Source organism: Chlamydotis macqueenii, chromosome 3 (assembly GCF_036417535.1).
Source record: "Chlamydotis macqueenii isolate bChlMac1 chromosome 3, bChlMac1.mat, whole genome shotgun sequence".
NCBI lineage: Eukaryota > Metazoa > Chordata > Aves > Otidiformes > Otididae > Chlamydotis > Chlamydotis macqueenii.
Genome location: NC_141558.1, coordinates 117,868,198 through 117,996,727, shown reverse-complemented (window position 1 = coordinate 117,996,727; position 128,530 = coordinate 117,868,198). Strand labels below are relative to the sequence as shown.

The window sequence follows — 128,530 nt, the reverse complement described above, 5'->3', positions numbered from 1 at the left end:
TAGTGTTCATGCTGCTGCAACCTTGGGAAGTTAAGAAAAGCTCTCCAGATTCCAGATAATATGCTTTATGATGTGGAACAGAGGAAACAGAATCAATTTAGCATCTAAATGAGAGAGTTACAACTATGATGAACTTACTGAATGTGTCCACAGTGGCAGCGTTGAGGTAAAGATACTTAAGTTATCCTGGCACCTCTGTAGCTGTGTAGCCATAGTAACATATTGCTGGACATGTTAATTAACTCTGAGTTTACACAACAGCTTTTAGAGCAAATTTTGCAGACAGTGCTGAGTCTTTGTTTTATTATGCTGAAAGGTCTGAGAATTCTTTCCTCTTGTAAACTTTGAAGCCATTTGCTGTGCTGGAAAGCATTTTTCCTCTTTACTTTAATGTCCAATTTGGAGACATTCTCCTTTTGATAAATGTATGAAAAGTGTCCTTCTGCACTGAAAAATAAGATTTCAAATTCAGTGCTAAGAAAGGCCTGTTTGTCTGTGTGGGCAGGTGCTTTATTTTCCCGTTTGTAAAATGTTATTATAGCATTTCTTTACATTATGACGATGTTACTCAGATAGATGGTTTCAATAGAGGCAGTGCCTACAATTCAACAACATTGTAGGAGAGATCCCCTAGATAAAACTGTAATTTAAGTATGGAAAGATTCAACAATCAAAAGAACCCCCAAAACATTGTTCCATACTCTGGTGAGGCCAGATGCTCCCTTTCTCCTCTCATTAACATCTAAGAATATTAAATAATGAATAAATAATAAATACTGAGAAGGGAGCAACTAGCAAAAGTGAAACAGAGAATGATACAACAAAGAATCAAGATATGTGGATGGATTTCCTGAACTTAATAACCTACACATACAAAAGAAATAATTCCTTTGGAATTAAAGCACAGTTAAAGATAGAGGAAGCGGAACAAGCAATTTGTTAAAGTAAGAGTAGTAGCAGATATTTGTCTGGGTTAGGAACCTGACTGTAGTATTAGATATCAAGTGACTGTTATTTTTCAGCTCAATTTTCAGATCAGATTAGGAAGTTAAAGAAATCCCTGTAAATACAACAATCTGTAGCAAAGTGGTTCTGTAGGTTTCTAATCTAGTAAGGAAGCAGAGGAAGGGAGAAAAAAATATTAATCAATGAAGTGTTGCCTTTTGCCTTCTTGATCTGTCAAGAAAAAAATATCTGCCTCAAATATAAAAAATAATTATTTGTACATCAGTAGCGATACTGAAAAATGCCATAAGTCTTCCTGGCTGATTAATGCGGTATTTAAAAATACCATTGTGAATGTTAAATACATGCAAAGGACAACAGTGAAGATGTTACAGCAGGACTGGGAGCTCAGTTATTAGCACTGTTACTTTTCCCTTGGCCTCATGTAGTAAGCTTGACAACACACTTAAGTAAATAATGTAATGATTGATACACACTGAATTCCTTCTTGAACTGGGTAAAGATGGCGAAAACATTGCAGTTCCTTGCATTGCATGAAACTGAGAAAAGAAAGTAGAAAGCCAGCTCATCAAGTAGAGGGCTGTGCTGCCAGATATTAAACTAAAAATGGACAGCACCTCATTTTCTTGCCTTTCCTTAACACACTTTCTCTTATCCTCCAGGCTTCCTCTGCAGCAATGTGATGAGCTCACCTACACCCTAAATTTTCAGCTTACAACAAAATAAGGAAAAGCCCTCGTATATCCCTGCTTAAAAAAAAATAATCAAACTGAATTCTCATGTTTGCATCTTCTTGATTGTGCCATTGAGATTTCCCAGCAGGAGCAACTCCTAAGTTTCAGATAAGCATAACTATAAGACTCCTTGAACATGAGACATTTGCCCTTTCCTTAACTCTGGAAGGTGCCTACAGAGCAATGGATAGCTCAAACTGACATAGCAGAACAAGAATCTGACATTCAAACCTTTCCAAAATGCATTTGTTTAGTATTTCATTGCATGAGATGTCAGGCATTCAATGGTGTTTCTTTCTGTATTTGTTCTGGTTTTCAGAAGGCCAGAATGCACCAAGGATACCTCTCTCAAAATACTGCAGAGCGATTCTAAATAGATTGTTTCTGAAGAAATAAATTTAATCCTATCTTGCAGGCTCATAAGGTATTAGGGTTTTAAATGAATTTTTAGATCACTAAATAAGTGTTTAGATTCTTAAATTACTCACAATACTTTCCCAACCACTTTTCTAGTTTTTGGTTTTCATTTTGTTTGATTTAGTTGTTTGTGTTTTTTTTTTTTAAATTATTTCTTCCCTCTAGCTAATCTTCCCTTAGTTGAGACAGTTTGAGTCAGCTACTTTTCCACAGTTAGTGGAGAGTTAAATGGCCAGTGCAGAATACAAAGAGCGCCAGCAGCTGAGGCAAGCTGCAATGAAAGCCATGCATGTGCTCACTGCAAAAACACCATCTGACACCAGCCAAGAACCCTTCCAAACAGAGTACTGTGCCAGGGCTGCACACACCTCCCAGATACCTCCTGTCATCTCAGATACAGCAAACAGCCTGAGTACAGTATGTCGCCAGCAAGCAGTGATGCTAACACACAAGAACTGATGTAAGCCACTGGAGGCTTCTTCCATCGTGGGTACTGTCCTGGCCTTGTTTATACAAAAGTACAGCTGTAAATACCACCAGTGGCTCTGTTGGTTTTATCTGGTCTAGGATCTCACTCCCAAGAGCACCTATCAAACTATTTACATGGGATTACACCAGCTAAAACGGAACCCTGGCTGCTCAGAGCTAGGCAGACTGAAGTAATTTGAAAAATCCAAGCTTTGTGGCCTATACCTCCAGGGGCTGACACACAACAGAGTTACACACTCTCACATGTCTCCTAAGCTGTGGAGTCTATCCTTGTGTGTGCTCTTCAGCTTCAGCAAATGTCATCTGAGCCATGCCCTGTAGGAACGAAAGCTGAACACTACTTGCAGCTACTCTATCTGCTGCCTTGAGAACCAAAGGATGGCCACCTGGTTCACTTCCCTGCCTCTGACTGCAGCCAAAATCAGATGCCTTGAGAGGGGGAGAAGGTCATGGCAAGCAAATGTGAGTCACCATCTCCCAAGTACTCTCCCAGCCTCCATCAATGAGAGTGCTTGTTGAGGGCACATGGTTGTTGGCTCTCACAGCTCAGCTGGTTTATGTGACCGTGTGCAAGCTCTTGAATTAAAAATAAGGTTTTATACAGTAATCATCCCATGACCTGCATTCTGTGTTAAAGCTGGAGCAAGCAGAAGCAAACATCCTAGCAAGGAGGTGGCTAGACTCTGCAAGACACTGATCAGCTAGTCAAAGCAGCAGGCTTGGGACCCTGAATAGATTAAGAAATGCCCCTGTTCACAGATAAACCTATCAAATTTTCAAGTGTTTCATAAAATATTATTAGCTTTACTCAGATATGGGAACATTTCCTGCTAAGAGTTACAGGTAACATGCACAAGCCTGGGACTCAGTTAGCTACAGCTCCTGCATCCCATGCTGTTACAGCATTGCACTGCCATGGCTCTGCAGACCCTCTCACTAAACTCACTCAAAAACTACTTATATCCTTCTGCCTCATGACTTGACAGGCCCAAACGTCAAGAGCCTCATCTCTTACTTGACGCTAGGACAAAATATGCACAGAGTGGGAGGAGATGCTCTTTGACTTTAGTAATTCATGCTACAGCATACTTGCCAGTGCTTTAGGCTTGCACAGCTGTTTGTTTCCCAACAGAGAGAGGACACAGAGAGACCCACTTGTGGCCATGTTTTACTCAGACCTGAAGCCCATACATGACATTTTGTAGAAAGACTTTCGGCCTCCCTAAGCTCCTGGGCAATAAGGAAATGTCATTCTCCCGATTTTTCTACAATAGAAGCAAAAACCACTATAACGGCTAAAGGCTGGAGTTAGAGTTAGAAATTTTAGTCTCTTCTACTAAAACAGAGTAACTGTAAAGTTTTTTTTTCTAATGGTTTTATAGCAGCTTTTCTTTGCTGGAGAAACACAAAGAAGTTGGAGTACTAGTGAATCTGATCCTCAGGATCTTTACATGGACCTCCAGCCAAGACAGGTTTCATAGGTCTTTCCCCTAAGTGCTGTTCCTAGTCTTCCCTGACCCTCTGCTTATTGCAACTCGCATACTGTATGGCTGCAATGGTGCTAATGGAAGCTGTCAGTTGGTACCTAGATAACATACATTAAAAGGAATTAAACACAGCTTAAATGTTGCTACAAACCAAGCTTGACAGATATGTCTGCCTTGGAGATAGTGGCAAAACTCTAATTAATACAAATGAAATCAACATTTCCCATCCATTGCTTTCATAAAAAAACCAAAGAACTCAGCTTCATTGTTCTTTTTCTGTCGATCTGCTCTATCTGCTGTAGACAGTGACCACGAATAATCTAATTGCTCTGGGGGAAAAATACCAGCAATCTTTGTTTTGCTTCCTGTGCCTTTCTCATGTCTGTTTTGCAAGGAAAGACAGTTGGCCTTCCGTGACTGAGATTTGCTCTAAGCTACAACAACATATAGACTAGGTGCCAGCTTCAATCATTTTTCAGGTCAGTGGGACTTCCTAAGCTCCCCAGACTGTTACTGTCTGGAAATCTGAGCACTTCTGAAGATAGCAGTGAAATTCCAACTGATTTACACAGATCCAGGATATCACCTTGGACTTCTTCATAAGTACACATAGGACTTACTGTAGCAAATACAGCAAATATCTAGTTAGTCAATGGACATTTGCATTGTTTGCAGCAGAATTTGGAGGACATTTGCAATTTGTCTCTGAGTGGTCAAAGTGCGCTCTGTTGGACACATCCCCACATGGTGAAAAAGCAAGTGAGAAAGTGGTATGCACAAAGAAAATGCATGGAATCAGACTGCTTACTATTTACAGGGTCTTGTGATAATTAACTGATGCAAAGTGTGTTGTTTACTATTTGCCTTTTGCTATGCATAAGCCCCAAGTATTTATTAGAACAACTTACCTTCTATACCAGTGAATTTTAATTAGACAGATAATACAGAGAAGCACTTCCAACTTGTGGTTTCATAGCTCTCCCTTATTGAGCAAGGCCTGAATTTCCTTCTATATGTGGCAGAGGAGGCAATTTCTGTTTGCATTTGTTTGAAGTAAAAAAACCCAAATATTTTAAAGTCTAGACTACCATTAAGAAGCCAACCTTGATCAAAAGCCATCATATTGTTGTTATATTTATTGTAGCGGTTCTTTTTTTTTTTAATATAGGTGGATTTTCAGCATGCAAAAGTCTCTACTTAACTAAAGTTCATCCATTTTCAATTTTCCTAATTTTGCATCTCAGTCCTTGCCCCACAGCACTCCTCTTCACCTCATTTCAGGGATGAGCTTACTTGACTTCTTCATCTCCTCTCTCCAGACACAGTAATTACCAGCCTTGAGGAGTCAAGACAGCAACTCCTCTCAGAAGCCATAAGAATGACCGACTTAAAATTGTGTAACAAACTATTCTAGAAATAATTACATTTTCCCCAGAGCCATAAGGTTTGGGAGCTTAAGGTTTCTTCTGCCCTGTTTAAATAAAAAATTAGTCTCTGTCACAGGTTTCTAAGAGACAGTGCTCTGATGAATACACTAAAGATTTCTGCTGAAGGCATTTGGGTTGGCAAAGCACTTTGTTGCTTCTTGTTTTCTTTTCCCATTTCATACCCAACCAAGATGCCCAAAGTATAAAACACTGAAGTTAATTTTCTGAAGCACACGGCATTGGCAGAATTTAAATAGAAGCAGTTCAGACAGATGTCAAATACTATTTTTCTGATGCAAGATGAAGTTTCACATTAATGGGGATTGCTGCAGCTTAATAGGAATAAGTCCTGCATCTGGAAGAGAGATAGCAGCAGTAATAACTGTATCATGGCTCTTATCCCGTGTCAGCTTTGTAATGGCAGTAGTTTTAATCTTTTCAGTAAATGCAAAGAGTAATTCATGTTTCTGCAACACATTAGAAATTTCAAATGACATCTAGGTAAAGATAAAGTGCTCTTCTTCCTTCAGTTAATTTTGTACGTGCCTCGCTGTACCACACTCATTGAGGGCTGCATTGGCCCTTCCAGCATAGCCATGAAAAACCCCACCAGTACATCAGGGCTCAACAGCCTTTTAAATCAGATGGCAATGAACAGATCTTGTGTTTTGCCATTTAGGGTGTGCCCCAGCTTTTCCCACCTATGGAAAACTGCGTCGGACACATGCACGGCACGAGTCCCCGCGGAAAACAAAACAGAAAGTTTTGCAGAGGCCCCTTGGAAAACAAAGGCACTACATGCAAGCATAAGTTCCTGTACTTTTGATGGTCAGAATCTAGTTTTTAGTGAAATATGTTTATTTATTTTTAACAAGATTAATGACAGCAAAAGTCAGTTTTGAGGAATTTCTCACTTGAGCTTTAAGCCATGAAGCTGTAGAAACAGTTTCTCTTAATATTTCTGATAAACTCTGCTTTGAAATCATTTTCTGTTTAAAAATAAAGTAAATGTTGGAAATGAGAGAGAACAGAACTAAAACAAAATGTTCCAACCCTAGTCAGACATTTTTAAATTTTCATTTTAATAAAATGCTCAGCACTGACTTTTCACTTCAATTAAAAACATCATAGAACAAGAAAAATATTTCTGCCTACTCTGTTAAAAATGTGCGAAAATACTTTGTGAACTACAAATCTAAGAATATGTGGTCTCCAAAGAAACAGATATCTGTGTTTTGATTTGTGTAAAAAAAAAAAAAGTAGTGAAAGCATTGTCGTAGTTCAGCCCCGATTGGGACCAGACTACGCAGTCTCTCTCTTGTTCCCCCCACCCTCCGAGAGAATAGGGGGAGATGATATAAGAAAAATGGCTCGAGGTTTGAGATAAGGACAGGGAGAAATCCTTAAAATTACCGTCATGGCCAAAACAGACTTGACTTGGGGAAAACTATTCATTTATTTCTAAAATAAGCAGGAGAACGAGACAGGGAACAAGATAACCTCCCCCCACCCCTCCCTCTTCCTGGGCTTAACATTATCTCTACTATCTTTCCCTCCTGAGCGGCACGGGGGGGAAAAGGGAATGGGGATTGCCGTCAGTTCATCACGCGTTTTTTCATGCCGCTGCTTCATTGTCGGGGGAAGAACTCTTCGCATTCCTCCCCTGCTCCTTCGTGGAGTCACTCCCACGGGCCACAGTCCTTCGTGAAACTGCTCCGGCATGGGTCATCTCTTCCACGGTGTGCAGTCCCTCCAGAACAGCTGCTCCAGCGGGCCCTCCACAGGTCACAGCCTCCTTCAGGCCTCCACCTGCCCCAGCGTGGGATCCTCCCCAGGCTACAGGTAAATCTCTGGCCCTCCGTGGACCTCCATGGGCTGCAGGGGGACAACCTGCTCCACCATGGTCGTCACCACAGGCTGCAGGGGAATCTTGGCCAGGAGCTGCATTACTCCTCCCCCTCCTTCTTCACTGACCTTGGCATCTGCAGCTGTTCCTCACAACAGGCTGGCAGACGCCTCTCAGGATCCTTTTTACATCTTATGCACTTCTCATCTCCTCTCCACTTCTTGCAGCCGGGCCGGGCCAAGTTGGGCCCAGTCGGCTGCCTGGCGGGAGGCCAGAGGATGAGGCCTACAAGGCCCACAAGGCTCACGCCTCCCCCTCTCTGCCACCTCTCAGCTCCTTCACATCTTCTCTTCCTTTTTTTTCATGTTTTCCCCTTCTTAAATACGTTATCACAGAGGCGTTATCAGGGAACATTCTTCTACCAATTGGCTTGGTCTTGGCCAGCAGCTGGTCTGCCCGAGGCCCAGCTGAGTCCACTAAACAAAGGGGAGCAACTTCTAGCAGTTTCCTACAGAAGCTGCCACCTTAGCCCCCCCTTACTAAACAAAACCAGAACAACCATTTAATGAAAAACATCCATTTGAAATTAAGAGAAAGGACTTTTTTAAAAGACTGGTTTAAAACCCCAGATATCTCCTATGAAGTGACAGTTTTGATACAAAGTATTATGCTAGCTAGGAATAATTTCCAATTTTCAAAAAGCTGGTTTTGTAAAGATTAGCTCAGCTATATCCACAGAGATAGGGTGCTGCAGGCAGTTGCTCTAATAAGCTTGTAAATTATTTGTTACCTTTCAGTGATTTTCAGAGAAACACACTTTGCAGGTGTAACACAGACTTTTTCTGGATGCAAAGGTGTGATGGTTTAGCCTGAATCACCACACAGTTTCTCGCTCACCCTCCCCCTCCCCAGCGGGATGGGGGAGAGAATTGGGAAGGAAGGAGAACTCATTGGTTGAGATGAAGACAATTTACTAAAATAACAAAGGAAAACTACAATAATAACAGAATATAAGGATATTAAAATATACAAAGTGAACAATGTATGTTTTCTCACCACCCGATGTCCCAATGACCGATACAGCCCGTCCTGAGCACCGATTACGGAAACAAAACTGAGCAGCAAGCAAAGGAGCAAAAGGGAGCCAGCAGCAAGGTAGAGGGAACGATGCCAGCCAAACTAGCAAGAAAGATGGATGCCAGGAAGGCAGATACCCACCCTGGCCTGCCTCCACTTATATACTGAGCATGATGTTTACGCCATGGAATACTCTCTTTGGCTAGTTTGGACAGTTTATTCTGTCTGTCTTTCTCCCAGCTTCCTGCATCTGCAAATTAGCGAGACTTGGAAAGCAGGACGGTGTCCTTGGTCTCATTCACAACAACTCATATCATCAGGGTGTTTATCAACATTCTTCACACACAAAATCCAAAACATACCAGCTACTGAGAGGAAAAATTAACTCCATCCCTGCCAAAACCAGGACAAAAGGCTACTTATATTCCTCCCTTCCCTAGCTCAGGATGGGAAAAGAAGTTGTCGCTTCCCTCACAGAAGCCTTTTCTGTATACAGCAGCTGAAGTACAGAGAAATTCCCCTCTGCAAGGGGAGCCCCAGGCTCAGGAAATGGATTTATTCCAGTGATACTTGTTGCAAGATTTGTCTAAGATACCCTTGATCCTGGACAACTTTGATTCCTGACACCAGCCCATTTGATTTCCTGGTGCCACAAGCCACGAATTAATACTGCACACACAATGGAAGAGGAGAGCTCACTATTTGTGCACTTTATTAAATAAGTCTAATATGACTCAAGCCTTACCACTGCTCAGCAAGACCCTCCCCCTCCATCGCTCACACACTTATTTAGCATGGCTGTGGGAATCAAAGCCAAAAGAAAAAAAATAAAATAGAAACAAAATTTAAAAATAAAAAGAAAAAAAAAGTGTTGAAAACTGAAATAACCTGACTCTAGTTAACTCCTCTCTGCAGCATCATACCACTGCACACCTGGAGGACACTCAGGTGTCAGTGTATCCATGCAGGCTGTGACTCAACTATTCATATATTGCATGGGCATGCAAAAATAACCTCACTGCAACATTAGAATCCTTTCTAGCCTTAGAATGCTGGTGCCTCCTGAAGACCCATGCCAGCTACAATGACTGGAGGGAGGACTCAAGGAACAGAAAGTTTTCAGCGGGTTCTGACAGATTCTCACAGACAATTGACTCCCTTTAGTGACTAATGATGGATTCGTATAATGCTTTACCCAGGAGGAAAGTACTGTTAGGGTAAGGGGGCAGGGTACAACACACTGATTTTTGTGGCTGGTTTAATGTTGTGCTTACTTATATTCCTGGGATTTAATGAAAAACCTAGGCATGTTTCATATTAGGCAGAATCCACTGTTCAGAGTGTCTCAGTCTAGCTCTGTCAGGATATTTAGGGCATCCTAATGTTTGGATGATTAAGAAGCTCAGATCTCCTTGTCAAAAACAGTAGCACATCCTGAATCCCACTGACTGTCAATGTGTTCTGGGGCTTTTAAACAGCTTTGTTGTTTTTAAATCAATGGCATTAATTGCCTGAGGAACATACATGCTTTGAAAAAAAAAAGAAATATGAAGGATTTATGCTAGAGCCATACACAGATGCCCAGGCATTAGCAAAGGCATTTCACAGATGACTGGAAACAAAGCCAAGCAATTCTGAAGGACCCTCTTGTAGTGCCTGTTTTAACAGCCTTAGGGACAGACAGGTAAGTGCACATTGCTACTTTTTGTTTCTAAGCTTGCCTATGACCATGCACCCATATTAGCAGAAAGGATATGTGCACTCTGAGGAGAGCAGATAGATGCACGTTTGCTCTGCTCACACTTCTGAAACAGGTAGCCACAAGCAGCCCTGGCTGGCGAGCTGTGACTGCAGTATCACCATGCTGCTGGGAGTTAAAACACGTTTGTTTGCAGGGGGGGCCCAGCACCACACCAACCCAATTATTTAGCTTTTGGACAGAACTGGTTCCTATCGATGCAAGATCCGAGCCTGGACTGAGCAAGTGTTTAACTGTCCACATGTTCTTGCTGAGGCACAGCGTGCTCATTACCTTCTCAATTCCAGGCATGATTGGAAAGGAAGAACTGCTTAGTAGAATGCGTACATTAATTTTGCAAACCTATTATTTTTTGCTGGCACTCAGCCCTTAAAACACTGTCTAAACCCACAAAATCACAAACCAGGGTACAGAAGCAGAGAGAGAAGCATTCCTGGGCCATACATTTTTGATGTAGCTCCAGGAATTTGGAGTCTCCATCTAAAATTCATGGGAAGCGTAAGGAGCTATAAGGCTAGCAGTGGGCCATAAGAAATGCTAACTGTAGGGTTGCATCAGGAAACACCCCTCCTTCCACAGAGGGTTAGCACCTGATTCCAGTGCCCTGATCCCCATAGGATGGAGAATGCCCCAAACCTTGCCCTCAGGGAGACACAGCACTGGAGTTACAAATTTTGGCACAGCCCTGGCACTTACCATTCTGGCAAAGGGCTTTAAGTTCTGCTGATGGAAAAAGATATATTTCACCTCTGCAGAAACTGAAATTTAAACAGTATTTGAGCAGCTAGCAGTCACAAGTGCAAGTGACTGACCTTTAGTTCCTGAGTACTTGTTTATTATATGTCACACAGTCCTGCCTTCTAGGTCATTAGGGTCTGCTCCATCCACACAGGGTTTAATGCATGATCAGAGCATTAAAGAATGTAAATAGCTTCTTCAGAGTGCATTTACCATTTCATGCATCCACTTAGAGTCATGACCTGTTCATTGATAGAAACAAGTACCTTTGCCCCAGTACTAACATTACAAGGAAGTACTCAACACAGAGATACCAACAATAGATAAATATATCTCTTCAAAACAACTTCTAAACTCAAAATCAGCTTGTGCTGAGCAGAGGACATGATATCTATTCAGTCGATAAAGACTTAAGTTATTCTTTCCCTGATGTCCCAGTTATCTGGGACATGGAGAAGGCTGAGGTACTAAATAACTTGTTTGCCTCAGTCTTCACTGGTGAGGGCTCTAGCAATGTCACCCAAGTTGCAGAAGGCAAAGACAGGGACTGGGAGAATGAAGGACTCCTGACTGTAGCAGAAGAGCAGGTTCAAGACTATCTAAGGAACCTGGAGGTTCCATGGGACCCAATGAGATGCATCGCAGGTCCTGAGGGAGTGGCCAAGCTGATGGCCACCATATTTGAGAAGCTGTGGAAGTCTGCTGTGGTTCAAAATAACTGGAAAAGAGGTAACATATGCCCTATTTACCAAAATAGGGAACAAGGAAGACCCAGGGAACTACAGGCCAGTCAGCCTCACCTCTGTGCCTGGCAAGGTCATGGAGCAGATTCTCCTGGAAACCATGCTAAGGCACATGGAGAGCAAGGAGGTGGCTGGTGACATCCAACATGGCTTCACAAAGGGCAGATCGTGCCTGACTAATTTGGTGTTCTTCTATGACGGGGTTACAGCATCAGTGGACAAGGGACGAGCAATGGATGTCATCTACCTAGACTTGCACAAGGCATTTGACATCCGTCTCTTTCAACTGGAAAGACATGGGTTTGACGGATGGACCACTCGGTGGATAAGGAGTTGGCTGGATGGCCACACTCAGAGAGGGGTGGTCAACGGCTCAATGTCCACGTGGAGACCGGTCACGAGTGGCGTCCCTCAGGGGTCTGTGTTGGGCCTGGCCCTGTTTAACATCTTTGTCAGCGACATGGACAGTGGGATAGAGTGCACCCTCAGCAAGTTCGCCAACAACACCAAGCTGTGTGGTGCCGTCCACATGCTGGAGGGGAGGGATGCCATCCAGAGGGACCTTGACAAGCTGGAGAGGTGGGCCCATGCAAACCTCATGAAGTTCAACCAGGCCAAGTGCACACAGGTCATGGCAATCTCAGGCACACATCCAGGCTGGGCAGAGAATGGACTGAGACCAACCCTGAGGAGAAGGACTTGGGAGTGATGGTAGATGAGAAGCTTAATATGAGCAGGCAATGCGCCCTTACGGCCCAGAAGGCCAACCGCATCCTGGGCTTCATCAAAAGCCAGGCTGGATGAGGTTCTGAGCAACCTGATCTAGTTGGGGATGTCCCTGCTCCTTGCAGGGGAGTTGGACTAGATGACCTTTGAAGGTCCCTTCCAACCCTAACCATTCTATGATTCTATGATTCTAAAAGCAGCGTGGCCAGCAGGTTGAGGGAGGTGATTCTCCCCCTCTGCTCTGGTGAGACCCCAGCTGGAGTACTGCATCCAGTTCTGGAGCTCCCAACATAAGAAGGACATGGACCAGTTGGAGTGGGTCCAGAGGAGGGCCACAAAGATGATCAGAAGGCTGGAGCACCTCTCTTATGAGGACAGGCTGAGACAGTTGGGGCTGTTCAGCCTGGAGAAAAGAAGGCAGACCTTATAGTGGCCTTCCAGTACCTCAAAGGGGCCTGCAGGTAAGATGGGGAGAAACTCTTCAGCAGGGCCTGTTGCAATAGGACGAGGGGTAATGGCTTTAAAATGGAGGGAGGTAGATTCAGATTAGATATTAGGGAAATATTTTTTACAATGAGAGTGGTGAGATACTGGAACAGGTTGCCCAGAGGGGTGGTTGGTGCCCCCTCCCTGGAAACATTCAAGGCCAGGCTGGATGAGGCTCTGAGCAACCTGGTCTGGTTGGAGATGTTTCTGCTCCTTGCAGGGGGGTTGGACTAGATGACCTTTGAAGGTCCCTTCCAACCCTAACCATTCTATGATTCTATGATTCTCATTTGCAGTAAGATCAAGTGCATTTTCTTGCATAGGAGAGAGAATGTCAAGATCCTGAATTGGCGCAGAAAAATGGGTGAAAGTTTCTCATTTACTAGAAAGCAATGTTAAAGAAGGTGCACCTTGCCAGAAAATTTTAGTTGTCAATTTTGTCTCCAGCCTCCCTGATGGCAGTTAAAAGCTTTCCTGATCTGTCAGAGAAGACATTGTAATTTTAAAAAATTCATTCTAATGTTCAATCTTAAAGCAGCACTGAGTGCTGCAGCCAAATGACAGAAAAGCCTTTGGGTATTAAACAGATCAAGAGGTTTTAAAGGTGGCATTTTTTGACAGCCTGCATGTCACGCTTTCTGCGTTTTGTATTTGAGTGGCATCTAGGAGTAGATCGAAGATAAAAATGTTTTTCTTTAGAATAACCTATTTCAGCCTTTATCATTCCCTAGGAGAAGCATCATCCTCCTTGGAAATGAAAGAGATAAACATCATACATGTATTTCTGAGGGAAAAAAATTACCTTATGTTTGGTAAACACAGCACCTAAGCCTCCAGAAGATTCATTTCATACATACCTTTGCAATCACTTAAAACTATACAGAGAAGAGTTGAGAGGATTTGCCAGGGAGGTATCTTGACATTTGCTGCTAAACTGCTCTGCAGCAGAAGGACAGTAGCTGAGAATGGATCTTTTCACAAAGCAAGCAACTTGCCCTCTTTATAGTCAACCAAGTCATAGGAACCTGCGAAGGGTGCTTCATCTTTACTATCTGATGAGAACTACCATGGGATGACATGAAATTTTGGCTAAAGTGTCCAGCCTAGGATGACCTTCTTAGGCTTCTAATTGACAGATGTATGAAGTTAGGGTAAACCACTTCCGCCCATGATACACATGTGAGAAAAGAGAGCAGGCCAGGCCTGACCAGCAGCACCCAAGGTACCGACAGGATGGGTGTCCTGCTGCCAGGGCCTCCAGGACATAGCTTGGACATGAGCAGGATGCCTGAAGGAACCTCATGTGGGATGCAAGGGGGCACTTGACATGCATTGGTCTCAGCAAGCCAATGTTTGGGGGAAAACTGTCAGAACAAAGTAAACTCAGTCTTTCTGGCTACATCATAAAACTCTTCCCAGAACTACTAAAGCTTTAATTGAATTGCTGTTTTCAGTCATTTGATTTTAAAGACCAACCAACCTCTTTTCTGGGAATATTGTTTTTTTAACAACCTCAGTATATCAGAGAGGCATGTTTTAAATAATTAAACCAATCTCACAGCAATTTCCATACTGACTACACAGCCCCTGGGCAGTTCACACCCTACTCAATATCTGCACTTCAGTTAGTCTGCACTTGGCAATGGTGGGAGGAGCACTGACTCAGAGAAGACAGAAAAGGTGAAATGCATCCTTTCCTGACTGCCTGGCCCCCCTCCTCTCCCTGCTACGTAGCCTCACATCCAGAGGCTATGTGGCAAATCTCATTCCCTCATTCCCACATGTCACTGAGACATGTGACCATGGTTTACTAAAAAACAGGCACAAATGGCAATTGCATGCAAGTGAGGTAGCCCAGTACTTTTGAGACCATTGCACAGCACAGCTGGAGTAAATCAAAACAACAGCCTTGAAATTAATTGGAAGTAGATCTGTATACACATTTAGAAGGGACCCGTTCCCTCTGACTTTAACACATTTCAGTTTACTTATCTTACTTCTCAGATTCAGAGAGAGACAAATACTAGACTTTAAATTATGTCCCTTCTTGAAACTAAAGAAAACAAATCCCTAACTCTTATTTACTTCCCAACCCCTTTGCAGATACTGCAGTCTTCATTATTCAAGCCTAATCACAAGAGGAAAAGCAAATGTTCTTCATGTTATTATATTTCAAATGCTTTACTTTCAATCCATTAAATCTCTGATATCTTCCTCTCACTCTTCATGCACCCTCTTGTTTTGTTGTCTTCAATGGCTACTGCCTACATGGCAAGCCTTTCCAGTTAGAGAGCCACTAATACTGCAAATATAATTATACTGCCATTACTCTAACACCCGGTAAGGTGCCCAAGTAGCTGAAGTTATTTCTTCCAAACTATTATCTCCTGAATTTATGGACCATGAACTTGAAATGACACTTGCTGTTATGTTGCTTGCTCATTTCTCCCATCGCAGTCTTTTTTAAACTTTTTTCCCCTATGAAATGTTTTCAGAAGCTTTTTTAAATTTCTTTTCTTCTCTTCGACTATTCTGCTGCTCCTTTTTTCTTTTCTTTGTCATTCATTAGTACATTTAACATCAAGATCATTAGGTGAAGGGAAAGTCATATCAGAGGTGAACAGACAGTAAGAATGCAGCAATCAGATGTTAGCGGCTGCCCTATCACAAGATACCACAGAAAGTCAGCACATGTCACCTGTGATCTTCCATAAAATGAGTGAAGACCATTATATCCTTCAACCTCAGAGGTATTCTGAGACTCCTTCAAAAGAGTCTCCTTCAAAAGCTTAAAGAAAGCTTCAGTTCTAGATTACAAACTTTTTTTTTAAAAAAACAAAACAAAACATCATCTACCTGGACTTGTGCAAAGCTTTTGACACTATCCCGCATGACATCCTTCTCTCTAAACTAGAGAGACATGGGTTTGATGGATGGACCACTCGGTGGATAAGGAGTTGGCTGGATGGCCGCACTCAGAGAGCAGTGGTCAACGGCTCAATGTCCACGTGGAGACCGGTCACGAGTGGCGTCCCTCAGGGGTCTGTGTTGGGCCCGGCCCTGTTCAACATCTTTGTCAGCGACATGGACAGTGGGATAGAGTGCACCCTCAGCAAGTTCGCCGACGACACCAAGTTGTGTGGTGCCGTCGACACACTGGAAGGGAAGGATGCCATCCAGAGGGACCTTGACAGGCTGGAGAGGTGAGGCCGGGCAAACCTCATGAAGTTCAACCAGACCAAGTGCAAGGTCCTGCACCTGGGTCATGGCAATCCCAGGCACAAATACAGGCTGGGCGGGGAATGGATTGAGAGCAGCCCTGAGGAGAAGGACTTGGGAGTGATGGTGGATGAGAAGCTCAACATGAGCAGGCAATGCGCCCTTGCGGCCCAGAAGGCCAACCGCATCCTGGGCTTCATCAAAAGCAGCGTGGCCAGCAGGTCAAGGGAGGTGATTCTGCCCCTCTACTCTGCCCTGGTGAGACCCCGCCTGGAGTACTGTGTCCAGTTCTGGAGCCCCCAACACAAGAAGGACATGGACCAGTTGGAGAGGGTCCAGAGGAGGGCCACAAAGATGATAAAAGGGCTGGAGCACCTCTCTTATGAGGACAGGCTGAGAGAGTTGGGGCTGTTCAGCCTGGAGAAGAGGAGGCTCTGGGGAGACCTGATAGCGGTCTTCCAGTACCTCAAGGGGGCCTACAAGAAAGATGGGGAAAGGCTGTTTAGTAGGGCCTGTTGCAATAGGACAAGGAGTAATGGTTTTAAAATAGAGGGGGGTAGATTTAGATTAGAAATTAGGAAAAAATTGTTTACGATGCAAGTTATAGAACACTGGAACAGGTTGCCCAGAGAGGTGGTGGAGGCCCCATCCCTGGAAACGTTCAAGGCCAGGCTGGATGAGTCTCTGAGCAACCTGATCTAGTCAGGGATGTCCCTGCTCCTTGCAGGGGAGTTGGACTAGATGACCTTTGAAGGTCCCTTCCAACCCTAACTATTCTATGATTCTATGAAAAACCAAAAAAAAAAAAAAAAACCCCCAAAAAACCCAAACCACAATTCTTCTGAAGAAAACTCCCAAATATGACCATGGATAGAAATCAGGATTATTGGGATCAGGATTGTCAGGATCAAAGTATCTGTACTTCTGTTTGTTTGTTTGCTTGTTTGTTTTCCATAGAGTATTTATGTTCTTGTCCTGAGCTTTCATGAGTATCTTCCAACATTGTACTCACAGAGGACAACACACTGTTCATCACAAGCAGTGTGACTAGGGCAGCTTCCCAGAACTAAATGACATTTGGCGCATGCAGAGACTTGTAAAAGGAAATTGTTCAAACAATGCTGTGGATACATAAACAAACAGCATAAAGAATGGGAGTAAAGGTGACTGTTAAGATTGCTATTGCTGATACTGCAACACTAAAGTGGCTTGTAAAACAAGGTGATTTCAAAGCACCTGAAGCCAGAGTAACATATCAAACTAGATGTTTGTTTGAAGAAGATTAGAACAATATTCATGTAGGAACAAATCTCCTGCCTGCTTTAGTGCACTATGGATTTTGGAGGAATTCCACTGGCTTCACTCTGAAAATCTAGTTGTCAGTTTGCTTAAGTAAACATGTGTTCAGTCCAAACAATGTATTCTTTCTAAAGTGGCTAAGCATCATCACAAAGTAGATTGATTACTGAGTCAGTGTTTTTCCCTGATTGTTGATAAAACTCCAAAGTTGAGAGGACAGTCAGCAGTTAAAACACTGCACTATGTTTGTGTGTGTGAAATCAGGGGGTATAGAAACTATGTCTCTCAAATCAGGAGGATTGTTTTGATTTTTATTGAAGACTGACAATGCTGAGAAAGATTTGCATAGCTTCCCAGAAGCAGTTATGATGCACTGGTTTTCTGCCTGCAGTCAGCTCAGTACATCCATAACTGAGAATGTCACTGATTTCCTTTCTTCAAAATAAAGGATTGACAAATTTGAAAGCAGCGAGCTGAAATACCGTCTGAAAGATGACAAAAAAAAGAGAGTAAAGTCTATAGAAATAATTGTTCTGTACTTTTTTTTAAACTGTGTATACTCATAAGCCATTGTGGTTCAAACAACAGCTGTTGTTCTTGCACACAAAGTGATTATCACTGTTATGGTCAAAATGCTAATGAGTTCCTGACATCAAAACAAAGTTCAAAACACTGTCTTCTAAAGCATACAAAAGAAAGAACTGAATAAATGTTTGTTGCTTTAAAAATGACATTTTATATGGCTGGATAAAACCAGTCATATACTGGTTTTACTGATTTGTAAACTGATCTGTATTTTATCCATGCAAAATGCTGGGTCAGTTTTGAAAATGTAGACATTTAGAGACTAATTCATAGAAAATATTAACAGGTATTTTAGTGAGACTATCAGAAATGAAAGTATGTTCAACATCAGCATGAAAAAGTGTTCAGAAAATAAAGAGATTAACTGGAAAAGTGAAGAACACTTATTGCCTGAACTTGGTAGCCTGGTATTACTTCACTATCTGTATCTGCTATATTGAGTGTTGAATGTTTGTTTCATTAAGTTCAAGACAAAAAGATGAATTAACTCCTTTACAAGTATAGTCATCAAATGTGTTTTACTTTGCCAGAGTTGGTACATGGGAAATTACAAACCAAATGTTGCTGGGGTTTATGTTTCTGGGGTTCTTTTTCTCTGGAGAGGTGATCAGTGGTTAATATTCTGCATCCTTTTCCAATTTCATTTCTCTGCTTACATGAAAAAAAAAAAGCTTTGTTATTTTTGAGTGTAGGACCCTACACTTAACCTAACAGTAGGCAAACTGCTATAGCACAAAGTTGGAAAATGGTAACTGAGAAACAGCATTGACCCAGGTAATAACTATGCTACTTGTAAGTGATATTATAGCTGTTTTCACTGAATATAGAGTCTGATTCTAACCATGTACAGAAGCACTTTCTACAGATACTGAAAAGTGCATCTAACTACTGATAGCCATCTGATACCAATATTTCTTTACTTGATTTTTATCCAGCTTTTAATCCTTAGTCTGCTTGGAGGATGACACCTTTTATCCAAACAGAAATAAGCCTCAGCTGGTTTCTTTCTCATCCTATATTTTGCAAACCAGTCTGAAGGATTCTTTCACTTATCCTTAATAAATCCTTCAGCTTTGTTGTAACCACTCTTGCTCTTAATAACATCCTGAGTGTTGAATACCTGGAGTACCAGGGGCACTTAGTGAACAATCCAGACCAAATGGAATTGTTATGTTTGTGAGCAGCAGGCCTCAAGGACATCACTGAAGCCACTTGTGAGAAAGTACTGAAGCTGCCTGTAAGAAAAGTACTGAAGCCACCTGTGAGAAAATAATGAGGCCGCCTGTGAGAAAGTAATGAAGCTTCCTGTGAGAAAGTAAATGAAGCAACCTTGAGAAGAAGGAAAACAGCTGGCATACATGACTGAGGGCTGAACATGAAGCAGGGTGCAGGTGGAGAGAGCCGCGCGCATGAACAAAGAGACTTAACAAATCATATTTTAGCTAGGAGCACGTGCATGATATAGTTAGCCAATTAGTAGAGAGCTTGCGTATGATACGGAATTAGAAGGGCTATATTAACCGGGATGTATCAACAATAAATTGGCATTTGCTTGATCATATTGGTCATCAGCAGTGTCCGTGACTTCCACATCAGCACCTGAGAACCAAACACTGGTCCTAGCCACAGTGGAGCACTAGATTGGGAAGAAATTCTATGACTCATGAGACCACTCAAAGTCATTCAAGTAGTAATTCGTAATAGCATTGCAAACCCTTTCATATCTTCTTTGCAAGGCAAGGCATATTCAGTTATGAACACAGACTCTGGATGCTTAGAGAGCCAACAGACAGAACATTATTGCCACAAAGAGCTTCCGAAATTTGATCCCACTGTATGCCAACCCTCTTTGCTAGAAAATTAATGTCTTCTGAGAACTACACAGGCCCAGAGAATGGCACAGAACTCTAGGATCAGAGCTCCTACAGCGAAGGCTGTGAGAATCCATTCCAGGAAGTTAAAAAAAATCCCTTCTTAATGACTACACAAATTTGAACAGAAGAACAAAGATTACCACAAATTTACAGTTACTTAATTCCCACTAAATCACAACAAAATTGATTCTTTTACACTCAAGTCTTTTTATGGTAATTAATTAAAATGAGGTAATAATATTTAAAGGTCCCTTATACTACTATAGTTCGTAGAGTCCCTAGGCCATGAGAATCACATTTCATATGTGCACAGGCAAATATGGGCAAAACTCCCTCAAGTGCTGACATCTATTTTTATCACCTATGTATACGAAGAGACAACAGCTGCAGTACTGAATAAAAATAAAGCTGTGGTAAGCCTATAGCTGTCTATCCTGCTTGGGTTTTTTGATCAGGAAGGCAGTTGAGGTGCCTGAATGTTTTAAGAACTGCAGTATTATCTTGATCTGTGTGTGAGAATTGACAGCGGAACTGGAGAAGAATCTGAGTTTTGGCAAAGTTGTTAGAAAGGGTAGGTGCTCAGCAATGAAAAATGCAGTATTTATAGACTTAAGGGTCACGGGCCTCCTCTGGCAGAGGCATTTTTTCTCCTCTGACAGAAAGAATAATTATGAAATAACACATTTTAACACTGTTTACTCCCAAGCAATGTAAGCAGAATAGTGTACAGAGTTAGAATGGAAAGCCCTTCAAACCTTCTGAGACACCTTCTGTCTCACACTAATTTATGCCAGTTCAGCTCTGTTGGTTTGCAGTACAAACCTTAACCTAGAGGCACTCAAAGGATATTAGTATTACTAAGTGTTCCACCCTACCCACTTCAACAAAGTAACTTATTCAGCTTTATCTGCACAGTGCTTCATGTGCTTCAGTACCACCCAACTCATTAAAAGACTTTTCTAATTTTCTTATCTTTTCTCTGATGCATATTCTGTGCTGTTTTTTTTCTCTTACATAAATCAGAATTATATTCCTTTAATGTATGTTGTAGGTGGTAGTTCTCTGGTTTTATTTTGGTTCTGTTTTGGGCAGGGAGAGGGGGTGGGTGGAATATTTTTGGTTTGGTTTTTTGGGGTTTTTTTTTTTTGTTTTTTTAAAAAAAAAACAGGAATGTTTGAGACTAAGAAGGAACATAAAGAACATGTTTCTATGAAACCTCACATTCTAATCAGAATAATGAAAGGAAAGCCATAGCAAATAAATAATTTGGTGATTTCTTATTAAAGTCATAGGAAGTTTGTTAATGTAACATGATACTACCCGCCACGAAACTCTACAGACAATCTAATAGATTCAGTGTCATTACAGAGCTGTCATCCATGTATAATAATATTGAGTCTAGCTGATATTAAGGAGGGCAAATAAACAGAGAGAGGAAGCAAGTTTCCCTGACGAGAAGCAAGTGGAGAAGTACCAGCAATCGGCATTTTTACTGTATTTTGAGTGGTAATTTTTTTTTCTTTATTATTCCTTTTAAAAGTAAAGCTACAGATCCCTTGTTCAGCAACTATGTAAATGCTCCATCTGAGGCCAGGGCCCCTCTCTGGTACATCATCAAAAGCAAGAGCAATGAAGATTTTTTTTTATATAGTTTAGATGTCAATAAAATGTTGAGCTATGGGAGCCGGTGCAGACATTAGAAATAAACTTAGCCACTGTGAGCTTGTGAGAAACCAAATAAAAAGGTCCACATTAGCTCATCCTGAGAGCAACATATAACTTATCCTACAGCACTGACAGTCTTAAGTATATTTGAGTATAAGCCCCATGTACATCTCAGTTAAAACAGAAAGGGATGAGAGCAGAAACAGTGAGATCATCAGCTTCTTTCCCCAGAGGTCATACAGGGATCCAGGAACAAAAATGACAGTATGCTCTGTCACCCAGTATAGTATCTCTTGGCTGCAGTTAAAGCAGAGTTAGCACTTGCTCCAGGAGTGAGGATGTCTTACACAGGTTTAACGGCCACACTCATCAGCATACATTTCCCCCCCCCCCTCAGAAAATGCTGTTTGGCTGTGTTACAAGATGTATTATAAAAAGAGACGCTAATTCTAAATCTGGATAGATTTCTTACCACACTTCAGCACAGTTCTCACATTAACATGTAGCAATGCCTGCCTCCAGGTTCTTCATTTTCTGTTTGCAAAAGTAGGAGCTAAGCTGCAGGGACATGAATCAATGTCCACAAGTGCACATTTTCAGTAAGCAGGGTGCTATGGATCATTCTGACAAAAGCAAACGTGATCTGAAAAAACATTCCTACAATACACAAGCATCGTTGCTTTGTTGAACATCTGGTACAAAGACAACACAGGCATGCACTAGATCACAACTCTGGAGCTCTGCAGTGTGACTTCTCTTGCTTCCCTTGTATCCTATCCAAGTATTTAAGAAATTATGGTGTGGTAGCAGGGTGGAGTAAGGTGACAGCTAGAGAGGCCTGAATCACTAATGGGGCTCTTCTAGGTATCATGGACTTCACATAAATGACTCTTAGGGTAATTTATATTGGAAGGGATATCAGGCCAGTCCCTATTTGAAGCATACTGCTTTTAACCTAATTTACAAGGGTTATTTTAGATATATTGTTGAAGAGCCACAGGAAGACCAACAGAAGCTGTTCTGTACCTTTCCTCATCTCTGAGAAACACTTGAAACATATTAACAACATCCATAATCATCCATTTACTTGAACACAATGGATGTGCTGCTGTTACTAGAAACAGTTACAAAAGGAATTATTTTTGTTCACGCAGATGTTCCTTAAAAAAGTAGTGTAATTAGTATTTCTATACGTGCACTCTTCTCACAATGTCTTCAAACCTTTTACTAAAACTATCATTCTTTCACTCAAAAGTAGAAATAACTTCAATCAAGTTGTCTGATCATTCACAACGTAAAATATAATCTCAGAAAGAAAAAAGATACAGCCTATGCCAGAAGCACAAATTTAGAAGCCCTTGCGCAAAATCTATGCACCCTGCAGCTATCAGTCAGAAGAGGCATTTATTTACTCTTTTGATGTACAAATAAAGCCTGAGAACATGTTGTCTCTCATATCTACTTTTATAAATCTATATGTGTTACTTGCAACAATTTACATTCAATCCAACCTCATTTCAGCTAAAGTTTGGATGGTGTATCTTTGACAAACATCATACACATTTCTGACTTTCAATATTCTCAGCCTTAAAAAGGAATGATTGATGTCAAACAGATTGAGGTCTACTACTACTTCAGCAACTTTAATTACAAAGTAACTGGGGAAAACACCACCTGTTTCAGCACATTGCAATATCAGGTATAAAGAATATTCACACTTTCAGAATCCTCCAGTAAATGAGAAGTAGCAAGTGTTTTGGAAAAAAGAACTAGAAAATATAACTATTTTGGTGTGTTGAGATTTCAGTTTTATAGAATAGTGTGAACACATCACTGAACCCCATCATTACTCATTAGACAGCACGTTTGCATTCTTCACTGGAAATACTTAAAAGACTTAAGGATACAATAAATTATTAGCATATAATAAACAGAAAAAAATCCCACCAGTCTTACCTTCTTTTCAAAGAACATATATTGGCCTGTTGAAGCATTCCTACTTGCAAAGTATACTGTTTCGGTGCGCCCTGCAACTGTTTGAGTGATTATTGGCATTTGATGTTTGCAATGGGCCTGCTTCCCGCTGTGCTCCTCTCTCCAGTGTTTCTGCTATAACTTTCCATGCGCACAGTAGGAACTCCCCAAGGCTGATTTGAAAAATGATAGGTTGTCTTTTCCAGTAGTTTTTCTGTATAGACACAACAGAAATATCGAACTGGTGAGTTGTACTGCTATCACTTAGCACAGGTATTGGTGAGAAATCCTATGACAATAATTAGCATGTTCAGTGGAAAAATGCACAGCAAATTGACTTGTAAAGGTCTGCTGTAGCATTGCTACTAATTGGCATCTCACTGTATGTAATTATATGGTCATGCCGCATACTTAAGCAATAATGCAAAAAAAAAATAGATAACTTATGTGAGGAAAAAATACTAGACCGGGTAGTTGGGACTGTGCAATACATATGGCCTGCACTGAAGTTTGCCATATCTCATTCACAACTAGAATATCATCTTTTTAAAAGTTTCTGAAACTTGTAACGATTAAATTGACTCCTGCACTTCACAAGCAGGATTGTAGAAGCAGTAAAATTATTTTACTGGAGCAACCAGTACATCCAAAAAAGACACAGCTTGTCTCTTCTCACCCCCACCAACTGGTGGAATAAAAGGTGTTGCCTCACTCCCTACAATACTTTTTTCACCTACATTTTTGCTGCTGCTGATCCTGCATCTGCACAGATATGTTTGCACTGACCTCAAGAAGAGCAGCACATCTACCCCCAGGGACAACATATACATTGCAGTTGTACTCCTCATGTGCTCAAAGCTAGGAGAAAGCATATGGCCAGTATCATACGGGCCCATAATGGCAGTCTTATGCTTGGACATGCAGTGAGGCTGGATCTCTCTCTGAAAAGCATGTCAGCTCAGGTAGCAGTTAGCCCTTACTGAAGTGACAAACAAATATGTTCCCATTCTCAGCACTACTCAGTTTGCAAAAATGTCATCTAGTTTTTAAAGCTGATAAAATATCATACCACAAAAAAAGCAGAAGACCTAAGCTGCCACTTCAGAATCTGTACTTATAAAACACAGATAGCCCTGCCAAGACCCAGCCTTCTACTGCACACTGTTACTGTCCTGTCCTGAGGCTGCATCCCAGAAACCACCAGCCTTCCTGCCTCTGCAGTTGAACAGCTCCTGCCCTAAGGGGCTTTTTCACTTTGCAGCAGCTATTTAGTAGGAAAAAAAAAAAACAAAACACCACACAACAAAAAGCCCATAGAACACATAAAAGTCACATTCAAATAAAAATATAAGCTCACACAGCCTGCCTCTGCCAGACAAATACCTCAAAGTTTACCCTCCTTCAGCACAACCTTCTACACAATCAAGACTGATCTCTCACGAAGTAGCTATAATGGCAGCTGAAGAATTCAAGAGCAGACCTTGCCCATGTCTTTTCTGTTCAGAATTTATCCAGTTTGCTTTTTATCACATATAGATGGCACAGAAAGATATTACCAAAAGAGCAGGACTCCCTCGCTCCACTTTACAGCAACAGGTTTGTTGAGTTGTAACTCAAAACTTCTCCTGTGCAAAGAACTCCAGGCTGTCAAAACCCCCACAGTGTTGTCAATAAAAACATCTACTGAGAAATAAAACTACTTTTAACTTATATTTTACTTCCTGAGTTCCAATTTTCTCTCTGCCTTCCCACCTTCCTCCTGGATCATTCAGCTTGAGTCTAAAAAAGTAATGGCTGATGTCATAGTTCAGCCTCAGTCGGGGCCAGGCTATGCAGTCTCTCTCTCACTCCCCTCACCCTCCGAGAGAATAGGGGGAGATGATATACGAAAAAGGCTCGAGGTTTGAGATAAGGGCAGGGACAAAATCCTTAAAGTTACCGTTACAGGCAAAACAGACTCGGCTTGGGGAAAACTATTAATTTATTACTAAAAGCAGCAGGATAATGAGACAAGATAACCTCCTCTCACCTCTCCCTCTTCCCAGGCTTAACATTATCTCTACTACCTTCCCCACCCCACCCTGAGCAGCACAGGAGGGAAAAGGGAATGGAGATTGCAGTCAGTTCATCACATGTTGTTTTACGCTGCTGCTTCGTTGTCAGGGGAAGAACTCCTCATATTCCTCCCCTGCTCCAGCATGGGGTCCCTCCCACAGGCCACAGTCCTTCGTGAAACTGCTCCGGCATGGGTCATCTCTTCCACGGAGTTCAGTCTCTCCAGAACAGCTGTCCCAGCGGGCCCTCCATAGGCCACAGCCTCCTTCAGGCCTCCACCTGCCCCAGCATGGGATCCTCCCTGGACCACAGGTGGGTCTCTGCTCCTCCGTGGACCTCCATGGGCTGCAGGAGGACAACCTGCTCCACCATGGTCATCACCACAGGCTGCAGAGGAATCTTGGCCAGGAGCAGCATTACTCCTCCTCCTCCTTCTTTACTGACCTTGGCATCTGCAGCCGTTCCTCTCAAAAAAAAATCTTCACAACAGGCAGGCACACACCTCTTAGGATCTTTTCACGTCTCATCCACTTCTCATCTCCTCTCCACTTCTTGCAGCCAGGCCGGGCCGAGTTAGGCCCAGTCTCCTGCCCGGCAGGAGGCCAGAGAGTGAGGCCTGCAAGGCCCACAAGGCTCACGCCTCCCCCTCTCTGCCCCCAGTCAGCTTCTTCACATCTTTTTTTTCCTGTTTTCCCCTTCTTAAATACGTTATCACAGAGGCATTATCAGGGAACATTCTGCAACCAATTGGCTCGGCCTTGGCCAGCAGAGGTTCCACCCTAGGCCCGGCCAAGTCCACTAAACAAAGGGGAGCAACTTCTAGCAGTTTCCTACAGAAGCTGCCACCTTAGGCCCCTCCTTACTAAACAAAACCAGAACAGCTGAGCAGAGGGCATAAGCTGTTCTTGTCTAAATGCAGGAGGCAACTGCTCCTGCAGTTCATGGGCCTATGTATGTTCACTGCCATGAACTGCAGAGAAGATAAAAAATTCAATAAAACAAACTTAAATCTTCTCAGAATCATTCTGGGTAGCCCTTTGTCATGATGATAAAAAGGCATTAATTGCACAAAGAAACCCAATTATATATTTCATAATAAAAGGACATCAATATTGAAAATCTTGGAAATAGCATGACAGCTACAGTGAAGCACATACATCATTCTAACCTTAATCATTTGAAATTGTAAGAGTTTCAGATCAGGGTGTTTCAGTGTGCTGTATGTAAATCCAGACGAAAGGCTGGGATACACTCCTTCCAATCTATCCTCTTTAATGACGATACAACGCTGTGACTGAAGAGAAAAACAACCACGCAAATAAAAAATTAAGAAAAAAATATATTGCATGTAGCAATATTTGGTGCTTGCAGCACCAAAACCACTCATTTTTAACATCAAAATTTTGTTAACGATTAGAAAGCTATCAACAGTTATGTTGTGCCACTGAATTTTCCTAGCACAGGAAAGGCACTCCCAAGAAGAAGAGTTTCCTCAGGGCTCAGAATTCTCTCATCTTACCTAAGGAAAAAAAAAAATTGTTTTTGAGACCAGATGCGCAGCATGGCAGCTATTTGGAAAATCCTTATATTTGAAATTCTGACAGGCGAGAGTTGAAATGTCTTGCTTGTCAAAGTCAGGGTCAGTGGAGAGTGTTCTGTTCTTTGCTGGAGAAGCTCACCAGTGCATAGGATTTGATGGGCAGCAATACATGGGGCACAGTGACACTCCAATAACTTGGAGCATTTCAGCAGGTGTATTTCTAGGCTTTATTCAGGGAAAGCTACTCATAGGATTCTTCCATGGAGGCTGCAGGGGTCTTAAATACAAGTAGGAACACTCAAGATTTCACTTATTTAAATTAAAATGGGTGAGGAAGAAAAGTAAAGGTTATATTTGAAAGGCTCATTCCCTCTGACTCCTTGAAAAACAGAAAACACATAGGAAACTCCATAATGTCTCCTCGTCTCTGTCATTAAACAGCTAACTATTACTCCAAATGTTTGCTTTCAAAATGTATACAAATCACAAAATAAAAATTGCAATTATTCTGGCACAGACATAACTTTAAGAGTCTCTGCTTCTAAATATCTATCTGATTATGTGAAAATTTAAGTTGCTCTTCTGCCCTCAGAGATAAAAATATTCTCTTTCCCAAATGACAATATGCACAGGTTATTGCTATTCATATCCATGCCCTTTGTGACAACCACAAGTAATCAACAGCAATCAGATCATTACAGAAAAGTAGGCTGGACAGATATGAAGTGCTGAAATTCAGCCTGCTGGGAAAACAAAGCCACATTACAATATGCATAAGAAATATTAATTTTTAATTGTTTCATAGTTTGGGATATTTCTAAAGACTCTCAGTTTTATATCCTCTGTGCTCTTAGCCCCTGTTCAGCCCCAATCCAGACCAGACTATGCAGTCTCTCTCCCACTCCCCCCACCCTCCAGTGGGACAGAAGGGAGAATTGGTAAACAACAACAACATCAAAAACCTGCAAAAGACACATGGGTTGAGATTGAACAAAAAGTAAATTTAACAGCAATAACAGGAGAAAACAAAACAGTAATGGAATACAAATACAGTATAATGGCTTACAACAAATCTCCACACCTAGTTTCTTCCACGTAGCAGGAGGCTCCCCTCAGCACCCTCCTCACTTATATACTGAGCATGCTGTCAGATGGGATGGAATAGCCCTTTGGCTAATTTGGGTAAATTAACCCCAGCTGTTAGCTGATTAGTTAATTATCCCAGCTGGGTGCCCAGCTCCAGTTCTCCACCCAGCTCAGGTGAATATTAACTCTATCCTACCCAGAACCAGGACAGCCCCTCTCCCTGGATCCAGTTCTCAGTTTACATATACAGTACCAGTCCTCATGGCTCAGGCCCAGCACTCATGTGACTATATCAGAAATTGCACCTTGTTTCCCATTATCTTTTGTCATAGTTCAGCCCCGCTCAGGAACAAGCTATGCAGTCTCTCACTCACTCTCCCTACACTCCAAGGGAATAGGGGAGAGATAATATAACAAAAAGCTCGAGGTTGGAGATAAGGACAGGGAGAGATCATTCAAATTACCATTACGGGCAAAACATACTTGACATGGGAAAAACTATTTCAATTTATTAAAAATAAAACCAAAGTAGGAAAATGAGAGAGAAAAAAACACACAAAACACCCCACAACTTGCTGCCACCCTTGCCCTATTCCTGGGCTTAACTTCATTCCAAATTATCTCCACCTCTTATCACCAAAATCGGGAATCAAACTCCTTAACACCAATGTAGCATTAAGAAGCAGGCATTCTATTTTGCGGCACCGGATGCACGGGGGATCCTTCCACCTAGCCTGTATGCCAGTCTGGAAATCTGGACAGAATATATTCAGTGATTTCATACATGATCATTAATAATTCCCGAAATACTAATACATAATCATCAGTTTTCCTAGAAAGCATTATAATATTCCCCACCCACTTGTGCATGCTGTGATGGTTTAGCCCAAATCACCACACAGTTTCTCGCTCACTCTCCCCCCCCCCAGGGGGATGGGGGAGAGAATTGGGAAGGAAGGAGAACTCGTGGGTTGAGATGAAGACAATTTACTAAAATAAAAGGGAAAACTACAATAATAACAGAATATAAGGATATCAAAAATATACAAAGTGAACAATATGTGTTTTCTCACCACCCGATGTCCCAATGACCGATACAGCCCGTCCCGAGCAGCGATCACGGAAACAAAACCGAGCAGCAAGCAAAGGAGCAAAAGGGAGCCAGCAAGGTAGGGGGAACGATGCCAGCAAAAACAAGCAGGAAGGATGGATGCCAGGAAGGCAGATACCCACCCTCGCCTGCCCCCACTTATATACTGAGCATGACGTTTATGGCATGGAATACTCTCTTTGGCCAGTTTGGATCAATTATGCTGTCTGTCTTTCTTCCAGCTTCCTGCATCTGCAAATTAGCGAGACTTGGAAAGCAGGACGGTGTCCTTGGTCTCATTCACAACAACTGGTATCATCAGGGTGTTTATGAACATTCTTCACACACAAAATCCAAAACATACCAGCTACTGAGAGGAAAAATTAACTCCATCCCTGCCAAAACCAGGACACATGCTCAGTCTTTTGAGTTGAGGATCTTCTGGTGGTCCTGGGGGTAGTCAGAGCCCCCCGTCCTCAAATTTGCTGGTTGAACCCCTCCTTAAAATCTCCATATATGGTCTTGAGAACAGGTCTCATCGCTCCTTGATTTTCTGGCTCCAAAGTGTTGGCTCAGGGCCTGTTTTCACATCTGGTTTTTGAGGCCTACCTTTGTTCTACCACCTTTCTTAATTACCCCAGATATGCTAGGCTAACTTCTAACAAACAAAATATTGTATTTTCTCAGCAATTCTAAAACTCCCCGTTCCCTCTAAGGACAAATAGATTTCATATAAAATTTAACCTATGTGACTACAGTTGTATAGTTAGCAAGAATCACCTCATGCTGCTATTTAATTTTCAAAAATAATATTATTCTAAAATTATGTTGATTAATCATTTTTATCATATTACACCACAGCCTTGCTCTTGGACCCCATGAAGCATTTAAGGTCCCCTCCACTTTGGAGGGCAGCTCCTGCAGCACAGCCTCCTTTGAGGAGTACTCCAGACAAGCACCAGCAAGGAGACAGAGCTGCTTGAGTCCATACTTCACAGGGCCCAGTCAGACATCTCGATGTAGACTTGCGAAGCAATCTCAGGTCCTTCCTGGGAAAGCCATGAACAAACACAGAAAAGGAGTACATCAGTGGGCAGTTCAGCATGGCTACTAGTGCCCGGAGTAGCAAAGAGTCAGAAATGCAAGACAAGCCTTGTTCGCAAAGCTGCTGACGTGACCCACAAAGACTGAGGACCAGTATCTGTGTCCACAACCACAGCCACGGCCTCAAGGTGGCTTGACGAGCATCCTTGCACCCTGCTTCTCACCCTCTAATGCTCTCAAGGTCAGCAAGGAGACGAGCTCAAGCTCATATAACACCTCCTTCCACTCCTGAGCAGCACAGGGGGGAATAGGGGTTATGGTCAGTTCATCACACATCGCTTTACACTGCTGCTTCCTCATCGAGGGAAGAACTCCTCACATTTCTTCCCTGCTGCAGCGTGAGGTCCCTCTCATGGGCCACAGTCCTTCGTGAACTGCTCCAGCATCGGATCCTCTTCCATGGGATGCAGTCCCTCCAGAACAGGCTACTCCAGCGTGGGCCCTCCACAGGCCATAGCCTCCTTTTGGCATTTGCCCGCCTCAGCATGGGGTCCTCCACAGGCTGTAGGTGGATCTCTGGTCCTCCGTGGACCTCCACGGGCTGCAGGGGGACAACCTGCCTTACCATGGTCATCACTGCAGGCTGCAGGGGAATTCTGGCCAGGAGCAACATTACTCCTCCCCCTCCTTCTTCACTGACCTTGGCATCTGCAGCCATTCCTCTCACAAGAAATTCTTCACAATCGGCTCAGGCAGACGCCTCTCAGGTTCTCTTCACATCTCCTCTCTTCTCTTGGCTGGTCTGGGCTTAGTCGGGCCCAGTTGGCCACCTGGGGGGGGGCCAGAGGGTGAGACCTGCAAGGCCCACAAGGTTCACGCCTTCCCCTCTCTGCTTCTTCTCTCTCTCTTCTTTTTTTTTTTTCTTTCTGAATTTTCCCCTTCTTAAATACGTTATCACAGAGATGTTATCAGGGAACATTCTGCTACCAATTGGCTCGGCCCTGGCCAGCAGTGGCTCCACTGGACAAAGGGGAAACTTCTATCAGCTTCTTGCAAAAGGGGGCTTTTTTTACATTTGCCAATGTAGCCCCCCCCCACTGTACACAACCAGCACACCTTTTCAGCAAGGAAGAATGTCATAAACCCATCCTTGACAATACCGCAATGACTGCCAGGAGTGGAGCATATGCAGACAGCATATCACCATTCAGGATCAATTTACTATTTGGGCCACTTCTTCTGAGCATCTTTGGAGGTGGCTTGTCAGCCCAGATGAAGCATGTGCCAAAGCGTGACCTGTTCAGGTCTGGCCGGCAGTAAAAGCACTGCATACCATCATTTGGTCCATGAACACTCTAAATTAGCTCAAGTAAAGGGCTTGGAAATTTATCTTACAGCTGTGGGAGTAGATAAGCAAAAGCAGAGGAGCAGTTAGGCTATGACCATGAAGAAATGTGTCTCAGTCATTGCTTTATTATGAACATGAATTGGTGGGGATGGTCCATGCACTTTAAATGTTTTCTGCATGAAAACATTATCCACCACCAATATACAACATCTACCAGAGGAGCAAACATTGGGTACTAGCTTGTCTCTTCTGTACAATGCTTTGGAAACAAAAAGAGTGGCAAATAAACTCTCAGAATATCTACTAAATAATGCATCTTCATATAATTAAGTATATTCCATTCAGAACTTTCAGCTTTTACACTGTATAGACAATTTTCAGAATAATTACCTAAGAAGTCCAAGGATACAGAGCTACCAACTTGGATGTCACAGCCAGCATGGATTGTATTTTGATTTTTAATTTAAACTTACAAATGAACAGATGAACTTCTATTATTTGGTCAGGGAAAGATTATTTCTGAAAGTTATGAGTACTGAACTATCATGATTTTCACTATTATACATATTTTCCTCATGGATTAAAATTTAACATTTCTATAGCCACAGGACCACTTATTTTACCAGGAAAATAACACCAGCAATTTACTTTTCTTAAGTTTTACAAAGCATACACTTGGCAGCAGCTGGAAACCCCATCATAGAATCATAGAATCATAGAACGGTTAGAGTTGGAAGGGACCTTCAAAGGTCATCTAGTCCAACCCCCCTACAAGGAGCAGGGACATCCCCAACTAGATCAGGTTGCTCAGAGCCTCATCCAGCCTGGCCTTGAACGTTTCCAGGGATGGGGCCTCCACCACCTCTCTGGGCAACCTGTTCCAGTGTTCTATAACTCGCATTGTAAAAAAATTTTTCCTAATTTCCAATCTAAATCTACCCCTCTCTATTTTAAAACCATTACCCCTCGAAAACCATAACCCCATCAGGTTAATCCCATCCCAGAGGAAGGGAAAGAGGAAAGAAAAAGTCTACGTAATGCCTCTGAGGCAAGTGGTCTGCTGCTCCAAGGCACTAAAATCCCAAATTACAATGCAGATGTGGCTGCCTCCTCCTAAAAGCACCGCTGCCCTCTCAGACAGCAGGTTTTCTCCTAGTAACATCTCATAATCTCATCAGCAGTAACTGAAGTAGCGAGTATACAATCACAGAAGTCAAGTGTGGAAAGGGTGATTTTAAGAAAGTTATTTACAGATTGGATTTCCATCTCTTACAGCCACTGTTCTTACGGCACAGCCACATTCCATAAACCCAGTTAAATTCACAATGCCTAGCAGAAAACAGGGAATACTGGTGAATCACATGTCCTGCAACTGTCTTAAACTGCGAGAATTGTTTTCTATTAATTTATCACTCTTTCAATTTCAAAGTCAAGTAATACTTTGTAGGGCTTCCCATGTATAAGGTATAAGCAATCCAGGTCAGTCAGCTTCAGAGATCACCATGATTATAAAGCAGAAAAAGTGAACGGTGAAAAAAAGATGCTTGCAACCAGACAAATACACAGTAGGTAAGAGAATAATAAGAACAAAGATAACAAATAAAATAAAAATTCTTCCTATTTTCATGAATTTTGTCACAAAATTAGTGTTTTGGAGCATGAGATGTTTGCATGCTCAGGTCAGCCAATTGCAAAAGGCTTATGAGGGGCTCACAGACCGTCGTACAGGAGGCTGTGCAGATGCATCACCTCACAAGTGCCCATGTCCTCCCTCGCCCAGAAGGTGTGACTTCTTGGGTCCCTGCTGCAGGACCTGTCAGCCAGGCACAGTCAGAACTTGCAGGAGATACTGCAACTGCAGCTATGCCCTGCCCTAAGACACAGGAGCTATTCTGCAGGCTGCACAGGGGCCAGAAATGCTAACATAGTGTGCTATGCCTACATCCAGCTGTGAAAAGGTCCCATCTGCGCATCCTTTAAAATTTTCCACATCAGAACAAAAGTAGATTTTAAAGTACTATTAAGGATTTTCATATAAATAAACCTTCTGTAGACACTCTGCCTTCAGTTTTATTTCATCTGTAGCTTGTAGCTGAAGCATTCTGCGACTATGTCACAAAGCTGTTTTTCTGCAGCTCTGGTGTATGATAGAGTTATTGGCAACACAAGTGCTATTGAAAAGTGGTATTCTGTAATTCATTTGCACTAGCAATAAATCCCAAACTTTCTTAAGTAACTGCAGAATAAGAAAGACTTTTGCCCTTTGTCTCTAAAGATCTAGCTAATTTCCAATATTCTCTTTTATATTGTAAATAAATGTGTTTACCAAAGAAACCAAGAAGTCTCAGAAAACTCAGGTCTGACCTCTTGTTGGTGCACAACAATGGCAATACCCAATGCTGTCACGTGATGCCTCTGTGCTGAATAAAATCCCTGTCAGGCATGATCCCCTGCCACAAGGCTGCAAGAAGAGCAGTGTGGTGATACCAGAAAAGTCGGTGCGAATAAACTTTCCAAGACTCATTTTGGAGTTTTAGAAAGCAGGCATTCTTTATTGCAGCGCTGGATGCATGCTAGTTCCTCCTAGCCGGCATGCCATAGTCCGAAAACAGAGAAAATGTATAGAGGTGATATATACATATTCATTAGTTTTCCGAGAAATCATTAGTATATTCATCACCTTTCCTGGAACTAGTTAGCATATTTAAATGTCCTTTACACACAGGTAGTGAAATGGGTCTGTGGTCCTCTGGGGGTCTCTGGTGGTGGCAGATGCCCAAAAGTCAGTGTCCTTCAGTGAAACTCTTTGTTGGCACATGCTCAATATACATCCTAAACCTGTTGCCAAATATCTACCAGCCCAAATTGGTTTGAAACTGTTTGACCTTGCTCAGGCCTTGAGCAGAGAGCTGCTTCTCTAAGGGAAAAAAAAAGAAAACATTGTTATCTAGCTAAGTTCAGCAATTATTCAACTTGGAGCATCTTTTGATCTTTTCTCTGTCTTTGACTTGCTTTTTTAGTCTGATATCAATCCCTCCTTTTCTTCAAGGGTGATAGGTTCACGTCATACCTGTACATTCCAAAGGTTACAGTGGTTTAAGTCTACTCTTAAAGGAAAATGTTAGTGAAACATTTTACTTACAATTTCATTTTGCTTACAGTGGAGGCTAATTTGGTTTCTGCAGCACATATTTCAGCACCCGTCTCTCTGAGAGAGACTTCTGTGCAAGATTATATAGATGGTGTCAACTGTGAGATAGATAGAGAGGGGGAAAAAAGCTGAAGACAAAAATTAGCAAGAAGACCTTACACCTAATAACCAGTAAGATCAGGAAGAAATAGATACCCCAATATGTTGGCAGTAAAGAGAAATCAAAGTATATGTCAGTTACTTAACAGTGAATGTGAGCAAACACGTATAGTGGCCAGTCATCCTTAGGAAGCTGTGTTGGAGAATGGATAAGGAAAACTTAAGTACAAAGACATCTGCTGATTTCAGGCCTAGTTGATGTGCGGAAAATGGACTCCACAGTCTATAAGATTGTAAAGTAGGTATGTTTATTCAGCGCTGGGCAGCACGGGGGGTAGTCCCACCAAAACCGTACGCGCCTGACGTGGCAACTCACTTTAAATTTATACAAACCAGATGTTACATATACATAAAGTTTCTCAATACGCCTATACATCTGCATGACCTATCACCGCTTCGTATTAAAATTAGTCCCAAGGGGTCATTTTCATAAACTCCTCCTATCTGCGCCCATGCTATGTCTCCTGGTGGTGGGTGTCTGGGGTCGTGGGGATGAAGGCAGGCGACTCCCCCTCATCACCACCAGCAATCTTTTGTTCTTGCGCAACCACAAGGTTTGTTTTAGCTAGTTCTTAAGGCAAGTCCCTGGTTCTTATCAGGAACTGTCTCTCGTGAAGAATCGCAAGACTTTTTGCTTCAGATAGTTTGCACAAAGGTTAGTAATTCATTGAGCACTATTTATCAGCTTGATTCCTTAGTATTAATCCCTTCTTTCATAGCTAATAAAAAGCAGGTCAGTTATTTTTTCAGTAGATTTCTACAGTGTTTGAAATTACTTAGGCATACCAGAAACCTGTTGCCTTTCTGCCTCATGTGTAGTGGATTGCAAGTGTATTGATGTGAGTGAATGTATCGAAGTGAGTAATGTGGCTGGGAATATGGGTGAACGTATCAAAATGAACAGGACCTGAGCACAATGGACAAAGCAAGAGTATGTGCTAAGAAGCAATGGTATGATGAACAAAATAAGAAGTACATAATGAAGAACAATGATACAACATCAGCCAGGAGCGTGAAGCCGATTGGACAAATGGTGGGATGGTAGAGCTCCTGCAAATAGTTGCCCTATAGGAATAGAAATCGTAGACAAAGAGCATCTGGGTAAACAGTATAAAACACTGCTTGTGAAAATAAACTTTGTCTCACTCTGTCTCACTTGCACCATGAGTGAGTCCATGCCGTAATATGCTATAGATGGCGCCCGAACAGGGACAGAGACTTCAAAAGAGGCTTGAATAGAGCCCAGACCGGTGGCATAGCCCAGTTGAACCAGAGGCCGGAATCCAGAAACCGGGATTGAGGATCCACACATCAGAAAGCATGCTCATCACCTGCACACATTGAGCAACTGGGAACCATGGGAGGGAAAATATCCTCAGAACAGATCCAAAGCATTGACATAATGGGAAGAATGCTAAAAACGCAGGGCAGAACTGTTACCAGCCCACAGTTAATGACTTTATTAGAGTGGATTCGTGATAATCATCCACAATTTCCTGCAGACGAGACTTTTTAACTAGAGGCTTGGGAAAGAGTGGGCGCAAGCCTTCAAAAAGCCGCTGCAGCAGGAGACAGCCAAGCTTGCAAAAACTTAGCCACTTGGGTACAAATCATGCTAACCCTCAAGAATGTTTCAACAGAATCTACTAATTCTTCTTTGCCTGAGGCATCGGCACCCCCGTTACCAGACCCTCAACCTGTGAGCGCGTCCCTCTGTAACAATGATATCTCCCCAGAAACTGGTGGGAGAGAGTGATTAGCACAGAGAACTCCGTGCTGCAGGTCGGTGCAGAAAACTCTGTGCTGTATTCCTGTTCCCCTGCAACCTGAGCTTGTACACCCCGCTTCCATGCCTTTACCGTCACTGTCGTCGCCGCAGTCTTGCGTGCCAAATTTGCCTTGGGTTCCACCTATCAGTTCTTTTCCTGATACTGTGCTTGTTAACAACAAAACCTCTCCAGAGGCAGATTTATTTAATGTGGGTTCAATAGACTCTGAAAAGAAACCTGATCTGTTCCCTCCTCCACGAAATGTGAATGTTAGTTGTGCAGCTGTGAATGCTGAAACATGTAATATCTGGGAAGAGTGTAAAAAAGAGGCAATGCAGAATGGTGATTGGCAAATTGCTTTAGCCTGTCTGGTTATGTATCAAGCTAACCAGCAGCCGGTTGGCAGCCTCTCAGTTATGATGCTATAAAGGAGCTGCGACAAACAGTAAAGGAGCAAGGAATACATTCTCCTTTTACTACAATCTTATTTAAGGCAATAGCAGAGTCGCATATTCTGGCTCCACATGATTGGAAATTGTTCATGAAAATGGTGTTAACACCAACACAATTCATGATGTGGCATGCAGATTTTAAGGAGGGATGTACTGTGCAATGTGTTACAAATTTAAATCAACAGATTCCAATGCGATATGAACAATTGGCAGGAGAAGGTGCTTATAGTAACCCGCTCCTGCAGGCACAGTTCACGAGGGAAGTTTATACTCAAATTAGATATATTGCTCTTAGGGGAGTGCAAAAAATTCCAGCATCAAGGGGCGAAGGACCTCAATCTTTTGTTAAAGTGCTGCAAGAAGCTAATGAGCCATCTGCAGATTTTATAGATCATCTGCAAGCTACTTTACAGCGGCAGATTGACAATGATGAAGCAAGAGGGTTGCTGCTATTACAATTGGCTGTTGAAAATGCTAACAATGATTGTAAGCGTGTATTGCAACCTATGAAAAACCGTAATCCCTCTTTGGCTGATATGGTTAGAGTGTGTCAGGATATTGGCTCAACAGGACACCAAGCTGATGCTTTAGCTAATGCCCTTGCAGCACAGTTAAAAGTAATGGATAAAAGGTCAGGACAAGGCAGGTGCTATAGTTGTGGTGCTTTGGCACACTTAAAGAGAGATTTCCCAAAAAATGCAGACAGAAAAAATTTGCCGCCCCAAGACTGTCCTCGTTGTAGGAGAGGAAAACATTGGTCTAATGAATGTCATTCCAGATATCACGCTGATGGACAGCCCTTATCAGATCGCTCGGGAAACGTGAGATGGAGGGTGAGGCCGCGTGCCCTGGACAATCAAATAAATCCGTGTCACACTATGTGGTAGGCGACCTCACTCCAACCACCGCAGGGAGTGCAGGGCTGGAGCTGGCTGCTGCCCATTCAGTTACCATAACAACAACTGATGTAATTCTTATCCCGACGGGAGTTTGGGGTCCGATGGAAAAAGGGGTGCATGCTTTGCTAATTGGTAAATCATCAACCACTAAACTGGAACTTTTTGTTTTACCTGCAATCATTGATTCAGACTACAGTGGAGAAATTCAAATCATGGCATGGACACCGGTGCCTCCTTGTTTTATCTCAGCAGGACAGCGTATCGCACAGCTTGTACCTTTTCAAGAGGAAACTTCTAGGAAATCTGGACATTCATGTAAAAAAGGTTTTGACAGCACTGGAAAACCACAAGTGTTGTGGACAAAATCTATAAAGGGCACACAACCAATGATAACATGCACCATTGACGGACGTTGTTTTACAGGACTTGTAGATTGGTGCGGATGTCTCTATAATCCAGAGTTTGACCTGTCTGGCCGCCAGAATGGCCCACAGCAGACCCTGCTTCCACGATTGTGGGAATAAGAGGAATGCAGTGACCAAATCAAAGTGCACATCTTCGAGTGATCATCGGACCAGATGGACAGGTACCCCGTGCTGCTCCTTTTATTGCTCCAGTTCTGTGCACCTTATGGGGATGAGATGTGCTTGGATAGTTTGGAACTACAGTCCGCATAGCAGAACCGAACAGAGAAATTGTATGCAGAGAACATCGAACAACCGATCTTCAAACTCACCTGGCTAACACAACAACCTGTGTGGGCTGATCAATGGCCCCTACGTCGAGAACGCCTGGAACAACTGGTGGAGGAACAGTTGGCAGCTGGCCACATCACGCCCTCCATGAGCCCCTGGAACACTCCTGTTTTTTGTATTCCAAAAAAGAATGGTAGATGGTGCTTGCTACACAACCTCAGAGCAATTAATGCTGTAATCGAGCCTATGGGAGCTCTTCACCCAGGGATGCCCTCACCATCTATGCTTCCAGCGAATTGGCCTTTAACAGTGATTGATACAAAGGACTGTTTTTTCACTATTTTTTTCTTTTCACAGGCAATCGAAAATCATCAAGGATGGCACTGTCTCCTTGAACTACCAATCATGTTGGCAATAATTGCTAATGTCTTTCAGCCTTTTGCAGTTCTCTTTCAATGGGAAGAGAGTGCAAAAGACCCTCCAGGAGTAATTGAATGGCTCTTTTTGCCACATTCTCAATCAAAAAACAGTGGTAAAAATTCTTGAAGCTTATGCTAAATTGATATGAAAGGGAAAGGCCAGATTACAGGCTCTTAATGGAATAGATCCATCTGTAATTTTTGTTCCTGCAACCAAAGAAAATTTCAACTGGCTTCTTGCTGAGAATCTCGATATGCAAATTGCTTTAGCTGATTTTCAAGACCAAATCTCTATTCATTATCCCAAACATCAAATTTGGGCTGAAATTACTAAATTGCCCCTGTATACAAAATTATGTTGTTGACCAACCCCTGTACAAGTCTTTACAGATGGCTCTGGCAAATCAAGGAAAGCAGCCATGGTATGGAAACCATCCAAAGAGGTGGAATGGCAACATGAAGTAAAAATTGTTCCGCAAGGCTCAACTCAAGTAATTGAGTTGGTTGCAGTAAACATGGCATTATTAAAATTTAAGGATGAGCCTGTTAATCTTGTCACAGATTCATTTTATGTAGCAGGGATAGTAGCAAGACTTGATTATTCAATGATTAAGAATCTGAATAATTCTTTTTTAATGGCTGAACTTCGCATGCTTTGGTCCTTAATAGATCAAAGAAAGCATGATTTCTACGTTATGCATGTTTGATCTCATACTGATTTACCTGGTCCTATAATGGAAGGTAATCAATTAGCAGATTTCTACACTATGTCTGCAATAGTTCCTAATCGATTTGAGCAAGCTAAATTGTCACATTCCTTTTATCATCAAAATGCTAGAGCACTTAAAAGACATTTTCAGCTAACCATGACTCAAGCATGTAGTATTCTTGCAGCCTGTCCTGATTGTCAACTCTTAGCCCCATTGCCTGCCAAGGAAGGAGTTAAGCCACGTGGAATTAAAGGTAATGAGTTGTGGCAAACAGATCTCACACACTTTGGAGAGTTTGGTAAAATGAAATATGTGCATGTAACAGTAGATACTTTTTCTGGGTATCTTGTTGCTACCGCACACGCGGGAGAAAGAGCACGTGATGCTTGTAAACATTGGCTAACCTCTTTTGCAATTTTAGGTGTTCCACGAAGAGTGAAGACTGCCAACGGGCCTGCTTATAGCTTGTAACATGTTCAAGTATTTTTACAACAATGGGGTATTGAACATGTTACAGATATTCCTCATTCACCCACAGGTCAAGCAATTATTGAGTGAACTCACAGGATTTTGAAAGAACAGCTCAATAAACCAAAAAAAGGGGGAATATGAGGTTGGAATCTCCACAGGAAAGGTTATGGAAAGCAACTTATGTCCTTAATTTTTTGTCTCAAGATGAGACATATAAGTAAAAATATGAAAAACAACATGATTTTTCCATACCTTTTGAAAGTAAACCATTGGTAAGGGTAAAGAATGCAATTTCAGGACAATGGGAAGGACCAAAAGATTTAATAACTTGGGGTCGGGGATATGTTTGTGTTTCTACAGGACTGCAATGGGTTCCATCGTGTTTTGTGCGACCCTATGTCTCGGCTTCATCGGAGGAGTCACAGGATTGCCCACTGTCAGCTTGAATGCACATAATAGCAATGTCTGGCTTGTTCTTGCTAAAGCAACGAACACAAGTACCATGTGTCTTTCTATCGCTACACCAACTGCACCTTTTCGTACCTGTTTGGTAGGTGTACCATTGGCAAGTCAGGAATTAGATACTTTTTACAATGTTTCAGTGCAAAGTCCATACAAAAAAAAACAGGTATTCTTGAGCCTCTCTGGTGGTGTCATGAGACATAGCAAAAGACCACCTCGCAACCACGAGGCTGGTATAATACCTCACTAAACATGGTAAATGATTTTCCAGCCTTGCCAATTCAACCACAGGAATTAGACATTATGGGTACATTGAAAAGTCACAAAAGTAAAATATACATGAATAGTTCTGGGTTTGATGTTTCACCACACAGAAAATTTTTTAAGAACTGAACTTGGTGTAATAACACTGCATCGAGCCAAATTATCCCTGGAATTGATGCTATTGGCCTTCCTGAAGATACTTTTTTTGATTTGTGGAGATAGGGCATGGAAAGGTATTCCTGGGAAGGCTGTGGGAGGACCATGTGCTTTTGGCCAACTAACGCTATTTCATCCTAATATTCCATCTCATAATTTGACATATCAACTCAGTCGTCATATAAGACGAGCTGTAAAAACGATCCCAGAGAACTGTGATTCAAATGTAGAATTCTGGAATACAGCTGAAAGAATTTTTGGTTCCTTGATTACATCCATAGGGACTGCACACACATTAAATATGACTAACAAGTTAGGGTGTTGGCTTGCTAGAGAAAGCAATGCAACTAGTGTTGCTTTGCAAGGCTTATTAATGGATGTTAACTCAATAAGGCATGCTATATTACAGAACCAAGTAGCAATTGATTTTCTACTCTTAGCTCAAGGCCATGGATGTCAGGATTTCGAAGGGATGTGTTGTATGAACCTTAGTGATGACTTGGGATCAATTCACGCGAGTATTGATCAATTGAAGGTTTTGACCCAGCAATTGAAGTTACATTCAGAAGAGGATTTCTTTGGGTTTCTTCCATGGTTTGGGAACCTTGGGCTATAACTTAAAAGACTTGTTATTTTATGCTTATTAGGGATATTTATCTTTTTTTTCTAATTTGTGTCTGTACTCCATGTTTTTTAACTTGCATGCAACGAATGATCGAATGCAGTATTAACAGGGTTATGCTTTTGCATGTCAATGTAGCACTTGCTTTGGATCTTTTAAACAAAAAAGGGGGAAATGTAGTGGACGGGAATATGAGCAAGTGTATCAATGTGAGTGAATGTATCAAAGTGAGTAATGTGGATGGGAATATGGGTGAACGTATCAAAATGAACAAGATCTGAGCACAATGGACAAAGCGAGAGTATGTGCTAAGAAGCAACGGTATGATGAACAAAATAAGAAGTACATAATGAAGAAAAATGCTACAACATCAGCCAGGAGCATGAAGCTGATTGGACAAATGGTGGGATGGTAGAGCTCCTGCAAATAGTTGCCCTATAGGAATAGAAATCGTAGACAAAGAGCATCTGGGCAAACAGTATAAAACACTGCTTGTAAAAATAAACTTTGTCTCACTCTGTCTCACTTGCACCATGAGTGAGTACATGCCATAATATGCCACACTCATGTACTCTGGCTTAGAGAACTTTTGAGTTAGAAGCAAGTATTACTGGTGCTAAAAGATGCTTTTGAGGAGATGCAAGCATCCATGGTGGTGAAGGGATAAGTGGTGAATTGTGTGTAAATTGCATGGTATATTCACTGTTGGTGTTTTGAGGATATTAATTTGATTCTTGGTGCGGGGAATTCTTTTTCTTTTCTGTTGATGTGTGTGTATTTTAATTAGAATTCTTAAATATGTAATTCGCAGAGGCGAGGGGTGGAATGTCGTGGTTTTGTTAGTGAGGGGGGGGCCTAAGGTGGTAGCTTCTGTAGGAAACTGCTAGAAGTCGCTCCCCTTTGTTCAGGGGACTTGGCCAGGCCTAGGGCGGACCTGCTGCTGGCCAAGGCCGAGCCGATTGGTAGCAGAATGTCTCGTGATAACGCCTCTGCGATAACGTATTTAAGAATGGGAAAACAGAAAAAAAAGAGAGAGAGAGAAGAGAAGATGTGAAGAAGCTGAGTGGGGGCAGAGGCGCAGAGGGGGAGGCGCAGGCCTCATGGGCCTTGCAGGCCTCACCCTCTGGCCTCTCGCCAGGCAGCCGATTGGGCCCGACTCGGTCCAGCCCAGCTGCAAGAAGTGGAAAGGAGATGAGAAGTGAATAAGATGTAAAAAAAAAGATCCTGAGAGACATCTACCAGCCTGTTGTGAGGAACGGCTGCAGACGCCAAGGTCAGTTCAGAAGGAGGGGGAGGAGTAATGCGGCTCCTGGCCAAGATTCCCCTGCAGCCTGTGGTGACGACCATGGTGGAGCAGGTTGTCCCCCTGCAGCCCATGGAGGTCCACGGAGGAGCAGAGATCCACTTGGAGCCCATGAAGGACCCCGTACCGGGGGAGGTGGATGCCTGAAGGAGGCTGTGGCCCGTGGAGGGCCCGCTGGGACAGCTGTTCTGGAGAGACTGCACCCGTGGAAGAGATGACCCACGCCGGAGCAGTTCCATGAAGGACTGTGGCGTAGGGGTGGGACCCCACAACGGAGCAGGGGAGGAATGTGAGGAGTTCTTCCCCCGACCATGAAGCAACGGCGTAAAACAACATATGATGAACTGACTGCAACCCCCATTCCCTCATCCCCCCTGTGCCGCTCGGGGGGGGAAGGTAGTAGAGATAATGTTAAGCTTGGGAAGAGGGAGGGGTGGAGGGAGGTTATCTTGTTCTCTGTCTCATTATCCTGCTATTTGTAGTAATAAATGAATAGTTTTCCCCAAGTCGAGTCTGTTTTGCCCGTGACGGTAACTTTAAGGATTTCTCCCTGTCCTTATCTCAAACCTTGAGCCGTTTTTCCTTATATTTTCTCTCCCTATTCTCTCGGAGGGTGGGGGGAGTGAGAGAGAGACTGCGTAGTCTGGTCCGATCGGGGCTGAACTACGACACTGGGGCTCTTCCACGGTCATGCAGGAAACTGAGGGATGTCTTTGTCCTTAATGTTCTTCCATCAACAGATTCACAAATACAAGCCTCTGACATGCTGATCCTTACAAGTATTTAGTAAATCTGGGGAGATCTTAGGCCACTCCACAAAACCATAGTCCTCCAGTAACTTCCCAGCTATTTCTTCCCTGCTCCTCCCTGCATCTCACAGAAGACAGCAGGCACAGATTTGCAGCCCTACTAAATCTGTCTGGTGGTGGAAAACTAAGTTAAAAGCATAATCAGCAACTTAAAATTCCCCTTGCCAAGCAAACTGCCATTCAGAAGGGATGGAAATTGCAATGTGAGCTTGACTGAAGTGCACTCAGTAATTCACGCAGAGATCCACCTGCAGCCTGTGAAGGACCCCATGCCAGGGCAGGCAGATACCTGAAGGAGGCTGTGGCCCGTGGAGGTCCCGCTGGGGAAGCTGTTCTGGAGGGACTGCACCCCGTGGAAGAGATGATCCATGCTGGAGCAGTTTCACGAAGGACTGTAGCCCGTGGGAAGGACCCCACGCTGGAGCAGGGGAGGAACGCCAAGAGTTCTTCCCCTGACGATGAAGCAGAGGTGTGAAATAATATGTGATGAACTGACCGTGACCCCCATTCCCTCCTCCCCCCTGTGCCACTCGGCGGAGGAAGGTAGTAGAGATAATGGTAAGCCCGGGAAGAGGGAGGGGTGGGGGGAGGTTATATTGTTCCCTGTCTCATTATCCTGCTATTTTTTAGTAATAAATGAATAGTTTTCCCCAAGTTGAGTCTGTTTTGCCCATAACAGTAACTTTAAGGATTTTCTCCCTGTCCTTATCTCAAACCTCAAGCCTTTTTTCTTATGTTATCTCGCCCTGTTCTCTCGGAGGGTGAGGGGAGTGAGAGAGAGACTGCGTAGTCTGGTCCCAATTGGGGCTGAACTAGGATAGATAGAGAGTGTTTCTGCACAGTGACAGAAGTGTTAACCTATCTCCTCATAAAGTCTAGGTAAAAGGTGACCAAGCTAAGCCTCAGCATTCCCAGACACTGGAAATGAGTGAATGCTGAAGTCCAGCCTGCAAACCCTTGATAAAAAGCTGAAATTTTATTTAATTTAGTATAGACCTCACTGTACTAAGTGAAAGATATCTAACTAAAAGATGCCAAGTTTTTCTGTGAAAAATCCTGAATCACAGAGCAAAATCTGAACTCTCTTCTACTCTTCGTATTTCCAGAGATCACATTAAAAAAAATAGCAGTAGTATAAGTCATATGTTTCAATAAGAGTAGACTACTATGTAGCTTTGCAAACACAGCAAATCAATAGTGAGTTTACACCACCCAAAGATTTGTACTTCTTCCTCTATGATTATGTATTTGAATATACCCCTTTTGCTTCAAACCTGACGGGCAGTTTGAGAGAGCACTGTAAATCTGGGCTAGCTCAAGGAGAGGAAATGATAAGCAGAAGAAAAATGCTAACTTGAAAACTGTTGCCTCCACAATCAAAGAGAATTGCTTTAAGGCATATTAAATCTAGGCTAAGTGCATTTAGCGACCCATTTGCATTTGCTGCTGAAAACAGCTGGATTTGAAATGTTAAGCCTAAACTTTAACTATCCAGTAATCTACGAGGGCAGTTCTAAGACACAAACCAGATTTATCTTTAAAAGGAGAAAGAAAGCAAAAGGTTTGTTCTCATTAACTTTTGAAAAAAAGTTAATTGGAGAGGCAGCAAACACACAGATCAGACTAAAAGAGTGATGAGGCACTGCCATTATTGTCTTTTGTAGCAGGAGTAAAGAACGTAAATTTTAGACTAATTGTCCTGCTTTAATGTTATTAGAAGTATTTTTGGTGCCCAAGATTAAACTTACAGCAGCAGTACATTTAGCATATGCAGTGCATTAATGAATGGAAAGCCAGCACTGGAGGCTGAGCACTTTATCTTACATTTAACAAAATTCACAAGATCCTCCAAGATCCATCCATTAAATGGCTGTACTGATTATGTGTCTACTCCCTAAGAGCACTCATGTGGATGCAGAATGAACAGGCAAGGAATGGATTCACAGCATCAGGCACTCAGAAATTGAAACGCACCATTTGCAAACAATCCAGTAAAACAGATTTAAAATAGACTATAAAAGAGATTTCAGTGAATTAGAAGTTCAGTGAGTTCATCCATTGACATACGCTTTCCAAAGCAGCATTTTCACAGATTAAATCAGTGCCAGCCTCAGTATATTACAAAAGGTGTAATTACCTGGCAGTAAGCCACATATTTGTGCTAAGGAAGGTGACCTAGGCTTTTACTTGCGTAGGCACCATGCACTTTGAATGGGATGAAGGTTAAGCTTCTTAAATGCACATAGAAAAACAACAGTATATTTAAATATCCTATATGGTGCCTCATGTCACACCGCTAAAGGACTCGGAGTTTCCTCACAGGGATGTGATGAACACAGGGACTCCCAGCAGAGCTGAGGGAGTGCAAGTGTTGCACCCAGGACAGAGCACACAGGAGCACATGTGGCCTTAGCACAGCAGGGAGCTGCAGGAAGACTGCAACATGTCTCAGCCCATCTGAAAGAACTGAAACTATACAGAAACAAACATGTAACCCACATAACTGGCTTCCTTTTTGAGACAGCTTTTCTGAAACTCATAAAGAACATCTCCCTGTTAAGAGGTTCTCAATCTAGAGAAGGTTGACATTGGTTTCAAAAGACTCCCTCTATCACTTTTTCCACATAAGCAATTTCACAATGCAAAGTTTTGCTGGTGTGCCTTCACCAGTGTGCCAGTTGTGTGCTCCTGGCGCGGTCTTAAACTGCTCATACTTCTCTGAAAGGACAAGTGAAACAAAAACTATCCACTGTTTAATGCAACAATGCAGCTGGCAGTTAGATCCGTACAGGTAATGCGGTAATGTCTGGTCTGCTCTTGTATAGATTCAATCTCAAAAAAATTGGTGGACCTTCCACCCACAGCCATGCTGAGTGACTAATTATACTAAGTGGACTGCTGTGCTATTGGATTAAATCCCAAACTGAGAACAGGTTCACAAAGCTTTCCCTTCGAATGGCGTTTCTCTTGTAAATGCAGAGAGCCTCTACTCAAACTGAGCTCCCAGACCAGGAAGAGAACAGTATCTAAATGCAAATACAGGTAAATACAAATACTTTTCTTGCCACCTAGAACAAGAAGCAGCTGGCTGGAACAGCATCAAGTCAGTCAATGTGAGGAGAAGCCTTGCTGACAAAGCATTAAGAATGTCCATATTCTGTTCCAAGAGTTAACTTTAAATGGATCCAAGCATATCCTGAAGTAAACTGCAGTGTAACGTACAATGCTGATGAAGCTGAGGCAGGGATGATAGTAGCAAAGTTTTCACCCAGGAGGAAAGAACACAGCTGTATATCCAGATGCCAGTAAGAATAACACAGTCCTGACCGTGACATGCTCATCACAGGGCAACCAGATGTCTAAACAGCACTTCGTAAAACAAAATATGCTATCAAAAGAGCCCAAATTGTATTTGCTGTTCATCCTAATTTTCTTTAACCTGCACGAAGCCTTCTGAATCAGCATTTATGCACACTCTAACCTCTTTGAGGAACGGAGAATTTTAACCTTCCTTTCTGAAACAGGCAAAGGGAGCTAACGTCTTCAGCATACAGAACACTCCCCTTATTCCCATAGGTCTACACCAAATCTTTCAATCAATTAAGTGTATCTACAACATTCCTAATCACTACTACATGTTCAGGATCACAAGGTGTTAATCCCAGCATTTGAAGTACTGAAGGTAATATAGGTTGGAGATAAGTAAAATAATTAAAATACTAAAATACAGGTGAGTTTTAAATATCATTCTCCATCAACACCATCATAACTTTACAGGGTGCGTACGTAGGCATTGTAAAAGTCCCTTTGCCCTTGGGAAGGACTGCAGCTTGCTTTAACATTATGGTATCATGGATTTTCCTAATCTTTTATCAGTATCTTGGAATGATTCTATAAATTTCCTGACTTATCTTGCAAATTAATTCAGAGCTACAAATATGGCTCTGGAGGCTGATTCTCCTTATGTCTGTACTCCATTTAATTATGCTCAACGAGAAGCAGCAGCAGCTGAGGACAGAATGCTGCCGCTCTGCCTGGGTAGTGTTCACCATCACTGGGAACAGGAGCAAACACACTGCAGATGCCAGGACACTGAGGATCTGACTGTTTCAACACATCCCTACAAACCCACTGGGGAGGGTACTGCAAGTGGAATGGCAGGTCCATATAATCTAATGCTTTTGGTCTCTAGATATTTCTAAGTCTTGGAATAACTCATGAAGAAAAGACAAATGTTGTTATGATAGCTTATCTGACATTTTGGAGCCTGGGGAAAAAACCCACATGACTAAAAGCTACAATCAGCAGCTTAGCATTGGCCATCCAGCCATAAGCATGATAGATATTACATTTTGTTCCATCAGACACTATCCCTACAATTGGGCTATTGGCACCTTAGGAGCAAAAATGTCTTCAAGGTCACCTTTGTATCAGACCAGAAGTTTTAATTGAAGAAAACTTCTGTTGCAGGTCATATGCCCCAGTGGGGTTCTGAGTCTTCAGCCTGACCTTTAGCCTGTCTCCATTTCAATGCTACACAGAAGCTTCAATTGTCCACATTTATCTTCTATGCTGTTCATCTGCTGACAAGTCACCCTTTGATATTAGTGATGCTTAAACAACTTTCTCTGTGCTTGTTCCTTGATTTTTGTTTCTTTTGTTCATTGAAGAGCTTTTAAAAAGTCACTTGCTAGATCTTCTGATTTCTCCTTAAAATTAGGTTTTAAAAATGGCTTCTTTATGACCTGCTATAGTATTTCAAGGTTCAGAGCTGTTTATTTAACACCATAAAGAGACGCTGAATTAGACTTAGTCCTTCTCCGATCAGGACTGGGATATTCTTCCAAGCTTCTAAATCTGTCCTGTTCTGGTGACTTGTTTTTCAGAAGTGCAGTTCTCAATTTAATAGGTCAAGGGAGATGAGCAATTGTGAGGAATAATGCACTAGATCTTTACTTGATGCAAAGCTGCACAATGAGAGAAAGTTCAGTGATCCAAGGTATAAAGAGAGGTCTGTGTCATGCTAAAGAGGCATATAAAACTACTATTTCTGAAGCTGAGCAAATGTGATAGGCCAGGCATCTGGTTTGTGTTGGTACTATTTTATTTGCTCTGGCAAGACAGAGAAACATACTGTTTTCACACTATCTACATTGAGCAGCATTTGTTATTAATTATACTAGGTCAGTTCTGCTTGGAGAGACCTTTAACCTCCAGGAATAACCACTCTACACCACCCAACACCATTCATTAAAAACTGCTTCATCACAACAACACTCATTCAAGCATGATGTATGTGACCAATCATCTTATTTAAAGCCAAATCCATTCCCCAGGAAATTCCCTTTTCCAGTACCTTATACTATTCCTCCACTTTTATATTTGTTGAGCAGAGTTCTGAAGTCACTGTAACATGCATATTTCATTGCTTTCCAAAAACCTCCCAGTGCTGCCTGAAGACAGCAACCAAGTTCTGACCTCCACAGATAGCGATGTTCACTACCCCTGAAGCATGCACAGTTACTCAGCATCAGTGGGAAATCAGCTACCACTTGAGCCCAGAGCCATGACTATCAAGACCTACAATGAGGTGCAAAAGCTATCTCAAGTGGAAAAGCACCAACCACAAGATCACTTTGACAGTGACCTGCAGAATGATACACTTGCAAGGACCTGTACCAAGCATATGAAACTATTCACAGCCAAACATAAAGCACTGTCACAGAACATTGCTTTTGGCTTAATTAACTATTGGATTTAAAACTACATCTAATGACTGTTATGAAAACATAATACCTATTAAAATACTTCAGCAATGAGGAAGATCATCTGAATGCCAAGAAAAGTAGATTATTGACTTTCTTGCATATGTTCAATCTTTTTGATTGCTTGGCTCTGATGAAGCTTGCCTTTTAGAATCACCTATAGAATCATAGAATCATAGAATGGTTAGGGTTGGAAGGGACCTTCAAATGTCATCTAGTCCAAGCTCCCTGCAAGAAGCAGGGACAGCCCCGACTAGATCAGGTTGCTCAGAGCCTCATCCAACCTGGCTTTGAATGTTTCCAGGGATGGGGCATCCAGCACCTCTCTGGGTAATGTGTGCCAGTGTTCCCAAACCCTCATTGTAAAAAAAAATTTCCTAATATGTAATCTAAATCTACTTCTCTCTATTTTAAAACCATTACCCCTAGTCCTGTCACAAACGGCCCTGCTAAAGTGTCTCTCCCTGTCTTTCCTGTAGGCCCCCTCGAGGTACTGGAAGACCACTATCAGGTCTCCTTGGAGCCTCCTGTTCTCCAGGCTGAACAGCCCCAACTCTCTCAGCCTGTCTTCATAGGAGAGGTGCTCCAGCCCTCTGATCATCTTCGTGGCCCTTCTCTGGACCCTTTCCAACAGGTCCATGTCCTTCTTATGTTGGTGGCTCCAGAACTGGACGCAGTACTCCAGATGGGGTCTCTCTCTCTAATTTTGTTTGTTTTGCAGTCCTGAAGTCACAAACTCACAGTAGTTCCCATTCCACTTAAGTTCATTTCAAGGTAAAAATGGGGCTCAGTCAGCATAAGTGAGCATTAAGGTGCACAGCTTGCTTTTTTCTCCCCCCAAACATAAATCACTTCCTGTAAATATTTTTTTCCTCAAAGGAAAAAACAGCCCAACAGTAAATTAAGGTCTGAAATGTGAAAGCACAGCAAGATATTTTGGAAAGGCAGTTTCTTATGGTGAGCAAAATAATATTAACTGTAAAATTCAGAACACAATTTGTCCCCAGTCACACTAGCTCGTTATTTGCTCAGTTTTCTCCCAAGAATGATTTTAGTTCTGTTCTGTCAGCCAAATTCCTACTGCTCTTTTGCAATCAAGTAATTTCCTGCCTATAATATAAAAAAAAATCCTAGGTGAACCCTATTTTCCCAAACAGTAATTATTTGGGAGGGGGATGGGGGTAGTGGGGGAAGATTGTCTTCTGTTATGTACAGACAACATAGTTGAATAATATTCTACCAAATTGGTAGGAGCTTCTGTCTCATCTTCATCCTTGCCTTTTAATTCACTTATTTGTTGTCTTCTTCAATAGATCAAGAAATATGTTGTCACATCCTTGGCATTTACATCAGAGCATTTCAGCAACTCGCCATACTACCAGAGGTTGAACAATATTACATCTCCAAGTTTCTTGTCATTGTTTCATAATGCATTTACACTGATTCCAGGGGACAGTCATCACATCCATAAAGAAATCTTTTCAAATGGCTATTTCAATAGAAAAATATAATTTGAAGCTTTGAAGGACTACAAAGAGCTTAAAGAAAACAGCTTCTGCAAATTTCCTTTTTTTTTTTTCTAAAGAAAAAGCAGTGTCTTCTGCATATTGTGGAAACTGAGTTCAATCTCAAGGACAGAATAATGTATGTTATTTTCCCAGGCAAAATAATTTTTTAAAAACAAGTACTGAGACACTTCTGGCTGCTGTGGTATCAAACTATTAGAAAATAAATGTTAAATCAATTGAAATGATAGCTCATAGTACAATCCGTACGATCCAGCATTTGCTGAGATAAGAGTTTACAGACAGTAAACTCTGTATCGGTCATTATTGGTCTGATTCAGCATATCATCCAGCAATCAATACCTCCTTTTATAATATTCCAGAAATCCAAAAACCATATTTGAATGCTACCAACTTTTACACATTGCCAAATCTGACCCCATTTCACATAAGTCACTGCTTTTTAGGCCAAACGTTTTTTTCCTGTCAATCGGTTATCAGTTGTTCCCACGTGAGATCAAAAATTGATAAGACATTCCTTATTTTCCTCCATTAGCCACAAACAGATCACCACTGTAACAAAATTACATAAGGTTGCATAATATTATTGCTATTGCTACCTCCCAAATGCCAACTGGTCAGACTTGGTTTCAGTCTAAGCTCTGAACTTCCAAACAACGAAGAACAAGCGCTCCTTCCTCAAAGAGAAATATACATGTATTACATACAACAGACTTAATAGCATTAAAGCAGTAACATACCAGAAATATAACTCAACTATGCTAGACATTGTTTCTTTACTAGCATAATTTATATTTACATATACACAAACATACACACAAATTATATATGAGTATGCATTGTCAGAGAATCTGGGGACTGCAACTGTGTAGTAACGCAAGTAGAATTTAGGACAGGTCAGGAAGAAGCTTTCTTAATGACGATCAGTGAGAGAACATTCAGGCAGCATCTCCCGCTCTGCTCCCAGAGACCCAACCTATATACTGCCTCAGAAAAAAGGAAAGAGGTGATGAAAAACAATCAATGTTAATAAAGCCAAGTATCTGTCCCTGGGAGGGATGGACTCCTTAAGTAGCTTGCTAACTGCCACAGTTCTAAAGAATGAAACAGAGCTCACAGGAGCAGCACATCTTAGCTAAGTGGGGAACTGGAAACAGTCAAAGACTGCTAGCTTTTAGCCAAAAAGAATGTTCTTTTAGTAAAGATAACTTCTTAGCCAGGCCTCTCAGTCTTAAATATTAACAACTTTACCACCACAGTAAGTATATATGAATACATCGATGTACACACACATGTACATATACAGATATATATTTGTATCAGGAAATACCTACACAAGTATAAAGTTATATCAATGTATGACTTTAAAGATTCAGGCCCTTCATTTTACAGTTCTCACAGTAACTTTTAATAAAGAAAAAAAAAATCTACTTTGATACCAGAAAAGTCAGTGCAAACAAAGTTTCCAAGACTCATTTTTGGAGTTTTAGAAAGCAGGCATCCTAGCCGGCATGCCATAGTCCGAAAACAAAGAAAATGTATAGAGGTGATATATACATATTCATTAGTTTTTCGAGAAATTATTAGTATATTCATCACCTTTCCTGGAACTAGTTAGCATATTTAAATGTCCTTTACACACAGGTAGTGAAATGGGTCTGTGGTCCTCTGGGGGTCTCTGGTCATCTCTGGTGGTGGCAGATGCCCAAAAGTCAGTGTCCTTCAGTGAAACTCTTTGTTGGCACATGCTCAATATACATCCTAAACCTGTTGCCAAATGTCTACCAGCCCAAATTGGTTTGAAACTGTTTGACCTTGCTCAGGCCTTGAGCAGAGAGCTGCTTCTCTAAGGGAAAAAAAGAAAACATTGTTATCTAGCTAAGTTCAGCAATTATTCAACTTGGAGCATCTTTTGATCTTTTCTCTGTCTTTGACTTGCTCTTTTAGTCTGATATCAATCCCTCCTTTTCTTCAAGGGTGATAGGTTCACGTCATACCTGTACATTCCAAGGTTACAGTGACCTAGCCTATTCTTAAAGGAAAATGTTAGTGAAACATTTTACTTAAAATTTCATTTTTCTTACCACTTAGTAAATATTCCACCAAGCAATGTAAGAACAACAGCTCTACGTGTCCACAGTGGACACTTGGAAGTATTTGTTCTATACTCCTATTAGCAATTTCCCACAAAGAAACATCACTCCTGAAATATGTAGTGAAAAGTTACTCCTGCCTAATTCTGAAAATGGAAAAGGGATGCTTGTATTGCAGGCGACATTATTGGAATATATTCCTTTAATTATATATTTATCATGGCAGCTCCCACAGTTGCAAACACCTGTGCATCCTAAGACACCCAGAGCACTACTTTCAACAGACCTGTGAAACACGAGCAAGCACAAGCCAACTGACTCCTGCAGCATCAGTAGGAGGGAAGTGTGCAGTTAGATGAATTCTAAAGATTTTTCAGGCATTTGGACCTGTTAACTGTGAAGCTATAATCAGTAATTCCTCATAATCTGAATGACAATGACTGCCTTATGTGGTGCTTGTTCATTTTTCAGAAGACACTACTACTATCCTTTCATTTCACAGTGAGAAAGCAATGAAGCGTGCAAGTTAACCACAGCTACCCACTAAGTCAATAGCCAAGTCAAAGAAACCCAAATTTCTTCCTTAAATTCCAGTCTTAAATTCTACATATGAGAGTCCAACGATTCTTGGAAATATAATTTTGATGGAGCCTACATAAATTTCTGCGACCTTTAAATTCTAATACTAGCAGCAGAACTAACAGCATGGGCATCTAAGCCTCTGTTCCCTGCCCTTGGCCAGCTATTTGACTCATATATCAAGATGTATAGTGGCATATTTTTGTAAAATTTCTCTCTTTGTTATACAGACTTTGGAATTTATTTTGGAGGAATTTTTGCCTCACAGCAAGATTACTGCCAGATTACCATAACATCAAGTAAGCGTTCTCTACTGACCTTCCTTTAAGATTTAGCAATGTTTTTTCTCTATCTCAAAAATAATTACATTTTCCCAAGGATCATGATTCTTCTATAAGAATGTTTTGTTACATGCCTATTCTATTAAACCCAGCACATACACGTGACTTGACATTTGCTTATACATTGCATACATTGGACCACAGAGGATGAGAAACTGCTTTGAAACTAAGAAGTACCTGAATCCTTCTTGAGCCTGCAGATCATGGTGTTATGTAACATAAAATGATTAAACAATATAATTTTAGAACAATGTGATTTTTTAAAATTGTAGAAATATTAAGCAGTTTTTGCTATCCATATAACTGCAGCCACATAGGCTAGATTTCATATGTAATCTATTAATCCTTAGAGAGAACTGGTAGTTTTAGAATTGTCAGGAAAAATTATTATTCTATTTGTTACAAGTTAGCCTAGCATGTCTAGGATAATTAACAAGAATGGTAGAACAAAGGTAGGCCTCAAAGATGGAGTGTAAAACAGGCCCTGAGCCAGTACTTTGGAGGTAGAGAAGATCAAGGAGCACCGTGACTTGTTCCCAAGACCATATATGGAGATTTTAAGGAAGGTTCAACCAGCAGATTCGAGGAGGGAGCGTTCCGACAACCCATGGGACCAGCAGACGACCCTCGACTCGAAAGACTGAGCATGTGCAAGTGGGTGTGAAATATTATAATGATTTCCGGGAAAACTAATGATTATGTACCAATATTCCAGAAATTGTTGATGATTATGTGTGAGGTTACTGAATATATTCCATCTGGATTTTTAGATCGGCATGCACGCTAGGTGGAAGGATCCCTTCTGCATCCGGTGCCACAATAAAGAATGCCTGCTTCTTAATGCTACATTGCTGTTAAGGATTCCCGATTTTGGTGACAATCTATCCAGAGCAGGAAGAGACTGACTCTGAAGCAAGTGTGTATATATGTACTTTTATAATTATATAAAAAACTAAGGTCCATCCAGGGGACAGGGCCAGAGGCAAAGTGGCCAACAGGCACAGCTACAGTATGCCTAAGTGCAGCAGAAGGAGATGTGCCCATGGCTCACCTGAAATTGGGCTCCTCGGCAGGGTGTGGGTGGAGGCTCCAGATAAGGCTAATCAGGGTCATTAAGAGGCATTAATGCCTACAGAGCCCTGATACTAAGTTCATGTAATCCAAGAAATGGGATTTTTCATTCTCTCTTTTTTAGAAGTTCAATTTTAAAATGTGTTGGGTTTTTGTTGGTTTTTTTTTCAGAGAGCAGATTTGTGCTTGGAGAAATAAGGGTACCCTACAAAATATATCTCTTTGTCTACCTTGAAGCTCAACGTGATCAACATCACCATCTGCTCTGAGAAATCTTTGCATAGCAGTTTACCCTAACAAAAAGAGGAATGAGAAATATAAGGTTTGTCCCATCATTTCTCATTTATACCCACCAAGTAAATGAGGACAAAAAGATAACCTTTCAAAGTTATGCATATCTGAATACTGAATTTGGTACTGTGGGAAATTCATACTTGATGTATCCTGGAGGGGTAGAATTTTTCATCTATTTGTACAGAGTTCTGTTATATGACATAAAATGCTTAATCAATATAATTTTAGAATAATATGATTTTTGAAAACTAAATATTAATATGAGGTTATTCTTGCTAGTTGTAAAAACTGTAGTTACAAGGGTTAAATTTTATATAAAATCTATTTGTCCTTAAAGGGAACAGAGAGTCTTAGAACTGTTACAACATCTCATTTGTTAGAAGTTAGCCTAGCATATCTGGGGTAATTAAGAAAGGGGGTAGAACAAAGGTAGGCCTCGAAAACCAGATGTGAAAACAGGCCCTGAGCCAACACTTTGGAGCCAGAAAATCAAGGAGCGATGAGACCTGTTCTCAAGACCATATATGGAGATTTTAAGGAAGGGCTCAACTAACAAATTCGAGGACGTGGGGCTCTGACTATCCCCAGGACCACCAGAAGACCCTCGACTCAAAAGACTGAGCATGCACAAGTGGGTGGGGAATATTATAATACATTCTAGGAAAACTGATGATTATGTATTAGTATTTCGGGAATTATTAATGATCATGTATGAAATCACTGAATATATTCTGTCCAGATTTCCAGACTGGCATACAGGCTAGGAGGAAGGATCCCCCGTGCATCCGGTGCCGCAAAATAGAATGCCTGCTTCTTAATGCTACATTGGTGTTAAGGAGTTTGATTCCCGATTTTGGTGACAATACCAATAGCAGGTCCTAAAACCAGTGCCACTTATTACACATTGGGGCTATTCAGAACAAAACTGCCCTAAGTGTTGCAGTGGTGCTTTAGAGTTCCTTCCTCTACTTGTGTTGCTCTGCATTGCTCCAGCACTGTTTTTTTTTTTCCCTGAAACGTTACTAATGTGAAGGGAAATATTAGACTCCTGCAGAGCTCTGGTACACAGATCCTCTTGCCTGAGGCGGCCCTTCTGCTGTTTTTTTAAAGTCTACTGATGCTGGTGGGATGGTCTAAGGCTTGAGCTTTGATATTGATGGGCGAAAGTCTTAAACAAATTCTGCAATTAAAATGGCAGGCCGCACAAATTGCTCGTCATTAGAAACTGCTTTCCTGCTTCATAAATGTGAAATATTGAAAAATAACTAAACTGGAAAAAGTCTAAAAATTAATCAAAGTGATTTGACTGCCTGGGATTGCTCAGAGATTATAAACCTCTCAGAAGTCACACACGCAGACAAACAAGTTACTGCTGAGCTGGGTGGGAGTAGAGGGAAGTGCAAAGGGGCTGCTCTGTTATATATGCTCTGTGGATGCTCTGGCACCATGGTAAGCCTGCTGTGGTTAACCTGATATGATGAAATGGTATATTTGAAACCACATTGAAGCCCTCACTGTCTGTCAATGTCTGCTTCACTCCTCTGCCAAAGGAAGTGACAAGATCGGTTTTTAAAAAAAATTATGTGATTAAAAATTTTTTATTTTAACTCTTGTCCAGCAAGTATAACACAATGGATTTCAAGAAAGATTCAGACGTTCTTCATGAGATTATATGACCTAATGTATAAAAGGAAAAAAACCTCCAAACTCTTGAATTTCTTGTAAATTTCTGCAAGTTGTCAATACTGGATCAAACATTTCTATTTATCTCCTGAAAGGTCAAATTCTGCTTTTAATGTGATGATACCTCTGAGTTCCTGACAGATCATTCCGTGAATCGGATGGAATCAGAGCCTATGGAACTGTCACTAAAATCAGAATCTATTCAGTGATTTCATACATAATCATTAATAATTCCTGGAATATTGATACATAATCATTAGTTTTCCCAGAAATAATTATAATATTCCCCACCCACTAGTGCATGCTCAGTCTTTTGAGTCGAGGGTCTTCTGGTGGTCTTGGGGGTCGTCGGAGTGCCCCCTCCTCGAATTCACTGGTTGAACCCCCCTTAAAATCTCCATATATGGTCTTGAGAACAGGTCATAGTGCTCCTTGATTTTTCTGGCTCCAAAGTGACGGCTCAGGGCCTGTTTTCACATCTTATTCTCAAGGCGTACGTTTGTTCTACCACACTTCCTAGAATCATAGAATCATAGAATGGTTAGGGTTGGAAGGGACCTTCAAAGGTCATCTAGTCCAATTTTGTGCTAATAATAAAAAAAAAAATCTATTGCTGATCTATTCTGTTACTAACCCAACTATGCGAAAGACACTGCTGAGCAAGAGGATGATTATCAGCCGGGTCAAAGCAGAGAAGGGAGACAGGCGCAGCACCTTCAGGGCGTCCCCTGTTGTAAATCAAGTGTGCTCTGGGTCCGTCCTCTCCCCTTTGCTCCGAGCCACCTCTGTTTATACCCTCAGCAGATTCAGTGAAAGAGTACTGACCAGGTGTTGCTGCATGTGTGGCCAGCACATGCAACAAGGCCTGTCAAAATATGTGCTCTGCAGGCTAACAGCGGTTCTGTTTTGTAAAGTAGCATAGTATATAGAATCTACATCAGTTAACAGCGTTAATAGTGCTGATGCAGTTGTATTTATTTGCTTAGCAAGCCAACAGTCCAATTTATTTAGCATAGTTAACGCCTAGGCACTTGCCACACCAGGTGTAAAGACTGAAGCAGCAATAATTTTACTTAGTTTCCAAATCTCTGTATTGTCTTGGCAATCAGATTCAATGCTATGTATGCTTCGTTTAGGTCTTTTATGCTGTCTGGGTTTTGATATGTGCTCGCATGATTACGTCAAGCTGTGTCGTTGCAATGTATAGATCTTAAAGCATTTACAATCATTACCCCTCTAGAAACATTAGTTCTTGAATAGTTAAAAAATAGACAGAAGTCCATCTTTACTGATCCCAAAAAGTTCCATCTTTTGTAGTTTTAGCACTCAGCACTCGTGGTTGCTGCTGTTTTACACAGAGTTGCTGTCCTACCGGTATCTGGCAGTCAATCAAACATGTTCTGAAATACCCGCAGACGATACAGACAGGGATCCACTTGTTTACTGCTCCTGTAAAGACATGAGCGTATCCCTTCCCCCATGTTATAAGAGGGAATGGTCCTTCCACTTATACAAAGCTCAACTCAGACAGGAGTATCTGTTAACCATGTCAGGGGCAGGGGGGTGAGGGCACCTGGCGGCGGCTGTGGCCCCGGGCATATAGGAGGAAAAAAAACCTAAAACCCGAGGTTTAAGACAAGAATAGGGAGGGATCCTTAAAGCCATCGCCTCAAGCAGAACAGACCATCACTAAAACCAAAGTAGGATAATGAAAAAAGGAACAAGACAACCTCCCCCCACCCCTCCCTCTTCCCAGGCTTAACACCATCTCCACCTCCCTCCCCTGCCCCCTGAGTGGGACAGGGATAGGGGAGGCGGGAAGAGGGAATGGGGGTTACAGACAGTTAATCACGCACTGCTTTATTGATATCAACGGTTTAACGGCTGCACCTACAGCAGCAACCATGACCGGAGCCTTTTCTTGTTCTAACATTCGCTCGACAGCTTCCAGCAGTTGCCCTGTACTAGATCCTTTTGGCAGCACACTAAGGGCTCTTTTAGTTTTTTGGGTTTGGTTTTTTTTTTTTTTTTTTTTTTTATCATTAGCATTATTAAAGGCAAGCATATCTAAGAACTTTGCTTTCATGTCATCATCCAAATCAGGGTGAGCCATAATTGCGGTGTGCAACCAATCAATAAATTTCCCATATGGTTCTGTGGGACCTTGCCTTACTGATGTAAAGGCAGGTCTGGACTTTTCATTGTACACCCTAGCAAGCGCTCTATAAGCCAAATATTGGCCCAGTTGTAACACTTCGGTAGCAAATTGCACTTGCCAATCAGATCGTGTGTAGGGTCCCGCTCCCATCAGCATTTGAGTTTGCACCCCGAATAATGGATCACCCTGTTGTCGAGGCGATGCAGCTGCCCTATCACAAGCAGCCTGCCAGTACTGAAAGAACTGCAGCTGCTGCAACGGTAGCAAAAGCATCGGGACAATCGTTCTCGTATCATAAGGAGTTAACAACTGTGACAAAAAAATATGCTGCAACACAGATTGAGTATATGATGATTTTAGCCCATACTGAGTAACTGCACTTTTAGCTTCCTTCAATATTTTCCAGTCTAATGCTTGCCACACACCTCTCCCAGTATTATTGGTCACAACTGGAAATGCCATGGGCAAAGGCTCTCCTTCTATCAAAGCACCTCGAATCACCTCTTTCCACTGCACTATCGGATTCAAAACCCCGGCCCCTCCCGCCGGCGTCCCTTGCAAAGGTGCAAAAAGACTGATCTCACCCGATGGTCTGTTCGGAACGAATAGGTTGGATGCTGACAGGTCTCGATGTGGCACAGGCGAAGGAGTTGACAAGTTTCCCAGCGATGCTTCTAGGCGAACCTCTAGGGCTTCTAGCCTTTTTAGTGTCTCTTGCAGCTGTGCATCCTTCAACCCGGATGAATGTTCATCCCCCTCTTCCTCATGCCGTGGTGGCAGGGAAGAAGGTGGTAACGGGGGATAAACCGGAGCTGCTGGCGCCGGCGAAAAGGCTCGTGACTCTGAGCCTGCACTGGCGCAGTGTGGCGGGGTGCCTGGCGGTGGTACATCTGATGGTGGTGAAAAGCCTTTGGCAGTTTTTCCCTCTGGTGCCCGCATATCTATAGTTATAGGGGCTGTGGCTGCATTTCCTGGAGTCCTTGCTGGGGCTCGAACACCCCCACCCTCAGCACCAGCCGGGGCGGCGGCAGGGCTCGTTAAACCTGAGAACGGCATGCTAGTAGCGGAGGTGGACCTGCCGGCTGGAGTTAAGGCCGCAAAAGCAGATGCGGCAACTGAACGTTCGGCTTTCATGCTTATCAATGTTTCATTAATTAGCCTCCACACGGTGGAGAGTTTGCTCGCCTCCTTTGATACTTTAGTTATTTCATCCCACAGCTCTTTTCCTATCTTTTCCCATGTCGGGAGTTCAAAAGCATCATCAACTGTGGAGATTAATTCCCTTTTCTTTGCCCACTGCAGCAAAGCTTCTAGGACGGCCGAGTCATAACTCAGTCCTCTCATAGAGAGCATATGTTGGAGGAGCTTAACCACTGCTGACTCCTCTTTGCTCAGTGTGGACCCCATCTCCTCCCCGGCCGCTCACCTGGCCAAGACGAGATTCCCTCCGTACCTTTCGTACCTTTTTGCGCTATAGCGACTTCCCGAGTGCCGGGGCAGCACTCGCCTTCGACCGGCTTCCGCCCCCTCTTCTTTTCCTATTTCGGTTCCGTCGGGATGACCAACGCCGATCTGAGGGCCCCTGTTCGGGCGCCACCTGTTGACGCGGAAGTAACGGACACTGCTGACGACCAATATGATCAAGCAAATGCCACTTTATTGTTGATACATCCCGGTTAATATAGCCCTTCTAATTCCGCATCATGCGCAAGCTCTCTACTAATTGGTTAACTATATCATGCACGCGCTCCTAGCTAAAATATGATTCGTTAAGTCTCTATGTTCACGCGCACGGCTCTCTCCACCTGCACCCTGCTTCACGTTCAGCCCCCAGTCACGTATGCCAGCTGTTTTCCTTCTTCTCAAGGTTGCTTCATTTACTTTCTCACAGGAAGCTTCATTACTTTCTCACAGGCGGCCTCATTATTTTCTCACAGGTGGCTTCAGTATTTTTCTTACAGGCAGCTTCAGTACTTTCTCACAAGCGGCTTCAGTGATGTCCTTGAGGCCTGCTGCTCACAAACATAACAATTCCATTTGGTCTGGATTGTTCACTAAGTGCCCCTGGTACTCCAGGTATCCAACACCCCTTTGTTCAGTGGACTCAGCCGGGCCAGGGCAGACCCACTGCTGGCCAAGGTCAAGCCAATTGGCAGCAGAATGTTCCGTGATAACGCCTCTGCGATAACATATTTAAGAAGGGGAAAACAGGAGAAAAAAAAAAAAAGGAGAAGAGAAGATGTGAAGAAGCTGAGCGGGGGCAGAGGCGCAGAGGGGGAGGCGCAGGCCTCATGGGCCTTGCAGGCCTCACCCTCTGGCCTCTCGCCAGGCGGCTGACTGGGCCCGACTCTGCCCGGCCCAGCTGCAAGAAGTGGAGAGGAGATGAGATGTGAATGAGATGTAAAAAGATCCTGAGAGGCATCTGCCAGCCTGTTATGAAGAATTTCTTGTGAGAGGAACGGCTGCAGATGTCAAGGTCAGTGAAGAAGGAGGGGGAGGAGTAATGCAGCTCCTGGCCAAGATTCCCCTGCAGCCTGTGGTGACGACCATGGTGGAGCAGGTTGTCCCCCTGCAGCCCATGGAGGTCCACAGAGGAGCAGAGATCCACTTGGAGCCCATGAAGGACCCCACATCGGGGGAAGTGGATGCCTGGCTCTGGCCTGTGGAGGGCCCGCTGGGACAGCCATTCTGGAGAGACTGTACTCCGTGGAAGAGATGACCCATGCCGGAGCAATTTCATGAAGGACTGCGGCGTATGGGTGGGACCCCACGCTGGAGCAGGGGAGGAATGTGAGGAGTTCTTCCCCCGACCATGAAGCAGCGGCGTAAAACAACACGTGATGAACTGACCACAATCTCCATTCCCTCTTCCCCCCGTGCCGCTCGGGGCGGGAAGGTAGTAGAGATAATGTTAAGCTTGGGAAGAGGGAGGGGTGGAGGGAGGTTATCTTGTTCTCTGTTTCATTATCCTGCTGTTTGTAGTAATAAATGAATAGTTTTCCCCAAGTCGAGTCTGTTTTGCCCATGACGGTAACTTTAAGGATTTTCTCCCTGTCCTTATCTCAAACCTCGAGCTGTTTTTCCTTATATTATCTCTCCCTATTCTCTTTGAGGGTGGGGGGAGCGAGAGAGAGACTGCGTAGTCTGGTCCCGATTGGGGCTGAACTACGACAAACTACAAAGCACTGCCTTACATAGCACATACAAATCCCATCATTTCACAATATTACTAGTATTTTTTGAGAAGCAGCTTCACACATATAGCACAATTACCTCGAGCATGGTGGATGAACAACTGCTGTACAGAAGCTACACACTGAGCATGAACTGCAGATCTGGAGTTATCAGGGCTCTGATCCCAGCTTGCCTTGAGTCAGTCGGGATATACTGTTCCATTGCTTGATTAACTCGCTGCATAACTTAATGTGAGACAGCTGAACAAAGTCTTAAAGAGATCATGCATATTCCTAATGTAAAGCTTGCAAGAGCTCACTTTAGTGCACTAGCATTTCTTAAGGGACATTTAAGGTTTATGTGACCCATTATAGGGATCATATAGATGTGATTCTTATAAACACTGTAACTTCACTTTGATTCTCCCTATACTTACTATATTTACTTTTTTTTTTTGTGACAGAATTCAATGAGTGGATTGTATCTGATTTCCTTGTTGTTCATTTGGTTGCAGCCTCTCAGGATATTAAAAATCCCTTAATGGCTTTTCACATATTACATTGACTCATAAAATAAAGCCATGCAAAGTCTTTGCTGTGAAATTCTTAACACTGTCTGCTGGCTCCAGATAGTGGCGACTCTCTGGCCTTCCACAGATTTTCTGGAAGAAGTATTACATTAGTGGCTCTTTTACCCTAGATATATATCTCACATTAACACATTTTTTTTTCCTTTTCTTCTTCCAGAGATAATTGCCCACTAGCTCATGAAAGCTAAGTCTTGTGAGTGTGCACTGTAGGTCACATAGGTTTTCTACAGATCTTCTACAGTCTTCATAACCTTCTACAGCCTCCTACGGTCTCATCTGCTGGGGACGACATAGCGTGGCCCAACTATGCATCTTGGAAAATGTCAGCTAATGTAAATAAGACTGGAGGTGCAGAAGAGAACAGGGAATCTGCTGTGTGTTTGCTGTCCTTTTGGAGAATTGGGAAGCAAGAGAACAGCTCCATGGGATGTGAGTGGTTCAGAGTAACAGAGAGGCAGCTTTAGTGAAGGACATCAAGTCCTTAAGGATTCACTGCCACTTTTCCACTCAGAGTAATTCCCTGAGACGGCAAGTAAAACTGTTAGGGTCCTCCAGTTTACGACTACTCAATGTTTGACCTTCCTTCTGCCACAGGAGCTGTCACAGCTGCAGTCTTAAAGAGAATAGCCAGGGAGAGATTAACGGAGAAAGGTTTCTGGGACAGTCGCTCACTCTGCTTCCTCCTCCACCTCTCCGCTGGGAGGTTTGTATTTTGCTACTGTGTTACATCAGGTGGAGGTAGCTGCTGCCCAGCCCACGCAAAATTTGAAGAGCAAGTGCAGACCGGGTTTTACACCTTCCATGCTCAGAGTTGGTAACAGAGACGGAAGGCAATTCAATGCATTCAGGGGGTTTAACATGGAAAAAAAAAAAAGGGCTGTGCTCTGTTGTCTCCATATTGCACTGCCTCTTTAAAATCAGAAATGCGTGGGCAGCTTCAAGGTGCCTCCCACTGAAAAAAGGCTTTAGATTTATGCACAGAGACAACAGAGCCATCCTCTCCTGAGCAGTAGGGAAAACCTGAGTGGGAGAGAATTGATCATTCAGTGAAGTCCTCTGGCTGCTTTCAGTGATCCTTTCTCTGCTTCAGTGACAGCAGCACATTTGCAGAGGAGAACCTGGAGGCTATCCCCAGGGTGCCTGAGACCACCAAGAAGATGACAGCAACTGCAGGTATAGTTAGCTGACAGTGTTATGTCATGCGTGGTTGTGTTGCCTGTATTTATTTTAAAGCTCTCTTTTGGCATTTTGCAGGGAAACCTGTCTGAAATAGATACTGCTCCTTGCTTTGACCAATGCAAAGATTTTGCATCCAAGAATTTATTTAGTACTTCCCTTAAATGAATGTTCACATTTCCAGGCAGCTGTGGGGATGCCTTGTAAAGTAGTCAATAATTTGAACTGTTATTTAGTTTCAGGCTTTGGCTTTCTGTTATTCTGTTGTTCTGCAACTCTCAGTTTGAAAAGCAATGTGGAGACAGAAGTTGTACAAGAGAGTTTCTCTGAGAAATTTATTAAGTGCTGGTACAGGGGGGGCTGAGGGCAGTTCCAGGGAAAGAAGGGGGCAACAGCTCCACTCTGCAGATTGTCCTTTGTAGTCATGATAGACATTGTTCAATAGCATTTGACACCCTGAAGACCTACTGTCTCAAAGCAGAAAAAGAGGTAAATGCCCCCTGATTCTCTTCTGGGATGAGGTGGGACTGTCCTGACAGCTGGGAGTCTGGTGTGAGGATTCCCAGATGTGGCACAGGAAGATGGAGGAAGACAGCCGTCAGCATTTTGGTACAGAGTAGAGGCAAAATTAGGAAGTAATTTCCTCAATGTGGAAAATAAATCCATTTTTAGCATTTGGTACAATCAGCAGTACAAAAAGGGGAGCCTGCTCCTCTCCATCTTCAAAAATTCAAGATACTTTTTCTTGCTTAATGAAGATTGTCTCTTTCACCCCAAGAGCCTCACAGCAAAGCCCTAAAAGCTGGTTCATGGGACAAAATCTTCTCCGTGCAAACTGTCAAAGCTTCACTGGTTTGAGAGAAGCAATAATGTATTTTGTTGGCTGAAAATTTGGTCCCCCTACTCGACTGATGGCTGCCAAAAAGGAAAATGCTGGCCTTGCTATTTTCTTGGGTCTTGGCCACACTTACTTAAGAAACGTATTCAGGACACCCATTATTTTTTTATTCTCACCTACCACATTGCTATGGGACATCTAGCATAAAGCAAAAACTTTGTCCAAAAGGCACATCAGATACTTTTCAGCAAATTGAGGTGTCATCTCATTTTATTTTTTTTTTACCTTGCACGGGGATGACAGCACTGTGGGCTTGAAGGCTTGCAGAGGTTTGAACTGGAATTTACACTCCTCCTATATTGTCATTTCACTGTGTGCTGAAAACAAATTTTCATTGTTGGTAAATAAAACTGCTGGGTGTAACAACCAAGGAATTTTATGATAACAGAGGCATCCTTTCACAGGGTATTTCTTCCCATTGTGCAGTCAACAATATTGCTGTGGGGCAATAAGCTGGCTATTGCTTTCCCTCAAGCACAGTATTTTTGCTGTAATTTCCTCTCAGAAAATGTTTTCCTCTATTTTGTTCCCACAGAAGGAGATAAATGAAGCTGTTGCTGTATAAGCTCATGGGGACAAAGACAAGATGACTCATTGCTCAGAAGGAAACTTTGAATGAGATCTCTCACCTGCCACCTGTTGGTGGAATGAGATCTCTCACCTGTTGCCCTGCAACAACACAAAATTTTAACACAAAACCAAGGGCCAGCCAAGCCAAATGTGTCAGAAGAAAATAGACATTTCCATGGAGCAAGTTGAACATAACCCAAATGCTACTGTCAGCTTCAACTTTGCTGCAATCTACAATCTCCACGATGGGGATTCAGCCTCCTTGCGAAACTTCTCCTTCCCTTTCAATTTCACTTACAACGATTACGACCTGCCGCTAGAAAGTGAAGATGACATGACCAAAACTCGCACCTTCTTTACAGCCAAGATTGTGATTGGGGTGGCTCTGATTGGCATCATGCTGGTCTGTGGCATTGGCAACTTCATCTTCATTGCTGCTCTCGCCCGCTACAAGAAGCTGCGAAATCTCACCAACCTGCTGATTGCCAACCTGGCTATCTCAGACTTCATTGTGGCCATTGTGTGCTGCCCCTTCGAGATGGACTACTACGTAGTGCGGCAGCTGTCCTGGGAGCATGGCCACGTCCTCTGTGCCTCAGTCAACTACCTACGGACTGTCTCCCTCTATGTATCTACCAATGCTCTCCTGGCTATAGCTGTTGACAGGTAAGTGGGACGCTATCACTGCACAAAGAGATGGGCATCGCTTCTGGGGTTGGCTATCCAGATTTCTAGGGTTTTAACATGTTCAGCTGTTCTATAGGATCTGATGTCAAGATAGGTACTATGCAGACCTGGGTATCTTGTTTTGTAAAAAAAACCTAATCACATGAGGTCATGACATTACCCCAGAGAAAACTCAGTGTAAATTTCTTGATTGAACTTTTCAGGTGAAAAGAATGTTGATTTATTAAAATGATTTTTTTTCATAAAAATATGCCAGATTCAAGTGTAGGAGAGGATTTATGAAGTAAGGGGAAGAGGAGAAAGAGAGAGGCAAATCAGAAACACACAGGGCTGATGGTGTTTAGCAGTACTATATAACCCTGATCCAAACCATACTTCTCCAAGGAACCTTCACTGGCCTACATATCTTTCTGAGTCTAACCTTTTTAATAAACAGTTAAGTAAATACTCTTCAGTGAGAGAAATAGTTGACTGATGATACAGAATTTGACAGGTGAGTTTCCAACAAGGTTATTGCCTTATAGGATAGTTCTTTCTCCCTCTAAGATATTTTTCCCAGTTTTGGTTTGATGTGAAAGAGAGTAAAAGATAGGACTTCTATCTAGCCTGCAAAATAGAGTTCTTTTTCTCTGTCATGCCCTGCTGAGAAAACTTAACAATCATTAAATTAACCATTTGATAGTACTGAGGTCTTAGCTGGATGCTCCAACCCAGAAGTGGATGCTTGGTGAGTGTGGCCAGCACTTTCCTCTTCATTAAAATGCTCTCCTGTCGTACTCTCCTCTGTCTTTACACGCCTCTCTGAGGATGGCACAGTAGCAAGCCAGGAAAGACCCACAGGTCATTTATGGCATCAGTATTTCTGATATCGTCCAGAAAATTACAAAATGCTATAACAACCCACCCAGCCTTCATAATGGGATATGTAGAACATAATGGTATCCAACTGCTACACTACTCCAAGAATTTTAACAATATAATTTAATTGTATTATTTCTTATGATTCCTTTTCTCTTAGCACAACAGAATCTGAAGGACCTAGGTGCTGAGGATCAGCTTCATGCTGACATGAGGCTGACATGACTGACTTGCAGAAAGTCATAGATCCACAGAGTGAACTCTACAGAAAGACCATCACAAGTCATCTTTTCTGCACAAAGCCAATATACACCTCTGTATACCCTCTGCATATACACACTGTATGATTCCCACACCTCCCTCTCTTTTTCTTCCAATTTCTCTCATGTGCCATTTTATGCTCTAGTCTTATGTTGCATAGTTTTTTGGTACCTGATCCAAAAGACAGCTCAGGAGCAGTCAACCCTGCTGATGGTTGTATAGATACAGCTTGTGCGCAGCTGATTCAGCTATTATTAATGCCAACAGAAGTCTGTGGAAAGACTCTGGGGAAGTTTAGAGATGTTTTTTCTTGTGTTGAGGAAATGATAATCAGTGGTTACGAAATAAATCCTTAACAAGCATCTAACAAAACAATTTTTGAACAGCAGCTGAGGACTCAAGGTTAAGCTTCTAAACCCTATCATGTATGCTTTACCATTTTCTATTACTTCTCTTTTTCAACTTCTAAAAAAAGATTCTTGGAAAGCTCTGCTAGTGCATCCCAGATTGATGAAGTAACATGGGTCACTGAGTGCTTATGCCTGCTAAGGAATCAGATTTCTAACCTATCTTCCCACACATCTTTAAAAACAATCCTGGAAATGATTAATCACTGAAGTTTGTTTTAAGAACACACTGTTTTGGTTTCACTGCCTTCTTTTTTTTTGGAAGCTTTTGACTTAGTAAACAAAGAGAAACCTAATTCTTTCCATAATCAACCATTCTATCTTGGTTATGTCATGTGGCTTATTGAGTTCGGTCTCTAAAAAGACAGGCTCTTAACAACAAAAGTCTTCCCATGTTTAGATCATTTAAAAGGGCTCACCTGTGTACAGAGGGTAAGCATGTCCCACAGGATTTCTCTCAGGGCTCTCTTTCATCTTCCTGGATGTCCGTTCACAGAAAACGTAGGGATATCACATATTTAAGGCCACATCTATACCAGAAAATAATACAATGTGAAAGGAGAGGATACGAAGAGCAAGAGCTCACGCTAAGGGTCCAAAGCCTATGCTGTAAATATTTTGGAGGTTTAGTTTTTGCTGGGTCCCCTGGACTGAACCCCCATAGGCACTTGGTGTGTTTTATGTACACTTTTGTAGCACATCTTCCGGGGCAGCTTCATCTGAACTCAGTTCATGCACTCCAGGACCATTCTGCAGTAACAGCCCAAGTGTGGTAAGCAATGATAAATCAGGAAATCCACCACAAAAGCTCCCTCTTGACTCTCTTGTTGAGATTTACTGCATCCAGCCAAACACTGTGCTGAGCAGCTATGCATACTTATGAATGCACACATATACATTATCCCATAACCTTGCTTCCATAGGTTCCAATTTAAAAAATATTCATTTATCAGCTGCACAACTAGGCTGAGTAATTCTGCTGTGAGCCTGCACTATTAAGAGTGATGAACAATTAATCTGCTTCCAAGATTTGGCTGATGGAAAGTGCCACTGACTTTTAATTTCATTTTACAATCAATATACCCAGTGGATGCTACCTATGTATATAATATATAAAGATAGAAAAACCTCTGAATGAATGAGAAATTCCACTTTTGAAAATATCCTTTGTGTTAAACAGAATTGTACTGGGAGCTCTGGAGTGTCTCTGATAAAAATCTCCTTTTAGCAGAAATATCCTAATCTTTCTGGGACAGTGTACTCTAATGTAAACTCTTCTTACAATTATATCTTCTTAAAAAATCAAGCCCCCAAACTCCAAACAAATGAAAAACCACAGAGCAAATGCCATTTCATCCTAGCCTCTTTTTAACTGAATCAATGGCAATTGATGGATCCTGCAAGTAATGTATTTCCATTTCTCCACATGTCTTTGTGAAACACTGCAGTACACCTTGCAGCTTTACAGTCATAAGGAGTGTAAATACCTAATTCAAGTTTTATGGTTTGGCATATTACTTCACACAGCACATTTAAGATTAATTAGCAATAGTCATCTCCAGCAGATGAAACAAAAATGTGATGGGCAGAAAGCAGATACACAGTCCTTCACTGGTAGCTTCAAAAACATGCTCACCTGTAACCAACCATTCATTAGCATCAGCTTCAGCTCTTTGCACCCCATGGAATAACCAAGAAAATAACAGAAAGACAGTTTTACCTCTTGGTTAAAAAAAACCAAACCAAACCAAAACAAACCAAACCAAACCAAACCAAACAAACAAAAAAACCACACCGTATTTAAACAGTTCTCTACCTAGGGAAAACATTTTTGTTTTCCTACATGTCTAGCTTTTTACCTGCACCTGACTAGGTGTACATCACTGCACATTTCAAACTCACTTGAACATGTGCTGTTCACCAAAGAATTTCCAGATGCTGTATCATGGCACATCTTGGGTACAACATCACCTACATATCATGCTAGGTCCTGCAAACATATTTGTCAGTAATAGGAATAGTCCCTCTCTTTCTCCTCTTCCAATCTTTCCATAACTCCAAGACATGTGATCTGTGTTTAAAAGTTTGTGACATAAAATTACAACTTTTTCTCTTTCTTTTCTCTTTTTTTCCTGTTTCTCTTAACAGCTGGGACTTCAAGACTGACATCTTAAAACCATCATTAGATACACTAACTTATGCTCAGATTTTCCGGTTGCCAAGTACCCACTGTCCTAACAAACACTTCAGTCACTCCAGAGTTTCTGCCTAGATTTAGGAACTCAGATCTAGGCTACTACTTTGGACAATTTTCTTAACTCCCATAGACAGTTTTGTGAGGCTGTCTGTTTAAGAATGACAGCGATGTCCTTCTGCCTAATTCTGTTAACCTCTATTTTGAAGTGCGTTGTGACTTAATAGTGTTTTCAGACTTCATTTTGAATGTATTTTCTGTTCCAGGTATCTGGCCATTGTTCACCCACTGAAACCACGCATGAATTATCAAACAGCGACCTTCCTAATTACTTTGGTCTGGATCATCTCCATACTTGTAGCTATCCCATCTGCATACTTTGCTACTGAAACGGTGTTATTTATAGTGAAAAATCAGGAGAAAATTTTTTGCGGTCAAATTTGGCCAGTTGACCAGCAGATGTACTACAAATCATACTTCCTCTTTGTCTTTGCCATTGAATTTGTTGCACCTGTGATTACGATGACCTTGTGTTATGCCAGGATCTCTCAGGAGCTTTGGTTTAAAACCGTACCAGGATTTCAGACGGAACAGATCAGAAAGAGACTTCGATGCAGAAGAAAAACTGTTATGGTGCTGATGTGCATCCTGACTGCCTATGTTCTCTGCTGGGCACCTTTCTATGGTTTCACAATTGTCCGTGATTTTTTCCCCACCATCTTTGTGAAAGAGAAGCATTATCTTACTGCTTTTTACATAGTTGAATGCATTGCTATGAGTAACAGCATGATAAACACCATGTGTTTTGTAACTGTAAAAAATAACACCATGAAGTATTTCAAGAAGATCATGTTGCTGAGATGGAGATCAACATATAATGGAAGCAAATCTAGTGCTGATTTAGACCTGAGAACAAGTGCAATGCCAGTCACAGAGGAAGTAGACTGCATAAAACTGAAATAAATTTTCTGCAGTTTTAATCTCACATATTTTGGAAAGGGAGAAAAGAGGAAAAAATGGCTTCTCAGAAGCTTCTCCCTTGTCTGTGGGAACACCCACCATTGGTGAGAGCACTTGAAAAGCAGTCTACTATGCATTTCCACCAGAACTCTTTTCGCTGGAGTGCTGTATAATCCCATAACTCAGACTGATGCTGTGCTTCAATTCACCCATCTGTAAATTTTGGATGGTGTTCTGGTTTTGTTTAGTGGGGGGGGGGCGTAAGGTGGCAGCTTCTGCAGGAAACTGCTAGAAGTCACTCCCCTTTGTTCAGTGGACTTGGTCAGGCCCAGGGGAGACCCGCTGCTGCCCAAGGCTGAGCCAATTGGTAGATGAATGTTCCGTGATAACGCCTCTGTGATAATGTATTTAAGAAGGGGAAAACAGGAAAAAAAAAAAGGGAAGGAGAGAAGATGTGAAGCAGCTGAGCAGGGGCAGGGAGGGGGAGACGTGAGCCTTGTGGGCCTTGCAGGTCTCACCCTCTGGCCTCCTGCCAGGCAACCAACTGGGCCCAACTTGGCCTGGCCCAACTGCAAGAAGTGGAGAGGAGATGAGATGTGAAAGAGATGTAAAAAGATCCTGAGAGGCATCTGCCAGCCTGTTATGAAGAATTTCTTGTGAGAGGAACGGCTGCAGATGTCAAAGTCAGTGAAGAAGGAGGGGGAGGAGTAATATGGCTCCTGGCCAAGATTCCCCTGCAGCTTGTGGTGATGACGATGGTGGAGCAGGTTGTCCCCCTGCAGCCCGTGGAGGTCCACAGAGGAGCAGAGATTTACCTGCAGCCCATGGAGGACCCCATGCCAGGGCAAGTGGAGGCCTGAAGGAGGCTGTGACCTGTGGAGGGCCCGCTGGGGCAGCCGTTCTGGAGGGAGGGCACGGCACTCCATGTAAAAGATGACCCATGCTGGAGCAGTTCCACAAAGGACTGTGGTCAATGGGAGGGGACCCCACGCTGGAGCAGGGGAGGAATGCAAGGAGTTCTTCCCCTGACAATGAAGCAGCGGCATAAAACAACGTGTGATGAAATGACCACGACCCCCATTCCCTCTTCTCCCCTGTGCTGTTCGGGGGAGAACATAGTAGAGATAATGTTAAGCCCAGGAAGAGGGAGGGGTGGGGTGGAGGTTATCTTGTTCCCTGTCTCATTCTCCTGCTTATTTTAGTAATAGATGAATAGTTTTCCCAAGTCGAGTCTGTTTTGCCCATGACGGTAACTTTAAGGATTTCTCCCCGTCCTTATCTCAAACTTCGAGCTGTTTTTCTTATATTATCTCCCCCTATTTTCTCAGAGGGTGGGGGGAGCGAGAGAGAGATTGCATAGTGTGGTCCTGATCGGGGCTGAACTACGACAGATGTAGACACTCATTTTAGAGTTTTTTAAACTTTAAGATGAACAAAAAAGTCTATGAATGCATTAAAGCATATTACAATGATGGAAGAATTAGTTGCGGATCCTAGCAATGATACTTTTTAATTTATGCTTAAGAGAAATCTCTTAACCTCTTTAAGCTTATCATTTGTACCTTTAAGCTATTTGGTGTCCTTTTCCTTTTGCTCCCTAGAGCAAAGATGGCAAAAAAGTCTATTTTGCTTCATGTCTTTATCGTCTCAGTTAAGTCTCATGATGAACCTCCTTGAAGTCTACAGACCACCAGTTTTCTATTGTCCAATGTGCAACATGCTCTTATGAAAGGCACATTATCTACAAAGCTAAAAACTGCTTCACAGTCTACTGAAAACCTTGAGTTCCTTTCTGTGACACCTTGTTTAAGAATATTTTATCAACACTCTGTAGTTTTATGTAGAGTGTTACTCTGTTTGTTATGTATTTGGAAATGGCACAACTACATATTTACGGGACCTGTTCCCTTCTCTCACCTCCAGGCACCCCATGGCCAGCTTCTGCTGCCTTGAGTCGCTAAGGTCTTCACAGAATCAATCACAAAATTGTAGAGATGGGAAACAATACCTCCAGATTGTCTAGTTCACCTCTGTGCTCAAGCAGGGTGAGCTAGAACAGGTTGCCCAGGATTGTGTTCTCTTGTGCCTTGACTGACTCAACAACCTCTCTGGACCACCTGTGCCAGCGTTCAACAACCCTCACAGTAAAAAAATGTTTTCTTATGTCCAGATGGAATTTTATATGTTTCAACTTGTTGTTCAGTGGGAGCCATATAGCATGTCCGTGGGAAAAAAATCCACCCTGCTGAACCAGACCTAGATATCTCAGCAACTCTGCACACCTTCAAAATAAAGAACAAGTAGGGCAAAAATACCAGAGAGGTCTGGAGGCAATCTGTCTTTCTGCAAGCAATGGAGACAGACTTCAGGCTTCAGCAAGCCAGCCACTGGTTGAGTTGAGTAGCTCATTGTCTGGTCGAATGTGAAGCAACAACTCAAGATGAATTCTGCATTGCTTCCTGCTTTTACTGTTCTGATTTTGTGCAACTCCAGGAGAGGCATTTCTTAACTGATAATTGTGAAAAAGCAGGTGACAGTAGCAGTAATGCCTACTCATTTAAACTATACATAAGATATCATGGACTTTTATGTATTGAAATAAAGTCTTTTCTATTGTGATGACAAATGCTTCCTGTTTTAAATTATGTGGTACCACCTACTTTTGGAGTAAATAGCTTTTGTAAATAAATAGTCTATTTGTGAATTTAAAGTGAGCAGCAAATCATGCTAATAAAACAGTTAACATGGAGTCATTATCAGTCAGCATTGTGATTTTTTAATATTTTTACCTTAGCCATAATTTTTTCAAATGACTAATGTGAACTATCCCATTTCTGCTAAAGAAAGACTATGAGGCTGACCAGTTAAATTTGATGGCAAAAGGATATTCAAATCCATGAAAGTGCTTAAATCTTCTCGTCATTACCTGCTCTTAAAAAATACACATTTTGCGAGAATCTCATTATTTGCTCCATTAGGCAAAAAAAAAAAAAATACTGAAACCATTCTTCAAAATGACATTTTTGAACAGATATAAGTACTATAACCTTTGTTTCTCATCCTGCCATTGTTATTAGGGACTAGCTAGCAATACTATGTGTTATTAGAGTGTTCTGATACTTCTTCCATCTATTTTTCCTAGACTTTTCTTTGTGCAACAAAGCGAACTAAACAACAATTTTCCACACCTAGAAATCCACCTCAGGCTGAGTTACTTAAAAAAAAAAGCTCAACCCTGACCAAGCAATATTGTACTAAGCAAAAATTCAGGGAAATAATTGCTTTAAAATTCTGGAAATCACTTTGAGACCTTCAAGAGAATTCTTCTGGTTCGGCCTGTCCAGTGTTCTCAGTCATCACTGTGTCCCTGTCCCTGTGAAGGGCAGTAAAGCAGCAGCTGCCACAGCCCCTATTGCGGATTTAGGGTTTGGAGTCCGCAACATTGCTGTATTCTGCAGTTTTGAAGTGTTCCCAGCAGCAAAGCAGTGTTTCAGCCTGAATATCTGGATATGGCAGGAGAAAAAGCTGTGCTTTGCCTTCAACTGCATTTATTGTGAGCAGCATCTCCAGAAAGAGGGCGATTCCCACTGAGGAAAAGTGGCAGTCCCCTCTTCAGAGCAGCCAAGCAGTCACATTGCCCTTAGCCTGTGTTTGCACCAACTCCAAACATCCCAAAACTGGTCACAGGCTTTGCTTTCAGGGACCAATGTCTGCTCCTAAACTGAGCTCCAGCAACCAGGGGTCCAGTGCAGCAAGTCCAAGTGCCTTGCGTGGAGTCAGAAACCCCATGGAGATTTTTGTCCCAAGAGAACTCATTTTGTCTAAGGAGGGACAGGGTATGGCCCCCTCCATTGGCCAGGGCCTGCCTCCCACCGAAGACTGCACTTAAATGGAGAATTTAAAGGACTTTTAAAGTCACTTAAAAACTCCCCTTAAGTGCAGAAGTGTGCAGCAGGGTCAGGGCCTGACTCGAGTGGCTCCCTCAGGCAGTGGGGAGCAGGTAGGCCACAGTTCAACCAGAGCAGCCAAGGGAGAGGGTCAGATCCCACGCTCCCTTTAGCTTAAGTGAGTTGTGCAGGGAGAACAGAACAGACAGCCTTTTTCACCCACACAACGCAGGCTAGGGAGCATGGGTGCCAATGAGTGCTCCAGAGATGGGTACTCCCTCAGCTCCCTGTCAGGTGGGGGCTACCCTGTTGCCTCCTGCCCAGCCCCTCCCCACAGAAACGCTTGCTCATCTCCACTGAATGGCAACATTTAGTGAGCGAATTTAATATGGGCTGCATGCACCTGGAGCTCTGCTTGCAAGAGCCATGCTTAAACAGAGAAAGAAAACCACAAGCTGGAGGGAAGGCAGCATCTGCTGCAGAGGAGAAGCAGCCCCATCCAGCACATCTGCTGCAGAGGAGAAGCAGCCCCTTCCAGCACAAGCTCTTACCCAGTGGAAGGTAGTAAAAGCTGGAGTAAGATCTCTGTGGCTGCCAGCTGCCCACTATTAGCTCCAGTGGTACAGCAATAATAAGGACCTCACCATGCAGGAGCTCTGGGATCTGTCAAGGATGAGGAGCAGTGGGCATGAGTGTGGTGGTTTAGCCCGAGTAACCACACAGTTTCTCACTCACCCTGCCCCTTCCCAGTGGGATAGGGGAGAAAAATTGGGAAGGAACGAAAAGTCATGGGTTGAGATAAAGACAGTTTACTAGAATAGCAAAGGAAAACTACAATAATAACAAAATATAAGAATATTAATATATACAAAATGAACAGTGTACAATTTCTCACCACACAATGTCCAAATGACTGATACAGCCCGTCCCGAGCAGCCATCATGGAAACGACACCAAGCAGCAAGCAAAGGAGTGAAAGCAAGCCAGCAAGGTAGAGAGAACGATGCCAGCAAGCGAGACAGATGGAAAATAGAAGGTGCAAAGGATGGATGCCAAGGATGCCCCCTCCCATGGGCAACCCCCACTGAGCATGACATTTATGGCACAGAATACTCTCTTTGTCCGGTTTGGGTCAATTATTCTGTCTGTCTTTCTCCCAGCTTCCTGCATCTGCATGTTAACAAGACTTGGAAAGCCAGACAGTGTCCATGGTCTCATTAACAACAACTCGTATCATCAGAGTGTTTTTATCAACATTCTTCACATACAAAATCCAAGACACACTGGCTACTGAGAGGAAAATTAACCCCATCTCTGCTGAAACCAGGACAATGAGGCATCCTCCGGACAGCTGCTAGCAGGGTTTAGGTAACCATGCAGTGAATAAACCAGATACCACCACGTCTTAGTTGTGGCTTGCTCGAATTTTTATTACTCAAAGCAAAAGTGCAGTGCTATCACGCCAGATTCCTGCTCAGCTGTTCTCCTGTGGTGCAGCTCCCAAAACCATAGGCTCACTTGCTTCTGCAGCAGCTCCTCCAGGGATAACTGAAGGTAAAATCCAGTCTCTGCTCCTTCCCACAGGCTCTCTGAAAAATAAAAAGACAGATGTTAACTGAAAACTGGTGACCCCAAGTGGCAAAGAAGGAATTAAGAGAAGAAAAAGCAATAATTCTCAGCAACAGGCACTGAGGAATAAAGTACATATTTTAATAAAGTGATAGCAGGAAAAGAAACTCCGGCCATTGTCCCTCTAGGATGACCTACAAGACTCCAGGTCAGAGTGGGTCACAATAGCCAAGACATGAAATTTCCCTGAGGACTGACTGAATCACACAGGAGCTGAGAGTCAACTGTGCTCCTTCCTCTTTGAGTCTGGTAGCCTTTCCCGTGGCAACAGCACCCTCCAGCTGCTGCTTCTGCAGGACAGCATCACAAGCCTACTGCACAGCTCCAAAAATTGCATTAGCTCACACCAGCCACCTTGGTGACAGGACCATGCAGATATTCCCAAGAATTCCCATGCCTCCAACAAGTAGAAACAGATGTTTCAGCTTTTGGTACTCGGGCACCTAGGCACTTACCCAACACTTCTAGTGTCTGCATTCTCCCTCACGCCCTGTGTCAGCAGGGCTGTGACTCTCACCAATGCTTGAGCTATGCCCTTCCAAACACTCAATATCATCTGTGCTGAAAAAAAACCACATAATTGAGCAGAAAAAACAGAACTGAGACAGAACAGACACTACTCCCTCAGACTCACCAGAGATCCTGTTCTCTCTTATGCTCTGTTAGAATCTTGTTCTACAGACTCCACCCTAACACATGTTGCCAGGAAAAGCCCCTAAACGATCAATGAGACAAGGATCACTGCAGCTTCCAAAGTGACCTTCCTAATACCATCCAGAACAAGAGAATGAAGGACAAAACCTGACATAAAACCACCAAAAGAATCATTAATCATAAGAATCAACACTAAGTACAATGTTGCTCAAAAGTACAAAGTAAGTCACCTCCCTCAAAGCCAGGACTACGTAAAACTGACAGAAGAGAAGATGAAAAGATGGTAATAGTCCCTGGAAAAAGACATCCCCAAGTTCAAAAGACCATTGAGGAACATAAAAACCCCATGTAAACTCACTCACTTGCTCATCTGCTTGTTCCAGAAGAAAAAATGTGGAAGCTGATACACGGAAAGTACGCAACAAGTGTGTTGAGGCAGAGAAGTAAAATCTAGGTGGGCAGCACTTCGAAAAAATGCTGAAACGATTAAAAAAAGCCAGGAGGTGGAGGCTTCCAAAAAAGACACGCATTGAAATGCTCCAGACAGCAGGGCGCTGAAGGGCTACTATAGGGCCATGCATTGAAACACTGCAATAAAAGCCAGGCACTGAAGCACTCCAAAACAGTCAGGCAGTGAAGCACTGCTTCAGGACAGCACCGTTAAGTGCTCCAGTATACACCAGGCATTGTATAAATCAAGAAAAAAGCCACGGGGTGAAGTGCCCCAAAAAGAGCCATGCAGTGGAGGCCTCCATAAAAGACAAACAGGGAAGCACTCCAAAAAAAACAGTGAACTGAATCATTCTCCAGGGTCATGTGGTGATGCACTCCAAAAAATCCCAGGTGATGAAGAAACCAAAGTGAACAACCAGACAGTGAACAAGCCCCTAAAGAAGACTGGTAAAGGACTCCTCCAGCAGGGTGCAATGCACTCCAAGAAGAGACGTGTGATGAGATAAAAGAACTCCAAGAAGACCCAGGTGGCACAGAGAAGAACTACAAAAAGAGCCAGGTGACACGGAAAAGGGCTCCTCTGAGGCAGCACGATGTTGGGCTCCTCTTTGAGGTGTGATAAAAAGTTCCTCCACAGTGGAGGAACTCCTCCACAGCTATGTGATGATGGCACTGCAGCACAATGAATGGATCTTCAGAGAGGGCATGATGAACACCTCCTCTGCGGCAGGCAATGATTGGTTACTCAGGAGTGGCATGATGATGGGTTCCTCGAGGGTGATCGGATGAAGGGGGTATTCCACAGCAATACGATGATGGGATCCTCCAGTGCAGTGTGATGATGGGCTCCTCTGGCGATGTGTGATGAAAGGCTCTTGTGGCGAGGAATGATGAAGGGCTCCTCTGGTGCGGCACGATGTAAGGTTCCACTGGCTTGGCGCGAAGAAGTGCTTCGCTGGGGTGTGTTAATGATTGGCTCCTCTGGTGCGGCACAATAATGTGCATGCTGAACCGCTCCTCTTCTGGCACAGCACGATGAAGGGCTCCTCCTCTGGCACAGCATGATGAGGGGCATGATGTAGGGCTACTTTGACATGGTGTGATGAAGGACTCCTGTGGGACAGGGCGATGAAGGGCTCCTTTGCAGTAGTGCGATGACAGGCTCCGGGTGGAGTGATGAAAGACGCCTCTGCTGTAGCACAACGAAGGGCTCCTCTAGTGCGACACGATGAAGGGCTGCTCCAGCGAGGTGCAATGATGCGTTACTTGGGCAAAGCGTGACAAAGGGCTGCTCTAGCATGACATGACAAAGGCCTCCTGCAGCATGATGCGATGAAGGGCACCTCAGGAAGAATGTGATGAAGGGCTCCCGTAGTGGGGCATGATGAAGGGGTATTACATAACAACACGATGATGGGATCCTCTGGTGCAGCATGCCGTGTTGATGGGCTCCTCTGCTGCGGTACAATGCAAGGCTCCTGTAGCAAAGCACAATGAAGGCCTACTCCTCCGAGGGTCAATGAAGGGCTCATCCAGTACAGCACGATGTAGTGTTCCACTGGCGTGGCACAAAGAAGCACTCCTCTGGGGTGGATTAATGATCGGCTCCTCTGGCGTGGTGCTATGCAAGGCTCCTCTGGCAAGGCGCAATGCAGGGCATGCTGAAGGGCTCCTCCTACAGCACAGCGTGATGAAAGGCTCCCATGGTGATGCACGATAAAGGGCTATTCCACAGCAACAGGATGATGGGATCCTCCAGTGCAGCAAGGTGCAATGATGGGCTCCCTCTGCTGCAGCAGAGGGACATGAAGGGCTACTCCTCCAAGGCTCAATGAAGGGCTCCTCTGGTATGACACGATGTAGGGTTCCGCTGGTGCAGCACAAAGAAGGACTCCTCTAGGGTGGAGCAATGATGGGCTCCTCTGGTGTGGCGCAATGAAGGGCTCCTCCAGCAAGGCTCGAGGAAGGACTCATCATCCGAGACACAATGAAGGACTCCTCTGAAGCAGCCTGATGAATGGCTCCTCTAGGGTGGAGTGATGATGGTCTCCTTTGGCGCAGCACGATGAACAGCTCCTCTGGTGAAGCATGATGAAGGGCTCCTCCAGTGAAACACAATGAAGGGCTCATCATCTGAGACGTGATGAAGGGCTCTTCCGGGGCAGATCAATGATGGGTTCCTCTGGTGAGGAACGGCTCGATGATGGGCTCCTATAGGGCAGCATGATAATGAGCACAGTGAAGGACTCCCTTGACAAGACATGATGAAGGTTTCCTCTGGCAGGGCACAGAGGATGGACTCTTCTAAGGCAGCTCAATGAAGGGCTTCTGAGGACCATTGTGATGAAAAGCTACTCTGGGGTGGGATGAGGACTCATATTCCTGCAGGCGTGACCTCGTTCTTGCTACCCTTTTGCTACCACCACTGCATGCTACTCAGCCCTCCCCACGCCACCAAGTCCGTCTGGGTGGTGGTCTTGGCCCCTGTGCCCAGGGAGAAAGCATTCACACTCTTCCTGCCATGCTCTTGCGGGCAAACCTCTTTTGCTCCCTAGCATCTTGCCCCGATTTGTGGACCATACCTTCGGGGGAAGGTATGACTGGCCTCTTTTTCCATGTTCTACATGAACGTCCCAAGGAGAGTTTCCTCTTCTCCATCTGCATCCACTCCCTCAGGAGCAAAGCACAAGCAGAGCAGCTCAAATTTGTCCCAGAAAAGGGGGAATGTAGGCACTGGCTCAGCCCTATTATCTACCCAGCCTTTCCTGGAGCTCTAGCAGTAGTCTAGCACTGGTTAGGGTGGAGCTCAGTCTCCGCCTTGAGTTTGGCCAAGAACCTCAAGCTGCTTTGGCCAGAATTAATCCTGAGACAGAGGAAACCTCTAGAGTCATTGCAGTATCCAGCTAGTGCACTGCAATGCTCTGCAGAGAGCAGGACACAGACCTCAGAGGATGCACAAAAGCAAGGGTGTCCCTGTCATGGCTTTCCCCTAGAGCCAGATGGCAAGCAGAAGTGCCCAGCAGAGACTTACAAAGACAACGATGTCTTTGGGAGTGCTGGTGACTGTCTCAGATGGAGAGACTTCTTTGGAGATGTGCTGTACAGTGATGGAAGTCAGATGGACTTGTGCTGGCAACCTGATGACCACCTGGCCCTGATGTCCTTGTAGGGGCCAGCAGTCTCCTGGGGAAACAGCTGGCTGCAAGCAGAACACGAGAGCCATAAAGTGTGAGAGAGTATTGGGGCCAGCACAGCTGCTCATGGAGCTTGAAGCATAGGCACTGGTGTGCCTGTGGGTCTACTTCAGCTCAAACACGAGGCGCATGTGAAGAAATGGACAGGAGCAGGAGGCCACCTTCCTTGCCTGACAAAGAGGACTCTCAGTATTACAGAAAAGAGGAGAATACTGCTTAGGAAACCATCCTAGTCAGGGCCTTACAGAAAGATTTCTCTGCCTGGTGGCTCTGCAGGACTCTCCCGACCTCCATCCGCCCACCCCCAAAAAGGCCCTGTTAGGGATGAGTGTGGAAAAGGTGTCACCAGGGAGGAAGTCTTTCACTTGGCTGTGAATGGGAAAGGTGGGCAAGATGCAGGAGTTCCGCTTAGTTGCACTCTCTTCCCCTCCTGAGGGCAACCACTGCTTTCTAGCAAGACCAGCCCTGTGTTCCAGCTTTGCTTTCAAGAACCTGATCAACACTGGGGGCTTGAGCAGTACCACTAGACTGTTGGATACCTGGAGAGCCAGGGGCACTTAGTGAACAATCCAGACCGAATGGAATTGTTGTGTTTTTGAGTAGCAGGCCTCAAGGACATCGATAAGGCCACTTGTGAGAAAGTACTGAAGCTGCCTGTAAGAAAAATACTGAAGCCACCTGTGAGAAAATAATGAGGCCGCCTGTGAGAAAGTAATGAAGCTTCCTGTGAGAAAGTAAATGAAGCAACCTTGAGAAGAAGGAAAACAGCTGGCATACGTGACTGGGGGCTGAACGTGAAGCAGGGTGCAGGTGGAGAGAGCCGTGCGCGTGAACATAGAGACTTAACGAATCATATTTTAGCTAGGAGCGCGTGCATGATATAGTTAACCAATTAGTAGAGAGCTTGCGCATGATGCGGAATTAGAAGGGCTATATTAACCGGGATGTATCAACAATAAAGTGGCATTTGCTTGATCATATTGGTCGTCAGCAGTGTCCGTTACTTCCGCGTCAACAGGTGGCGCCCGAACAGGGGCCCTCAGATCGGCGTTGGTCATCCCGACGGAACCGAAATAGGAAAAGAAGAGGGGGCGGAAGCCGGTCGAAGGCGAGCGCTGCCCCGGCACTCGGGAAGTCGCTATAGCGCAAAAAGGTACGAAAGGTACGGAGGGAATCTCGTCTTGGCCAGGCGAGCGGCCAGGGAGGAGATGGGGTCCACACTGAGCAAAGAGGAGTCAGCAGTGGTTAAGCTCCTCCAACATATGCTCTCTATGAGAGGACTGAGTTACGACTCGGCCGTCCTAGAAGCTTTGCTGCAGTGGGCAAAGAAAAAGGAATTAATTCCCACAGTTGATGATGCTTTTGAAATCCCGACATGGGAGAAGATAGGAAAAGAGCTGTGGGATGAAACAAGTAAGGGATCAAAGGAGGCGAGCAAACTCTCCACCGTGTGGAGGCTAATTAACGAAACATTGATAAGCATGAAAGCCGAACGTTCAGTTGCCGCATCTGCTTTTGCGGCCTTAACTCCAGCCGGCGGGTCCACCTCTGCTACTAGCATGCTGTTCTCGGGTTTAACGAGCCCTGCCGCCGCCCCGGCTCGTGCTGAGGGTGGGGGGGTTCGAGTCCCAGCAAGGACTGCAGGAGCTGCAGCCACAGCCCCTATAACTATAGATATACAAGCACCAGAAGGAAAAACTGCCGAAAGCCTTTCACCACCAGATGTACCACTACCAGGCACCCCGCCACACTGCGCCAGTGCAGGCTCAGAGTCACGAGTCTTTTCGCCGACACCAACAGCTCCGATTTATCCCCCATTACCACCTTCTTCCGCGCCACCACGGCATGAGAAGGAGGGGGATGAACATTCATCTGGCTCCAAGGATGCACAGCTGGAAGAGACGCTAAAAAGGCTGGAAGCCCTAGAGATTCGCTTAGAAGCGTCACTGGGAAACTTGTCAACTCCTTCGCCTGTGCCACATCAAGACCTGCCAACGTCCAACCTATTCGTTCCGAACGGACCATCGGGTGAGATCAGTCCTTTTGCACCTTTACAAGGGACGCTGGCGGGAGGGGCCGGGGATTTGAATCCGATAGCACGGTGGAAAGAGGTGATTCGAGATGCTTTGATAGAAGGAGAGCCTTTTCCTATGGCATTTCCAGTTGTGACTGATAATACTGGGAGAAGTGTGTGGCAGGCATTAGATTGGAAAATATTGAAGGAAGCTAAAAATGCAGTTACTCAGTATGGGCTAAAATCATCATATACTCAAACTGCGTTGCAGCATATTTTTTTGTCACAGTTGTTAACTCCTTATGATACGAGAATGATTGTCCAGATGCTTTTGCTACTGTCACAGCAGCTGCAGTTTTTTCAGCACTGGCAGACTGCTTGTGATAAGGCAGCTGCAACTCCTCGGCAACAGGGTGATCCATTATTCGGGGTGCAAACTCAAATGCTGATGGGAGCGGGACCCTACACACGATCTGATTGGCAAGCGCGATTTGCTACCGAAGTATTAGAACTGAGCCAAGATTTGGCTTATAGAGCACTTGCTAGGGTGTACAATGAAAAGTCCGGACCTGCCTTTACGTCAGTAAGGCAAGGTCCCACAGAACCATATGGGAAATTTATTGATCGGTTGCACGCTGCAATAATGGGTCACCCTGATCTGGATGATGACATGAAAGCAAAGTTCTTAGATATGCTTGCCTTTAATAATGCTAATGAAAAAACTAAGAGAGCCCTTAGTGTGCTGCCAAAAGGATCTAGTACAGGGCAACTGCTGGAAACTGCCGAGCGAATGGTAGAAGAAGAAAAGGCTACAGTCATGGCTGCTGTCGTAGGTGCAGCAGTTAAACCCTTGGTACCAAAAAAGCAGGCAAAGAGAAAGAACAAAAGGTGTTTTAGTTGTGGAAAATTGGGTCATTTCACTAAGGACTGTTTGCGATCGGGAAACAGGGCACGGAGCGCGTTCCACCCACGCGCAACGACACAAGTACAGGGTGCTTGGACCGCTGCGCGGCCGCCACAGTCGGCAGTGCCGGAGTGGACTTGGCAACAGCAGCAGATGTGACATTAACAACTTCAGAGGTTCAACTAGTTGATTCTGATCAGCAAGGACCGTTAGGGCATGCGTTAAGTGCATTACTTATAGGCCGTTCATCAGTGTCTCGAAAAGGCATATTTATAGTGCCTGGAATCATTGATGCAGATTATTGCGGGACTATAAAGATTATGGTGTATACACTAACACCACCCCTTACCATACCAGCACAATCAAAGATAGCACAATTGGTACCGTTTCATGCATGTGTTCCTCGGGCACACTCGGTCGTCCGCGGCCAGGGAGCCTTTGGGTCCACCGGCGCGCCAAATGTCTTATTGGCAATCGATATCGCCAGGGGAAAGCCAAAAGAAAAGGTCACAATTAAACATCCTAATGGACAATCCTTGGCGCTGTCGATGCTAATTGACACGGGTGCAGATGTTACCATTATTCCTGCAACAAAGTGGCCCTGTAATTGGCCATTGGTACCGGCAGTTACTACTGTGGTAGGGGTGGGAGGCGCACAGTGCACGATGATCAGTAAATCAATAGTGTCATTTAATTTTCAAGATGGTACAGTAGTTACCACGAGGCCGTATGTAATGCACATGCCTATAGCTCTTTTAGGTCGAGACGTGCTGTCCCAAATGAAAGCCCAGCTTGTAACCCAGCCTTTTTAGGGGCGGCCATGGTCAAGCAGCCTGTTTTAAAACTCACCTGGACGACGGCAACCCCAGTGTGGGTAGACCAATGGCCGCTAAAGCAGGATAGGCTGCAAATATTACAGAACCTAGTACATGAGCAATTGGAAGCAGGTCATATTGTGCCATCTATAAGCCCTTGGAACACCCCCGTTTTTACTATTCCAAAGAAATCAGGTAGATGGCGAATGCTGCATGATTTACGTGCAGTAAACGCTGTCATGCAGGATATGGGAACTTTACAGTCGGGATTACCTTCCCCTGTAATGATCCCTGAAAATTGGGATTTACTTATTATTGATTTAAAAGATTGTTTTTTCACCATTCCTTTACATCCAGATGACGCAGAAAAATTTGCTTTCACGGTACCAGCAGTTAACAAGCAGGAACCTGCTAAAAGGTATCAATGGGTGGTGCTACCCCAAGGCATGAAAAATTCCCCCACAATGTGTCAGAATTTTGTTGCATGGGCTCTGCAGCCATTTCGGCAAGAGCATCAGTCTTTGTTAATCTATCATTATATGGATGACATCTTAATAGCAGGCGAAAAAATGAATGCAGAAAAAATATTACAAGAGTTAATAAAAACTTTAGAGCCAAAAGGACTAAAAATTGCCCCTGAAAAAGTACAGCGTAAAGGCCCATGGCAATATTTAGGCTGGGTAATTACTGGAAGCACGGTGCGACCGCAAAAAATACAAATTCATACAGACATTAAGAACCTCTCAGATGTTCAGAAATTGTTGGGAGACATACAGTGGGTAAGATCCATCACTGGAATCACTAATGATGATTTAGCTCCTTTAATGCCCCTGTTGGGAACTACGACCAAACCAAATGAACGGCGAACTTTATCAGTAGAACAGAAACAGGTGTTAGACCAGATTGTAGAAAAAATTCTAACAGCTACCACACAAAGAAAAATTAATGATTTACCTTTACAGTTTTTGATTGTTAATTCGTCACCAAAGCGACAACATTTAATAGGGCTCATAGTGCAAGCAGAAGAACAGCACATTAGAATTTTGGAATGGGTATTTCTATCTTACCAACCCAAAAACACAGTTTGTACAAGGGTCGAGCTGTTAGCTAACATGATTATAAAAGGCAGAAGAAGGATTTTGGAACTGTCAGCTCAAGAACCTACACTGTTGCAAAATCAAGACTTTGAAGAAGCCCCTCGCAGGTCAGAAGTACCAGTAGAAGGACTCACAGTATTTACAGATGCTGGGAGGAAATCTAAACGAGCTGCCATCGCTTGGTACAGTAATAACCAATGGAATCATCAAATTCTTACAGGTTACATCACGGACTCCCTGCAGACGCTTGAACTGAGAGCAGTGGTGTGGGCCTTTCAACAGTGGCACGATGAGCCTCTAAATGTTGTTTCAGATTCATTATATGTGGTGGGCACGACACAGCGTTTAGAACGTGCCATGATAAAAACAGTAAAAAATAATACTTTGTATATGTTATTGATGCAGCTGTTGTTTTTGCTAAATCAACGCAGAGAACCTTATTTTATAACACACATTCGCAGTCATCAGTTTAACCAAGGCTTGTCTATAGGAAACAACATAGTAGACAAGCTAGTCGCTGCTGCATGGAAAAATCAAACGGTTAACCTGTTTGAGCAGGCTCGTTTATCTCATAATTTCTTACATCAATCTGCTAAAGTGCTAGCGAAACAATTTGATTTAAAATTCTCAGATGCTCGAGGAATAGTGCAGTCCTGCCCTGCTTGTCAAAAATCAGGAGTTGGTCTAGGCCTTGGGGTCAACCCTCGAGGTTTAGGTGCCTTGCAATTATGGCAAATGGATGTTACTCATGTTGCAGAATTCGGACGTCAGAAGTATGTGCATGTCAGTATTGACACTTACTCGCATGCAATATGGGCCACTGCTCAAACAGGGGAAACAGCCAAACATGTTCTGAAGCATATGCATGCTGCCATTGCCGCACTAGGAGCTCCTCAAGAAATCAAAACTGACAATGGCCCTGCATATGTTTCGCAAACGTTTGTACGCTTTTGCCAACTATGGGGTATTCGCAGAATAACAGGTATTCCTCACTCCCCTACAGGCCAAGCCATTGTAGAGCGTGCACATGCCACCTTAAAATCGCTTTTGCAAAAACAAAAAGGGGGAGAGCCGGCACCCTCTGAAAGGCTTGCAAAAGCGCTTTATGTGCTAAATTATCTGAGATTAACAGGAGACCGTGAATCTCCTCCAATTGTAATTCATCATATGTCATTGCAATCTGGACTGCAGAAAAGTGATTCGGTGAAGGTGCAATACCGGGATTTAAAAACTGGGGAATGGAGAGGTCCGGCAGAAGTGAAAATGACCGGTCGAGGTTATGTTTGTGTTTTGACAGACGAAGGACCACGATGGGTCCCAAGTCGATGGGTGAAACCTTGGAAGGAAGACCTGGGACAGCAGGGTGCATCATCATCATCCTCCTGATGCTGGTAACTGGGTGTGTTGGTGAGACTGTAGACTTACATCGTATTGACCCCAGACCAAACATGTGGCTGACATTTGCCAACATTACAAACCAATCATCGTTTTGTGTGTCAATGGCTACTCCTGCTGATCCTTTTCATACGTGTCTGATTGGTACTCCCTATTGGAATCCGGATGACTGGAAAGGATGGGTCAATAATCACACTGTTTTGAATGAGACTGTGGTGAATCAAACATGCCACGCAAAGATGGAGTGTGCCAGCCTCCGCCCTAGACAGAAACCGGTGTGTTGTTATGGGAATAGCAATCAAATTGGAATAGCTGCAGCATTGGTGATTAGCCATTTAAATCACAGTTTGCCTTGGGATCCACAAGAGTTAGATCTAATGGGATCCTTAAATGGTTCAGGGTCTTGTTTTATGCTGGGAGGTCCCCTTTTTACAGAAAAGGGGGTAAGTACAGCATGGAACAGGAACCAATGGACTGATGTAACTAGTAAAATGACTGACGCCCAAGGAAAACCTGTGTATACTTATCAAAACAGCTCAGGAGATTATTGTAATGGAGCAGTGGGAGCAGAAATCAAAGGTCCAAAGATGCCTCTTTGGGTGAATGACACGGCCAAGGCCATACCCCCGGGATACTTCTTAATTTGTGGGGATCGGGCCTGGTCGGGAGTGCCAAAAGGGGCTATAGGAGGACCGTGTTATTTTGGAAAATTGATAATGTTTGCTCCATCTATGAAAGTATTGCGAAATCGTACTCGAGCAAGGAGATCACTAAAAGTATTAGCTCCCAACTGTGACGGCAATTTAACCCTATTGGGTACAGCTGAGCGTATAGCATTATCTATATTTGTTCCTTGGGCGGCATCTGCAAAAGCTTTAGCTAGCTTAAATAGATTAGCTTGTTGGGCACAAAAGCAAATGAATTTAACCTCTAGCATGTTATCGGGATTGTTAGAAGACATGGATAGTATGCGTCATGCTATTTTGCAGAATCGGGCAGCCGTTGATTTTTTGTTATTAGCGCATGGACATGGATGTGAAGATTTTGAAGGTATGCATTGCATGAATATTTCTGATCACTCTAAATCAATACACTATCAGTTGGCAGAGTTACGCCGGAACATGCATGCAATACAGGTGGAAAATGGACTTTCGGACTGGCTAAAATCATTGGGAGCCACAGGTTGGCTAAAAGATTTGATAGTACATGGGCTGGTAATATTAGTGGCTTTGCTGTTGGCACTAATGATATTGGGGTGTACTTTAAAATGCTTTGTGAAAGTTATGGAACGTATGATGACTGGGGTCTGGATTGTTCAAAAACAAAAAGGGGGATTTGTTGGATACCTGGAGAGCCAGGGGCACTTAGTGAACAATCCAGACCGAATGGAATTGTTGTGTTTTTGAGTAGCAGGCCTCAAGGACATCGATAAGGCCGCTTGTGAGAAAGTACTGAAGCTGCCTGTAAGAAAAATACTGAAGCCACCTGTGAGAAAATAATGAGGCCGCCTGTGAGAAAGTAATGAAGCTTCCTGTGAGAAAGTAAATGAAGCAACCTTGAGAAGAAGGAAAACAGCTGGCATACGTGACTGGGGGCTGAACGTGAAGCAGGGTGCAGGTGGAGAGAGCCGTGCGCGTGAACATAGAGACTTAACGAATCATACTTTAGCTAGGAGCGCGTGCATGATATAGTTAACCAATTAGTAGAGAGCTTGCGCATGATGCGGAATTAGAAGGGCTATATTAACCGGGATGTATCAACAATAAAGTGGCATTTGCTTGATCATATTGGTCGTCAGCAGTGTCCGTTTCTTCCGCGTCAACACTAGACTGAGGGGAGAGCCCCACAGGTGGGTCCCCAAGTTCACAAGAAGGCAGGAAACCAGCACTCACGATTTCTGCTATGATGCAAAAGAGTATCCAGAGGGTTGACACTCTGAAAGAACCATAAGGTCCTGCAGACCCAGTCATTCCTCTCTGCAGTCGTAGGTCTTGAAAGTTCTCTGCATGTCAAGTGATTGCAAGAGGCCGCAGACTAGGAGGTCTTGGTGCTCAGACTCTATTTCTGATGCCACTGGCCAGCTCCATGTCTGTTAGTTCTGTCCTCATCACCACACTGCTGGGGCATCCCATCTGTGCAGGACAGTGACAGCATCCATGCACCTGGTGACTGCTTCCCTTACAGAGACTGGGAGGGACTCTGAGAGAGTCACCTGCCAACTGTCACCGAAATCGGGAATCAAACTCCTTAACACCAATGCAGCATTAAGAAGCAGGCATTCTTTATTGCGGCGCCGGATGCACAGGGGATCCTTCCACCTAGCCTGTATGCCAGTCTGGAAATCTGGACAGAATATATTCAGTGATTTCATACATGATCATTAATAATTGCCAGAATACTAATAATCATCAGTTTTCCTAGAAAGCATTATAATATTCCCCACCCACTTGTGCATGCTCAGTCTTTTGAGTCGAGGGTCTTCTGGTGGTCCTGGGGGTAGTCAGAGCCCCCCGTCCTCAAATTTGCTGGTTGAACCCCTCCTTAAAATCTCCATATATGGTCTTGAGAACAGGTCTCATCGCTCCTTGATTTTCTGGCTCCAAAGTGTTGGCTCAGGGCCTGTTTTCACATCTGGTTTTCGAGGCCTGCCTTTGTTCTACCACCTTTCTTAATTACCCCAGATATGCTAGGCTAACTTCTAACAAACAAAATATTGTATTTTCTTAACAATTCTAAAACTCCCCGTTCCCTCTAAGGACAAATAGATTTCATATAAAATTTAACCTATGTGACTACAGTTGTATAGTTAGCAAGAATCACCTCATGCTGCTATTTAATTTTCAAAAATAATATTATTCTAAAATTACGTTGATTAATCATTTTTATCATATTACACCACAGCCTTGCTCTTGGACCCCATGAAGCATTTAAGGTCCCCTCCACTTTGGAGGGCAGCTCCTGCAGCACAGCCTCCTTTGAGGAGTACTCCAGACAAGCACCAGCAAGGAGACAGAGCTGCTTGAGTCCATACTTCACAGGGCCCAGTCAGACATCTCGATGTAGACTTGCGAAGCAATCTCAGGTCCTTCCTGGGAAAGCCATGAACAAACACAGAAAAGGAGTACATCAGTGGGCAGTTCAGCATGGCTACTAGTGCCCAGAGTAGCAAAGAGTCAGAAATGCAAGACAAGCCTTGTTCGCAAAGCTGCTGACGTGACCCACAAAGACTGAGGACCAGTATCTGTGTCCACAACCACAGCCACGGCCTCAAGGTGGCTTGACGAGCATCCTTGCACCCTGCTTCTCACCCTCTAATGCTCTCAAGGTCAGCAAGGAGACGAGCTCAGGCTCATATAACACCTCCTTCCACTCCTGAGCAGCACAGGGGGGAATAGGGGTTATGGTCAGTTCATCACACATCGCTTTACACTGCTGCTTCCTCATCGAGGGAAGAACTCCTCACATTTCTTCCCTGCTGCAGCGTGAGGTCCCTCTCATGGGCCACAGTCCTTCGTGAACTGCTCCAGCATCTGATCCTCTTCCATGGGGTGCAGTCCCTCCAGAACAGGCTACCCCAGCGCGGGCCCTCCACAGGTCACAGCCTCCTTTTGGCATTTGCCTGCCTCAGCATGGGGTCCTCCACAGGCTGTAGGTGGATCTCTGCCCCTCCGTGGACGTCCATGGGCTGCAGGGGGACAACCTGCCTCACCATGGTCATCACTGCAGGCTGCAGGGGAATTCTGGCCAGGAGCAACATTACTCCACCTCTATTTTGAAGTGCGTTGTGACTTAATAGTGTTTTCAGACTTCATTTTGAATGTATTTTCTGTTCCAGGTATCTGGCCATTGTTCACCCACTGAAACCACGCATGAATTATCAAACAGCGACCTTCCTAATTACTTTGGTCTGGATCATCTCCATACTTGTAGCTATCCCATCTGCATACTTTGCTACTGAAACGGTGTTATTTATAGTGAAAAATCAGGAGAAAATTTTTTGCGGTCAAATTTGGCCAGTTGACCAGCAGATGTACTACAAATCATACTTCCTCTTTGTCTTTGCCATTGAATTTGTTGCACCTGTGATTACGATGACCTTGTGTTATGCCAGGATCTCTCAGGAGCTTTGGTTTAAAACCGTACCAGGATTTCAGACGGAACAGATCAGAAAGAGACTTCGATGCAGAAGAAAAACTGTTATGGTGCTGATGTGCATCCTGACTGCCTATGTTCTCTGCTGGGCACCTTTCTATGGTTTCACAATTGTCCGTGATTTTTTCCCCACCATCTTTGTGAAAGAGAAGCATTATCTTACTGCTTTTTACATAGTTGAATGCATTGCTATGAGTAACAGCATGATAAACACCATGTGTTTTGTAACTGTAAAAAATAACACCATGAAGTATTTCAAGAAGATCATGTTGCTGAGATGGAGATCAACATATAATGGAAGCAAATCTAGTGCTGATTTAGACCTGAGAACAAGTGCAATGCCAGTCACAGAGGAAGTAGACTGCATAAAACTGAAATAAATTTTCTGCAGTTTTAATCTCACATATTTTGGAAAGGGAGAAAAGAGGAAAAAATGGCTTCTCAGAAGCTTCTCCCTTGTCTGTGGGAACACCCACCATTGGTGAGAGCACTTGAAAAGCAGTCTACTATGCATTTCCACCAGAACTCTTTTCGCTGGAGTGCTGTATAATCCCATAACTCAGACTGATGCTGTGCTTCAATTCACCCATCTGTAAATTTTGGATGGTGTTCTGGTTTTGTTTAGTGAGGGGGGGCGTAAGGTGGCAGCTTCTGCAGGAAACTGCTAGAAGTCACTCCCCTTTGTTCAGTGGACTTGGTCAGGCCCAGGGGAGACCCACTGCTGCCCAAGGCTGAGCCAATTGGTAGATGAATGTTCCGTGATAACGCCTCTGCAATAATGTATTTAAGAAAGGAAAAACAGAAAAAAAAGAGAAGATGTGAAGCAGCTGAGCGGGGGCAGGGGTGGCCAAGAGTCCATCTACAGAGAAAGAAAAAGCAGGAAACTCTCCCCAGTGGACTGAGGGAAAGGAACCAAGACCCTGAGGATTTCTAAATCTGAATTTTCTACCATAACCTGTTACCTCTGGCCAGGTGGGGTTGTCCCCCGCCAGCTCTGGCTCTGCAGCGCTTGCTGGAGGCCAGTGTGCTCTGGAGCACAGATGGCTTTGCTCCAGCCAAGGGACTGCTCCAGGCCTTTAGTGAATCCAGAGGTGCATGAGCGTGTTATAGTTTATCTGTCCTCTTTGTATAATTAAATGACAGAGATTGGCCAATTAAAAATTTTGTTTATTAAAGCAAGCGACCAGTAAGCAAAACAGTGCTGGGCAGCTGGGGAGTCTCCTGCTCCGCCAACGGTGCATACCGAGGTAGCAAACCGTCCCATTCTAATACAGTAAAACAATGAATATTTCGTTGACACTTATACATATTCATTACCTAAACCCGCCTACTCTCGCTTCGTATGTTAATTACCTTATCAGTCCTTCGCGCTTGTGCAAATTCTCCCAGGAGTTGTGGGCGAGGGTCTTCGGGGGTCTTTTGGGAGGAAGGCCATAGATCTTCTTCATGGTGTACTTTTCACCTTTGCTTGGAATGTGCTGATCCTACAAGTTGGCAGTGTCCTTATCAGTCTGAGCCGATTCATTTCCTTGTTAACCACCTGTCTTCCTTGAGCAAGGAGATTTATGTGATGGATGCCATCCTATTTTCGAATCCTTGCTTCCCTTAATCACTCCCTCGAGATAATGTGACACTGTTTCTCACTCCTCATGAAAACAGACTTCCCCCTCCCCCTAATTGCTTCTTCAAACTATATGGTTAGAAAGTTACTGGTTTTATACCCTTCGTCTTCAGGAGCCCCCCCCTCCTTTCGCAGTCCTGCATGCCGTGTTTACATAGCCGGATGCCTGTGGCCGACCTTGCATACTTTATGTAAATTTCCATTGTTCTGACAAGGTTTGATGAACAAACAGTTCACAGTTTATCACAAGCGGTGCTAGGCGAGACAGAATCTCCCTTTTCCCACTGCTGGAGCGCTCGTGGATTCTCAGTTCTTCCCGGGAGGGTCTACAGCTTTTCCTCCCGAGGCGCCTGGACCCAGGCTTCCGCGCCACAGCCCCCCCGCTTGCCAGGCCTAAGGCGGTGGGACCTGTGGCTCTACCCCGCCGGCTCGCTGCAAGGGCGGGCTCAGGGCGGGCGAGGCGCCCCCGAGGAGGGGCCCCGCCAGGCCTCCCGGCTCGCGCTGAGAGTGGAGGGGCGGGCCAAGATGGCGGCGGGACGCGGGCGGTTCTTTTGCACGGCGGGCCGCGGGCTGGAGCCCTTCCTGGCGCGGGAGGTGTGGGCGCGGCTCGGCGCCACGGAGGTGAGGGGGGAGCCGGTGCCGGTGCCCACGCAGGGCGCTCTGCTTGTTCTGCTCCGCTCCGGTCCGGTCCGGCTGGGCGGGGAACGCGGCCTCGTTCGCTTGGCACCCTGAAGCTGGGCGGCCGCGGCGTGGGCTGTGGCGCCGCCTGCGTGGGCCCCCACGGGTCTGGGTGTGGGTGGAAAGCGGCCCCTCAGGACCGTCCGGTGCCGCCCCTGCCGCCCCCCGGGAGCTGGGAGCTGCGCTGCCCTCCTCCCTGGCAGGGGGCGAGCGGGTGTGAGGGGCCGCGGGGCTGCTGGAAGCGCTCGCCCGAAACGCTTCCCGGTTCTGTTACATGACATAAACGTTGAAAATTAAATATCAATATGAGGTGATTCTTGTTAACTGTAGAACTGTAGTCACATAGGTTAAATTTTATATGAAATCTATTTGTTCTTAGAGGGAATGGGACCTTAGAGATATTATAATACCCATTTGTTAGAAGTTTGCCTAGCATATCGTTAATACAATGGTAAGTCCCAAACACCACCTGCAGAAATAGGCCCTGAGCCATCACTTTGGAGCCAGGAAAATCAAGGAGCAACGTGACCTGTTTTCAAGACCATATATGGAGATTTCAAGAAGGAGACCAGCTTCAAGCAGGTAAAACTGCACTGAGGAAGGAAACTGAAGTGAAGAAAAGCGACCAGAAAAGCTCTTTTTTTAGAGTTTTTTTTGGAGCCAGCAGCAGTGCTGTGCCTGGACTGACAGCTTGTGAGAGGGCTCCTGACTCACCAGGGGTGGAGCTGACACTGCCTGCTCTTTATCTCTGGTAATTGACCTTGACCCATTTGCTGTGTGGATAAAGAGAGACCTGGGAGGGCGGGAACCCGCCCACACAATGCAACACAGAAGGTGTGGAAAGCCTTTCTGAGCACCTAGGGTGGAGGTAGTCAGTATCTGAGGGCTGCCTGCACTGCCCGTTCAATTAGGTGGCAGTGGGAGTGCAGGCTGTGTCTTGTATCAGCAGGGGCGAGTGCTCTTGTCTTTTCTCAGGTAACTTGCTCTCCGGTTGACAGGCCCTGACACCAACACTTCAAACATGGTCCTCACCAGGAAACGGGCTTCCCACGCGAAGACTGTGGCAACCCAGACAGAGGGTCTGCTCCATAATGTGGCAGTTCAGGTTTCTGGCTGCCGGGAGTGCTTCAGACTGCTGCTGTCAGGGGAGGATGGGAAGGATGTGACTTGCGTGCGGTGTGAGCAGCTAGACGAGCTGCTCAGCCTTGTGGTGGAGCTTAGGGAGGAGGTAGATAGACTGCGGACCATCAGAGAATGCGAGCGGGAGATTGACTGGTGGAGTGACTCTCTGCGAGAAAGGTGCAGAGATTGCACTTCCCAGACTGAGGGAGTATTGGGAGTAATGGCCCCTCTCTCTCACCATAGTCAAGCAGGGAGAGACAGCTTGAGAGGAGGAATGGCAGCAGGTCTCAGTCCGGCGTCGCAGGCAACCCCCATCCCGACCTACCTCGGTTCCCCTGGTCCCTCTCTGTAACAGGTATGAAGCCCTGAAACCACAGGGAGAGGTGAGTGATGATGACATGGGAGCGCTGCCGCCAAGCTTGCCCAAGGTGAGGCGGACGGCTCCACGTTTGAAGACTGCCTCCTCCAAGAAAGAAAGGAGGGTGATAGTTGTGGGCGACTCTCTTCTGAGAGGAACAGAGGGTCCAATATGTCGGCCTGACCCTACCCATAGGGAGGTGTGTTGCCTTCCTGCGGCCTGGGTCAGGGATATTTCTAGAAAACTCCCCAGCCTTATCCGCCCCTCTGATTATTACCCTTTATTGATAGTTCAGGCTGGCAGCGATGGGATTGCTGATAGAAGCCTGAGGATTATAGAACATGATTTTAGGAGGCTGGTGAAGTTAGTTGATGGAGCGGGCATACAAGTAGTGTTTGCCAGTATTCCTTTGGTGGCAGGGACAAACACTGAGATAAGCAGAAAAAGCCATCTTATAAATGCATGGCTGAGAGGCTGGTGCAAACGCAAAAATTTTGGATTCTTTGATCACGGGGCGGTCTACTCGGCACCTGGCCTGAGGTCGGCTGATGGGAATTGCTTGTCTCCAAAAGGGAAACGGATACTTGCCCAGGAGCTGGCGGGACTTATAGAGAGAGCTTTAAACTAGATAGGAAGGGGGAAGGGGATAAAGCCAGGCCTGCTAAAGATCGGCCTGGGGAAGTGGTATTGGGATTAGGAGAGAAGCGAGGGGCTCAGCTGAGGTGCATCTACACTAATGCATGCAGCATGGGGAACAAGCAAGAAGAGTTGGAAGCTATAGTGCGGCAGGCAAACTATGACCTAGTTGCCATAACAGAAACGTGGTGGGATTGCTCCCATGACTGGAGCGCTGCAATGGATGGCTACAAACTCTTCAGGAGGGACAGGCAAGGAAGGAGGGGTGGTGGTGTGGCTCTCTACGTTAGGGAATCCTTTTCTGCTACTGAGATTGTGACTGGGGATGATAACATTGAATCCCTATGGGTAAAGATCAGAGGAAGGGCTGACAAGGCAGACATCCTGGTGGGCGTCTGTTATAGACCGCCAAACCAGGATGAAGAGACAGATGAGGTATTCTACAAGCAGCTGGCACGAGCTGCACGGTTGTCAGCCCTTGTCCTCATGGGGGACTTCAACTTCCCTGACATATGCTGGGAGTACAGCACAGCACAGAAGAAGCAGTCTAGGAGGTTTTTGGAGTGCATAGAGGATGCCTTCCTAATGCAGTTGGTCAGAGAGCCCACGAGAGGAACTGCCCCGCTAGACCTGCTGTTCGCAAATAGGGAAGGTCTGGTGGGAGATGTGGAGGTTGGGGGCTGCCTTGGACAGAGTGACCATGAAATGATAAATTTCTCAATTCATGGTGGAGCTTGGAGGGGGAATAGTAAAACTGCTACCTTGGACTTCCGGAGGGCGGACTTTGAATTGTTCAAGAGACTAGTAGGGGGAGTCCCCTGGCATTCAGTCTTAGCGAACAAAGGGGTCCAAGAGAGCTGGTTGCTCTTCAAGAAGGGAATCTTAAGGGCGCAGGAGCAGGCGGTCCCCCTGAGCCGCAAAATGAGCCGGCGGGGAAGAAGACCGGCGTGGATGAATAGGGAGCTATTCTTGAGGCTCCGGGAGAAAAAAAGAATCTACCGCCTGTGGAAGGAGGGACGGGCAACTGAGAATGAATACAAGGAAGTCGTTAGGATGTGTAGAGGTGAAATCAGAAAGGCAAAAGCCCAGCTTGAATTTAACCTGGCCACTGGGGTGAAAAGGAATAAGAAACTCTTTTATAAATACATTAACAGTAAGAGGAGGACAAAGGAGAATATCCACTCTTTGCTGGATGAGGCTGAGAATGTGACCACTGAGGATAAGGAAAAGGCGGAGGTTCTGAATGCCTTCTTTACGTCTGTCTTTAAAGGTCAGACCAGTTATCCTCAGGGTACTCCTCTCTCTGACCTGGTAGTCTCGGCTGGGGAGCACGCTAACCCCCCTGTGATTCTGGAAGAAATGGTCAGAGACTTACTACTCCAACTGGACTGCCACAAGTCCATGGGGCCGGATGAGATCCACCCAAGAGTGCTGAGGGAACTGGCGGAGGTGATAGCCGAGCCACTTTCCATCATCTATCAGCGCTCCTTGTTGACTGGTGAGGTCCCGGAAGACTGGAGGATTGCCAACGTGACTCCCATTTACAAGAAAGGTTGTAAGGAGGATCCGGGGAACTACAGGCCTGTTAGCCTGACCTCGGTTACAGGGAAGGTTATGGAACAGATAGTCTTGAGGGAGATCATGTGGCATGTGCGGGATGGCCGGGGGATCAGGCCTAGCCAGCATGGGTTCATGAAGGGCAGGTCCTGTTTGACCAACCTGATCTGCTTTTATGATCAAGTGACCCATCTGCTGGATGAGGGAAAGGCTGTTGATGTGGTCTACCTAGACTTCAGCAAAGCCTTTGACACTGTCTCCCACGGTATTCTCCTGCAGAAGCTGGCAGCCCATGGCTTGGATGGGTACACTCTTGGCTGGGTAAGGAGCTGGCTGGAGGGCCGGGCTCAGAGAGTGGTGGTGAATGGAGTTAAATCCAGCTGGCTACCGGTCACAAGTGGTGTTCCCCAGGGGTCGGTGCTGGGGCCTGTCCTCTTCAATATCTTTATTGATGATCTGGATGAGGGCATTGAGTGCACCCTCAGTAAGTTCGCAGATGACACCAAATTTGCTGGGAGTGTGGATCTGCCTGGGGGTAGCGAGGCCCTCCAGAGGGATCTGGACAGGCTGGAGAGCTGGGCTGAAGCCAATGGGATGAGGTTCAACAAGACCAAATGCCGAGTCCTGCACTTCGGCCACAACAACCCCAGGCAGCGCTATAGGCTTGGGGCGGAGGACTGTGTGGAGGAAACAGACCTGGGGGTACTGATGGATGCTCAGCTGAGCATGAGCCGACAGTGTGCCCGGGTGGCCAAGAAGGCCAACGGCATCCTGGCTTGCATCAAAAACAGTGTTACTAGCAGGAACAGGGAGGTAATTGTCCCCCTGTACTCGGCACTGGTGAGGCCGCACCTCGAGTACTGTGTTCAGTTTTGGGCCCCTCACTGCAAGAAAGACATTGAGGCCCTGGAACGCGTTCAGAGGAGGGCTACGAAGCTGGTGAGGGGTCTGGAGCACAGGCCTTATGAGGAGCGGCTGAGGGAGCTGGGATTGTTCAGTCTGGAGAAGAGGAGGCTTAGGGAAGACCTTATAGCTCTCTATAACTTCCTGAAGGGAGGTTGTAGTGAGCTAGGGGTCGGCCTTTTCTCTCATGTAGACAGTGATAGAACTAGAGGCAATGGTTTCAAGCTGCGCCAGGGGAGATTCAGGCTGGACATTAGGAAATATTACTTCTCGGAAAGGGTAATCAGGCACTGGAATGCACTGCCCAGGAAGGTGGTGGAGTCACCGACCATGGGGGTGTTGAAGAAACGTTTGGATGTTGTGTTGAGGGATATGATTTAGCTGAGAAGTATTGGTGATGGTTGGACTGGATGATCTTTTAGGTCTTTTCCAATCTTGATAATTCTGTGATTCTGAGTTCGACCAGCGAATTCGAGGAGGGGGCATTCTGATGACCACCAAGACCACCAAAAGACCCTCGACTCAAAAGACTGAGCGTGCACAAGTGGGTGGGGAATAATATAATGATTTCTTGGGAAGTTGATGTTTATGTATAATATTTCTCAGAAATTTAGTGAATATGTATAATTAATGTGTATTTAACCTGCGCTGTTGATCGAACAGGTGCGCACGCTAGGTGGAGTGATCCCCCGTGCACCCAGTGCTGCAATAAAGAAGTGCCTGCTTCTTAACTTCTCATTGCTGTTAAGGAGTTTTACTCCGGATTTTGGTAACAGTTTGGTCTGGTTTCTGTTTTTCCCCTGAGGTGGACTGCGTCTCGGGCAAGGTCTTCTTCAGCACAGAGGCAGAGCTGGACGAGCTGAGGAAGCTCAGGTCTGCAGAGCGACTGTTCCTGCTGCTGAAGAAACAGCCCCCGCTCGTGGTGTCTAGAAATAAAGGTGCGGCACCGGCTCCTTCCCGCGGGCCGTCCCCGCCGGTTTGCTGCCAGGGTGGGTGCGCAGAAACGCGAAGCCCCAGTTCAGGTCTGGTTTATGAAGTATGCTTTACTCTGTGTATTTACTAGCAGTTGTAGTTCTGATTGACAGTAACCAATTTTGAAGTATCTTTCACCCACCATGTTTTCAATTATTTTTTTTTTTGTACTGAAAATGGCTTTAAAATTGTTTGAAATTAGTATCTTATCAGCTTGTGTTCTGCTGGCACTGTACCTCTATGTGTATGTGTAAGAGCACCACACCCACCAAAAAAAAAAACCCAAAAAAAAACCTAAGTCCATGTCGTAGTTCAGCCCAGATCAGGACCAGACTACGCAGTCTCTCTCTCACTCCCCCCACCCTCCGAGAGAACAGGGAGAGAAAATATAAGGAAAAACGGCTCAAGGTTTGAGATAAGGACAGGGAGAAATCCTTAAAGTTACCGTCACGGGCAAAACAGACTCGACTTGGGGAAAACTATTCATTTATTACTACAAATAGCAGGATAATGAGACAGAGAACAAGATAACCTCCCCCCACCCCTCCCTCTTCCCAAACTTAACATTATCTCTACTGCCTTCCCCTCCTGAGCGGCACAGGGGGGAAGAGGGAATGGGGATTGCAGTCAGTCCATACGTTGTTTCATGCCGCTGCTTCATGGTTGGGGGAAGAACTCCTCACATTCCTCCCCTGCTCCGTTGTGGGGTCCCACCCCTACGCCACAGTCCTTCGTGGAACTGCTCCGGCGTGGGTCATCTCTTCCACGGAGTTCAGTCTCTCCAGAACGGCTGTCCCAGCGGGCCCTCCACGGGCCACAGCCTCCTTCAGGCATCCACCTCCCCCGGTACGGGGTCCTTCATGGGCTCCAAGTGGATCTCTGCTCCTCCGTGGACCTCCATGGGCTGCAGGGGGACAACCTGCTCCACTATGGTCGTCACCACAGGCTGCAGGGGAATCTTGGCCAGGAGCTGCATTACTCCTCCTTCTGAACTGACCTTGGCGTCTGCAGCCGTTCCTCACAGCAGGCTGGCAGATGTCTCTCAGGATCTTTTTACATCTTATTCACTTCTCATCTCCTTTCCACTTCTTGCAGCCGGGCCGGACCGAGTCGGGCCCAGTCAGCTGCCTGGCGAGAGGCCAGAGGGTGAGGCCTGCAAGGCCCATGAGGCTTGCGCCTCCCCCTCTGCGCCTCTGCCCCCGCTCAGCTTCTTCACATCTTCTCTTCTCCCTTTTTTTTTCTGTTTTCCCCTTCTTAAATATGTTATCGCAGAGGCGTTATCACGGAACGTTCTGCTACCAATCGGCTTGGCCCTGGCCAGCAGCAGGTCCGCCCTAGGCCCGGCTGAGTCCACTGAACAAAGGGGAGCGACTTCTAGCAGTTTCCTACAGAAACTACCACCTTAGGCCCCCCCTCACTAAACAAAACCACGACAGTCCAGTTCTGGTGGACCCCTTGTGTGTGTGTCTTAACCACGAGCCATTTTCCTTTATTCAGAGTGGATCCAGACGTATATCCTGTGCCACTGGACTGTTCAGTGCACAGATTTCTTGTAAATCTCAGCTGCTCAGGGTCACATTCTCTGTCAGTGTTGGAATAAGAATTTGAAGCAGACAAATTGATCTCTTCTTGCTGGTGGGATTTTATTTGGGAGATCACAGATGGCCTTCACCTTTAAGTATCAAATTTAACTGTGATTCTAAATGACAAGTAGAAATACTTTTTCTTTTTCTTTTTTTTTTTTTTTCTTCCCCCCATTGATCTGTTTCAAGGTTTTTAAGTGAATTGTTCTCTATATTCCTCATGCCTCTCTTGTCATAGTTTGATCAGGAGGACTATGCATGGGTGTCAGTTTAGATATGTGTCAGAGACTTTATAGGATTGAAGACAGGCTGATGAATAGCAAGGAGATTTTTCCTTTGTAAATGTGTGGCTTTTATTCTGAGCCGAATCAAAGTGATTTGTGTTTATATCTGTCTTTCAGTCCTGGAAAGTGTCCCACACCTCTAATCCTGGACCAACTGCTTTCTGGGGAGGATAGTGTGGTGGGCTGGTCCTCTGTCCCTGGGAATGACTCTCTGAGGTGGTCTGTTTTTCTAGAGCTGCTGAAGTCTTGTAGAGAATTCAACCCCTGCACGACTGAATTTTGGTTCTGCAGAGGCTGTCATCAGAGGGATGCCTGGGTCTTTGCTCGTGGGGTAGGTGGGTGTTGACAGCGCAGCTGGGCCTGTGATTGCTGCTGTGGGTCCTGGATTCCCACACGGATGAAGTCTGAACCCAGTCTCTGTGAACAGCTGTGGTCAGTCTTTAGGAGAATCACATAGTGAGACTGAGCTGGTTAACCTGAAACTACTTTTTCTTCCAGGGAAAATGCTGCATGGGATTAAAAGCCTTGTCCTTGAGGAACCAAAGTATTGGCTGGATGTTATTGCTATCTGGAGAAAGCTTCATGGGCATGAGGGGAAACCAATTGATGTCTCTCAAGAAAATGCCTCACCTCTCAAGAGGAAATTGGAGGAAGAGACAAATATTGAAACTAAAAGGCAGAACATGGAAGTGAGAGAGAATGTGTTTGAGGAATGTCAGGCAGAAGCTGGCAAGAGGTGTGTGTTACCAGAGAGAAAGAGCGATCAGGACTGCCGGACTGAAAACAAGACTTCTTTAGCAGACCCTTCCGAAAGCAGTGGAGAGGAGCCTATTGCGAATGAGCAGCTTGGCTTCAGTTTCAGAGTTTCTTGTCGTTGTAGTGGAGCAATTGCCAAAATAGTTCGTTCACAGGTATGCTAAAGTGTCTGTGTTTGAAAAGAATTTAGCAAGGGTGAAGGCAGATGTGTAGTTTATTTGTCATTTCAGTTGTGTGTTGTATGTTTTAGAATATTAAGCTGATGGACCCTTTTTTTGTGTTTTCTCAAAAAAGCCCTGAACCTGCATTCACCTTAAACAAGTAGAAATACAAGGGCTGTTTTTAATTTCTGGGCACTGTTACCCTGAATATTTTTCAAATCAAATGTCTTTTATTGAGGCTAAGTAAAGGTAAGAGGTTGAGGTAGCTGTGTTTGTGCAGTCTGAGGAGTGATCTGATGGTAGTTTACAGCTACTTAAAGGGCCATTGCAAGGCCAGTGGAGCCAGACTCCTTTAATTTGTGGCAGACGGTGTAAAAGAAGGTGCAGAACCAGAACTTACAGCTTGAGTGGGCTCTCGTTGGGTATTGGGGAGAACTGGTTCCCCAGGGGGGTGGTGCAGGGCTGCACAGGGATCTTGGTCCTTGGGAGAGAGTGGTGCTGTAGGAACCTCCAGGGGCCCTTTCCATCCAGCGCTCTTCCCATCTATAGTATCTTTCTACTGTGAAGAAAATAAAAAAAGTAAAAACCCAAAACCTGTGTAGCTGCAATTTATGTAGTTTTCTCTTACTTGAAGATAACAGTAGTTTTAACTAGATTTTTTTTGGTTGTTTTTCCTACTAAAACTATTACCTTGGGAAAGTGAGCCGCATGAGCCTGCCAACGCTAATGTTTGCTTAGAGTTGTGCTGTGCGTGTGAACTCTCATACTCTGAAAGCAGTCAGTGCTTTCTAGATGCTATAAAAGCATTAAAACTGTGAGTTGCAGTTGTGCATTCACAGGTTTTCTCCTAGGTAATCTAGTTTACAGTCGTCAGAAATAATTTAAGATTTTTTTCTTAATTTTGTGTGTGATATATAATTCTGAAATGATGACAACTTTTGCTGTACCTTGGGCAGGACTTGAACTTCAGCCTCCCGTACTCCGGCTGAGTGGCAGTCGTTTTGTCCTGTGGTGTGTTTGCTATGTGCCTCGCTCGTTCGCTGTACCCCTCTTTCTTTCTGAGGTATTCATAAGGATTGTGTGGTCAAGGCTGCGATGTGTAGTTTTCTTAATTCTGTTCTTTTTACCACCTGGGACTGTTCTTTCCCCTTGCAGGAGATCGGAAGAGCCGTTGGCGTAGCGCTCATGAAGCAGTGTGGGTGGCGGGCTGATTTGCGGGACCCCGATCTAGAGGTAGTGGTGCTTGTCTGCCAAGTGGCCTGTTCCTGCTTCCAGAATTGTCCCCCATATCTTTTGTCTTTGCATGCAGGACCGTGACTTCTCCCTGTTTGTCTTTCTGCTACTGAATTTAACTGAAAATCGTCTGGTAGCGCGAAGCAAAGCTTTTCAGTAGCCGCTGTGTGCATGCCTTCCAGAGTGCTGCACTACCAGAACAGCCAGCATGGGCCTGTACGTCAGGGGAAGGATGCATCCAGGAGATGTCTCAGGATCCAGCATGCTTACACACAGCTGGACTCTGTGCAAAATGGAGATCGCCTGAGCCACTGGGCAGCCAGTTTAGCCTCTGTAGGGGAAGAGAGGGAGCAGCAAGGTGGTGTTCTCGAGGAAATCAACTGGAGAATGTCGTGTATGGGAGAGCCTCCTCCTGGGCCCTGTCCTTGACAAGCAGCTTGCTTAAGGCACCCTCCGTGGTGCAGGCTGTCTGGAGACCTTGGAAAGGACTCACTTTTGACAGGTTGTCTCTCCATCCCTGTGCTTGGCATGTGGAAGCTGCTCTCAGCAGTGGTGCTGGGAGGTCTGAGGCCTTCTGTGAAACCTCTGAGTTGATCTACTGGCTGAGATTATCCCAGGCTGTGCATCAGATATGGCTTTGCTGAGCCTCAAGTGGGGCTCTTGCTCTTGTCCAGATTTTTGCTGTGAAACCATTCAAGTGCTGAGGGCTGTGATTTTTCAACAGCATTGTGTTTATCTTTGAGCTTCCTGGGGAGGGATTGCAGTCATGCAAGAGGTGTTGGGGAGCTCAGTCGTCTTCTGGGATGCTCTCTGTGGGACAGGAGGGCAATTTCTTTGAGCTGCCTATGCTTCTGAAAGGATTACATCTGCCTTCCATCTGAAATACTGCTTAGTGGCACTTGTTTTTGGTGCTGGTTTGGTTTTTTTTTGTTTGTTTTTTAAGAAGAGTGCGTGTGTGAATAGCTGAGCACTAGTAGCCAGTATACTGTGAATAATCTTCTGCTTAGAGTAAATGGTTTTATAATTAAAAATACCCATTCAGTATTACAAAAATCGGCTCCCTTACACAAGTGCTTGCGGATGGGTTCCTGGCTGACAAAATCCCCTCCCTGCTTGCTTAAATATGAAATCCCCTTTAAAGAGGGATTTCTTCCCATTAATCGTAATTGTCTAAAGCGTGCATTTTTGCTCTTGAAAACTAGGATCAGAAGTTCGTAGAAACATCTCTCTGTCTGGTTTAAATGAGTTAAAGCTATTGTTGTGTCAGGTTGAGGTTGAGGGGTTCTAATGCTATTTTTTTTCCTCTTTCAGATTTTTGTACATCTTAATGACATTCACTCTGTGGTAGGGATTCCACTTTTCAGGTAGGCGTTCTGCTCACCAAATTTGTCTTGGCAGTATCAAACAGGCATCATTTCTAAATAGTTTTGCTGTCCCCTGTGCATATTTATCTTCTGGGTCAATAATGACCGGACTGTCGTATTAGTCTTGTGACCTGTTTGGAGCTTATCTGAGCTCCTAGGCCAGACTTTGCAGTGAGTTATGGGTAAAAGCAGACTGTGTTGTCTGTCTGGCTGCAGGTCTGTCCAGTTCATTTGTTCTTTCATATTACATGGATTTCTCTGGGTGCTGGTACCATTATGTTTGGTTTGTTTTTTTTTTTTTTTTGCCATCTGCAGGCTTCCGTTGGCAAACAGAGAGTATATCCAAACAGCAGGACTGCGGTCAACAGTTGCGTGGGCCATGGCATCTCTGGCTGAAATCAGTGTAAGTGAATGTTCATGGCAAAGGTGTACAGTTCTGAATGAAGGGGAGGTTGCTGCTCAGCAGAGCTGGAAGCTTTGAAGAAGTGTGCTGATTTTAATGCCCCATCCTCTAATGTATGTGGACAGGGTTTGCCTTATCTGTGGTCAGAGTGCACTCTTGCCTGCTCTTCAGCCTGATATCTGCTGTAACCCCAGGTTCTTCTCAGCAGAGGTGTTATTGCTTGAATGGATATATGTCTAAATGGCAAGATTTCTTCACTCTCCAGGCTTCAAACCTTGTTTGTGGTTGTTCTCCCAAGAGAAAACATAAGCAAGTGTGATCTTTTCCACAGGTGAATTTGGCACCAGTATCCGTTGCAGTCCACTCATAATTTTTACCCCTAAATGTCACCTCAAGGCTAGCTGCACTGATGCATTGTCTTTAGTGAAACTCTCGATGCTTTTTACAGTACTGTCACAACAAGTGTTGCCTGGTAAGCCAGTGATTACAGTTACCTACACTGGATTCAGTGGGAGTGTGTAGGTGATCTGCACATCCCTGAGTAACCTTTGTCCTGGGAGAGGAGTCTGTCTTGGTTGGGATGCAATAACCCCTTTATTTTTTGTAGGCGGGTGCCTTTGTGCTGGATCCCATGTGTGGGCTAGGAACGATACTGCTGGAAGCTGCCAAGGAGTGGCCTGTAAGTATCACAGTCACAATAGGCAGGGCCTTAGCAAGGCAGCGTGTAGTTGCATCAAGAAAAGTCTGTACCACAGTTAGACCAAAGTTCATTACTGGAAAGCTGGAACCAAACTCATATTTCTAGACAGTTTGGTTAAAAGTGTTTTAGTACAAACATTCCTCCACAGGAATGTGAAACCAAGTCCTACATACTTGTGCAGGTGGGTGCTGGCAGCCCTGTGTTCATACCACAGAGTTTGCGTGAGGCAGCCATAGACTTTTAAACCTACCTGGGATCAGATGTGTCAGTGTGACGGCACAGTCAGTTGTCAGTATTAAAGGCAGCGTGGCTGGCTATAGCTAGCTGGGGTCTTGCTGTTTAGGACATAGCCTCAATATTTCTGTGAATTACAAATATCTTGAGCAGACCAAAACATGAAAGGAGTGAGGAGAGCACAGACTTTCCCCCTTCTTCTGTCTGCTGGGTCTCTGCATTGCTCTGTGTAGTGGCTGTAGGTCTCCCAGACAGGTTTTTGTGGTGGAAGAGCTGTGCAACAAGGCAGTTCTGAGAAAGGTTTATAAAATCAATACACTTGTTTGTGAACTGGATGACTTTTCTCTTTTTTTCTGAACAGGAAGCCTGTTACTGGGGTGCTGATATAAGTGATTCACAGTTAGAGGGTGCAGATGTGAATATTAGGACTGCAGGCCTGGTGGATAAGATTGAGTTACTTAAAGCTTCTGTGAAAGGTATGCTTGTAGGCTTTACAAGTGAGACATGTCTGAAGTTTTTTGTGGTTCTGGGATTATACATAGGTACATAGGTAATGTAGGTTCTCTTGAGGTGATGTGTAGTAGAGCTAATTCTCGACAAATAGGCTGAGTAGTGATTCTGTAATGTTAGCAAATGGATCATTATTTGTTCTCTCCTCCTCTGAACTTTGGCAAGAATAAACTCAGCAGAAGACAATGAAAATAATTATTGTCAGACCTGGGTCGTAGTTTTCTGTCTTATTTGTGTGAGTACCACAAAGAGTACCTACCATGTGAGTTTTTTGTATCTTATGGCAACACGGCAAGGACAAGTGCAGATAAAATGTGGCTTGTAATTTAAATGTACCGAAACAGTGATAGTGGGGACTCATTAAGCTTAGTGTTGAATTGTTAATGTTTTGCAGTAGGAGTATTTTAAATGACGGTGCCTCTTTCCTGAAAGAGGGAATCTGTTTGCTCTCAGTTCATGAACTAGTCTGGGGAGAATGTACTAATTTTATGACCTTATTCTGGACCTCAAAGCCTCAGTCTAAATGAGTCCTATATGAAATTCATGACAGACTGGGTGCTTTTCCCTGTGCATGGGTGATGAAGTATGCATATTTTTTTTTGCCTTGCAATATTATTTCTTACTGATAAAAGTATGTATAGCCTTATTTCTTACTTCAAAGCTGTGATTGGCCTTGGCTTCTAGGATAATGGAAGGTACTTTGAAGTCAAGCTTTTCTAATAGTGAACAGTAACTCATGCCTTTGTCACTGGTCAGAAGCTGTTATTTCTGCATGTTTTGAGAAGGACTGTAGGTAACTTGTCCTTCCTTTTGTAGATAAAATTGTTATAAAATTGTGCTGCAAGTGTTGCTTCGAGGATGATCCAAAAACATCTCCAGCCAGTTCTGGAAAGGCTGGCGTAGAAGCATGGCAGGCTTTTGGTGGGAAGGGACCACTGTAGGTCTTTAGTCCTGTCATCTGCTTGGAGCAGGGCTAACCCCAAAGCTGGGTCAGGTTGCTCAGGGCCTTGTCCAGTTGAGTTTTGAGCATCCTGAGGGCTGGAGACCCCATAGTGTTGTCCTTTCACATGCTGGCTACGCTCTGGCCAGCACAGCCTGTTGTTTGGCTGGCCGTCATCACCACAAGGGTGCAGTGCAGCCTCGTGGTCAAGACAACCAGGCTGCAGAAGCTCTGGGGAGATACTTCCAGGACACCAGCTGCAACTGAATCCAAGTGATTGTGGCTGTAACCAGACCCTTGGGAGGAGAGAAAGAGGATGGAGAGGAATTTTAACATGTGGTTCCTTGCCATTCATATGTGTGCATCTGAACATCTGCACTAAGTAAAATGTTTGCAGACTTAGCTCTCTTAGCTCTTCTTTTGCATTTTGCTTGTAAAGATATACTGTGTCTTGAGAAGAGGCAGTTAATTTGGAACCATGCAGTCCCTTGCTAGGAGAGTCTTGCTTTCGTATCACCACAAACAAACATACTGCCAGGAACAGGGAATCTACAAGCTAAACCACACTCTCGTGCATTTGTCTCTTCCCAGTCTGTGTGGGGTTGGTGGCTTCATAGTGCCATTTGTGAGGATAAGTACAGAAGGAGCTGTTTATCTGGGTGCACAACCTGTGAAGAGCTGGCAGGTAGTTTTTTATGGTGAATGAGGGCATAGTTGCTGTTTATTTTTCTGATAGTTGGATATAAAGACCTGCCTTTATTCTGCAGCATTGCCGTTGCCTTCAGAAAGCTTTGACGCTGTGATTTCGGATATTCCATTTGGGAAGAAGTTTAAGGTCACAGAAGATGTACAGCTTCTACTGGATATTCTCCAGGAAATGGAGAGGTACGTGTGGCCTTCAACATGCTTTGGGTTTGGTGTAACTGTTAGGATGGTTTGCGATCCTAAGCGTTCAGTCAGCTTCAGGTTTACTTTATTCCAGACACTCTCAAGCTCTGTAGTCTGATCCTGTGCAGGTTGTGAAAGTCTGAGTCTTTTACTTGTCTCCTAAAGGGTATTGTGGCTTGTGTTGCGCAAGCTGTGGAAGTGCTGTTGGCAGCACACGCTGCCAAGGAATGAGCTGGTTGTGTGAGCCACGCTCACAAATATTCTTTGCAAGGCACGATGGTGAAATATTTGTGAGCCACACTCACAAATGGTCTTTACAAAGCAGAAAGGAGAAAGAGGAGAGGATGACCTAGATAAACGTAAAGCATGGCCAGGTGTTCTGGTTATGTTTAGTGAGGGGGGGGCCTAACGTGGTAGCTTCTGTAGGAACCTGCTAGAAGTCGCTCCCCTTTGTTCAGTGGACTCGCTCCAGCCAGCAAGTTGGCTTTGCTTGGGGCCCAGCTGAAGTGTCTATATACCAATGCACGCAGCATGGGAAATAAACATGAAGAGCTGGAGATGCGTGCACACGAGCAGGGCTACGACCTTGTTGGCATCATGGAGACATAGTGGGATGACTCGTATGATTGGAGTGTCAACACGGAGGAGTATAGGGTTTTTAGAAAGGACAGGAAAGGGAGACGAGGAGGGGGTGTCGCTCTCTATGTCAGCAATCGGCTGAAGTGCTTGGAGCTCCGACTGGGGATGGAGGAGGAGCTGACAGAGAGCTTATGGGTCAAGATTAGAGGACTGGGAGGGACAGGGGACGTTACGGTGGGGGTCTGTTACAGGCCGCCTGGCCAGCAGGACAGAGCAGACGAAGCGCTCTATAGGCAGGTAGGAGCAGTCTCACGGTCACAGGCCCTAGTCCTCATGGGGGACTTCAACCACCCTGACATCTGTTGGAGAGACAACACGGCAGGGCACAGGCAGTCCAGGAGGTTCCTGGAACGCGTGGATGACAACTTCCTCCTGCAGGTGATAGAGGAGCCGACAAGGAAGGGTGCCATGCTCGACCTCGTGCTCACCAACAGGGAGGGACTGGTGGGGGATGTGGAACTGAAGGACAGCCGTGGCTACAGCGACCACGACACGGTGGAGTTGAAGATCCATGGGGCAGCGAGGAAACTACACAGCAAGCTCTCTGCCCTGCACTTCAGGAGGGCAGACTTCGGCCTCTTCAGGGATCTGATGGGCCAAGTGCCATGGGAGGCGGCCTTGGAGGGAAGAGGGGCCCAGGAAAGTTGGTCCATATTCAAGGAGCACTTCCTCCAAGCTCAGCAGAGGTGCATCCCGATGAAGAGCAAGTCGGGCAAATAGGCCAGGAGGCCTGTGTGGATGAGCAAGGAGCTCCTGGACCAACTGAAAGTGAAGAGGAAAGCTTATAGAGGGTGGAAGCGGAGACAGCCTGGGAGGACTACAAAGAGGCTGTGCGAGTGGCCAGGGATCGGGTGAGGAAGGCTAAAGCCCTGACGGAACTGAATCTGGCCAGGGATATAAAAAGCAAGAAGAAAAGCTTCTATAGGTGTGTAGGGGACAAAAGAAAGTCCAAGGAAAATGTAGGCCTCCTCCGGAAGGAAACCAGTGTCCTTGTTACCCGGGAGATGCAGAAGGCTGTGGTACTCAATGTCTTTTTTGCCTCAGTCTTCACCGATAAGGGCTCTTGTCCCGCCACCCAAGCTGTAGAAGGCGCAAACAGGGACTGGGAGGATGAAGAACTGCCCATTGTACTCGAAGAGCAGGTTCGGGATCATCTGAGGAACCTAAAGGAGCACAAGTCCATGGGACCTGATGAGATCCATCCGCGGGTCCTGAGGGAACTGGCAGATGAAGTTGCCAAGCCATTGGCCATCTTATTTGAGAAATCGTGGCGGTCTGGTGAGGTCTCCAATGACTGGAAGAGGGGGAACATAACCCCCATTTTTAAAAAGGGAAGCAAGAAAGACCCAGGTAACTACAGGCCGGTCAGCCTCACCTCTGTGCCTGGCAAGGTCATGGAGCAGATTCTCCTGGAAACCATGCTAAGGCACATGGAATGCAAGGAGGTGGTTTGCAACAGCCAACATGGCTTCACCAAGGGCAGATCGTGCCTGACCAATCTGGTGGCCTTCTATGATGGGGTGACAGCATCGGTGGACAAGGGATGAGCAATGGATGTCATCTACCTGGACTTGTGCAAAGCTTTTGACACTGTCCCACACGACATGCTTCTCTTTAAACTGGAAATACATGGGTTTGATGGATGGACCACTCGGTGGATAAGGAACTGGCTGGATGACCACACTCAGAGAGTGGTGATTAACGGCTCAATGTCCATGTGGAGACCGGTCACGAGTGGTGTCCCTCAGGGGTCCGTGTTGGGCCCGGCCTTGTTCAACATCTTTGTCGGCAACATGGACAGTGGGATAGAGTGCACCCTCAGCAAGTTCGCCGATGACACCAAGCTGTGTGGTGCCGTTGGCACACTGAAGGGGAGGGATGCCATCCAGAGGGACCTTGACAAGCTGGAGAGGTGGGCCCATGCAAACCTCATGAAGTTCAACCAGGCCAAGTGCAAGGTCCTGCACCTGGGTTGTGGCAATCCCAGGCACAAATACAGGCTGGGCGGAGAATGGATTGAGAGCAGCCCTGAGGAGAAGGGCTTGGGAGTGCTGGTGGATGAGAAGCTCAACATGAGCAGGCAATGCGCCCTTGCGGCCCAGAAGGCCAACCGCATCCTGGGCTTCATCAAGAGGAGCGTGGCCGGCAGTTTGAGGGAGGTGATTCTGCCCCTCTACTCTGCCCTGTGAGACCCCACCTGGAGTACTGCATCCAGTTCTGAAGCCCCCAACATAAGAAGGACATGGACCTGTTGGAGAAGGTCCAGAGGAAGGCCACAAAGATGATAAAAGGTCTGGAGCATCTCTCCTATGAGGACAGGCTGAGAGAGTTGGGGCTGTTCAGCCTGGAGAAGAGGAGGCTCTGGGGAGACCTGATAGCGGTCTTCCAGTACTTCAAGGGGACCTATAAGAAAGATGGGGAGAGGCTGTTCAGTAGGGCCTGTTGTGATAGGACGAGGGGTAATGGTTTTAAAATAGAGAGGGGTAGATTTAGATTGGATATTAGGAAAAATTTTTACAGTGAGGGTTATAGAACACTGGAACAGGTTGCCCAGAGAGGTGGTGGATGCCCCATCCCTGGAAACGTTCAAGGCCAGGCTGGATGAGGCTCTGAGCAACCTGATCTAGTCAGGGATGTCCCTGCTCCTTGCAGGGGGGTTGGACTAGATGACCTTTGAAGGTCCCTTCCAACCCTAACCATTCTATAGTTCTATGATTCTATGAACCTAAGCAAAATATTTGCTTGGGAAGGTGGAGGTGAGGAAGGGACCATTACCATGAGAGCCCCACCAGTAGGACTGTTTGATCCACCTGCTGTGAACAGAGCCAGGAGAGTCTTTTTTTCCCCCCTTCTTTCAAAGTCAAGTGCAATGTGTGCTGATGTACAAAGGAAAATGGATTACAAATAATGGTTAGTTTTCCTATGTTTCCGGATTTTGAAAGCTATTAAGGATCAGTGGAACACAGAAAGGACAGACTTAAAGTTTTCAAAGGGGAAGGGCAGCTTCAGAATTGCCTTACCAACCTGAGAAGCAATTAGTGCCCTGGGAAGCTGTTCTTTGCAGACTGGTGGGAGGCTCACGTGACCCAAAAATGGGGTTTGAAGGTGATAACTGCCCTTGATCCTTGGAAGAATGCCAAGAGTGAAAACACCGGGTCCATCTTCCCTGCTAACTCAATGGAAAGAACTCCTGAGGTTGGAAATGTCTGGGAGTCAGGACAGGGCCCAGTTCTCCCATTTAGGGAGAGTTTTGAAGGTAAGGAATTTCAGTTCCATTTGGAGATGTAGCTTACTGAGTTGAGCCATGACCTTTAACGTGCTTAGGTGTTTTATCAAATGTAACTGGCATCTAAAGTGTCAGCAATGTGGGGTTCTGCACAGACAAATGAGTGCCAGGCAGGCTGAACACCTAACCTTTCTTTTTCCTCAATTGCCAGAGTACTTTGTGTTGGAGGCACTCTTGTATTGCTGCTGAGCCAAGGTCTCCGTAAGCGCCTGGATGGCATTACCAAGTGTGCTGAAGATGAGTCTCCTAATGCGATTTCTGATGGCACAAGTGAAACCGCCACTGCAAAAGCCCTGAATGTTGATGGGAATTCTTCCTCGTTGGTAAATGGTGTTGAAGAATCTTTTCTCAGCCTCAGGCAGACCCGTTTTGGATCTCTGGTGCCAGATGGCATCTATGGAGTTAGTCTTGGGAAGACAGATGCTTTCATCTACAAGTACAAGAAGATCTCTTCTGCAGGGAATCAGCAGCTTTCTCGCACTGTGCCTAAGTGAACTTGAGTCCTGATACACTTGAAAAGCAGCTTCGCAGTGATCCGGCGGAACCCTGCTGATCTGAACCCTGTGCCATTTATTAGCTCACCTCACTCTCTTTGGATATCCTAAAGGCGCTGCTTTTCTCTCGTGGTTTTTTAGAAGAGGTGGACGGTGCCTACTAGTGCTTCAGCTACTTTTACTGTAAAATATTGTCGTGAGACAGAGTCCTCAAATCTTTGTTTAGGCAAAGCCTCTCAGTATTGGAAGGAATTTCTCTGGGAGAGAGAGACTTCATTTGCAGAACTGTGAAAACAAATGTGGTAATACTAAATGTAAATTGATTTTCACCTTCAGCAGTGTTTTTTTTTTTTAGGCAGCACATCTGATCTGAAGAAGTCCCCAGCTCTTTTTGAGGGCTGGATGTATGCTTTAACAGAGTGTCTTGCGGTATTACTTTAAAGCTCATTTCTGATGAGTTTGAAATGTTGCTATTGAGATTGCTTGGAGTGGAAAATAAACTATTTTCTGTGTTAATTCTTTGCATCATTTGCATGTGTCTGGCTAGTATGCTTTAGGTTTTTAGGGTGAAGAGACTTATTTCTATCAAAAATAATGCTATTACTCACTTGATAATGTTATTGCAAGGGCACAATGTGAAAGATGGAAAAACTTGCCAAGTGGATGAACAATTAAAAGTGACTTACCTGTGAAGTGTTAAAGGAGGGTCCTGGAAGACCCTTGTGCCAAGTTGCGGGATTCAGGCTAAACTCCTTTGCTTTCTAAACTCCTTCCCTGGAAGGAGCAGAGGTGTGGATGGATCCAGACTTAGCCCCAGCTGTAAAGAAGAGTTTGGACCCTAGGTTCTGCTGCAGAGTTGGTTTATTCAGCTTGAGCTGGGCCCCTCCTGTGAGGAACCCAGAACAGAGGAATTCCTGGGTAATTGTACCCTTCACACTCTTAAGTTCCCACCTGCCATGCGCTCTTCATGTGCTATCCAGGCGATGGTTATTTAAATGGTGTTTCAGGGCTGGAGTATTCTCACTCCTCTTCATATGCTGTTCACTCGACAGTTGGTCCAATAGGGTTTCAGAGGCTGGGAGCTTCTGTCTCCACATAGGGGTCCCCTCCCTGTCTCTAGGATGGCCATCTCCTTATCTTCAAAGTTTGCACTTGGTCATTAGTTTCCTTATTTTCTGGCTTGGACTGGCCCCTAGGCTTCTCAGTAAGAGTTACCAAGGTCTTGTTTGTCATCTGCTGCCTGATTTGAAGGTCTTTTTTTCCCTTTATTTAGAAGTTTAGTTCCTCTTATCTTATAGAGTAGGATGTCTCATACTTGTGAGAAAAGGGTGTAAGGTTTTGCTTAAGCCATTTTGGAACCTTATCTTGAGAACCAGACCTTACCTTGGGCCATATAGAAAACCGGGAAGGCGGGGGGGGGGGAGAGGGTGTGGTGTCTGGAACAGGGATGCAGTCATAGAATCATAGAATGGTTAGAGTTGGAAGGGACCTTCAAAAGTCATCTAGTCCAACCCCCCTGCAAGGAGCAGGGACATCCCTGACTAGATCAGGTTGCTCAGAGACTCATCCAGCCTGGCCTTGAACGTTTCCAGGGATGGGGCATCCACCACCTCTCTGGGCAACCTGTTCCAGTGTTCTACCACACTCATTGTAAAGAATTTTTTCCTAATATCCAATCTAAATCTACCCCTCTCTATTTTAAAACCATTACCCCTCATCCTATCACAACAGGTCCTACTGAACAGCCTCTCCCCAATCTTTCTTATAAGCCCCCTTGAGGTACTGGAAGACCTCTGTAAGGTCTCCCCGGAGCCTCCTCCAAGCTGAACAGCCCCAACTCTCTCAGCCTGTCCTCACAGGAAAGGTGCTCCGTCATGTAGATTGTGAGCTCCAACAAAGCAAGGAAAAGAAGAAAAAAAGGAGACAGACAAAGTGGGTGATTGGGGAAGGGTATAAATATTGTAACTATGAACTAAGAGGTGTGCCTCTACTCTAAGACACACCTGACTCGCAAATAAAAAATACTTTGCTCCAGTGACTTTGTCCTCTGCAAATTATTCATGGTGAGTGGTTGTTTCTTACATACTACTTTACTACCTTCTGTGCTTAGCCATCCCTGTTAACAAACAGAGTTCATCTAAAGTTCACTTATGCAAAGTTTTAAACAAGGCCTACTCATGCTAAGCTATAAGCAAGCTACAATTCAACCTAACTAAGCAAATACACACTTGATGCTAATTTAGCTTGTTATAAATGAGTTGAGTCCCAAAACAGGATTCCAATTATAGTTTCCAATTTATTGAAAAGAAACAAGCAAACAGCGCTGGGTGCGCCGGGAGCCTTCGCTCCGCCAAGACGCACACCCCTTTGTTTACAGTTACAGTATTTATAACCTCTCCCGGTCCCCCCATCGTCCCGTCTCCTTTTTGGGAGCTCACAATCTACACTCCATTGGTTATTCACACCGTTCGTGGCAGGTACTGATTGGCCAAGAGCGTACCACTAGCCACTATACAGGTGTTAATTGGCTAAAAGTACAGAAGCGGCTGGTCCCATAATTGGGGTTGTTTACGTGCCCGTGGTCATCAGCCCCCAGCCTGCTTTTCCCGCCTTTTGTTCGCTCCATTGTCAAGTGTCCTTCTTATGCAAACAGCGCTGTTAAGCGGGTAAAATCCTTAATTATGTCAAACTACTAAGGCAGGAGTGAATCCTGCCAAACACATTTTTAATAACTTAAATAAACCTCCCAAAGACGTTTATAACTTTAAACAAAACTTATAGAACTATGTACGCATCTTCCTGTTTCCCCTAAGCCCATGGCTATATAAGAACAAACAGGATAATCAAAGATTCCATATACAAAGAGGGTCACATTTCACCATGCAACCCTAGTATTGTTTCACATTAACACGAATCAGGTGAACATATCTCACAAGCTTATTTCTAAGCAATCATACAATTTATCCTAACATTCTGTAAGTAAACTTATTTTAATCCCCAACAGTTCTGGAAAAATTATCCTGGAAAGAGAGAGGTCTTAGCAGTTATTTTAGTCTATGCAAAAGGTACATGTTGGGAGGAATAGTCTAATTCAAGGGTTTCGCATGGCTGCTGAGCTGACAGGGAAGTATTTTTATAGAGAATGACTGCAGATTGCTTTCAGATGCTATTTTAGACAAGCATTTGCAACTTGGCAAGCAGGGATGGACTCATACATTGTGTTCCTCTGCTGTGATTAGTACAGAGGTACAATTAGTAGCATGTCTGGGTTTGGGTTTTTTTTTTTTTTTTCTTCATTCTGACAAGGTGCTTTGGCTGGATAGGGGAAGAGACTTTAATTTTAAGGTTAATTGTATTTCAAGAGACTAAAACTTACTGTTGTTGAGAACTGCTTGTGGAGGCCCCCCTGTTAGGGACTGAAGGAGTTAATATGTGCTAATGTCTCAAACATTGTTGTGGGGCAGGGTGCAGTCTGCATAGGGGCGGTAGGAGTCTGGTAACATAGGAGATGGAGGCCGCACGGGGGATGTGCACCTCCCCAGGCCCCTGTTAACGACTTGCCAAATATGGCCAGGGGTCACACAGCCGTCATCTGAGGAAGGGGCTTCTGACCACCCCTCACATTTAAGCGCCCCGCTTCGTGCCTGCGCAGAGGACTCAGAGCTCTCTGGAACCGGACCATAGAAGTCTTCAAGGGGCAGAACTGGAGGCGGGGATTAGGCTATAAAAGAGCCGGCCTCAGGTAGCTGGTGGCGAGCCCCTCACTGGAAGACCATCATGGCTGCTCACCAGCAGAATCCACGTGCCTGCCCATCATTGTCATCGCTGGATCCAAGGGTGGTGATATCTCTTTCCCTATTTTTCTCTTTTCTATTTTCCTTTTCCTTCTTAGACATATTCCAATAAGAGCGCTAGCTATCAACCCCCTTTATGCTTTCCAAGTTTTCAAAGTTAAGTCGTTCCCCCAAATGTTAAATAAAATCCTAAATCAGTAATTTGGTGTTGTTTCACCTTCATTTAGTCCGAGGGAATCACAAACCTGCTACGGCCCTGGGCTGTAACAAATTGGCATCACGGACAGGATTCCCTCATTGGTACTAAAGTGATCGTTAAGCCCAGACCTTTATCGGGGCCCCCTCTCTGAGAGGTGTCATACACAAATGGAACAGTCCTCTGAGGACTGACAAGGGATCTGTTCCCTGAAATTTGTAGGACTAACAAGGGATGTATTCCCTGGAATTGTAGAATTAGAAGGGATCTGTTCCCTGGAATGATAGTCCTCCCAGGGAGGACTGATTGTAGATTGTAACTTTTTCGTGGAGAAACTAGAGGGCTGTAATGCCCAACCTTCTTCCTCTGGTATGACTTGGGCCCAAATTAATTGGCATAATCCACAAGCTGCCATTCTGGCAAAGGAACAAATACTTAAACTTGGAAAGGGAAAGGCATTGGTTTGTGGGGTTTTAGGAGCTGCTCTGGTGACAGCACAGTGGGATCTACAAGCTGTAGTGGATCGAATCTCCAGTCTGACAAAAGGAAGATTTAAACAGGGAAAGGGAAAGGTGTTGGTTTGCGGGGTTTTAGGAGCTGCCCTGGTGGGGCTCTGGTATCTGACCCGACAAGCAGAGCAGGATGCAACAAAAGTAAAAGTTTTACAGGAACATCTAGAGAATGAGACAAAAGGTCTCTCTGCACAGTGTAGTCTTGCCGCTGAGCAGGCGACTAACCAGAGGCTACACAGCATTTTGACAGAGGCTTTGGAGTGGGAAAAGATACTAAAGCAGCAGTTGAATGAAACCCGTTCCCAAATTGGTGTGGGAAACATGGATGTAATTTCTGACCAGGGAAATGAATTAGAATTGTTAGACCCTTTTGAAGATTTAGAACACATACCTTCCCCTGGAACAGAAGCAGCTAAAGTGCGACCTCTAATTAAAACAGAAGCTGTTGATGATGGTCATGGAGGAGCTCAACAGCTCAGTATTCATACCATTCCCTATTCCCCTCCTGATTTGGATGGAATTCAGGAAGAATATTCCTGGGGGCCCAGGGAGATGGAAAATGAGTATGTGGGGAGGGTGTCTCTCACTGGGGGTGACCATATTTTGCTCCCTGAAATTCCAGCAGGTGTTCTGGGGCTTGATCTGCTTGGGAGGTAGGTGTTTGGTCTCCTGGCTGTTCATATGCAATTGCTCCAGCCTCCTCCAGAGTTGCTCCCTTCGGGGACTGTGGGTGTTGGGCCCTGCCCCCTTCCCTTGGAGACCTGAGGGGGGATGGCCCCTCTTATATCTGAGCTGCGGGGGCAGGGGATGATTATTCCAGCCCATTCACCTTGTGGCTCCCCAGTATGGCCAGTCCGTAAACCTAATGGAAAGTGGCGATTAACAGTTGATTATCAATGGCTAAATGCAAATACAGGCCCCTTGGCTGCTGCCATACCTAACAAAGCTGAATTAATTGCAAATATACAGGAACAAGCCCACTAAATGTTAGCAACTATTGATGTAAGAGAAGTGTTTTTCATGGTTCCCCTACAAGAAGCACACAGAGGTTGTTTTGCTTTCACGTGAGAAGGCATGCAGTTTACTTTTACGTGCCTTCCACAGGGATACCGTCATTCACCAACCATTGCTCATGGTCCATTGGCACAAGAGCTTGCCCAGACTACTCCCTGGGAGGAGGTCAAAGTGTATCAGTATATTGATTGGTGACCCTGATACTAATGTAGTGGGACAAACCCAAACAGAAATTATTACTCATCTGGAGAGTTTAGGACTCCAAATTCCACCAGAAAAGGTACAACCCCCTTCCTCAGAGGTAAAGATCCTGGGTATTTGGTGGAGGGGCAGGACAGTGTGTATTCCCCCTGAAACCTTGACTACCATTGAACAGGTGGGAGTGCCTGGAAACAAAAGGGAACTTCAACACGCCCTGGCCTGTTGGTATTTTGGAGAAAACACATTCCAGATTTCTCCATCATAGACCAACCCTCATATGATCTGACACACAGAAGAGCTGCCTGGGACTGGACCCCTGTCCCTGAGGAAGCCTTAAAACTGCTAATCTTTGAGGCTGGGGTATACCAGGCTTTAGGGCCAGTACACCCGACAGATCCACTCCATATTGAATAGGGCTTTGGAATTCACGAGTTGTTCGCATATATGTGGCAGTGTGGCCCTGAGGGTCTGACAGGTCCCATTGGGTTTTGTAGCTTGCAGGATGCGGAAAAGCGATATTCAGTTTGGGAGAGGGGCCTCTTTGTGCTTGGCCTAGCTTTGCAGGAGGCCGAGAGAATTGTGTGGCAGCAGTCAATCATTCTGCAGGGACCATCTGAGATCCTGAAACTGGTACTGGCTGGGACCCCACTCCCTGTAGTGGTTGCACAGCGAGAAACAGTGAGGAAGTGGTATGCACAGCTAGCCCACTACTGCCATCCACCATCTGATCACCCAGACCTAGAACCTCTTCCTTCTTATATACAACCTGCCCCTCCATTTGAACCTCACCTAAAGAATGTGTGGTTCACTGAGGCATCCTCTAAAAGATGGGGGGGAGGTGTGGAAATACCAAGTGAATTAAGGAATTAAGTTAGCATGAGTTAACAAGACAGGGGTTATTGTTGAGCTAGCATGAATTGGCAGAACAAGAGTTCTGGTTTTTAACAAAATGTTCTAAATTGACTAACTGCAGACAGGGGTCCAGAGGGGCCCACGCCTCTGCAGGGGTATGATATGCATTGAGACAGTTGCTTTTAAATACGCATACCTCCTTATCTAGGAAATCAAAATTAGCTATAACAGACAAGATAAAGCACTAAGGTTATGTAACCTAACTGCTTGTTTATCAAAGACTGACCATGTAATGTATGGAAAGTTTGATAAAATCACTATATAAGCTGACTGAAATTTTACGTCGGCGGAGGTGCATTTTGTTGGGTGCGGACCCTATGCTCTCCCCACCAGTGAAAATAAAGGTGCTTTGGCTTACAGTCCATCTGTGAGTTGATTCCTTTGAATCATTCTGGTGAGACAGGCAGGAGGCCCTCTGTTGGGCTGCGAGACCCTTGGGACCGGGGACCCTCTGAGGGCGCCCTCGAGTCCTTACTCTGTGGAGGCTCCACGGGCCCTTGGATCATCGTGGGAACAGACAAGTCCCTGGAAGATGGTAAGCAGAATAAAAGCACCCTTTGGAACTTTATTTTAAGGACTGTAAGGATTATAAGGTACCTAAGGTTTTGTAAACTCCATAAGTCATGTGCAGGAGATATGAACTCCGTAAGTCTTAAGCAGGAAATGCAGGACTAAGATTGTGGGTTAGAGTCCGACCTAGATTGTGGGTTAGAGTCCCACAAGGTGACCTGCCTGGGGTACAAATTTTCGGGAGGACAACGAAGATTAGGGATGGAACGAAAGAAAGCCATCTACAACACCTCTCAACCCCAGATGGTAAAAGAACTTTGGACTTTCTTGGGGATGACTGGATGGTGTCGACTATGGATACCTAATTACGGCATCCTCGTTAAACCCCTGTATCAGTTAATCAAGGACAACCCCAAAACAATAATGTGGACCAAAGAGGGGATAAGAGCCTTCAAAAGCTTGAAAGAAGAACTACTAAGGGCCCTTGTTCTGGGACTACCAGACATCTCTAAGCCATTCCTGCTTTTCTCTTATGAACGGCAGGGTATGGCTTTGGATGTCTTGGGCCAGAATATTGGCCCATACTGACAGGCAGTAGCCTGCTTCTCCAAACAACTGGATGAGGTAAGCAAGTGCTAGCCCAGTTGCTTACGGGTTGTTGCTGCAGTGGTTGTCGATATCTAAGAGGCTCGTAAATTCACTTTGGGACAGAAAATGACTGTGTTCTTGTCCCACACAGTTGCTGTAGTCCTCAAGCAGAAAGGGAGCCATTGGTTATCCCCCTCGAGATTTCTCAAATATCAGGCTGTCCTGGTGGAACAAGACAATGTGAAAATTCTCAATACTAACCTGATTAACCCTGCAGCATTCCTATCATCGGAGCAGGAGAACTCAGAACTTCTCCAAAACGATTGTTTAGAGGTGGTCGAAAGTACCTATTCTAGTAGGCCTGACTTGAAGGAAGAACCTCTCCTGGATGCTGAAACTTGGTATACAGATGGTAGCGGCTTTATAAAGAATGGAGAACATAAATCAGGACATGCAATAACCACTCTTGATTCAGTTATAGAGTCTAATCTGTTACCACCTGGGACCTCAGCCCAAAAGGCAGAAATTATTGCATTCATCAGAGCACTACAAAAGGCCAAAGGCAAGCAGATTAACATATGGACAGATTTGAAGTATGCATTTGGAGTTGTCCATGCTCATGGAGCCATGTGGAAGGAAAGGGGACTGCTGACCTTCCAGGGTAAACAGATCAAAGACTCTAAAGAAATCCTAGAACTACTAGACGCTGTTCAACTACCTCAGGAGGTGGCGATCATGCATTGCAAAGGGCACCAGAAGGGAGAAACAGATCAACAACGAGGAAACAGGCTGGCTGATCAGGAGGCCAAATGGGTAGCAGAACAAAGCCAAGGTACCGTGACCATACAAGCTATCATACCAGAAGGTAAGATCGATATACAAACTTTCAATACTCATATTCGAACAGGGATCAAGAATTAGCCCAAGATTTAAAAGCTAAACTTGAAATCGGGATTTATGTAACCCCTCAAAACCAAATTACAGTACCTGAGAAGGTGCTATGATCAATAGTTCAAAGGGAACATGACAAAGTACATTGGGGAGGAGATGCACTATATGTATATCTGAGGCAAAGAATACTAGGGAGAAATTTATACACGGTCGTAAAACAGGTGGTGCAACGGTGTGCTCTATGTCTGAAAAATAATCCACAAACCACTCATAGACTGCGATTTGGTTCAATAGTTAAAGGAAACTATCCCACACAGCAGTGGCAAATAGATTTTTCCAAACTCCCAAGAAAAGTGGGTATATTTTGGTTCTAACAGACACCTCAGGATGGCCTGAAGCTTTCCCTACAAGGACCAATAAAGCCAAAGAAGTAATAGAAGTGTTGCTTAATGAAATTATACCCCAATTTGGAGTACCTGCAGATATGTCATCAGATCGTGGATCCCACTTTGTGGCAGAAGTAGTTAAGGAAGTCAGTAAGGTGTTAAGTATAAACTGTCATTTGCATACACCTTACAGGCCACAAGCAAGTGGGCAAGTGGAAAAAATGAATCATCTGATAAAACTACAAATTGTCAAAATTGGACAAGAGGCTAATTTGCCTTGGCCTCAAGCGCTGCCTTTGGCTTTATTGAGGGTACAAGTGAAACCCAGACTGAAAGAAAAATTAAGCCGATTTGAATCCTGTATGGGAGACCATGTGGGTTTTCCCACAATAAAGGAAATGAAACACAAATGGGCGAAGGGTACATTAAAAATTATGTTATTCAGCTGACACAACAGTTGGCACAGATAAACAAACAAGTATTGAGTACCAGGTCAAGGGGATTAGATGGACCCCATCATGATTTTCAACCAGGGGATGAGGTACACGTTAAAACTATAATAAGTGATATATTCCAGAAGAAATTGAAAGGACCATATCTGGTACGCCTAACCACCTATACTGCAGTAAAAGGTAAAGGATTAACTGCTTGGACACATTATTCTAAGATAAAGCGAGCTCCAGAACAAGACGCCATGAAGCTCAAACCAAAATGGGTCGTAGAGCAACCTGGACCTACAAGGCTTCGACTACAAAAGCAGTGATTGCATTCTGCCTCCTACACGTGGCCCTTGGACAAGAACACCAAATGCATGAACTATGCCAATTTGGAGAACAAAGATGTCCCAGAACCCACTGACTGGAACCAAGACGGGTACTCAGGAGATGCAGGTTTGAATCAAGCTAAGAACATGGAGAAGGTACATACAATTCTGACAATAGAGAGTCACCTGCAAAAAGACTGGGGAAGTCCAGGAAAGATTCCATTGTTTGTAATACAGACTAATGACATGGTAGAAATGGCCTGTAAATTTAAACCAAAGGAAGTATACATGACAAACATATTGATGGTAGGAATTTACATGTATAAGTTGGGAAAAGAGCATGAATGCATGTTTGCAGCTGTCTGTGATATTTACCAAGATTATTGTATAGCGTTCTTTCAGCCTAATAGCAGCATATCACTGCGATGTACAGCAAGTATACAGGAGGGGAGGACCCTTTATAAATCTTATAGAGAAGTGGCTTTAGTCATATCGCCCACCTTAAAAAGGACTCTAACGAGATCCCCTGAAAAAAAAAAAAAAGAAAGGGTTTACATGGAAAAGTTACAATATATATGGGGAAAATGTAATCTGCAAAAAGGAGATGCGAAGTTTCACCTTTCATTACTCCTTTTCATTTACCTTTAGGAGTATGGCTACTTATACAGAATCTGAAAATGCAGAAAATATCACTTTAAATATAAGATACAACAGCACTGGAGAAGGGAATCTTTCCATATGGGAATTACCAACAGCCACTTCAAGCGTTACATGTCACAAGCAAGCCCAATGTAACTTTACTATAGTAAATAATGACCAAGAGCAACAAAAACTGAGTGCACTATGGAGCCTGGAAAACCTTTCAGGAGTATTTCCCTTTTTACTTATAATGCTTCAGAGAAGAGTAGCCACTCCAAGTCCAGCCACTAACCCTCCTTTTGAACCAGCTAATTGTGCTGTGAAGTATCACAGCCTCTCATTTGCAGGTCCTTGCTGACACGGAAGTCACGGACACTGCTGACGACCAATATGATCAAGCAAATGCCACTTTATTGTTGATACATCCCGGTTAATATAGCCCTTCTAAATCCGTATCATGCGCAAGCTCTTTACTAATTGGCTAACTATATCATGCACGCGCTCCTAGCTAAAATATGATTCGTTAAGTCTCTATGTTCACGCGCACGGCTCTCTCCACCTGCACCCTGCTTCACGTTCAGCCCCCCCCAGTCACGTATGCCAGGTGTTTTCCTTCTTCTCAAGGTTGCTTCATTTACTTTCTCACAGGAAGCTTCATTACTTTCTCACAGGCGGCCTCATTATTTTCTCACAGGTGGCTTCAGTACTTTCTCACAAGCAGCTTCAGTGATGTCCTTGAGGCCTGCTGCTCACAAACATAACAATTCCATTCGGTCTGGATTGTTTACTAAGTGCCTCTGGTACTCCAGGTATCCAACAGGTCCTTATGTAGTGAGGCAATCCAACGAGCAGAAATTATTTCTGGATCCCACATATTCTTTAAAGAAACTAGAGGTAAAAGTACAAGTCAATATATCCCAGATAAAATCAGAATGTTTACCTTTTGTCTCACAAAGTCTTAAAGGGTGGAAAGCATTGTTAGATTCTAGAGCTCATCACTCAAGAAAACTAAGAGATTTAGCCAGATGGTTTGGATCTGGATTAGGAGTTTTGAATGCCAATGATCAGGAAGTACTGGTTAACAAACTCAGTACAGTTACCTCCGATTTAGGAAAACTAGAGGTACCTTTAAGATCATCATTGATCTCCCTAGCTGAGTCTCAAAAGTTAAGCGCTGACCTTATATCATTATTAGCCAATCACACTACTGAGGATTTCCAAGCAGTAACAACCTTTATATGAGGAGTGCAGGGGAATGTATCCATTGCTATTCAATGTGTACAAACCCAGCTCTGGATACAATCTATGGGTTCTGATATCATCAGGGAAGGGATGTCAGGAAACTTACCACAAGAAATTAAAGAAATTATTGCTAAAAACAATACTACCACCCCATTCGAATTAAAACATCGGGCTTGGTGGCAACTAGTTAATTTCATGTGTGATGATATGAAAGAACAAATTGAAGCCTATGTTTTCACAATTCAGAAAGCAAAAGTGTGGGATATTTTTGCTATTTTAGTATTAGGTACAATCCATCAAGATGTAGTAGTCAGACCAATAAGACACGATGTCTGGGCAAGGTATAACAACAATACAGAAAAATGGCAGAGGGTTAGTACTGAAGCCTGTATTCCAAAAGAACAGTTAGGATATGTTTGTGAAAAAGCAGTAATTGAAAATGAACATCTATGCTTAGACACAGAAGACAGCACTTGTACTTTTGAGATGCTTCCCTTGGGACATGCTAAATCACGGGTATATTATGTGGGCAAAGGATGTGCCTGTATAAGAAGTAATTGTGTCAATGTATCGATAATTGCATAGAAGAGATCAAAGGAACTAATTTTTGTGTTTGTAATTTTACCAAGATACAAGGTTGTGATTTTAACTATTCAGTTCCTATAACTACCTCTCAGTTGACTTCTGACAGTTATATGTTATACGATGATGTACCTAAGCTACAGATCGGGATGGACATTAATGTTCTAAAGAAAATGCTCTCCCATCCAGACATTGAAGTGCTATTAAAAAAGGTAAAAGAAAGTTGCAAACAAACACTGTGGCAAGTCCAGCACAATACTCTAGAAATAAAGAATATCATCACAGCTGTCAAGAAAACTAAGGAACACCATTGGTGGGATATCTTTCTGAACACATCACTAAAATCACCGACCGCTGCAGTTTTTCAACTTTCTGATACATCCTGTACTGGCGTTGATCTTTGTGGCCATCATAATAACCATACTCAATCTCTGCATGTGGTGGAAGATACAAACCATCGCTCAACAAGTACATGGATTATGGACTGTAAATAAAGTTTTGCAAAAGAATTTGCAATAGCTTAAAGAAAAGGGGAGATTGAATTAAGGAATTAAGTTAGCATGAGTTAACAAGACAGGGGTTATTGTTGAGCTAGCATGAATTGGCAGAACAAGAGTTCTGGTTTTTAACAAAATGTTCTAAATTGACTAACTGCAGACAGGGGTCCAGAGGGGCCCACCCGTGTGCAGGGGTATGATATGCATTGAGACAGTTCCTTTTAGACACGTATACCTCCTTATCTAGGAAACCAAAATTAGCTACAATAGACAAGATAAAACACTAAGGTTATGTAACCTAACTGCTTGTTTATCAAAGACTGACCATGTAATGTAAGGAAAGTTTGATAAAATCAATGCTCTCCCTGCCGGTGAAAATAAAGGTACTTTGGCTTACAGTCCATCTGTGAGCTGATTCCTTTGAATCACAAGCAGTAGCAGAAGGTGGGAGGGGTGCTCAGGTGGGACAGTTGATAGCAATTTGGAGTGTGATACAGAGAAATGCTCAGAACAGGGAACTAGTGTTTATGTATACAGACTCATATGCTGTATTTAAGGGATGCATTGAGTGGCTGCCTTTCTGGGAATAAAATCAGTGGGAGATTAATCGAGTGCCTACGTGGCAAAGGGAAAAATGGGAGGAAATCCTAAATACTGCTAAACAGGGGACTCTTTTGGTGGAATGGGTAGCTGCACATCAAAAGGGAGATCACCCAGCCCACATTTGGAACACAATAAAGGGGCTGAAGCTATGGTTTAGTTACCTAGCAAAAACTCCATCAATTCAATCAGATAATGGCAGCCACTTTACTGCTAGGGTGGTTCAGGGATGGGCAAAAGGTGAGGAAATACAATGGGTATTTAACATCCCCTACTATCCTAAAGCTGACGGGATAGTGAAAAAAACAAATGGATTCCTTAGACCTCAGGATTCCAGATGGCCTGTGTGCCTCCCCAGTGCCATAGCAAAAGTGAACAATCACTGGGGGGTAAATGGCACTGCCTTTTGCCCCAAACTCCCTTAAAAATCCTGGGAAACCACTCCCACTATGTAGGCCGCTCAACTTCTGGATAGCCTACCTGGATAGCCTACCTGGATAGCCACTGACACCAACGGAAAAGGCCACCAAATCAATACCAGATGGATTGTGCCATCCTTCTAAAACTGTTCGTTTTGTTCAGAAACCTTTATGGGTCTTATGTTTACATTGTTACCCTTGGTGGTTGCCTGTGTTGTTTCTTTGATACTCTTTGTTTTGTGTATTATAATAGAATGCAATATTTTGGAAAACTCTTCTCTTCACCTTCACCATCTTTAGGGAGGGAAGAGGAAATGGGTCTCCAAATCTTGCCTCGGAGTTAATTGAGGAAATTGTATGCATCTGAAACCATACTAAGCAATATGTGCTGAGATTCATTAGTACTAACTTCTCCAAATTGTTAGAAAATAAGTTAAATACAGTTGTTAAGAACTGTATCGCCAGTTGTACTTTGGGCCCAAATTCCTTATTGGCCTCTACCCCTTGAAACAGAACGTTTTCAGATACAAATTCTTGATTGCCCAGGCCAAAAAACGTAACATAGATAGGACTAGATATGAATGGGCCTGATCTATCAAGCATATGATATATGGAAATACTCATCTCAATCGTCCAATTGATGAGGGAAATGTTGAAAATCCTTCCCTGGAATACTCTCAATTAACAAAACAGACTAGCATTGCATATGTTATTGTTAAAAGAACAAGGTGTATGTGAAATGTTAAATCTTATTCATGGAGAATTCTTGAACATTGTTATAATGTTGGGCTGTGGGCTCTTGTTTTTTATTGTTGGCCTTGCCATTGTAATTTCTCTTTCTTTTTGTCTTCTCTGTCTTCTCTAAATCTTCTCTATGTGAGAATCACCGCCATGAATGAAGATAATACAGACAATGTTTGAGCCATGGGGTGGTGTCAGGGGCTGAAAGAGTTAATGTCTCAAATATTGTTGTGGCTTGGAACTCTCTGGAACCAGACCATACAAGTCTTCAAGGGGCATAATCAGAGGCAGGGACTATAAAGGACCCGGCCTCAGGGAGCTGCATGGCAAGCCCCCACCGGAAGACCATCATGGCTGCCCATCAGCGCGCCCCCACCACCAGAATCCATGCGCCTGCAATCTCACCGGAGGATCTGCATACCCGCCCGTCATCGTCGTCACTGGATCCAAGGGTGGTGATATCTCTTTCCCTCTTTTCCTCTTTCTCTTTCCTATTTTCCTTTTCCTTCTTAGAAATATTCCAATAAGAGCCCTGGCTATCAACTCCCTTTATGCTTTCCAAGTTTTCAAAGTTAAGTCATTCAGCCAAATAGAATCATAAAATCATAGAATGGTTAGGGTTGGAAGGGACCTTCAAAGGTCATCTAGTCCAACCCCCCTGCAAGGAACAGGGACATCCCCAACTAGATCAGGTTGCTCAGAGCCTCATCCAGCCTGGCCTTGAACATTTCCAGGGATGGGGCCTCCACCACCTTTCTGGGCAACCTGTTCCAGTGTTCTATAACTTGCATTGTAAAAAATGTTTTCCTAATTTCTAATCTAAACCTACCCCTCTCTATTTTAAAACCATTACCTCTCGTCCTACTGCAACAGGCCCTACTAAACAGCCTTTCCCCATCTTTCTTGTAGGCCCCCTTGAGGTACTGGAAGACCGCTATCAGGTCTCCTTGGAGCCTCCTCTTCTCCAGGCTGAACAGCCCCAACTCTCTCAGCCTGTCCTCATAAGAGAGGTGCTCCAGCCCTTTTATCATCTTCGTGGCCCTCCTCTGGACCTTCTCCAACTGGTCCATGTCCTTCTTGTGTTGGGGGCTCCAGAACTGGACACAGTACTCCAGGTGGGGTCTCACCAGGGCAGAGTAGAGGGGCAGAATCACCTCCCTCGACCTGCTGGCCACGCTCCTCTTGATGCAGCCCAGGATGCGGTTGGCCTTCTGGGCCGCAAGGGCAC

The 128,530-nt window shown here is 44.3% G+C and overlaps 4 protein-coding genes and 1 long non-coding RNA gene across 9 annotated transcripts; all 5 read left to right on the top strand.

Annotated features, from left to right (window-relative positions):
• The first annotated feature begins 66,080 nt into the window (after window positions 1-66,080).
• Window positions 66,081-71,302, top strand: LOC104475544 (prokineticin receptor 2). Its single transcript, XM_086745580.1, has 2 exons — window positions 66,081-66,598; window positions 70,606-71,302. The coding sequence occupies exons 1-2, from the start codon at window positions 66,081-66,083 to the stop codon at window positions 71,300-71,302; spliced, it is 1,215 nt and encodes a 404-aa protein (XP_086601706.1).
• A 15,954-nt stretch (window positions 71,303-87,256) lies between these two features.
• On the top strand, window positions 87,257-91,873 carry LOC104473481 (prokineticin receptor 2). The gene is made up of 2 exons (XM_086744676.1): window positions 87,257-87,345; window positions 91,177-91,873. Exons 1-2 carry the CDS (start codon window positions 87,257-87,259, stop codon window positions 91,871-91,873), a joined length of 786 nt encoding a protein of 261 aa, XP_086600802.1.
• Window positions 91,874-93,277: 1,404 nt separating this feature from the next.
• On the top strand, window positions 93,278-113,343 carry THUMPD2 (THUMP domain 2 tRNA and snRNA guanosine methyltransferase). Of its 5 annotated transcripts, none has more exons than XM_086743697.1 (10): window positions 93,278-93,735; window positions 99,174-99,306; window positions 101,706-102,118; window positions 103,280-103,357; window positions 104,669-104,721; window positions 105,037-105,088; window positions 105,732-105,803; window positions 106,420-106,534; window positions 108,276-108,393; window positions 112,473-113,343. In XM_086743697.1, exons 1-10 carry the CDS (start codon window positions 93,640-93,642, stop codon window positions 112,813-112,815), a joined length of 1,473 nt encoding a protein of 490 aa, XP_086599823.1. In that variant the 5' UTR covers window positions 93,278-93,639; the 3' UTR covers window positions 112,816-113,343. The 5 variants fall into 5 exon arrangements, with proteins under 5 accessions (XP_086599823.1, XP_086599822.1, XP_086599824.1 ...); XM_086743696.1 differs by having other exon boundaries at window positions 105,037-105,124; XM_086743698.1 differs by lacking the exon at window positions 93,278-93,735 and adding an exon at window positions 98,840-98,912 and having other exon boundaries at window positions 105,037-105,124.
• Window positions 113,344-117,176: 3,833 nt separating this feature from the next.
• LOC147601457 (uncharacterized) lies at window positions 117,177-127,624 on the top strand. The gene is made up of 4 exons (XM_086743359.1): window positions 117,177-117,970; window positions 119,789-119,979; window positions 120,694-121,407; window positions 127,443-127,624. Exons 1-4 carry the CDS (start codon window positions 117,177-117,179, stop codon window positions 127,454-127,456), a joined length of 1,713 nt encoding a protein of 570 aa, XP_086599485.1. The 3' UTR covers window positions 127,457-127,624.
• On the top strand, window positions 121,414-125,940 carry LOC147601458 (uncharacterized). Its single transcript, XR_015258124.1, has 2 exons — window positions 121,414-123,568; window positions 124,042-125,940. It is a non-coding gene; the product is annotated as an uncharacterized LOC147601458 (long non-coding RNA).
• Window positions 127,625-128,530: the final 906 nt, after the last annotated feature.

Excerpts from the sequence above, each read along its gene's own strand:
- LOC104475544 (XM_086745580.1), top strand. The coding sequence starts at position 66,081 with ATGTGTCAGAAGAAAATAGACATTTCCATGGAGCAAGTTGAACATAAC. Across the intron at positions 66,599-70,605 it reads CTGGCTATAGCTGTTGACAG|GTATCTGGCCATTGTTCACC; the intron begins GTAAGTGGGACG and ends TTTCTGTTCCAG.
- LOC104473481 (XM_086744676.1), top strand. The coding sequence starts at position 87,257 with ATGGGTCCCAAGTCGATGGGTGAAACCTTGGAAGGAAGACCTGGGACA. Across the intron at positions 87,346-91,176 it reads CTCCTGATGCTGGTAACTGG|GTATCTGGCCATTGTTCACC; the intron begins GTGTGTTGGTGA and ends TTTCTGTTCCAG.
- THUMPD2 (XM_086743696.1), top strand. The coding sequence starts at position 93,640 with ATGGCGGCGGGACGCGGGCGGTTCTTTTGCACGGCGGGCCGCGGGCTG. Across the intron at positions 105,125-105,731 it reads CATCTCTGGCTGAAATCAGT|GCGGGTGCCTTTGTGCTGGA; the intron begins GTAAGTGAATGT and ends TATTTTTTGTAG. Across the intron at positions 105,804-106,419 it reads AAGCTGCCAAGGAGTGGCCT|GAAGCCTGTTACTGGGGTGC; the intron begins GTAAGTATCACA and ends TTTTCTGAACAG.
- LOC147601457 (XM_086743359.1), top strand. The coding sequence starts at position 117,177 with ATGACTTGGGCCCAAATTAATTGGCATAATCCACAAGCTGCCATTCTG. Across the intron at positions 117,971-119,788 it reads GGGCTTGATCTGCTTGGGAG|GTGCTTTGGCTTACAGTCCA; the intron begins GTAGGTGTTTGG and ends GTGAAAATAAAG. Across the intron at positions 119,980-120,693 it reads AGACAAGTCCCTGGAAGATG|TTGCTGTAGTCCTCAAGCAG; the intron begins GTAAGCAGAATA and ends TGTCCCACACAG.